This window comes from Coregonus clupeaformis, chromosome 5 (genome assembly GCF_020615455.1).
Source record: "Coregonus clupeaformis isolate EN_2021a chromosome 5, ASM2061545v1, whole genome shotgun sequence".
NCBI lineage: Eukaryota > Metazoa > Chordata > Actinopteri > Salmoniformes > Salmonidae > Coregonus > Coregonus clupeaformis.
Window position 1 is genome coordinate 17843368 of NC_059196.1, and position 101191 is coordinate 17944558.

At 45.5% G+C, this 101191-nt stretch overlaps 3 protein-coding genes across 4 annotated transcripts in view; 1 reads left to right on the top strand and 2 right to left on the bottom strand.

Annotated features, from left to right (window-relative positions):
• Positions 1-1701: 1701 nt before the first annotated feature.
• LOC121563782 (zinc finger protein neuro-d4) lies at positions 1702-55770 on the bottom strand. The gene is made up of 12 exons (XM_041875502.2): positions 55658-55770; positions 43473-43502; positions 42588-42748; positions 41027-41134; positions 40500-40627; positions 37952-38047; positions 36460-36538; positions 35879-36010; positions 7471-7590; positions 7139-7251; positions 2183-2264; positions 1702-1817 (listed from the first exon to the last, which is right to left on the bottom strand). Exons 1-12 carry the CDS (start codon positions 55768-55770, stop codon positions 1747-1749), a joined length of 1233 nt encoding a protein of 410 aa, XP_041731436.1. The 3' UTR covers positions 1702-1746.
• A 3588-nt stretch (positions 55771-59358) lies between these two features.
• LOC121563794 (zinc finger FYVE domain-containing protein 1) lies at positions 59359-78089 on the top strand. The gene is made up of 11 exons (XM_041875506.1): positions 59359-59557; positions 68609-69113; positions 69499-69719; positions 69930-70036; positions 71188-71296; positions 71523-71620; positions 71861-71978; positions 73546-73716; positions 74016-74205; positions 74819-74917; positions 75191-78089. Exons 1-11 carry the CDS (start codon positions 59369-59371, stop codon positions 75421-75423), a joined length of 2040 nt encoding a protein of 679 aa, XP_041731440.1. The 5' UTR covers positions 59359-59368; the 3' UTR covers positions 75424-78089.
• An 11007-nt stretch (positions 78090-89096) lies between these two features.
• LOC121563804 (numb-like protein) overlaps positions 89097-101191 on the bottom strand; it is a 68255-nt gene continuing 56160 nt past the window's right edge. For both annotated transcript variants that reach the window (XM_041875515.2, XM_041875514.2), the window contains exons 4-9: positions 100094-100168; positions 97908-98048; positions 97237-97447; positions 95593-95856; positions 93644-93823; positions 89097-90626 (exon numbers count right to left, since the gene is read on the bottom strand). In XM_041875515.2, coding sequence (XP_041731449.2) covers positions 89719-90626; positions 93644-93823; positions 95593-95856; positions 97237-97447; positions 97908-98048; positions 100094-100168 — 1779 coding nt within the window. In that variant the 3' untranslated portion in view covers positions 89097-89718. The remainder of the gene's footprint in view (positions 90627-93643; positions 93824-95592; positions 95857-97236; positions 97448-97907; positions 98049-100093; positions 100169-101191) is intronic.

Below are 101191 nucleotides of genomic sequence, written 5' to 3' on the forward strand. Positions count from 1 at the left end.
GTCTCCCAACTTAAAGCTCTAGGAAGAGTAGGAGGGATCATTGGACCAATCAAAGTTGCAGTGTCATACAATAGTCCAGTCAGATAGGCCACTGGGAGAGGGGACTTTGGGTTGAAAAAAGACTTGTCTCAGTGCAAGCTCACAAACACACATGCTGGCGTACCAGTTAGTAGAAGTCCTCTGCTTTTAGCTTACTCTTTGAAAGCACATTATATACAAGGTCCTAGCACGCAAAGCAGTCTTGCAGATAGTAAAGAGCTCATTCTACTAGTTTTGATGACTTTTCACAAAAATGAGTTATCCTTCGAGAAAAAAAAGGGCTCGGAAGAGAGAAATGGCGCAAGCTGGCTTGAATTCGTTTGGTCCAACAGAAAACATAATACAGTAAGTCATGGTGGTGTTTCTAGGAATCAGAATCATCAGAAGCCCCTCCCATTCCTACTCCCCGACCCTGCCATAGGTCCTGCCTAGCACCTGGTTGGCTACGGTTGGCTCTCATTTCCACACAGTTTTAGGAGGGCACATTTACCCTCACTCACACACACACACGCACATATACAGATGGACACACACACACACACTCAACTTTACCCAAATGGGTCACAAACACATTATTGCGAATTAAGTGTGCTTTCTTAAATACATTTTATCTTTAAAATATCTTTAAAAACTATCATGTTAACACCATGCAAATAAAGTACCAAATAAAATGTAACAAAAAAACAAAACAAAAAAAACATTTGGGCCCTGTATTTTTGACAAGGCCAGACATTAAAACCTGCATTGTCCACACTTAAAACATACCTACATTCTTGCTACACACACAGACAAAATACACCAAGCTCAGCCAAAGTCATAGCAGTCTCATGTTGGCTTTTTCAGTTGTTGTTTTGAAGGAAACGAAGGTAACAAGAAAACCTTTACTCTAATTCATTATTTTTTTGGACACACAATTTGATCTAAGTGGCTGATGGCAGAGTGACAACCTCTCCACTCCCTCTCCTCTGTAAATGTCATAAAGCCACAATAGCTCTAGGCGATGGTATCAATCTCAGAGTACTTCACTTTCAAAGGCTTTGAGTGGCGGCTCCATGTGGGAGGAAGGGGGCGGGGCTGCAGCTGCTTTAAACCTAACGAGGAGTCTGGTCGTCACTACAGCCTGCTTCTCCCTCTCTGTGTGTACTCTGTTGCCAGGGCCACGGCCGAGTGGATGGGAGTATAAGGCCACAGTGACAGCTGATGCTCGTTAGGGCTCCTCTAAGGACCCTTCACAGGGGAGAGCGTGCCTCTTGAGTGCCCTTGTGGGCTACTGATAAACGTCTCTTCGGAGACAGACGGTGGAGGGCCAACAGGCCCCGGGGGGCAGCCCAGTTAGGCTATTGATGATCAGATGCTCCCCCTTGATGCTGCTGGGGTAGAAGGTGGTTCCTCCAGGGCCAGAGGTGCCAGAGGTGGAGGGGACTCCAGGGGCAGGTGGCTGGGCCTCAGCAGGGGCAGACTGGGGGAGACCTGGTTGGAGCATTGTGCACTCTGAGAAGTAGGTACTTCCATTGACGTTAAAACAGCTGGGGCTGGGGCGGGGAGACCTGTTGACTGGAGAAGTGGACGGACGTCTGTTGTCGTTTCATAGAGGAGGAAAAACTGCAGGGCGTTGGGGTTGTCTTCTCAGATTGGAGTTGGTCCAGTTGCTATGTTTGGGGGGGCATACGTGGGTGCGGGTTGGCGGTGTAGCGTGGCAGTGGCAGATTAGGTCAGGGTGATGTAGGCTGAGGCCTTCTCTTTTAGCTGCCGCAGACACAGATGGCAACTCCAGCTCCCTGGAAGATCAACAGTTCACAAGTTCACTGGTTATTGGAAAGCCCAGGGATTAACCCTAGCAGAATAATTAAACACTGTAAATTGAATACTGACTGACTGTAGCAAGTGCAACACCACATACTGTGGTCAAGTAGTGGGATAGATTTGTAATCTCTTAGTCAACTTGAATTGCTGATGACACAATCATTCTGCACAATGCCTTTCCCCTTATAATGCACCTACTGTATAAATCACATTATGAACCCAGCCATTGCATGGTCATCAATTACCGACAATATGCCGCCCTAGGTATACTATACAGTATACAGTATTCTGTAGGACTACACTAGGCCTATATCCTCCACATATCCTGTAGTGTACCTACCCTCTGGGGGCTCCGCCATAGGGGGGCTCAGGCAGTACATATGGTAGCCTCTGTCACAATCATCACAGAATAGTAACTGATCCTGAAACAAGGAAACACACAAACACAAATAACGTTCTGACATTATCAATCAAATATAGTGGCAGATATGTATCTGTAATGTTTCTTTAACCAGATGCAAATTCTACACATACTACACATACTACACATACTGCACATACTATACATACTACACATACTGCACATACTACACATTCTACACATACTACACATACTACACATACAGTGAGGGAAAAAAGTATTTGATCCCCTGCTGATTTTGTATGTTTGCCCACTGACAAAGACATGATCAGTCTATAATTTTAATGGTAGGTTTATTTGAACAGTGAGAGACAGAATAACAACAAAAAAATCCAGAAAAACGCATGTCAAAAATGGTATAAATTGATTTGCATTTTAATGAGGGAAATAAGTATTTGACCCCTCTGCAAAACATGACTTAGTACTTGGTGGCAAAACCCTTGTTGGCAATCACAGAGGTCAGACGTTTCTTGTAGTTGGCCACTAGGTTTGCACACATCTCAGGAGGGATTTTGTCCCACTCCTCTTTGCAGATCTTCTCCAAGTCATTAAGGTTTCGAGGCTGACGTTTGGCAACTCAAACCTTCAGCTCCCTCCACAGATTTTCTATGGGATTAAGGTCTGGAGACTGGCTAGGCCACTCCAGGACCTTAATATGCTCCTTCTTGAGCCACTTCTTTGTTGCCTTGGCTGTGTGTTTTGGGTCATTGTCATGCTGGAATACCCATCCACGACCCATTTCCAATGCCCTGGCTGAGGGAAGGAGGTTCTCACCCAAGATTTGACGTTACATGGCCCCGACCATCGTCCCTTTGATGCGGTGAAGTTGTCCTGTCCCCTTAGCAGAAAAACACCCCCAAAGCATAATGTTTCCACCTCCATGTTTGACGGTGGGGATGGTATTCTTGGGGTCATAGGCAGCATTCCTCCTCCTCCAAACACGGCGAGTTGAGTTGATGCCAAAGAGCTCCATTTTGGTCTCATCTGACCACAACACTTTCACCCAGTTCTCCTCTGAATCATTCAGATGTTCATTGGCAAACTTCAGACGGCCCTGTATATGTGCTTTCTTGAGCAGGGGGACATTGCGGGTGCTGCAGGATTTCAGTCCTTCACTGCGTAGTGTGTTACCAATTGATTTCTTGGTGACTATGGTCCCAGCTGCCTTGAGATCATTGACAAGATCCTCCCGTGTTGTTCTGGGCTGATTCTTCAACGTTCTCATGATCATTGCAACTCCACGAGGTGAGATCTTGCATGGAGCACCAGACCGAGGGAGATTGACAGTTATTTGTGTTTCTTCCATTTGCGAATAATCGCACCAGCTGTTGTCACCTTCTCACCAAGCTGCTTGGCGATGGTCTTGTAGCCCATTCCAGCCTTGTGTAGGTCTACAATCTTGTCCCTGACATCCTTGGAGAGCTCTTTGGTCTTGGCCATGGTGGAGAGTTTGGAATCTGATTGATTGATTGCTTCTGTGGACAGGCTTCTTTTATACAGGTAACAAGCTGAGATTAGGAGCACTCCCTTTAAGAGTGTGCTCCTAATCTCAGCTCGTTACCTGTATAAAAGACACCTGGGAGCCAGAAATCTTTCTGATTGAGAGGGGGTCAAATACTTATTTCCCTCATTAAAATGCAAATCAATTTATAACATTTTTGACATGCGTTTTTCTGGATTTTTTTGTTGTTATTCTGTCTCTCACTGGTCAAATAAACCTACCATTAAAATGATTGACTGATCATTTCTTTGTCAGTGGGCAAATGTACAAAATCAGCAGGGGATCAAATACTTTTTTCCCTCACTGTAGGCCCAGATTTGCTAAGCGTTTGCACCCATTTCTTATTGTGTTATTAACCTTTACTTTACCCTATTGATCTGTCCCCAATATTGAATTCTCTGTTGTAAAAACAGGTGCAAACTCTTAGTAAATCTGGGCCATCAGGCGTTAATCATACTGGAGGATGAGAGTCCAGGCGAGTGTGTGTTGGGGTAAATGGAGAGTGGGATATACACTGAACAGAAATATAAACGCAACATGTAAAGTGTTGGTCCCATGTTTCATGAGCTGAAATAAAAGATCCCAGAACATTTTATTTCTCTCAGATTTTGTGCACAAATGTGTTTACATCCCTGTTAGTGAGCATTTCTCCTTTGCCAAGATAATCCATCCATCTGACATCTGTGGCATATCAAGAACCTGATTAAACAGCATGATCATTACACAGGTGCATCTTGTGCTGGGGACAATAAAAGGCCACTCTAAAATGAGCAGTTTTGTCACACAACACAATGCCACAGATGTCTCATGTTTTGAGGGAGTGTGCAATTGGCATGGTGACTGCAGGAATGTCCACCACAGCTGTTACCAGATCATTTCTTTCATTTCTCTACCATAAAATTGGCAGTACGTCCAACCAGCCTCACAACCGCAGACCACGTGTATGGCATCGTGTTGGTGAGTGGTTTGCTGATGTCAACGTTGTGAACAGAGTGCCCCATAGTGCCGGTGGGGTTATGGTATGGGCAGGCATAAGCTACGAACACAATTGCATTTTATCGATGGCAATTTGAATGCACAGAGATACCGTGATGAGGTCCTGAGGCCCATTGTCATGCCATTCACCTGCCGCCATCACCTCATGTTTCAGCATGATAATGCACGGCCCCATGTTGCAAGGATCTGTACACAATTCCTGGAAGCTGAAAATGTCCCAGTTCTTCTATGGCCTGCATACTCACTTGACATGTCACCCATTGAGAATGTTTGGGATGCTCTGGATCGACGTGTACGACAGCGTGTTCCAGTTCCCGCCAATATCCAGCAACTTCGCACAGCCATTGAAGAGGAGTGGGACAACATTCCACAGGCCGACAATCAACACCCTGATCAACTCTATGCGAAGGAGATGTGTCGCGCTGCATGAGGCAAATAGTGTCTTTCTGATCGACGCCCCTACCTTTTTAAAAAAGGTATCTGTGACTAACAGATGCATACAGTGGGGAAAAAAAGAATTTAGTCAGCCACCAATTGTGCAAGTTCTCCCACTTAAAAAGATGAGAGAGGCCTGCAATTTTCATCATAGGTACACGTCAACTATGACAGACAAAATGAGAATTTTTTTTCCAGAAAATCACATTGTAGGATTTTTAATGAATTTATTTGCAAATTATGGTGGAAAATAAGTATTTGGTCAATAACAAAAGTTTCTCAATACTTTGTTATATACCCCTTGTTGGCAATGACACAGGTCAAATGTTTTCTGTAACTCTTCACAAGGTTTTCACACACTGTTGCTGGTATTTTGGCCCATTCTTTCATGCAGATCTCCTCTAGAGCAGTGATGTTTTGGGGCTGTCGCTGGGCAACACGGACTTTCAACTCCCTCCAAAGATTTTCTATGGGGTTGAGATCTGGAGACTGGGTAGGCCACTCAAGGACCTTGAAATGCTTCTTACGAAGCCACTCCTTCGTTGCCCAGGCGGTGTATTTGGGATCATTGTCATGCTGAAAGACCCAGCCACGTTTCATCTTCAATGCCCTTGCTGATGGAAGGAGGTTTTCACTCAAAATCTCACAAAACATGGCCCCATTCATTCTTTCCTTTACACGGATCAGTCATCCTGGTCCCTTTGCAGAAAAACAGCCCCAAAGCATGATGTTTCCACCCCCATGCTTCACAGTAGGTATGGTGTTATTTGGATGCAACTCAGCATTCTTTGTCCTCCAAACACGACGAGTTGAGTTTTTTTAACCAAAAAGTTATATTTTGGTTTCATCTGACCATATGACATTCTCCCAATCCTCTTCTGGATCATCCAAATGCACTCTAGCAAACTTCAGACGGGCCTGGACATGTACTGGCTTAAGCAGGGGGACACGTCTGCCACTGCAGGATTTGAGTCCCTGGCGGCGTAGTGTGTTACTGATGGTAGGCTTTGTTACTTTGGTCCCAGCTCTCTGCCGGTCATTCACTAGGTCCCCCCGTGTGGTTCTGGGATTTTTGCTCACCGTTCTTGTGATCATTTTGACCCCACGGGGTGAGATCTTGCGAGGAGCCCCAGATCGAGGGAGATTATCAGTGTATGTCTTCCATTTCCTAATAATTGCTCCCACAGTTGATTTCTTCAAACCAAGCTGCTTACCTATTGCAGATTCAGTCTTCCCAGCCTGGTGCAGGTCTACAATTCTGTTTCTGGTGTCCTTTGACAGCTCTTTGGTCTTGGCCATAGTGGAGTTTGGAGTGTGACTGTTTGAGGTTGTGGACAGGTGTCTTTTATACTGATAACAAGTTCAAACAGGTGCCATTAATACAGGTAACGAGTAGAGGACAGAGGAGCCTCTTAAAGAAGAAGTTACAGGTCTGTGAGAGCCAGAAATCTTGCTTGTTTGTAGGTGACCAAATACTTATTTTCCACCATAATTTGTAAATAAATTCATTAAAAATCCTACAATGTGATTTTCTGGAATTTTTTTTCTCATTTTGTCTGTCATAGTTGACGTGTACCTATGATGAAAATTACAGGCCTCTCTCATCTTTTTAAGTGGGAGAACTTGCACAATTGGTGGCTGACTAAATACTTTTTTTCCCCACTGTATCTGTATTCCCAGTCATGTGAAATCCATAGATTAGGGCCTAATGAATTTATTTCAATTGACTGATTTCCTTATATGAACTGTAACTCTGTAAAAATCTTTTGAAATTGTTGTATGTTGCATTTATATTTTTGTTCAGTATAGATGTTTTGGGAGTATGAAGGTGTGTGTGTGTGTGTGTGTGTGTGTGTGTGTGTGTGTGTGTGTGTGTGTGTGTGTGTGTGTGTGTGTGTGTGTGTGTGTGTGCGTGTGCGTGTGCGTGTGCGTGTGCTGCTCACGTCATTCTCGGAGGTGCCACATAAGCTGCAGGATTTGCACTCAATGCACTGCCAGCGGTAGGTCCGCACTGCTGCCGTCATGTTGACTGTGAACTGCAGGCAGGACGGGTGACCTAGGGACACAGAGAGGGACACACACACTCTTCATGTTACTCCTCATCATCATCGTTGTCGTCGTCATCAACGTCACCATCATCATCACCATCATCATCATCATCATCATCAAGTTGGGCTTGTTTCCATTACTCTAAAACATAATAACATTTGTGTAAGAATGACACATTTAAAACCAACTAAAACTGGTGTCCATAGGAGTGTCTGTCTGTCTGTACCTGAGCGTCCACAGTCGGCACAGGAGATGAGGTCCTCGGGACACCCAGTCTTCTTGGAGCCACCCAGGCAGAAGTCACAGTAGCCGTTAGGGATGACTGACCCGTCTGCAGCTTTCTTAGCTGAAATCACACAGATGGAAAGGTTACATACAATAGAGGTATTTCCGTAACAAACGCTCTCTTACAGAAAAGCAGCATATTACTCGTATATTCTATGCTCAATTTTTTATCCAGCATTTGTATGAAGCTCCATTCAGCACAGACCTATAGCACAGAGTCTATGGCTGTGATCTGTGGCTACTGAGGCTGGTGTAGAGCTAAGGACTCAACAGGCTCACAACTAGACTGATGTAGGAGGAACATCGCAGGTTTGGAGAGGGAACGAGAGAGAGAGAGAGAGAGAGAGAGAGAGAGAGAGAGAGAGAGAGAGAGAGAGAGAGAGAGAGAGAGAGAGAGAGAGAGAGAGAGAGAGAGAGAAAGCAGAAACGAGGGAAAGAGGCGGAGACAGAAAACATCGAGTGAGACGGTGAATATGAGACTTCCAGCCAGCCAGACTGCTGAGCGTCCCAGCTGGATAAAACTCACCCTCCTCCATATGTTGGTTTTGGTAAAGCAAGCAGCCTGTTTAATATTGTCAAAGGAGCGGTGGGTGGCTGGGACAGACCTGCTGTGCGTCAAGCGGCAGGTGTGCGGCGGGAAGCCATTTTAGAATAACCATTAATGGAGAAGAACGTCCCCCTGCATGCAACCTCTCTGTCTCACTGACTGCAGTCGATTGCATAATATCTTTAATAGCTCTGATCACGTAACCAGGACAGTCTATTTGTATATGTCCATTGTTCCTGTATTAAGATGTAATGCAATGGACAGGAACATCACAGTGACTCACCAGCGGCGCACGTAAGACAGATGAAGACAAACAGTATACAGTAGACTAGACAAGCACATACAGGAATTCATCCCGAATACATAAACACACGCACGCGCACACACACACACACACACACACACACACACACACACACACACACACACACACACACACACACACACACACACACACACACACACACACACACACACACACACACACACACACACACACACACACACACACACACACACACACACACACACACACACACACACACACACACACACACACACACAGAGAATTCAGTAGCAGTCTGCATGGTAGAGTAGTCAGTGGTTGTCTGGTGTGTGATTTGGAGAGCCAGGGCCCTCTCCAGCGAGGTCATTAATCCAGCCCAGGGTGGATTGTGGCAGGGGGCTGGGGGAGGTGGAGGGGAGGTGGAGGGGAGGTGGAGGGGTGGAGCAGGGTGGAGGGTGTGGAGGGGGAGATTGGGTTTTCTACTCCACAGGGTTGGTCTATAATCCCCAGAGAAATAAAAAAAGAACTCTGATCAGGATGAGAGGAGGGGGGAGAAAAGAGCAGAGGAGCTTTCCGTGGTACCAGCACTGCAGCCAGCCAGGCAGCTCTGTACTGTATTGTATAATACAGTAATGTACAGTGGAGTGGTACATTATGTACAGTCAGGGGACTGTGGCAAACATACCACTATCCCCACCTTCGTCTACAACACTTGCCACTTGGGCACTGAGATATGTATGGACTATATACAATATGTACATATATTATGCATGTACAGTACAAGCATTAAAAGCAAGGCAAAATAGGTTTACTAATGAAATACGTCACTTTGAGTAAATACAATTTTTAAAAAGCCTTGTGAAAAAAACCACACACCCCTTCTTTGTATGTATTTTATTTCAACAGACTACTGCTGACTGTGCTTCACCACGGTCCCTGGTGGGCAAAACTGTATATGCACACAGAATTACGTAAAACTATATGCCAAACGGCACATACTACAAAGAGTGTTGCTCTGGGGCTCTGTGGACCGTGAGGCTGCGAGGACCCCTGAGAGTGAATCAGCAGACCCTGACACATCTGTGTGTGAGAGGGCTGCCCGCTGGCCTGCCTGCTCAGAAAGGAAAGCCCATCAATGACTAAATGCCTGTGGCCATGTTTAAAGTCTGAGACACTAACCTGAGGTAGTATATCCTTGAGACAGACAGAGAGAAAGAGAGAGGGGGTGAGAAGGAGAAAGAGAGGGTGGGAGGGAGAAAAAGACACTGAAGCGAGAGGAAGTGAGAGACAGAGAGACATACAGACCAAACCAGACAGAGAGACACAGAAAATTGGCAGACAGACAGACAGACAGAGACAAAGAACATGCGCGTGAGAGGTAGATAAAAAAATGATCACAAGTAGCATGTTCCTGAGGCTGTCAAGGGTGATACACTCCTCCCTCCCTCCATCTCAACTCTAGCACCACCTTTCCTGTAACACCCCTCCAATTACTGGGAGAATACAGGCAGAACAGCACACTTCACAGCTTTTAAGTGTGTCTCGGAACCCACTGGGAATTAGGGGAGAGAGATGAATCCTCAAATACCCCCCACATATCTCCCCCCTCCCTTCCATTCCCTTATCTCGCTTTCTCTCTCCCTATCTCTCTCCTCTCTCTTCGTCTACCCCCCTCTCTCTAAGTCTAAGCCACTCTACCTCTCTTCCTCTCCCCTCTGCCTACTCTCCCTCTCTCTCCCCCTCTCTCTTCCTCTTTTCCGATCTCTCTCCAACTCTCTCTCTCTCTCTACGCTCTCCCTTTCTCACTCCCTCATTCTCAATACAGCCTGCTCCTGGAGTTTTCACAATCTCATTCTAGCACAATCCCTAGCCTAAGATCCATACCGCACTGGTTGGTCAATAAAGTGGTCACAGCCTTATCAAATTAGCACTTCCGCAGGAATACCAACAAGCACCTGTTGCCTGGTCTCACTTTCTCTATGCTTCTCACTCTCCTCCACACTTTCATTCCTTCTTTTGCTCTCTCACCCATGTCTCTTCACTCTGTTTTCTGAACATAAACCTATTCACACTGGTCCAATAATAAGGTACAATGAGCATAGACCTATTCACACAGGTCCAATAATAAGGTACAATGAGCATAAACCTATTCACACAGGTCCAATAATAAGGTACAATAAGCATAAACCTATTCACACAGGTCCAATAATAAGGTACAATGAGCATAAACCTATTCACACAGGTACAATAATAAGGTACAATGAGCATAAACCTATTTACACAGGTCCAATAATAAGGTACAATGAGCATAAACCTATTTACACAGGTACAATAATAAGGTACAATGAGCATAAACCTATTCACACAGGTCCAATAATAAGGTACAATGAGCATAAACCTATTCACACAGCTTCAATAATACAGTACAATGAGCATAAACCTATTTTCGCAGGTCTAATAATAAGGTACAATAAGCATAAACCTATTCACACAGGTCCAATAATACAGTACAATGAGCATAAACCTATTTACACAGGTCCAATAATAAGGTACAATGAGCATAAACCTATTCACACAGGTCCAATAATAAGGTACAATGAGCATAAACCTATTCACACAGGTCCAATAGAGGGTACAATGAGCATAAACCTATTTACACAGTGTCACGAATTCAGCCGAGGCTGCCCCTCCTCCTTGCTCGGGCAGGTTTCGGCGTTCGTCGTCACCGGCTTACTAGCCACTACCGCTCCATTTATCATCACTCCATTTGTCTTGTCTTGTCTTGTCAATCACACACACACCTGGAACTCATTCCCTCATTAGTCTGTGTATAAGTGTTCCCTCTGCCCCCTTGTCCTTTGTGAGTGATTGTTCATTGTGAGAGTGAGTAGCTCGGTTGAGCTACTCTTTCCTTGTATGTAGCCAAGGTTCTTCAGGTCGTCCAATGCCTGGAGAGAAGAGGAACCGATCCGTCGAGACCAGCTGGCCAACTGGATCCAGCCACCTACATCACAGCACCCGGAGGTATCCAGATATCTCGACCACGGGCGTTCGATGGGACGCCGGCTCTATGTCAGGGATTCCTTCTCCAACTGTACAGCTCCAGTGTCAGGCCGGCGCCATCAAATCGAGAGCAGGTGTCCATCCTCATTTCCTGCCTCTCGGGAAAGCCCTGGAGTGGGCCAACGCGGTTTGGAGAGAAGGAGGAGCCGCGTTGGAGGACTACAGGGAGTTCGCCCGCCTATTTCGGGCGGTTTTCGATCACCCGCCCGAGGGTCGAGAGGCGGGTGAGCAGCTGGTCCACTTGAGGCAGGGGACGAGGACAGTACAGGAGTTCGCGCTGGAGTCCCAGATTCTGGCAGCAGGATCCGGTTGGAACGAGCGGGCCCTGATCAACCAGTTCTGGTGCCATCTACGGGAGGACGTCCGACGGGAGCTAGCCTGCCGTGACACCAGTTTGTCTTTTACCGAACTGGTGGATATGGCCATTCGTCTGGATAACCTGCTGGTAACCAGAGGACGTCCTGGAGGAGGTCTGCCCGTTCCCGCCCCGACCAACGCGGATCCAGAGCTCATGGAGCTGGGTGGTACCGCGCACCGAGAGAGCGGATGACGACAGCGCCAGTGCCAATCGGATGGCACAAAGGGACATTCCACCACACGTTGTCGACAGCGCTCTTTTGGATCAGGAGGCGGCCGGCAGGGCACTCTCGCATCACCCCAGGTATTGAGCACCCACACTTGTTCAGAGCCCTCTGCTGTGCACTGTACCATACCCATATACTTCCCTGATTACATGAGAGTTCCCAAGTGTAAGGCGCTAGTAGATTCAGGCACAGCTGGGAACTTTATGGATAAAACTTTCGCAGGCCACCAGGGCATTTCATTAGTTCCCCTATCCATTCCACGCCCCATCAGAGCACTTGATAGTCGACCATTAGGGTCCGGGATGATAAAGGAAGTCACGGTACCAGTCACCATGATCACACAGGAGATGCATTGTGAGCAGGTAACTTTTTCCATCATTGAGACTCCTGCTTTCCCTGTGGTGTTAGGTATTCCGTGGCTAGCACTCCACAACCCCACTTTCTCATGGCCACGGGGTGGTCGCGAGAGTGTCAGGGTAGGTGTCTGGGTGTTTCTGTTGGTGCAACCACGGTGGAAAGTCCAGACGGTGCCTCCACCGTGCGCATTCCCCCCGAATACCATGATCTGGCACAAGTTTTCTCCAAGAATAAAGCAACTAAATTGCCACCTCATCGGGCGGGGGATTGCGCAATAAACCTTCGGGTAGACGCTGTACCTCCCAGGAGTCATGTGTATCCCCTGTCGCAGGCGGAGATGGAGGCTATGGAGACATACGTCACCGAGTCCCTGCGCCAGGGGTACATACGTCCCTCCACTTCACCGCCTCCTCAAGTTAATTTTTGTGAAGAAGAAAGACGGCGGTCTGCGCCCGTGCATTGACTATCGACCACTGAACAAGGAGACGATTAGATTTAGTTATCCTCTCCCCCTCATTCCGTCAATGGTTGAGTCATTGCATGGAGTGCGCTTCTTCACTAAATTAGATCTCAGGAGTGCGTACAACCTGGTGCGTATCAGAGAGGGAGATGAGTGGAAGACAGCATTCAGCACAACCACGGGGCATTATGAATACCTGGTGATGCCCTATGGTTTGATGAATGCTCCCCTCAGTCTTCCAGTCCATTGTAAACAAGGTGTTTTGGGACATGCTTGGTCGCAGTGTAGTGGTCTACATCGATGACATCTTGGTGTATTCCGCTACGCACGCCGAGCATGTGTCCCTGGTTCGCAAAGTACTGGCCCGACTGTTGGAAAATGACCTTTATGCTAAGGCAGAAAAGTGTATGTTTTTCCAGCAGTCCGTCTCCTTCCTCGGATACCGCATTTCTACCACAGGTGTGGAGATGGAGGGTGACCGCATTGCAGCCGTGCGTAATTGGCAGACTCCAACCACGGTAAAGGAAGTGCAGCGCTTCCTTGGCTTCGCCAACTATTATCGGAGGTTTATCCGGGGGCTTTGGCAAGGTCGCAGCTCTCATTACATCTCTGTTGAAGGGTGGGCCGTCCCGTCTCCGCTGGTCTGCTGAGGCTGACAGGGCCTTCAGTAACTTGAGGGAACTGTTCACCTCGGCCCTGGTACTGGCCCACCCCGATCCATCACTACCGTTCGTAGTGGAGGTGGATGCGTCCGAGGTTGGGATGGGTGCAGTCCTGTCTCAACGCTCGGGCACGCCAACCAAGCTCCGCCCCTGTGCGTTCTTCTCAAAGAAGCTCAGCCCGGAGGAGCAGAACTACGGCGTTGGTGATCGGGAGCTGTTGGCCGAGCTCTGACCGCGTGGAGACATTGGCTCGAGGGGGCGAAACACCCATTCCTCATCTGGACGGACCACCGTAACCTGGAGTACATCCGGGCAGCGAGGAGGCTGAACCCTCGCCAGGCCAGGTGGGCCCTATTCTTCACCCGGTTTGATTTCACACTGTCATACATTCTGGGTACAAAGAACGTGAAGGCAGACGCACTGTCCCGGCTGTATGATACAGAGGAGAGGCCCAGAGACAATACCCCCATACTGCCAGACTCATGCATTGTGGCGCCGGTAGTATGGGCGGATATAGCGCAGGCATTATGCACAGATCCATCTCCACAGCAGTGTCCAGCTGGGCTGCAGTACGTGCCTGTGCTTATCCGTTATCATCTGATCTACTGGGCACACACGTCACCCTCCTCTGGTCACCCAGGTATCGGTCGTACAGTGCACTGCCTGACCAAAAAGTACTGGTGGCCTACCTTGGCTAAGGACGTGAGGGTGTATGTTTCCTCCTGCAGTCACCATGATCACACAGGAGATGCATTGTGAGCAGGTAACTTTTTCCATCATTGAGACTCCTGCTTTCCCTGTGGTGTTAGGTATTCCGTGGCTAGCACTCCACAACCCCACTTTCTCATGGCCACGGGGTGGTCGCGAGAGTGTCAGGGTAGGTGTCTGGGTGTTTCTGTTGGTGCAACCACGGTGGAAAGTCCAGACGGTGCCTCCACCGTGCGCATTCCCCCCGAATACCATGATCTGGCACAAGTTTTCTCCAAGAATAAAGCAACTAAATTGCCACCTCATCGGGCGGGGGATTGCGCAATAAACCTTCGGGTAGACGCTGTACCTCCCAGGAGTCATGTGTATCCCCTGTCGCAGGCGGAGATGGAGGCTATGGAGACATACGTCACCGAGTCCCTGCGCCAGGGGTACATACGTCCCTCCACTTCACCGCCTCCTCAAGTTAATTTTTTGTGAAGAAGAAAGACGGCGGTCTGCGCCCGTGCATTGACTATCGACCACTGAACAAGGAGACGATTAGATTTAGTTATCCTCTCCCCCTCATTCCGTCAATGGTTGAGTCATTGCATGGAGTGCGCTTCTTCACTAAATTAGATCTCAGGAGTGCGTACAACCTGGTGCGTATCAGAGAGGGAGATGAGTGGAAGACAGCATTCAGCACAACCACGGGGCATTATGAATACCTGGTGATGCCCTATGGTTTGATGAATGCTCCCTCAGTCTTCCAGTCCATTGTAAACAAGGTGTTTTGGGACATGCTTGGTCGCAGTGTAGTGGTCTACATCGATGACATCTTGGTGTATTCCGCTACGCACGCCGAGCATGTGTCCCTGGTTCGCAAAGTACTGGCCCGACTGTTGGAAAATGACCTTTATGCTAAGACAGAAAAGTGTATGTTTTTCCAGCAGTCCGTCTCCTTCCTCGGATACCGCATTTCTACCACAGGTGTGGAGATGGAGGGTGACCGCATTGCAGCCGTGCGTAATTGGCAGACTCCAACCACGGTAAAGGAAGTGCAGCGCTTCCTTGGCTTCGCCAACTATTATCGGAGGTTTATCCGGGGCTTTGGCAAGGTCGCAGCTCTCATTACATCTCTGTTGAAGGGTGGGCCGTCCCGTCTCCGCTGGTCTGCTGAGGCTGACAGGGCCTTCAGTAACTTGAGGGAACTGTTCACCTCGGCCCCGGTACTGGCCCACCCCGATCCATCACTACCGTTCGTAGTGGAGGTGGATGCGTCCGAGGTTGGGATGGGTGCAGTCCTGTCTCAACGCTCGGGCACGCCACCCAAGCTCCGCCCCTGTGCGTTCTTCTCAAAGAAGCTCAGCCCGGAGGAGCAGAACTACGGCGTTGGTGATCGGGAGCTGTTGGCCGAGCTCTGACCGCGTGGAGACATTGGCTCGAGGGGCGAAACACCCATTCCTCATCTGGACGGACCACCGTAACCTGGAGTACATCCGGGCAGCGAGGAGGCTGAACCCTCGCCAGGCCAGGTGGGCCCTATTCTTCACCCGGTTTGATTTCACACTGTCATACATTCTGGGTACAAAGAACGTGAAGGCAGACGCACTGTCCCGGCTGTATGATACAGAGGAGAGGCCCAGAGACAATACCCCCATACTGCCAGACTCATGCATTGTGGCGCCGGTAGTATGGGCGGATATAGCGCAGGCATTATGCACAGATCCATCTCCACAGCAGTGTCCAGCTGGGCTGCAGTACGTGCCTGTGCTTATCCGTTATCATCTGATCTACTGGGCACACACGTCACCCTCCTCTGGTCACCCAGGTATCGGTCGTACAGTGCACTGCCTGACCAAAAAGTACTGGTGGCCTACCTTGGCTAAGGACGTGAGGGTGTATGTTTCCTCCTGCTTAGTGTGCGCCCAGAGTAAGGCACCTAGGCACCTTCCAGCGGGTAAGTTAAAGCCTTTACCAGTTCCACAACGACCATGGTCTCATTTGAGTGTTGATTTTTTTAACTGATCTGCCTCTCTCTCAAGGGAACAACACCCTCCTGGTTGTTGTGGACCGCTTTTCGAAGGCCTGCCGCCTCCTTCCTCTGCCCGGTCTCCCCACGGCCCTACAAACTGCGGAGGTCCTGTTTACACAAGTCTTCCGGCACTACGGGGTACCAGAGGATATAGTGTCTGACCGAGGTCCCCAGTTCACGTCAAAAGTCTGGAAGGTGTTCATGGAACGTCTGGGAGTCTCGGTCAGCCTGACCTCTGGGTTCCACCCTGAGAGTAATGGGCAGGTGGAACGGGTAAATCAGGATGTGGGTAGGTTCCTGAGGTCCTATTGCCAGGACGGGCCGGGGGAGTGGTCGGTGTTCCTGCCATGGGCAGAATATGCCCAGAACTCTCTCCGCCACTCCTCTACGAACCTAATGCCATTTCAGTGTGTTTTAGGTTATCAACCGGTTCTGGCACCGTGGCACCAGAGCCAGACCGAAGCTCCTGCGGTGTATGACTGGTTTCGGTGTATGACTGGTTTCGCGCTGTGCGTCGTCAGAAAGCCAACGCTGACCGTCACCGCAGTGAGGCCCCCGTCTTTGTACCGGGAGATCGAGTCTGGCTCTCCACCCGGATTCTGCCCCTTCGCCTGCCCTGCCGGAAGCTGAGCCTGCGGTTTGTAGGGCTGTTCAAAGTCCTGAGGACAATCAACAAGGTCACATATAGGTTATTACTCCCCCCTGATTACCGTATTAACCCCTTGTTTCATGTGTCTCTCCTCAGGCCGGTGGTGGCTGGTCCGCTCCAGGAGTCTGAGGTGCGGGAGGTCCCTCCACCTCCTTTGGACATCGAGGGGGCGCCGGCGTACTCTGTCCATTCCATACTGGATGGGCCTTCAGTACCTCGTGGAGTGGGAAGGGTACGGTCCGGAGGAACGGTGCTGGGTCCCGGTGAGGGATATCCTCGATCCCTCTCTGTTGAGGGACTTCCATCATCGCCATCCGACTCGCCCTGCTCGCGTCCTCCTGGCCATCCCTGAGGCCGGTGTCGGCGCGCTGCTGGGGAGGGGTTACTGTCACGAATTCAGCCGAGGCTGCCCCTCCTCCTTGCTCGGGCAGGTTTCAGCGTTCGTCATCACCAGCTTACTAGCCACTACCGCTCCATTTATCATCACTCCATTTGTCTTGTCTTGTCTTGTCAATCACACACACCTAGTACTCATTCCCTCATTAGTCTGTGTATAAGTGTTCCCTCTGCCCCCTTGTCCTTTGTGAGTGATTGTTAATTGTGAGAGTGAGTAGCTCGGTTGAGCTACTCTTTCCTTGTATGTAGCCAAGGTGGATTTTTCCCTTCTGCTAGTTTTGTTTTAACGCTTGCTGCGCTTTATTCATGTACACTGAATAAACTCTGGATTTCGGTGTTTTACCTACTGCGCCTGACTCCGTCATTCACACCTCATCACACACAGGTCCAATAATAAGGTACAATGAGCATAAACCTATTCACACAGGTCCAATAATAAGGTACAATAAGCATAAACCTATTTACACAGGTCCAATAATAAGGTACAATGATCATAAACCTATTTACACAGGTACAATAATAAGGTACAATGAGCATAAACCTATTTACACAGGTCCAATAATAAGGTAGAATGAGCATAAACCTATTTACACAGGTCCAATAATAAGGTACAATGAGCATAAACCTATTTACACAGGTCCAATAATAAGGTACAATGAGCATAAACCTATTTACACAGGTCCAATAATAAGGTACAATGAGCATAAACCTATTTACACAGGTCCAATCATACAGTACAATGAGCTTAAACTCATACACAGAGCCAACTATCAGATAGCTTAGCTTAGTTATTATGGTTTTGCACCTGACAATAAAACAAGGTTTCACTAAAGCAATCCTACTAGTCTAGTGTGAACCAGTGATGATGCTGTCTATGATGTTACTGTGAACAGACCATACAAACAGAGGCACAGATCAGCTCTTAGTCTCACCTACACACTGCTTTCCCCACAACACAAAACACATTCCAGCATAGCAGGTGAGCAAATAGAACAGAAGAGGATGAGGAAGAGGAGAGGGAAGAGGAGAGAGGAAGAGGAGAGAGGAAGAGGGGAGAGGAGAGAGGAGTGGAAGACGGGAGAGGAGAGAGGAGAGGAAGATGAGGAGAGAGGAAGGGCAAAACTCAAAGAGGAGAGGGAAGTGAAGAAGTGGCTGCTGCTGTGTCAGAGCATCAGGGTGAAAACACACACTCTGCACTCCTGTCGCCAGGCTGCTTAATGAGGGGAGCACCACACCGAAACACACGCACACACATACAGATACACACTAATATAATGTTTACATACACTCACATTCACAGACAATACATGCACACATGCGCAAACACGCGCACAAGCACACACAGGGACATGCGCAGGCACACACTGAGACAAATGCATGCATACATTTTACATTTACATTTTAGTCATTTAGCAGATGCTCTTATCCAGAGCGACTTACAGTTAGTGAGTGCATACATTTTTCATACTGGTCCCCCGTGGGAATCGAACCCACAACCCTGGCGTTGCAAGCATACACACACACACACAAAGATTTGTAGCCAGCACATCTTTGCATAATAACTTTTAAAGGCTTGTTCCACTCCCAACCCCCACCCTTTCTCTTTAACGTGACGAATGAGTCCCTCTGCCCCGAATCCAGCCTTCAGTAGGGTTGGAATTTTGGGTGACATTTTGGATGAAGGTTATTGTTTTTTGTTTTTTCACACATTTTCTCCTCTCCTATGCTATACCCTATGAAAGTACCGCCTACTTCCTGGTACAAGTCCCGTACTGTTTTTGAATGGGCGTCAAGCTTATATCATCAAATTCATGAAAATTGAATCATTTAAATTATATTTGAATTCATTGATTAAGGTAAAAAAATAAAAACGCAATCGAAAACCTTCATGAAAGGCATCAGGTAAAAGTAAATGAATCCACGAATAAGAAAATAATTGTACATACAGTGCATTCGGAAAGTATACAGTATACGTTACAGCCTTATTCTAAAATGGATTAAATTGTTTGTTTTTCATCAATGTACACACAATACCCCATCATGACAAAGTAAAAACAGGTTTTTAGAAATGTTTGCAAAAAAAAGCATTCAGACACTTTACTCAGTACTGTGTTGAAGCACCTTTGGCAGCGATTACAGCCTTGAGTCTTCTTGGGTATGACGCTACAAGCTTGGCACACCTGTATTTGGGGAGTTTCTCCCATTCTTCTCTGCAGATCCTCTCAAGCTCTGTCAGGTTGGATGAAATGTTTGATTGGGTTCAAGTCCGGTCTCTGGCTGGGCCACTCAAGGACATTCAGAGACTTGTCCTGAAGCAACTCCTGGTTTTGTTTTGGCTGTGTGCTTAGGGTCGTTGTCCTGTTGGAAGGTGAACCTTCGCCCCAGTCCGAGGTCCTGAGCACTCTACTGTAGGGATGGTATTGGCCAGGTGATGAGCGGTGCCTGGTTTCCTCCAGACGTGACGCTTGGCATTCAATCTTGGTTTCATCAGACCAGAGAATCTTGTTTCTCATGGTCTGAGAGTCCTTTAGGTGCCTTTTGGCAAACTCCAAGTGGGCTGTCATGTACCTTTTACTGAGGAGTGGCTTCCGTCAGGCCACTCTACCATAAAGACCTGATTGGTGGAGTGCTGCAGAGATGGTTGTCCTTCTGGAAGGTTCTCCCATCTCTACAGAGGAACTCATTGGGTTCTTGTTCACCTCCCTGACCAAGGCCCTTCTCCCCTGATAGCTCAGTTTGGCCGGGAGGCCAGCTCTAGGAACAGTCTTGGGGGTTCCAAACTTCTTCCATTTAAGAATGATGGAGGCCACTGTGTTCTTGGGGACCTTCAGTGCTGCAGACATTTTTTGGTACCCTTCCCCAGATCTGTGCCTCGACACAATCCTGTCTCAGAGCTCTATGGACAATTCCTTAGACCTCATGGCTTGGTTTTTGCTCTGACATGCACTGTCAACTGTGGGACCTTATATAGACAGGTGTGTGCCTTCCCAAATCATGTCCAATCAATTGAATTTACTACAAGTGGACTCCAATCAAGTTATAGAAACATCTCAAGGATGATCAATGGAAACAGGATGCACCTGAGCTCAATTTCGAGTCTCATAGCAAAGGGTCTGAATACTTGTGTAAATAAGGTATTTCTGTTTTATATTTTTAATACATTTGCAAACATTTCTAAAAACCTGTTTTCGCTTTGTCATTATGGGGTATTGTTTGTAGATTAATGAGGTGAAAAAAATTATTTAATCAATTTTAGAATAAGGCTGTAACGTAACAAAATGTGGAAAAAGTGAAGGGGTCTGAATACTTTCTGAATGCACTGTATATCTTAAATGACCACGTTTTCATGAATTTGATGATATAAGCTTGAGGGGGAGGGAGGCATTTCCTAAGCAACCGAAGACTTGTTTGCTACAACACGTTGCTTATTTCAGCAAGGAGCAACACAGTTTCATCACGTTGTAGTCCATGTTACAGCAGAAACAGACTGAACCGCACTAATGTCCGGCCGTCCCGTCTTCAGTCAGCTATTTGTTACACCCCCCCAAAAAAGGTTATGACGGTTCTTTTATTTTCATGACGATCTTCATCCATAACCGTGGCGCTAACACACACACACACAGCACAAATGCACAGAGAGACAATGGATCCAGTATGGAGAGTGGAGAGTGACTGTGAGTCAGTCTGATGAAAAGTGTCAGTCACAGATGAGATATCTCATGAGGAACCTTTCCTCTCTCTCATTCTGTCTGTGCTTCTCTCTTTCACAGAGGAAATTAGATTTTTTTTTCTACAATCCGTCTGTTATCACACAAATACCTACACCATCAGTCTACACCTCCTTCTTCAATTCTCTACCTCTTTCTCTCTTTTAAACACACACACACACATACACACCAGCAAGACGCAATGCAATAACATGCTCGTTTCTCTCCCCTGTCCAGTCAGCAGGTTGCGTAAGTCGCAGTGCATTGTGGGTCTTAAACAGAATGACATTGCAAAGCGAGAGGACAGTGGAGATTTTGGTGCATAATAAAACTTGATCTATGGCTGCAGTGTAATCACACTGACCTGCACACGCTATGTCAGCCTCTGTGGCAGCATAAGAGGCTGCCTCTGTCTGTAACACATACACATACACAAACAGTAAATACACACTTATTTGTATATATACAGTGCATTCGGAAATTATTCAGACCCCTTCCCCTTTTCCACATTTTGTTACATTACAGCCTTGTTCTAAAATGGATTACATTTTTAAAAATCCTCATCAATCTACACACAATACGTTATAATGACAAAGTGAAAACAGGTTTTTAGAAATGTTTGAAAAGAACCTTCCAGAAGGACAACAATCTCTGCAGCACTCCACCAATCAGGCCTCTATGGTAGAGTGGCCAGACAGAAGCCACTCCTCAGTAAAAGGCATATGACAGCTCGTTTGGAGTTTGCCAAAAGGCACCTAAAGGACTCTCAGACCATGAGAAACGAGATTCTCTGGTCTGATGAAACCAAGAATTAACTCTTTGGCCTGAATGCCAAGCGTCACATCTGGAGGAAACATGGCACCATCCCTACGGTGAAGCATGGTGGTGGCAGCATCATGCTGTGGGGATGTTTTTCAGCGGCAGGGACTGGGAGTTTAGTCAGGATCGAGGGAAAGATTAACGGAGCAAAGTACAGAGAGATCCTTGATGAAAACCTGCTCCAGAGCGCTCAGCACCTCAGACTGGGGCGAAGGTTCACCTTCCAACAGGACAACGACCTTAAGCACACAGCCAAGACAACACAGGAGTGGCTTCGGAACAAGTCTCTGAATGTCCTTGAGTGGCCCAGCCAGAGCTCGGACTTGAACCCAATCGAACATCTCTGGAGAGACCTGAAAATAGCTGTGCAGCGACGCTCCCCATCCAACCTGACAGAGTTTGAGAGGATCTGCAGAGAAGAATGGGAGAAACTCCCCAAACAAAGGTGTGCCAAGCTTGTAGCGTCATATCTGTGAGAGTGTGATTTGAAGGAGTCAGGCGCAGGAGGGTAAATCACAGAATACAGAGTTTATTCCGTACTACACAGTTACGCTGGATAACGTCAACATTCCAGTGCGCAAAACAGGCGCTCTGGAACAAATACAGGCACACGGGGAAAATATACCCCGGCAATACAAAGTACAGGTAGCTCCACCGAGCTCCACTCATCTCACATGAAACAATCACCCACAAGGACAAGGGAGCAGAGGGAACACTTATACATGTACTAATGAGGGGAATATGAACCAGGTTTGTGTAATTGACAAGACAAGACAAATGGAATGATGAGATATGGAGCGGCAGTGGCTAGAAGGCCGGTGACGACGAACGCTGAAGCCTGCCAAAACAAGGAGGGGAGGCAGCTTCGGAGGTAGTCGTGACAGTACCCCCCCCCTTGACCCCGGCCTTGGGGACGGCCAGGAGGACGCGGAGCAGGGTGAGCCGGATGGCGATGGTGGAAATCCCGCAACAGGGAGGGATCGAGGATATCCCTCACCGGGACCCAGCACCGCTCCTCTAGACCGTACCCCTCCCCCTCCACGAGGAACTAAAGGCCCACCACCCGGCGCCTCGAATCCAGGATGGAACGGACGGAGTAAGCCGGGGCCCCCTCGATGTCCAGAAGAGGCGGAGGGACCTCCCGCACCTCAGACTCCTGGAGCGGACCAGCCACCACCGGCATGAGGAGAGACACATGAAACGAGCGGTTAATATGGTAATCAGGGGGGAGTAATAACTTATAGGTAACCTCGTTGATTCTCCTCAGGACTTTGAACGGCCCCACAAACCGCGGCTCAGCTTCCGGCAGGGCAGGCGGAGGGGCAGATTCCAGGTCGAGAGCCAGACCCGATCACCCGGTACGAAGACCGGGGCCTCACTGCGGTGACGGTCAGCGTTGGCCTTCTGACGACGCACAGCGTATTGGAGGTGGTCATCCACCGCAGGAGCCTCGGTCTGGCTCTGGTGCCACGGTGCCAGAACCGGTTGGTAACATAAAACACATTGGAATGGCGTTAGGTTAGTGGAGGAGAGACGGAGAGAGTTCTGGGCATATTCGGCCCATGACAAGAACACGGACCACTCCCCCAGCCGGTCCTGGCAGTAGGACCGCAGGAACCTACCCACATCCTGATTTACCCGTTCCACCTGCCCATTAGACTCGGGGTGGAAACCAGAGGTCAGGCTGACGGAGACCCCCAGATGTTCCATGAAGCCTTCCAGACCTTGGATGTGAACTGGGGACCTCGGTCAGACCCTATATCATCTGGTAACCCGTAGTGCTAGAAGACGTGTGTAAACAGGGCCTCCGCAGTTTGCAGGGGGAGACCGGCCAGAGGAAGGAGGCGGCAGGCCTTGGAAAAGCAGTCCACAACAACCAGGATGGTGGTGTTACCTTGGGAGAGGGGAAGATCAGTCAGGAAATCAACACTCAGTTGAGACCATGGTCGTTTTGGAACTGGTAAAGGTTGTAACTTACCCGCTGGGAGGTGCCTAGGTGCCTTACTCTGGGCGCACACCGAGCAGGAGGAGACATACACCCTCACGTCCTTAGCCAAGGTAGGCCACCAGTACCTTCCGGTCAGTCAGCGCACTGTACGACCGATACTTGGGTGACCAGAGGAGGGTGACGTGTGTGCCCAGTAGATCAGACGATCACGGATAAGAGCAGGCACATACTGCAGCCCAGCTGGACACTGAGGTGGAGATGGCTCTGTGCATAACGCCTGCTCTATGTCCGTGTCCATCGCCCATACTACCGGCGCCACAATGCAGGAGGCCGGGAGTATGGGGGTGTTGTCTCTGTGCCTCTCCTCTGTGTCATACAGCCGTGACAATGCGTCTGCCTTCACGTTCTTCGTACCCGGGATGTATGATACTGTGAAATCAAACCGGGTGAAGAATAGGGCCCACCTGGCCTGGCGAGGATTCAGCCTCCTCGCTGCCCGGATGTACTCCAGGTTACGGTGGTCCGTCCAGACGAGGAAAGGGTGTTTCGCCCATTCGAGCCAATGCCTCCACACGGTCAGGGCTCGGACAACAGCCAACAGCTCCCGATCACCAACGTCGTAGTGGGACGGCCCACCCTTCAACAGAGATGTAATGGGAGCTGCGACCTTGCCAAAGCCCCGAATAAACCTCATATAGTAGTTGGCGAAGCTAAGAAAACGCTGCACCTCCTTAACCGTGGTGGGAGTCGGCCAATTACGCACGGCTGAAATGTGATCGCCCTCCATCTTCACACCTGAGGTGATAATGCGGTATCCGAGGAAGTTGACGGACTGCTGGAAAAACATACACTTCTCTGCCTTGGCATAAAGGTCATTTTCCAACAGTCGGGCCAGCACTTTGCGAACCAGGGACACATGCTCGGCGCGTAGTGGAATACACCAGAATGTCATCGATGTAAACCACTACACCGCGACCAAGCATGTCCTGAAACACCTCGTTCACAAAGGACTGGAAGACGGATGGAGCATTCATCAAACCGTAGGGCATCACCAGGTATTCATAATGCCCCGTGGTTGTGCTGAATGCTGTCTTCCACTCATCCCCCTTTCGGATACGCACCAGGTTGTACGCACTCCTGAGATCTAATTTGGTGAAGAAGCGCGCCCCATGCATTGACTCGATCACTGAAGGAATGAGGGGGAGAGGATAACTAAATCTTATCGTCTCCTTGTTCAGTGGTCGATAATCAATGCAAGGGCGCAGACCGCCTTGAGGAAGCGGGTGAAGTGGAGGGACGTACAGTAGGGAGAACAAGTATTTGATACACTGTCGATTTTGCAGGGTTTCCTACTTACAAAGCATGTAGAGGTCTGTCATTTTTATCATAGGTACACTTCAACTGTGAGAGACGGAATCTAAAACAAAAATCCAGAAAATCACATTGTATGATTTTTAAGTAATTAATTTGCATTTTATTGCATGACATAAGTATTTGATCACCTACCAACCAGTAAGAATTCCGGCTCTCACAGACCTGTCAGTTTTTCTTTAAGAAGCCCTCCTGTTCTCCACTCATTACCTGTATTAACTGCACCTGTTTGAACTCGTTACCTGTATAAAAGACACCTGTCCACACACTCAATCAAACAGACTCCAACCTCTCCACAATGGCCAAGACCAGAGAGCTGTGTAAGGACATCAGGGATAAAATTGTAGACCTGCACAAGGCTGGGATGGGCTACAGGACAATAGGCAAGCAGCTTGGTGAGAAGGCAACAACTGTTGGCGCAATTATTAGAAAATGGAAGAAGTTCAAGATGACGGTCAATCACCCTCGGTCTGGGGCTCCATGCAAGATCTCACCTCGTGGGGCATCAATGATCATGAGGAAGGTGAGGGATCAGCCCAGAACTACACGGCAGGACCTGGTCAATGACCTGAAGAGAGCTGGGACCACAGTCTCAAAGAAAACCATTAGTAACACACTACGCCGTCATGGATTAAAATCCTGCAGCGCACGCAAGGTCCCCCTGCTCAAGCCAGCGCATGTCCAGGCCCGTCTGAAGTTTGCCAATGACCATCTGGATGATCCAGAGGAGGAATGGGAGAAGGTCATGTGGTCTGATGAGACAAAAATAGAGCTTTTGGTCTAAACTCCACTCGCCGTGTTTGGAGGAAGAAGAAGGATGAGTACAACCCCAAGAACACCATCCCAACCGTGAAGCATGGAGGTGGAAACATCATTATTTGGGGATGCTTTTCTGCAAAGGGGACAGGACGACTGCACCGTATTGAGGGGAGGATGGATGGGGCCATGTATCGCGAGATCTTGGCCAACAACCTCCTTCCATCAGTAAGAGCATTGAAGATGGGTCGTGGCTGGGTCTTCCAGCATGACAACGACCCGAAACACACAGCCAGGGCAACTAAGGAGTGGCTCCGTAAGAAGCATCTCAAGGTCCTGGAGTGGCCTAGCCAGTCTCCAGACCTGAACCCAATAGAAAATCTTTGGAGGGAGCTGATAGTCCGTATTGCCCAGCGACAGCCCCGAAACCTGAAGGATCTGGAGAAGGTCTGTATGGAGGAGTGGGCCAAAATCCCTGCTGCAGTGTGTGCAAACCTGGTCAAGTAATTGCAAACAAAGGTTTCTGTACCAAATATTAAGTTCTGCTTTTCTGATGTATCAAATACTTATGTCATGCAATAAAATGCAAATTAATTACTTAAAGATCATACAATGTGATTTTCTGGATTTTTGTTTTAGATTCCGTCTCTCACAGTTGAAGTGTACATATGATAAAAAATTACAGACCTCTACATGCTTTGTAAGTAGGAAAACCTGCAAAATCGGCAGTGTATAAAATACTTGTTCTCCCCACTGTATATACCCTTGGCGCGGTGACGTATGTTTCCATAGCCTCCGTTTCAGCCTGTGACAGGGGATACACCTGACTCCTGGGAGACACAGCGTCTACCCGGAGGTTTATTGCGCAATCCCCCACCCGATGAGGTGGTAACTTGGTCGCCTGCGTTTTAGAAAACGCGTGCGCCAAATCGAGGTGGAGGTACTGTCTGGACTTTCCACCGGGGTTGCACCAATGGAAACACCTAGACACCTACCCTGACACTCTCGCGACCACCCCGTGAGAACCCTCTGCGGCCATGAGAAGGTGGGGTTGTGGAGTGCTAACCACGGGATACCTAATACCACAGGGAAAGCAGGAGACTCAATAATAAAAAAAAGTGACTTGCTCGCAATGAGTCTCGTGGGTAATCATGGTGACTGGTGCTGTAACTTCCCGAACAAACCCGGACCCTAATGGTCGACTATCAAGTGCTCTGATGGGGAGTGGAATGGATAGGGGAACCAATGAAATGCCTAGACTGTGTGAGAATGCCCTGTCCATAAAGTTCCCAGCTGCGCCTGAATCGACTAGCGCCTTACACTGGGGAACTACCATGTGATCAGGAAAGTAGATGGGTAGGGTACAGTGCGCAGCAGAGGGCTCTGAACGAGTGTGGGCGTTCGATACCTGGGGTGATGCGAGAGTGCCCTGCCTGCCGCCTCCAGACCCAAAAGAACGCTGACGACAATGTGCGGTGTAATGTCCCTTCATGCCACCAGAGTGGCACTGGCGCTGTCATCCTCCGCTCTCTCGGATAACGGTTCCACCCAGCTCCATCAGCTCGGGATCCGAGTCAGCCGGGGTGGGAATGGGCAGACCCCCTCCAGGACGTCCTCTGGCTGCCAGCAGGTTGTCCAAACGAATGGCCATGTCCACCAGTTTGTTGAAGGACAACATGGTGTCCCGGCAGGCTAGCTCCCTTCGGAAGTCCTCCCGCAGATGGCACCGGAAGTGGTCGATAAGGGCCGCTAGTTCCACCCGGACCCAGCTGCTAGAGTCCGGAGCTCCAAGGCGAAGTCCTGCACAGTCCTCGTCCCCTGCCTCAGGTGGACTAGCCGCTCGCCCGCCTCTCGGGCGGGTGAACGAAGACAGCCCGAAAGAGGCGAGCAAACTCCCCAAAGTTTTCCAACGCGGCTCCTCCTTCATTCCAGACCGCGTTGGCCCACTACAGGGCTTTCCCCGAGAGGCAGGAAACAAGGGCGGACACCTACTCCCATTCCGAGGGTGCCGGCCTGATGCTGGAGAAGTAGAGCTCCAGTTGGAGGAGGAATCCTTGGCAGAGAGCAGCTGTCCCGTCGAACTCCTGTGGTCGGGATATATGGATCCCTCTTGGGTGCTGGGGTGTGTGTGGCTGGATCTGGTTGCCCAGCTGGTCTCGACAGATCGGGTCCTGTCCTCTCCAGGCATTGGATGATCTGAAGAACCCGATCCATCGCTTCTCCCAAGCTGGCTAGCATCGTTGAATGCTCCTGGACCCGCACCACGACTCCAGGCATGCGTTCCTCTCCCGCTGACTCCATAGCGGGTGGGTGATTCTGTGAGTGTGTGATTTGAAGGAGTCAGGCGCAGGAGGGTAAATCACAGAATACAGAGGAGTTTATTCCGTAGTACACAGTTACGCTGGATAGCGTCAACAGTCCAGTGCGCAAAACAGGCGCACTGGAACAAATACAGGCATACGGGGAAAATATACCCCGGCAATACAAAATACAGGTAGCTCCACCGAGCTCCACTCATCTCACATGAAACAATCACCCACAAGGACAAGGGGGCAGAGGGAACACTGATACATGTACTAATGAGGGGAATATGAACCAGGTGTGTGTAACTGACAAGACAAGACAAATGGAATGATGAGATATGGAGCGGCAGTGGCTAGAAGGCCAGTGACAACGAACGCCGAAGCCTGCCCGAACAAGGAGGAGAGGCAGCTTCGGAGGAAGTTGTGACAACATCCAAGAAGACTCGAGGCTGTAATCGCTGCCAAAAGTGATTTAACACAGTACTGAGTAAAGGGTCTGAATACGTATGTAAATGTGATATTTCAGCTTTTGCAAACATTTCTAAAAACCTGTTTCTTCTTTGTCATTATGGGGTATTGTGTGTAGATTGATGAGGGGAAAAACAATTTAATCAATTTTAGAATAAGGCTGTAATGTAACAAAATGTGGAGAAAGTCAAGGGGTCTGAATAGTTTCCGAATGCACTGTACATACACACACATGCATATACACACATACACACACATACACTACCAGTCAAAAGTTTTAGAACACCTACTCCTTCAAGGGATTTTCTATATTTTTACTATTTTCTACATTGTAGAATAATAGTGAAAACATCAAAACTATTAAATAACACATATGGAATCATATAGTAACCAAAACAGTTTTAAACAAATCAAAATATATTTTATATTTGAGATTCTTCAAATAGCCACCCTTTGCCTTGATGATAGCTTGGCATTCTCTCAACCAGCTTCACCTGGAATGCTTTTACAACAGTCTTGAAGGAGTTCCCACATGCTGAGGAGTTCCCACATGCTGAGCAATTGTTTGCTTTTCCTTTTCCACTCTGCGGTCTGACTCATCCCAAACCATCTCAATTTGGTTGAGGTCGGGGGATTGTGGAGGCCCGGTCATCTGATGCAGCACTCCATCCCTTTCGTTCTTGGTAAAATAGCCCTTACACAGCCTGGAGGTGTGTTGGGTCATTGTCCTGTTGAAAAACAAATGATAGTCCCACTAAGCCCAAACCAGATGGGATGGTGTATCGCTGCAGAATGCTGTGGTAGCCATGCTGGTTAAGTGTGCCTTGAATTCTAAATAAATCACAGACAGTGTCACCAGCAAAGCACCCCCACACCATATCACCTCCTCCTCCATGCTTTACAGTGGGAACTACACATGCGGAACTCATCCGTTCACCCACACTGCGTCTCACAAAGACACAGCGTTTGGAACCAAAAACCTCCAATCTGGACTCCAGACCAAAGGCCCAATTTAAACCTGTCTAATCTCCATTGCTCGTGCTTCTTGGCCCAAGCAAGTCTTTTCTTCTTATTGGTGTCCTTTAGTAGTGGTTTCTTTGCAGCAATTCGACCATGAAGGCCTGATTCACACAGTCTCCTCTGAACAGTTGATGTTGAGATGTGTCTGTTACTTGAACTGTGAAGCATTTATTTGGGCTGCAATTTCTGAGGCTGGTAACTCTAATGAACTTATCCTCTGCAGCAGAGGTAACTCTGGGTCTTCCATTCCTGTGGCAGTCCTCATGAGAGCCAGTTTCATCATAGCGTTTGATGGTTTTTGCGACTGCACTTGAAGAAACTTTCAAAGTTCTTGAAATTGTCCATATTGACTGACCTTCATGTCTTAAAGTAATGATGGACTGTCATTTCTCTTTGCTTATTTGAGCTGTTCTTGCCATAATATGGACTTGGTCTTTTGCCAAATAGGGCTATCTTCTGTATACCACCCCTACCTTGGTCTACCACAACACAACTGATTGGCTCAAACGCATTAAGAAGGAAAGAAATACCACAAATTAACTTTTAAGAAGTCACACCTGTTAATTGAAATGCATTCCAGGTGACTACCTCATGAAGCTGGTTGAGAGAATGCCAAGAGTGTGCAAAGCTGTCATCAAGGCAAAGGGTGACTATTTGAAGAATCTCAAATATAAAATATATGTTGATTTGTTTAACAATTTTTTTGGTTACTACATGATTTCATATGTGTTCTTTCATCGTTTTGATGTCTTCACTATTATTCTACAATGTAGAAATTAGTCAAAATAAAGAAAAACCCTTGAATGAGTAGGTGTTCTAAAACATTTTACCAGTAGTGTATATATTCATACACACACACACACCCCTGTGCCAACTGGAATTGTCACGATCGTCGTTAAGAGAGGAGGACCAAGGCGCAGCGTGATGAACGAACATGTTTATTTATCATTAGCGATAAACACGGACAGTAAACAAAAACAACAAACGACTCGTAACGTCCTAGGTAACATAGACCAACACGGAACAAGAACCCACAAACACAAAGGGAAAAACAGACAGTTTAAATATGGCTCCCAATCAGAGACAACCAGCCAAAAGCTGACACTCGTTGCCTCTGATTGGGAGTCACTCAGGCCAACATAGAAATAAACAAACTAGAACTCCCAACATAGAAATACACCACATAGAAAGAACACACCCTGGCTCAACATATAGAGTCCCAGAGCCAGGGTGTTACAGGAATGTATGTTTGATGCTCAGAAAAATGCAAATATGAATCCTTTTTTGTGGAGGTAGAACAGTTCTATACTTTCCCCCATGTGACTCTGTAATCCTGTTAAAATGCCCCTAAACTCCCTATTGTCTGACCAGCCAAATCAATACTGAGGAAACGCTGGAATTTAGACACAGGTATACAGTACAGTACATATAAGACATCCTAGAAAGATAGTGTGTGTGTGTGGTGTGTGTGTGTGTGTGTCTAAGCTCAGACAGACAGACTGATATGTTTTCATGAGCAGAAGGTGGGGGGGTTATAGTAAGATGGCCAAATGACTGAGGATCCAATCCTAACCCAGCAAGCCTCTCCTCTGTTAATACGGAATACCAAATGAAGCAGTGCGATATCAGCCTGCCTTTTCCCTGTCTGGGGTAATATATATGATAAATCATAAAGAGAATTCTTTACTCTCACTCTCCTTCTTTCACTCTCTCTCTCTTTCATCTTTCTGTTGCCTTTAACTCCTCTGCCCCCTCCCATTTCAACCCCTCCAATGCCAAACTTCACTCCCCCCTCCCTCCCCTCTTCCCCTCCCTCCTCAATGTACATAACAACATACTCTTTAGGAGGGAGCCCAGCCTGTCACTATAGCAACCGGATTGCTAGGCAACAGCCGTTTCTCTTCCTGCTTTGTTGCGGTAGAGGAGGCAGTGCAGTGACGGGGCGGAAGGCAGCGTGAGCTGGTCTGGCTATGGAGGAAGCTACTGTACCGGCACTGGCACCAGCAACACAGGCATGTGGAAAGTTCAGGAAGAAACCAGACCAAAATAACAGCTAAAGGTGATGGTTGGGGTTGAATAATTAACTTGGTAAAGCCCAGAATGGTCTGCACTCTAATAAGAGACATCATTCATTACCATGGTGGGGCAATCTGGTAGACAAAGTCCCAGCCCCGGTTACAGCAAGCAAGGGACGGAGCAACTGGGACTGACTACACCTAAACAGATCGTCGTTTGAGCTAGACTATAGAATCTAAAGTCAGGTAAACTCATAGGGGCATTTTCCCGGAGATAGATTAAGCCTAGTCCTGGACTAAAAAGCAAACTCAATAGTGAATCTCCATTGAAAATGCTTTTTTAGTCCAGGATTCGGCTTAATCTTTGTGCGGAAAACTGCCCCATAAGCTGGTTGTCACTTGGACCATGTTTACCTTTATTTTATATGGTTAGGTACAGTATACATTTTCTGTATTTGTAGTGGTGTAGTGTGCTGATCATGTAGTTTGTTCAGGTAGTGTGTGTTGTATGTTCAGGGTCCGTGGGTCGTGAATGTACTGCCCTGCCCCCACCACCCCTGTCCTCTCTCTCTGAACCCAGCCTGTATCTCTACTCAGTCTCCTCTAAAGGCTACTCTGTTCTGTACCTGTCTGTTATAGTACAGACACAATGACTAGCCAGGACAAAATCATTTTCACGATTTCACTAATACCATCAAAGTCAAATAAATCATAGCATGTTATTGGGGTTCATTTAGTAGTTTTTACCTGATTAAGTTGATTAATGTCGAAAAAATTACGTTAAAAGTACAATTTATATTACTAAAACATACGTTGAAAATTATACTGTTGCTGCTTCCTAGTTTTTATATATAGCCGAGTGTCAAAACACCGGTTTTAAATGTCCAAATAAATTCATAATCAATATGCTGAAATAAGTTGTGATATGTTGAAGACTAATACATACAATTACTTGAGTTCAGATTACTTGTATTTTGCTAAATTAGTACCTTAAAAACTGCTGATGCATCAAATTTACCAAGCGGTCATTCCAGATTGAAATTGATTTGCTTGTTCTACTGTAATCAATAGCGTGCACAGATGAATCACTCACGTTAATCTAGTATGGAAATCAATGGAACTGGGACAATTCGCTGCTGCTACATGTACCACAATTTACTTGGGAATACTAGATATACCTGTCGATAGATGAGAACCTGTATTTATCAACTCATCACCTTGTGGGACAATGCTTACGTTAGATTGCCAATACGCAGAAGAATAATTTTAACGAATCATCTCTCCACGGGTAAGTCTAAATAGTGACAGGGGTTGGCTCTTATTTCAGTGATAGCTTGAATGTAAAATCTGTGTATTTGTTTGTGGCCAGCAGCTTTTATAAAGAGAGCGCCTCAATTTTCCCTTGCCATTTCAATTTGAATTTCACAACTGCGTTCTAAGCCCTGCGACGGACAGGTGCGTATGATCAAATCAACCATACCAAACCAAAGATATTAATCTGTTTCAAGCAATTGATTTAGTGTCATCTTGATGACTATAAACTTGTATATTAACATCACCAATCTGAGGTTATAAAAAATCTCTAAATTGTATGAGGTGAAAATGCGAGTTTGTGTATGGTAGTAACACAAACTGTCCACATTAGCGCATTATACAATAATTTTATATGGCAAAATAATTCAACATGTCAATTTTGGATGATAGTATATGCTGCCCACTCACAAAATATTGCAACAATTACATACAATTTAACTGGGCTCTCTAGACTAGATCTTCTATAGTGGCTGTGCAGCTGCCTGAATCTTCGCCGTCCCTACAATGACACAGTGACACAGGCCCTCCACTGTCACCAGACCATCATTAAACGACCACCCTCTCTTTCTTACTGCAGGACTTTCATCACATGTGAATCTGCTGGAACAGAACCAACCACCACTCCACAGATCTATTCCACATATTGTATCCTACCCCACACACAGAGAGAGAGAGAGAGAGAGAGAGAGAGAGCGAGAGAGAGAGAGAGAAAGAGAAAGAGGGAACAGAGACAGCCAGGACGCCATTTTAGGTTTGATACATAATTAATTTTGTCCTTATAGCTGATCACAATGATTCCTTCTCACACTGGCGGAGCAAGGCGAGTGAAGCCATTTTGTGAGCGAGGTGAAACTAGGCAAGAATTAAAAATAAATAAATATAGAAAAAGAACAACAGGAACAAAAGGACGCTGACCTTCAAAGGGCTCAATTACATGTTACCCCCTCCATCCCTCCATCTCCCCTCCTGATCTCACTCCTCCGACCGTCTGTCCTTCCAGATAAACCAGACTCGGAATCTCAATTCTGATTTGGGGAGAGGACTTAACGAGAACTGGCTTGACTCTTTCTGCTCACAAAACCAATTTTCAGGTGCACACCAGAGGGCCGACCTCTAAAGTAAACACCCCTCCCTCCTCCCCCATCACATCAATGCCCAAAACCAGCCCCCACTCCTGCCTCTCTCACTTTATGAAGAAAAAAAAATTGAGAGGCAGCCATGAATTTTAATGCTGCAGTTCATTTTAACAATCGGCTTCCACTCCTGCAATGGAAATAAATACAGAAAAAATGAAGGAAAAAAACAAGCGATGGATAAATCATAAGACAAAAGTAGAGAGAGGGAGATAAGGAGAGAAAGAAATGGAGAGAGAGATTCAGAGAGAAGAGGGAAAGGAAAGAAAGAAAGCATGGTAAACTGGCGATGAAGAGTGAGGGAGAAAATAGGTAGAGAATGAGAAAGAGAGAGAGAGAGATAGAGAGATAGAGCGAGAGAGAGAGAGAGAGAGAGAGAGAGAGAGAGAGAGAGAGAGAGAGAGAGAGAGAATCTCATCTCCTAGTGGAATAATCTGTAATTTATCAAACTGATGAAAAAAGGAGAGGGAGAGAATGATGGGGGTAAAATAACAAAATAAAAGAGAAGAAAGAGACTTTGGATTTCAGCGATCTTCCACACTCGGTTTCTGCATTTTGAAACGTATATATAATTTAAAGTTGATTGCTGACCTGCAAAAACATGGGACTATATCAACAATGGACCGAATGAACCAAATACCAAAAGATAGTTTTTGGGTGCACCAGGCTTACAGACTCTAGTCTAGACATCTTTTAGGAAGAATATTACGTGAATAATGTATGGACCAGTTTCATTATAACCATTCATATTAATATGATTATATATGGTGTAATATAAAGGAGGGGGTACATCTGCAACTTGACACTTATTATATTGGGAAAACCATAAGATAGAAACACGCACACACAAACGCACATGCAGACACACACACACAATAGGCTTTTATTTTCATTTCACAAGTAGATTGAGTTTTGTGCATGTATGTATTGGTGTGTGTGTGTGTGTGTGTGTGTGTGTGTGTGTGTGTGTGTGTGTGTGTGTGTGTGTGTGTGTGTGTGTGTGTGTGTGTGTGTGTGTGTGTGTGTGAACAAGCGCGTGTGCCTGCATGTTTGTAGCAGGAGGAGAAGAGAGGAGGATATTAAACCTCTCTAATGCAGCCATTCTCTTCTCTTTCACCCTGCAGAGTCCTACAACTGCAGCACACACACACACACACACACACACACACACACACACACACAGAGGCATCAGCACCAGGACCCATTGACGGACAATCCACTAAGACAGGCCAATTTAAAACAGCGCTCAGCCAATTAACTCTAGGAGGTAAATGGGTATTTTTCTACAAGGACATTGATGTGGGGACGACTACAGCTGTGTGTCTCTGTCGGCATCCCAAAAGACACCCTATTCCCTACAAAGTGCCATTTGGGATGCAACCTCTCTCAGTGCACTGTAAATTGCCAGCCTCAGACATGGAACATGCTGGGGGAGAGAGGGGAACAAAACAGATCCCCCTCCTGCCACCCTTCCTCTCAGTGTCCCTGTTCAGCCAATTAACACCGTCCAATTCAGGGCCATGCTAATCAAACAGCATTACAGACAGACAGGCATGCAGACAGACAGACAGACATAAATGCTACTACATTATACATTAGTCTGTACTTCACACAGTGTGCGCTACAAAGGAAATGTGCAAGTTGCTGTTCAGTAACATTCTGTAGGATACTGCATCTAGATCTGGTCACTTTGACATGAGGGTATATGGCATAGTGCAGCAGCCAGCCTTAGGGTAAAGCATAGAGCATACTGTAGCATAGGGACTCACGCTTGTGGTTGTTCTTGCGCTGGAAGGGCAGGGTGTGGCGCTCAGAGTCCTCCTCTCCCTCCTCGTCCGCTAGGTGTGTGTGGGTGTAGTGGTAGCTCAGGCCCGGGCGGTTCTTATAGCGCTTCCCACAGACTGGAACACAACCACACAAGCAAAATCAAGAGACAGAACTAAATGTAGCCCAATACAATCATCATGACATACTGTATCTGTACCATATCTATCAGTAAAAGATATGAGTGAATGCAATTGTGCTTCACTGACAATAGATACACTCACAATTAATGAATGCTGTATCCATCACTAGCTAATGCCATGTCACCGTTTTAGTTTGAATATTGCTCTATAGATTGCTCTATAGTGTTCCGTTAGCGCTTGTTGCTCTAGCAGACTCATTTCCACTAGAGAAGTTGTCCTCATAACATTGGCAGTGAGATAATTGCTTGCTTTGTGCAGAGTGGAGACAGCAGCCATATGCTTGCCAGTGTAGTTTAGCCTGCAGTAAGAATGTTGTCTATGGCTCTTAGACATGGTGTGTATGTGTGTGTGTGTGTGTGTGTGTGTGTGTGTGTGATACTCACTGTCACAGACGTACGGCTTGTCCCTGTCCTCAATGGTGCTAGGTTCTTGTCTCTTCCTCATACCCCCTACACCACAGGCCTGCAGCGAGAACACTGACGGTTGAGCGGAGTTCACACTCTACACACACACACACACACACACACACACACACACACAAGCACACACACACAAGCACACCATACTCCTACACACCATAATCATCTGCTACTTTAACAGGTGCCCCCCTCTCTCTAATCACCCTTGCCTGACAGGCAGGGTTGATGACACCTAACAGGGAACTTCAAGCTCCAATTAACAACATGGCTGTTTGGATTATAGATACAGTGTTACAGCCTGCAGTGAGGCTTCACACAAGATGGAGAGAGAGAGAGGTGTTTTTCTCATCTAATAAGAGTTATTTAGAATGCATCCATGTACACGATCTGATAACTCACTGCATATCGAAATACTGTATACTGTATCTAATGCACAAATTATTGTACTGTATCTAATTCCCACATGATTGTATTGTATCTATTGCCCACATGATTCATACACTACTAATACACTTACAATAATGATTTGTATCCACCCTCCATCCCAAAATGTATGAATTTAGTATAGTGAACTGAGATATGAATTGGTATCTGTTTTATCTTTAAAGCTGAGAGGAAAAATATGATGGCTCCTTAGTACTCAGTGCACGGCTGCTACTGTACCGCTGACAGTATGAGAGAAGAGGAGCGGGCAGGAGAGAGGAGAGGAGAGGAGAGGAGAGGAGAGGAGAGGAGAGGAGAGGAGAGGAGAGGAGAGGAGAGGAGAGGAGAGGAGAGGAGAAGAAAAGAGGAGAGAGCCAGCCAGAGCAGAGCAGAGGAGCTAGAACGGATCAAGGATGCCGATGCTTCCCGTCACCCTCTCAGTACAGCAGGAGAGGAGAGAGAGGGCTTCCATGAGGAATTGATAGCACTACTTGAGAGGCTAGAGTTTGCATAACTTGCAGTGGGTACTATATACTAAACAAGAGAGTCAGCTAGCTATCGGAAATGTAAAGGGAACTGGATGGAGGGAGGAAGCCTGTGACTGTCTCATTCAGGGAGAGGGATACGTTGACTGGCTGTTTTACCTCCATTAATGTTTTTTCTATAAGTTACTTCTCTTGATAGATAACAAAGTGTTAACGGGAAGTTGAAACAGAAAAGAGAGGATGAGTGAAAGTAAAGTAACATTTCAAATACAGTAATATTTCAAATAGACAGGATGAGTGAAATTATAATATGAGCGAAATGTGAGAAGGAAGTTTAGTTTAACCAGTTTTGGTATTCACACGGATACACACTGTACACGCAATGAAATTGCAAGCTGAAGTATCAGTTCTCCCGTTTATTTCAAATGTTACGGTGCATTAAGTCATATCACTTGTGTATTTGCGAGAGGAAAATGTTGCCCTATGCAGTGCCAACAATACAGGTACGGTAGGTGGCTGTATGTTCCTGTGTGTTTCTCTTGTCTTACCCGTCCTTCGCGGTTCTTGCGGTTCTTGCGTTTGGGGACGTCCTCTTCCATATCCTCCGCTTCCAGTTCATGGGGGAAATCACCAACCAGCAGCTTCTGAAGCAGCAAACACACCAGAACATCAGAGGAGATATCAGCAGGGAGGGGCTCCAGGGAGGGGCTCCAGGGAGGGGCACCCTCAAGAATAAGCCTAGCACCCCCTTTAGCACCCCCAATAAAGAATGCTCAGCTACCCCAGTGAATTCCTGGTTCTGCAACTGGATAACAGTACAATAAAACAGGGACCAAGGTCATACATGGGACACAAACAAATAGAGAGATACAGAGAGAGAGAGCGACAGAGAGAGAGACAGAGAGAGAGACAGAGAGACTGAGACATGCTGAATTCTGCAAAAACATCCTCTGTGTACAACGTAAAACACCAAATAATGCATGCAGAGCAGAATTAGGCCGATACCCGCTAATTATCAAAATCCAGAAAAGAGCCGTTAAATTCTACAACCACCAAAAGGAAGCGATTCCAAAACCTGGAATGCAATTTGGCCCTAAACAGAGATTACACAGTGGCAGAATACCTGACCACTGTGACTGACCCAAACTTAAGGAAAGCTTTGACTATGTACAGACTCAGTGAGCATAGCCTTGCTATTGAGAAAGGCAGCCGTAGGCAGACCTGGCTCTCAAGAGAAGACAGGCTATGTGCACACTGCCCACAAAATGAGGTGGAAACTAAGCTGCACTTCCTAACCTCCTGCCAAATGTATGACCATATTAGAGACACATATTTCCCTCAGATTACACAGACCCACAAAGAATTCCAAAACAAATCAAATTTTTTATAAATTCCCATATCTATTGGGTGAAATACCACAGTGTGCCATCACAGCAGCGAGATTTGTGACCTGTTGCCACAAGAAAAGGGCAACCAGTGAAGAACAAACACCATTGTAAATACAACCCATATTTATGTTTATTTATTTTCCCTTTTGTACTTTAACTATTTGCACATCGTTACAACACATAGACATAATATGATATTTGAAATGTCTCTATTCTTTTGAAACTTTTTTGAGTGTAATGTTTACTGTACATTTTTTATTGTTTATTTCAATTTTGTTTATTATCTATTTCACTTGCTTTGGCAATGTAAACATATGTTTCCCATGCCAATAAAGCCCTTTGAATTTAATTGAATTGACAGAGACAGAGACAGAGAGAGATAGAGAAAGTAAGCCCAAAGGACAATTACTCCATTAGTTAGACCAGTAAGGGTGGCCTCCCCTCCTTTAACACAAACATCCCCCCTGTTGCAACTGCTAGTGACCAGGAGAACACTATGCTGTTATTCATTCACTCCTAAAATGTAGGAGTGAAAGAAACACTTCCTCTCATCAGCAAAACAAGTATCAACATATTCAGCAAATAGAAAGTACAACACATGGGTCTGTGAAAGAATGCTTGATAAATAACCAAGAGAGGTGACAAAAAAACAAGTGGCACAAGTAGCAAAAGAACAAACTCTAAAAGGAGCATATGGAGAGAAGCTGTAATGGAGGAGGAAACCAAAGCCCTCCTCTGTTAGCTTCCTGCTGGATAAGAGAGCTAGGCGAGGCCCAGGATCAGAGGCCTACCCCCAGTGGAGCCCCGGGCCTGCTGTGTGAGCCATTTATTGAAGTGTTAATTGGCTAATTGTCGACCTTACGGAAGGAAGACTGTCACATCTGGAGCAGGTGGGGTAGGGACTGGAGACACAGGGCTCACAGAGAGGAGATGACAGCTCATCCGGAAGAGGAAGCAGGCACACACACACACACACACACACAGAGAGATTCAGAAACACACATACAATACACACACACACATACACACACAAAGACATTTACACATACAGTACACACACCAACAGTGTGTCTCTCTCTCTCCCTCCTAAACACACACTCACACAGTCTCTGTCCAAAACACACACTTTCTCTGGGGAGGAGGAGAGGAACTGTGCCATTGGGGGTGTGTCATGGCTGCAGGGGATGTGTCACTGCCAACCAGAGTCACTGATACTATACACAGGGCCATGAGAGGGAGGCACGAGCGAGAGAGAGAGAGAGAGAGAGAGAGAGAGAGAGAGAGAGAGAGAGAGAGAGAGAGAGAGAGAGAGAGAGAAAGGCAGCGAGAGAGAGACAGTGAGATGGAGAGAGAGAGAGAGAGAGAGAGAGAGAGAGAGAGAGAGAGAGGAGAGAGAGAGAGAGAGAGAGAGAGAGATAGGAGAGAGAGGAGAGAGAGAGAGAGGAGAGAGAGCGAGAGAGAGAGAGAGAGAGAGAGAGAGATAGAGAGAGAGGAGAGAGAGAGAGAGAGAGAGAGAGGAGAGAGATAGAGAGAGAGAGAGAGAGAGAGAGAGAGAGAGAGAGAGAGAGAGGAGAAAGAAACTACACAGCAGGTGAAGAAGTAGAGGAATGGGTCAGCGGGTTCGACGAGAGCATGAGAGAGGGAAACTAGAACTTGCGTGTGTGTGTGTGTGTGCGGGCGATCATGAGTGATTCTAAGCTTCTCTTACCTGGCACTCGCTCATAGGTTCCTCTTCCTTGGTCTCCACCTTCTTGTCCAGAGTCTCTCCACTGAGCAGTGATTCCAACACCGGCCCCTCCGGCAAGCCCCCCTCCTTCTTCAGAGACGCCTCGTAGTCTGAACACATACACACACACACCACACTGTACGTTAGTATCCCCCACCAATACACACATTACAGTAACACTCCCCTGCTAATACATGTGTTAGAATTCATTCCCAGCTATCACTTTGCCCTGACAGACTAACACAACAATGCAAATACAGCTACTGTAAAGCACAGGATGCTGCTGAGGGGAGCACATCTCATAATAATGTCTGGAACGGCATGAATGAAATGGCATCAAACACCTGGAAACCACGTGTTTAATGTATTTGATACCATTCCACTTATTCCACTCCAGCCATTACCATGAGCTCGTCCTCCCCAATTAAGGTACCACCAACCTCCTGTGCTGTACAGAGGCTTTTCTCTGTCATTCCACGGCCCACTCAGTTTTCCTGTCTGTCTCTTACCGATCTTAAACTCAATGGGTCCGAGGCGTGGGTCCTCCAGAATGTTTAGTCGTCTCTTCTTGCGCCAGCAGCGGGCAGGGTAAGTATACAACTGTCCTGGGGCCAAACCTGGGGGCCAAACAAAGAACAACGCCAAAGTAATGTGAAAAACTGTTAAAGCAGACTATGATTAAGGAGTTAAGGTGGTGATGTTATCTACCTGCAATGATTCTGTGGGTGAACATCATTTTATAGCCACTTTAAATAGAAGGGATATGTCCGTTTTTAGTGCAAACAGAAATACTAAGCTTTTATAATTCTTTGGTTGAGGTTTATTTGCTTGACAAATCTATACCTCTAATCTGTCATTTATGTTAGTAAAAACAACACTGTGTCACTCATACACACTCAAAACACACACACACAACAAACTCAAAACTCTGAGGCATACTGTACACATACACACACACTCTCTCTCTGGATGAGGAATGAGGAACAGCCAGAGGGAGACACTGATACTACACAGGAGTGTGAGAGAGGGGAAGAGAGAAATATAGAGAGATGGAGGAGAGGAGAGGGGCTACAGAAAGATAGGAGAGGAGACGGAGGAGAGGAGAGGGGCGAGAGAAAGATAGGAGAGGAGACGGAGGAGAGGAGAGGGGCTACAGAAAGATAGGAGAGGAGACGGAGGAGAGGAGAGGGGCGAGAGAAAGATAGGAGAGGAGACGGAGGAGAGGAGAGGGGCTACAGAAAGATAGGAGAGGAGACAGAGGAGAGGAGAGGAGAGGGGCGAGAGAAAGATAGAGAGATGGAGGAGATGACAAACGGCTGCTGAGAGCAGAGGAGAAGCGAAGATGTGAAGGCTGTGTTACAGACCTCCCTACCCCAGACCTCATACCCCTTTAACCTGCCTCTTACCCTGTGTTTATTACAGGTGTGCATGCATTGGAACACACACTAACATGTTGTCCTTGAACACACACTAACATGTTGTCCTTGAACACACACTAACATGTTGTCCATGAACACACACTAACATGTTGTCCATGAACACACACTAACATGTTGTCCATGAACACACTCTAACATGTTGTCCATGAACACACACTAACATGTTGTCCATGAACACACACTAACATGTTGTCCTTGAACACACACTAACATGTTGTCCTTGAACACACACTAACATGTTGTCCATGAACACACACTAACATGTTGTCCATGAACACACACTAACATGTTGTCCTTGAACACACACTAACATGTTGTCCATGAACACACACTAATATGTTGTCCATGAACACACACTAACATGTTGTCCATGAACACACACTAACATGTTGTCCATGAACACACACTAACATGTTGTCCATGAACACACACTAACATGTTGTCCTTGAACACACACTAACATGTTGTCCATGAACACACACTAACATGTTGTCCATGAACACACTCTAACATGTTGTCCATGAACACACACTAATATGTTGTCCATGAACACACACACGCACACAGCATAGGCCTTACATACACACACACACACACACACACACACAGGTACACACACATACACACACACCTGGGCCGCGGTGGTTCTTCTCCATCCAGATGTAGCAGTTGCTCTGTGCCACGCCGGTCTGGGAGTCCAGGAAGGGCAGGCGCATGGAGCGCTCGGCACACAGGCGGGCATTGTAGCTGCGGCAGTGCTCGATGGCCTCTCTGTAGAACTCCTCTCCCAGACTGGCACAGACAGGGTGGCACACAGTTGGCACAAGGAGGCAAGAGAGAGACACAGAGCCCTGTTAACCTAGGTCATTTCACTTGAGGACCCACAGATCAACATTGCATAATCCACACTCTACAGTGAGAAAATAAAGAAAGCACATCTGTTTTTAATAATAAATAATAATAATAATAATATGCCATTTAGCAGACGCTTTTATCCAAAGCGACTTACAGTCATGTGCGCATACATTTTTACGTATGGGTGGTTTTTCTAATGTACAGTATCATTCCTCTGTCTCTCTCTGTGTGTCTGGCTGTGGTTTTCTCAGAGGACCTGGGCTATGCCAGGGCATGTAGAGACTCATCAAAAGTGACACGCACGCACGCACGCACATGCACACACATTGCATGTAGTGACACATGAAAGGTGAGACACAGTGCTCTGAATGTGTGAACAGAGCGAGGCTATCAGCATCGCCGGATGAGGTAGAATAGACTGTTCACTGCCAGACATCACATAATGTCAGCGTGTGTGTGTGTATGTGTGTGTGTGTGTGTGTGTGTATGTGTGTGTGTGTGTATGCATAGTTATACGTGTGAGCACTTTTGTACTGTAAGTGAATGCAAGTCTATGTAGTACATGTGAACATGGGTAAGTGTGTATCCTGTAGAGAGTTTATTTTGTATTTTATCTTGTGCACCCACCTCCCACCCTTCTCCCTTCTCCCTCCTCCCTTACCTGTTCTTAATAACTGTTCCTCCAGATTGCCTGTGAACACAGAGATAGAGGGACACTGTGAGTCACTGCCTTCCTCCTCTCCTCTCCTCCTCCCCTCCTGTTCATCACCACCCTATTTTATTCCTGGTGCTTCTCTAACACAGTCACAATACCAAGGTTGCCAGCCATGGCAAACATACAGTATATTGTTCATACAGTGCACAGTATATAGGATCGCAACCATACAATATACAGTATATAAGATCACAGTATACGTACTGTAGTGTGCAGTACATAGGATCATTATCCATACTGTATACTATACAGATCTTAATTTGACCTATATTGTCACAGCAAAATAATCCTGCAGCAACAGGATTTGAACGTTTAATCCAGAATGTTGCTTGATCGGTGGTTAGGCTATTAGCTGGTCAAAATGAGGCTACATGAAAAGTGCAATACTGTTAATATAACCGTGTGTTAGTGCAGGTTTTCAGGGAATTGATGTCAATCACGAAGCTCATCTGCAATTCACAGCAACAAAGTAGTGATCAAATTAAGATCCTACACCTGTACAGTATATAGAATTGCAACTATAGAGTATACTGTTAATACATAGATTTGCAACCATACAATATACTGTACACAGCACATACAATCTCAACCACACAGTATACTGCTGTACAGTACATACGTTTGTCATCCATACGGTAGTAAATAGGAAATATAGCAAATATTCCAGTGTAACAGACAAGACAGAATATTGGGACTGGCTACACGTCACACTCCATACTATACCATCAGACCAGACCTCTGCATGGAGGATTAGAGATTTGCTGGCTGGGCATTAAAAGGGATATGGTGTGGTGTGCCCCCCTTCCCTCCCTGGCAGTCCAACCTATGGTCACCCAACAGTGCTTCCTACGGGATGAGAGGAGGCCTGGATACCAGAGGACCAAATGTGACACACAGCAGGGAGGAACTGGAACAAGGCTGAGGGACTTAGACTATGTCCCAATTGGCACCCTATTGCTTAATAGTGCACTACTTTTGACCAAGGCACTATATAGGGAATAGTGTGCCATTTGAGACAAAGCTTAGCTATGGTGGTGGTAGCAGGGAAATCAGTTCAACTGAGGCTGTGTGATGTTGGATGGGTGTGTGGTGGATGATGAACAAGGTTAGAAATGTGGTTGTGTATGGAAGTATGATATTCTTGACGTACTGTGAGTTCTACTGTACTGTTGGCATTCCACAGCATAGCTTTGATGACGGTGGAAAGTGTGGTGTAATTATTGGTGTAATCACTAGATATATGTGTCATTCGTCTGGATGACAACACAGACATAATGTTTCCCATCAATCTTCATTTTTAGACAAACCTCATGGATACGTTGGCTGGGGAGAATGCACATGTCCACACAAATAAATACTCATGAATGCAAAGAGGCAGAAGGACACACATGCACGCACATGCACACGCAAACCTATACACCCAGCTTTTAAAATATGAAGTGTGTGATGTGGAAATAGGCTTGGGCTGAAAGGCTGCACTAGCTCTGGTAGCAGAGGGAAGGGGATGCAATGTGATAAGAGGAGAGGTGAAAAAAACATTCAAAATGCAAAGCAGCTATAACCCTGGAGGTTCCTCCCTCTCCCTCCTCCTCTCCTCTACCCCCTACGTCCCTCCCTTCACTGCTCCCCTGCCCATCAGTCTCGACACTCCCCCACTCAGCCACTCCCCCACCCCGTCACCCCGGTGCTGCCATTCGAGCTATCAGAATAAGTCGGCCCATTCAACAAGAAGTTGACAGCTGTAGAAAATGGCTGCTTTCAGTTTAGTCGCTTCTGCCTGCAATCTCATTACATTACGCCACGGCTGTTTGCCCTTGATGGCTTAAAAAAAGAACTATTTGGGGTTAGTGGATGCTAGGCTGGGAGAGATGAGCATACCACATTTTATTTATTTTTATTTAACCTTTATTTAACTAGGCAAGTCAGTTAAGAACAAATTCTTATTTACAATGACGGCCTACCAAAAGGCAAAAGGCCTCCTGCGGGGACGGGGGCTGGGATTCAAAATAAATAAATACATAAAATATAGGAGAAAACACATCACGACAAGAGAGACACCACAACACTACATAAAGAGAGACCTAAGACAACAACATAGCATGGCAGCAACATATGACAATACAGCATGGTAGCAACACAACATGGCAGCAGCACAACATGGTAGCAGCACAAAACATGGTACAAACATTATTGGGCACAGACGACAGCACAAAGGGCAAGAAGGTAGAGACAACAATACATCATGCGAAGCATGAAAAGAGGAGCGACCCAGGGACATGTGTGCTTTGGGGACCTTTAACAGAATGTGACTGGCAGAACGGGTGTTGTATGTGGAGGATGAGGGCTGCAGTAGGTATCTCAGATAGTGGGGAGTGAGGCCTAAGAGGGTTTTATAAATAAGCTTCAACCTGTGGGTCTTGCGACGGGTATACAGAGATTACCAGTTTACAGAGGAGTATAGAGTGCAGTGATGTGTCTTATAAGGAGCATTGGTGGCAAATCTGATGTGCGAATGGTAAAGAGCATCTAGCCGCTTGAGAGCACCCTTCCCTGCCAATCTATAAATTACGTTTCCGTAATCTAGCATGGGTAGGATGGTCATCTGAATCAGGGTTAGTTTGGCAGCTGGGTTGAAAGAGGAGCGATTACGATAGAGGAAACCAAGTCTAGATTTAACCTTAGACTGCAGCTTTGATATGTGCTGAGAGAAGGACAGTGTACCGTCTAGTCATCCTCCCAAGTACTTGTATGAGGTGACTACCTCAAGCTCTAAACCCTCAGAGGTAGTAATCACACCGGTTGGGAGAGGGGCATTCTTCTTGCCAAACCACATTACTTTTGTTTTGGAGGTTTTCAGGTTAAGGGCAGAGAAAGCTTGTTGGACACTAAGAAAGCTTTGTTGTAGAGCGTTTAACACAAGATCCGGGGAGGGGCCAGCTGAGTATAAGACTGTATCATCTGGATATAAATGGATGAGAGAGCTTCCTACTGCCTGAGCTATGTTGTTGATGTGAATTGAGAAGACATTGGGCATAGGATCGGGCCTTGGGGTACTCCCTTGGTGACTAGCAGTGGCTGAGACAGCAGATGTTCTGACTTTATACACTGCACTCTTTGAGAGAGGTAGTTAGCAAACCAGGCCAAAGACCCCTCAGAGACACCAATACTCCTTAGCCGGCCCACAAGAACGGAATGGTTTCCCGTATCAGAAGCTTTGGCCAAGTCAATAAAAATAGCAGCACAACATTGCTTAGAATCAAGGGCAATGGTGACATCATTTAGGACCTTTAAGGTTGCAGTGACACATCCATAACCTGAGCGGAAACCATATTGCATACCAGAGAGTGTCACGATCGTCTTCAAAAGGAGCAGACCAATACGCAGCGCGTTGAGCGAACATGATGACTTTATTATACTAAAGTGCAAAAACCAAAACAAACGATTCGTGAAGTCCACAGTTACAATGACCGTAAAGGAACAAAAACCCACAACACTAAGGTGAACACTGACAGTTTAAATATGGCTCCCAATCAGAGATAACGAGCCGACAGCTGACACTCGTTACCACTGATTGGGAGTCACACGACCAAACAATGAAACACAACCAAATACAACACAACCAACTGAACACACCCTGGCTCAAAATACACAGTCCCGGAGCCAGAGCGTGACAGAGAGAATACTATAGACATCAAGAAAGCCAGTCAGTTGATTATTGACAAGTTTTTCCAACACTTTTTTTAAACAGGGCAAAATAGAAATTGGCCTATAACAGTTAGGATCAGCTTAATCTCCCCCTTTAAATAAAGGACACACTGTGGCTGCCTTCCAAGCAATGGGAACCTCCCCAGAGAGGAGAGACAGGTTAAAAACGTCAGAGATAGGCTTGGCGATGATAGGGGCAGCAACCTTAAAGAAGAAAGGGTCTAAACCATCTGACCCAGATGATTTTTGGGGGGTCAAGTTTAAGGAGCTCCTTTAGCACCTCGGACTCAGTGACTGCCTGCAGGGAGAAACTTTGTAGCAGGGCAGGGGGAAAAGAGGGAGGAGCATCGGGGCTAGTCGCATTAGAAGGGGTGGGAGATGAGGAAACATCACCAGGGAAACCAGACAGAGACAGAGATGACCAAGCTTCTCTATCCTGTCCACCATCAGCATCCAGAGAGTCATTCTACTAGTGGCCTACTACAACCTGGAGGAGCTGAGGGCCTGTACTGGTGGTCTGGCCTGCTTTCAGCTCCAGGGGCTTAGCAGGGCCTCTGTGAGGCAGTCAGAGGTGGACAGGAAAGGCCAGGCAATGTTTCACCAAGGGGGGGGACCAATTTATCAACTTTATGGCCACCAGCATGGAAAGGGAACCTATTTCAGCAGCATAACTCTACGGCCAGTGTGATTCTAAACAAGCGGAGAACAGCACTGCTAGATAAGGTGGACAGTGTGAGATAGCCATACACCAGCAGCCCTACACAATCAGAACTCTAGACACAGCCAGAAATAAAAACCTACAAAACCACACAGATAGTACACAAGAACAGACACGTAAACAGGCTTTAGACCAGTCACTAATACAGACATAGACACAAAAACACACAAATGAGGAGAAAAGAGGAAAGGCCTGGAGCATCAAGTGCCTTTTTAACAATCTTAAACCCACAGAGCATCTCGACAACAGGCAAACAGAAGGGAGTGATTGGTCCAAACAAAAGCAGAGCAGAGAGAGGAGCATATGGCTGGGAGCGCACCCACTAAAACACACACACGCACACGTGCACACACACACATGCACACACACACAGACACACACAGACAGACAGGCAAACATACAACCCTCCAAGATAGCACAACCATCACCATAACCCCCCCTATAACCCACTTTCTAAGGCATTGGAAGCAAGAGCAATAAACTGCAGTCCACAGAATGACAAATCTACACACAGTACATGCTACGACTTCAATTTCCAAACTACAGTACCCAAAACACCAACCACTGGCCACTCTCCAATTAGCCTCAATTAGCAGTGGCTTGAATGAAAGAGAAACAGAGGGCTCCATCTAGAGGGAAAGTCAGGTCATTGGAAAATGAAACCTCACCATGTAAATTATGAACCAGTCAAAAGAACTAAGCTACAATTACAAAATGCCAATTAGGAAAAGGGATTACTTTCTAATGGTGATTTCTAACTTGGTTAATAAGGGGATGTATGCATAATGACCCTGCAAGAGAAATTATATGGCATTTAACTAATGGATTATCAAGGAAGGATGATTTCACATCACGTAGGCCTTCAGGAGACTGCTACGTACACTAAATAATATTTTCATAAAAGCACTCTCTCTATCATGAGGTTTGAACCTGGTACCATCCAGTATAGTAGCCCCCAATATGTCATACACACACATATGGGAGAGTGGGTTGTGTGGATGGTCGTGTGTGTGTGTGTGTGTGTGTGTGTGTCTGCGCAGATGACCGATGCTGAGATGGCCAGGTGTGCCAGGCAGGTGTGTAGACCTGTGTGTGTGTGGTGTGTGTGAAGGCAGCATTGTGGTGAACAGCCTCTGTAGACTAACCGTCTGACCATGGCCATAGGCCTTCAGTACTGATGCTATACTGCTCTGGTCCACACAGCACAGCAGTGTGAGGCAGGCTCTGCCTTGCCTGGTGGAGGAAAGGCAATCTGTGCACCCATCCCCCCACAGATTACACTATGCAATATCACCCTTACCAATTCAACCCCCTCCTCCTCCTCCCCTCCATCTCTCTTCCTCCTTCCCCCTCTCTTTCTCAGTACCCAGAGAAATGATTTATCTTTTTTTCTCCCCCTCTACAGATGTGACTGCCTTTTCTTGGTCTCTCAGTAGATTGCTGTGCTGCTGAGGACTAGGAGATGTAAAGCTATAGGCCTGGTGTAGTGAGCAGAACAGCACAGAACTGAACAGCACAGAGACCAAACCAAGCCTCACACGCCCAACCAGACCCTGAAAATGAGGGCAGACATGTATGCGCTCTAGAAAAGACATACTTAGCAGTATTATCAAACCATGTGAGGGCAAAGAAGTTTAATGCATGGTACAGGAAAGAGATGAATTCCATCCAAACATAATCAATTGTAACCTGTATGTATTGCGTCCACCCAAACTCACTACGCTCTCCAACTTTTGACAGTGAACATACTTTGTGTATAATAAAGAACCGTACACAGACAAGCACACCGACTTCTTGTCACTTTGGGAGACGACATTGGCGTAGCCATGTAGCGTGAAACATAAGCGTTTTTCATGACTAGGATGCCTGTCAGTGACTAGGCTGTGATGACAGGTGTGTGTGTGTACATGTTTGTGTGCGTGTGGTAGTGCATGCAGGCCTATGTGTGTGTGTGTGTGTGTATAAAGTAAGTGTGTCAGCTAGCATCTGCCAGTCTAACAGCTGGAAGACATTGGGCTGTTGAGGGGGCTGTGGCGTTGATCACCAGGAGCTGTCTCACACACACACACACACACACACACACATACACACACACACACACATACACACACACACACACACACACACAGTGCTGATGTTAAGCTGATGCTGACACATAAACAGACAGTAACACAGACAGCTGCACCACTGTAGGACTATCACACATCTCATCTGTTAATGTAACATGTCACTGAGACAAAGAAAATGTGTGTGTAGGGCTGGGAATCACCAGGGACCTCACCATACAATATTATCACCATACTTATACGATATGTATTGCGATTCTCACGATTCTATATGTATTACGATTCGATACTGTGATTTTACTGCGATTCGATGTTCCAAACATATTGCTCACCTGTCTGCTGCAGAAGGACAAGAGAGAGCCATAAGAAAATGAGTTTTGGTTAGTCATGGAAATAAAAGTGCTGAAAACAAATTGGCTCCCTATTCAAAAAGAAGATGGAGAACAAACTATGAAGGAAAAATACTGGAGTTTTGGTGCAGGTACAGCCAACCAGCGCAAAAATAATATTGCGAAATGTAACTATTGAATTTTCCCCCATCACTATGTGTGTGTGTGTGTGTGTGTGTGCACATGTGTGTGCGTGCATGCAAGTGTGTATGTAAGTGAATGAATTGGAGAGAGAGAATGCATCTGTACAGTAGCTGTGTCTATGTATCTATAGGTCTGTGTTAGGTATGTTTGCATTCATCTGCATGTTACCGTAACTACCTTGTTGCCATGTTACAGGCCTCTGGTTTTGTATAAAGTGTCATATCTGTGTGTCTGCTTATGTGACTGTATTCTAGAGGACAGTGTTTCCAGTACCTACAACAATACACATTGTTATTGTAGCCCTGAACAAGCACACCTGATTCAACTTGTCAACTAATCATCAAGCCCTAGGTGTTTTTTTGTCCAGGGCTTAGTTTAGTTTAGTTATTAATTCAACCATTAAAAAAAACAAGCACACATAAAACGTGAAAAAGCCATACATGCACATGAGTAAAATCATAGAGGATAACACACAATAAAGTCTGGGACTTATTTCCATTGTGGTCCTCTTGAAACATGATGGCTAGGCAAGATCTACAACAAAGATGTGTGCTGTTGGAGGTAGTCAAGAACTGGAGTTGGTAAACACTGATGCTGTGAGTCTGTTTATGCACAATACATATTCCTTGTGTGTCTGTATATTGTGTGTCTATGCGTTTGTGTTTGGAGCTTGTGTATGTACAGTGTGTGTTTGAATATTCTGTGTATGTGTACTGTGAGTCTGAGTGTGCATTTAGGGCAGTACATCAGGGCATGGCAATCCAACCTCCATGGCTGAACACTGGTCCTTCGGGTGAGATTTATTGACTTTTACTGTTATTACGTGGATGGATCCTTCCTTCCTCCCTTCTCTCTCTCTCTCTCCTCTCCTCCTCTCTCTCTCTCTCTCTCTCTCTCTCTCTCACTCTCCAACGTTATTAACGTGCTGCATGAGGAAATACTCATTTGCTTCACATGACTCCACCCAACAATTTCTAGCAGAGATCCATACCAGTGGCCAGAGACAATGGAACTAAAGGAATTACCTCAGAGGAAATAGTGTAGTGTAGAATGGGACTACTGCAGAATGTATAGAATTGTGTGTGTATGTGTCTGTGTGTGTGTGCCAGAGAATAAGAGTGTAGTAATGACCAGAGAGTGGGATTAGAGGAATGTTTCGGGAGAGGACGAGCAGGAATACTTGGAGATTATTATAGATTATTACAGAGTAGGACTGTTAAGGATGCTGGTAGAAGTAGATTGTTATGCCATGTGGATGTCACAGGAGGTTGGTGGCACCTTAATTGGGGAGGATGGGCTCGTGGTAATGACTGGAGCAGAATCAGTGGAATGGTATCAAATACATTAAACACATGGTTTCCATGTCCTTAATGCCATTATATCTGCCCGTTCCGGACATTATTATGAGACCATCCTCCCCTCAGCAGCCTCCACTGGTGGATGTAAACAACACTTGCTTTACCACTGATTAAAATGTCTACAAAACGTTGTGACATTATTTCTTCCAATGGATTTTCTTTCCCTGTGATTTATAATGAATGCGAGCTGGGACCTTCTGTCTGTGCCATGCAACTGTGCAATGCAATTCAAGCATGTTTATTGCTGGAGCCTATTCTGTGCACCTTGTATCACCCTGTTCGTTCCATCCCTACCTGTCATTGTCACAGTCACAGGCAATAACACTAAAGCAAAGGTACCACGTTTATAACCCCAAAGCATTTTTTTGCACACAAAACAAAAGCTGCCAATAGGCATCCATCCAAATACATGTATGTTTGGAATTACGTCTTCATTCAACCCTTTCATTGCCCTCATTATTATTCATCTGTCTTTCTTTCAGTCAGTCTGAATCGGATTCGGTTAGGGGCTCTTCTGAATGTTCCCAGTCACACAGCTAGATCCATGTCCCAACCATCCCCCACAGTCGTATGCCCTATCCAAATGATCCTACTACTCCAAAACCAGTGAAACTATGTTGGACAACATGGCTGATGAATCATAGCCACCTCATTGCTGTGCATGCATACTAGGCCTTCTTCCTGTTTCTTTCTTACACATCCAATAGTGGTTTCCTAAGTGAATTATTTGAATAGCCTCCTTGGCCACTACTGTAAAGGGCTGTTGTAGTTCCTATTCTCCCTGTCCTGAACTACAACTCGAGACTACAGCTGGTGACCATATAGGATCCCAAAGCACAGGGAAGTGACTGACAGTTGGTTAGGTAGCAATGGAGAAATAGGTCATAGAGCTAAAAATACTTATCTGTGTCTCACTCTCGTCTTCCCATGAAGACAAAGAGAAGAAATGCTGTGGAAAAAAGAGGGACTGATGGCAATAAACCAGAAAAGAAATGCCCTCACAAAAAGAGAGGGGAGAGAAAGAGGGGAGAGAGCGATAGGAGTGAGAGAGAGAGAGAGAGAGAGGCCTAGCGAGAGAAAGAGGATGCTCAGGCTCCAGTGAACTCAGCAGGCCTGGCTGTTCGTTTAAACAGTGCCTGAGCACAGAATTATGTGGAATTAATTTCCCTCAGATCAGTCAGGCACGGCAGAATAACTACCACAACAGTCAGTCAGCATATGGCCTCCTTCTCCAAGTAGAGTGACAGAATGAAAGGATGGGGGGGAGAGAGAAAGAGTTCAAAACCAAGAGACATCTTGAGGGCAAGGGGTAGGGGTAGGTTTGTGGATGGATGGAAAGAGAATAAACAGAGAGAGAGACCCCTAAAGAACTGAGAATTTAGTTGTGAGTCAGGGATGGTAACATGAGGGCAACAGGGGGTGGGTGGGATAGAGAGAGAGAGAGAGAGAGAGAGAGAGAGAGAGAGAGAGAGAGAGAGAGAGAGAGAGAGAGAGAGAGAGAGAGGAAAAGTAGTAGAGAGATTAAAGGAGGACCATTGGAGAGGTTAGGGGAATGCCCAGTAGATATGTGGTTCCCTGAGGATGTGCCTCCACCAATTGAACTCTTTGAACCTCTGAGATGCATGGGACAACAGTTGAGTAGTGAGCTCCGAATACTCCAAATCAGTGTTGTCCTCAATAACTAGTGAATTTAGTAGGCCAGATGACATTATATAAGCAGCGGGAGCAGTGGTAGAGGATATTAACTAGACTAGACCCTTACTGAGAAACATTCAAGTCAGAATTAATCAGTTCCTAGTCCATTGATGGCTCCTATCCCATGCCATTCCCTTTGCTCCCCGCATTCGTATTTTTCATGCAAATAAGTCAAATGAATCCCCTTGACATGGCCTTGCAAAGGCCTCTGGGAGCGTCTATGTCCCCACTTGTTCCCAGTAATTGAGCGACCCGAGACCAGGCGGGCAGCAGAAAGGAACTCAGCCGCGCGCGAATCACTGGGAGCGCAGATATGCACAGCGTTGCTAAAACACTCACATGACAAGGAAATCCCAATTAATAACTGATAAACGACCAAATGGGTGGTAGGCTACTGTTGGTTGGCCTAAACAGTTTGTGACTGTGTTTATTCTATTCTCTTTCAGAACAAGATGCTACTGGTCATCTTAAAATGTCTTTAAAAACAACAACACAAAAGAAACAACTTCATATAAAAAATGTCTCGCTACTCTCCTATAACAATGGGGTAGCCTAAACAGAGAATATTATAATGAGAAAATGAGCGGCATTGCTCATGCCTCCAGCGCCACCTTTCACCTCTCAGGTCCCTGTGCACGATCAGTATCGGTAGGCAATAGGCTGATTTAATTACATTTAAGAGGTGCAGTTGTATTTATGCATATATGAATAACCCAACATTTTAGGCTAGTTGGCCATATCCTATGGCAACAAATAGCCAAACGTGTGTTAGTTTCCCAAGAATTAGAATGCTATCACTGCCGCGCATCGACTGAATCAAATAAATTATGTTGTAGACAAATACATTAATTAAAGCAGTTCACTGTTGCTTGTACTAGGCTATTCGTATACTTAAGGTAATTCGTTGTAATTCATGAATTACATGAAATGTCGCCTGTCTGGATTTCAGATAGCGCTGACAGCACAGCATCGACTGCATCGCAACTACATTCCCGCTCAGGTAACATCCGTTGTGTTCCGCACTACAGTAGGCTACCACGTTCTTTGTTAGACAGGCTGCAAATGCCTAAATTTAACCAAACAACACACCAAAAATACATTTTCGAGAGTCGAGTTATTATGTTTTCAATTATTTCTAATCGAAAAGGTCTCTCAAGTGCATCTTACCAAGCGGACAGACGCACAGCCACCTTTTGGACACGAGCCCAGGCTGCATTCCGCACGTTGAAATGTTCTTGTGTAAATTCTGCACAAAGGAATCGAATGTAAACTTGATGGAATGTTCACCGTTCAACGCGACTAGTCTAATAATAATAGTCTAATAAAAGCAATCACTCCCGTCACATAAGTTAACCATTTTATATGATGCAAGGCTACACAATATTTTATCAGGTGTTTGCATATAGGAACGCATGTCTTGTTGGAGCGAAGATGCGCTGCCTGTAAACACTGCTGCCATTATAATCGCAAGCACGTAGGCTATTTTGCCAAGAGGTCTGTCTACAAGAAAAGGATGTCCAAAGGGTATTAGGTTTCAGCCGACATAGGGTACCACCAGCTTGGTTTTACCTACCTGTTTACAGCCTAACGCAAAAAATGTGAACAGGTATCAAGCACAACCTTTTAAAAAAAACCGCTGCCACTCGCTATTATTCGCTATTGTTAGGTAGTCGGTTTGATAGAAAACCTCTACCCGATCAGTCATGCAAGTTGGCTGCGATCTTGTCTATTGAGTAGGGACACCAGGTCATAAATTGTACCTCAACATTCCACCATAGCGTCCTCATGTAATTGCTGGCTCAGTGAAATTGTTTCTAGGCATGCATAGGAAGCTCTGCATTTTGGAACATAACCAGGCCTGTTTCAAATATACCTTTCCATCGCTATTACACTACCATTTAAATATATGTAGCTTGCTATATGCTTGCGATGTAGCCTATAGGCTGGATACTTATTTACGATGCATAAAATTGTCAACGATTACCTAGGCTACATGGACTGACAGCATCCACAAATGTATCCCTAAAAATGTAAAATATAAAATGTATGCACTTACGATTTCAGGGGGTTCTGTACCACTGTGGCCATTTTGATATAGTATGATAGATACAATGTAACACTGCAGATCCCGGTATTGCACATGTAATATACCAGCAGTTTCAATTTCATTCATTCTCTGGGGCTGCGGCTGGAGCTGCCAGCCAATAGGAGCGGGAACGCTCAGTGACAGGTCTGGGGAAATGTAGTTTTTGCACATGTCAATATGCAACATGCTAAGAGTCAATGCACTACAACTACCAGTATGTATCGCGGTCAACTGTATAACGGTCCCGCCTTGGACTTCTATGGGTAAACCAAATCGTCTACTGTAATGTCAAGGTTGGTGTGCTACTGGACTGTCAGTCTGTAGGTTCCAGTTCTAACTGATGCATTGTTTCCTTGTCTTGCAGATATCGAAATACATTTTAAGGGCGAGGCTGTATGCGCACCATCTCTCAGAGAGGATGCTAAGGAGTTATGTCCTGTGTTTCAATGTAACAATAGCAACTTTTTGAAACAATGTTTCAACTATAGGACGCTAAATTGTAGATTTATGTTTCACCAACATCAGAATTTCATCCTGTCTTGGACAGTGCCCAGGTTGGAATGTAAGGTGAATTACCTATTTGAGTATTCGCTTTTTTGGTCATTTTTATGTCATAAATCGATTGTGGAAGATTATACTACATAGAGTTTACTGTCCATGCTGGGCTCATTCTTCTGGAAGAGGGATGTGTTGATAGGCGAATTGATAATAATATAATCTATTCTAGGTGAGCCGACGCTGAAGAGGTTTAATAATTGATCGTTTTGGGGGACAGTGGAGTAGGGAGGATAATTGATTATTTTAGGAGTTGCTTCATCTGTTGAACCAAGACAGTGGGCACAGCAGTGATGGAATTTCTCTCCATGTCAGTTTAACAGCAGTGGCGCCACTGAAGCCACTCTGTGACATGTGATATTTATAAATCTCTGCTAACAAATATTTAATGAACATTAGCAAGCACAGTCTATGAAAGACTATTCCAATAAAATATACCCAGGCACAAAATGTTCTGAATTTACTGTGGAGTGCATGTCATACCAAGCAAAAGAGCATTAACCGCACATTTTTGACACATTCAATACATGCTTTATCATGTGAATAAATATCCTGCCTCCATTGTGTTGTGTTATGGAGAAAATGGGCTGTTATTTTTGCAGTAACTGCAACAAAGTTACAGTGAAACCAAGGAAAAAAGCAGTAACTTCCATCCCTCACATCAGTTACTGCCTTTTACCTTGGTTTCACCGAGCTTTGGGCTGCAGTGTCTATGGGTTACCTTGGTATTATTGATTGTTCTTTGCTGATTCAAGTATCAAACTACACTACATGACCAAAAGTATGTGGACACCTGCTCGTCAAACATTTCATTCCAAAATCATGGGCATTAAAATAGAGTTGGTCCCCCCCTTTGCTGCTATAACAGCCTCCACTCTTCTGGGAAGGCTTTCCACTAGATGTTGGAACATTGCTGCAGGGACTTGCTTCCATTCAGGCACAAGAGCATTATTGAGGTCGGGCACTGATGTTGGGCGATTAGGCCTGGCTCGCAGTCGGCGTTCCAATTCATCCCAAAGGTGTTCGATGGGGTTGAGGTCAGGGCTCTGTGCATGCCAGTCAAGTTCTTCCACACTGATTTAGACAAACCATTTCTGTATGGACCTCGCTTTGTGCACGGGGGCATTGTCATGCTGAAACAGGAAAGGGCCTTCCCTGAACCGTTGCCACAAAGTTGGAAGCACAGAATCGTCTAGAATGTTATTGTATGCTGTAGCGTTAAGATTTCCCTTCACTGGAACTAAGGGGCCTAGCCCGAACCATGAAAGACAGGCCCAGACCATTATTCAACCTCCACCAAACTTTACAGTTGGCACTATGCATTCGGGCAGGTAGCGTTCTTCTGGCATCCGCTTAACTCAGATTCGTCCGTGGGACTGCCAGAGGGTGAAGTGTGATTCATCACTCTAGAGAACGCGTTTCCACTGCTCCAGAGTCCAATGTCGGTGAGCTTTACACCACTCCAACCGACACTTGGCTTTGCACATGGTGATCTTAGGCTTGTGTGCGGCTGCTTGGCCATGGAAACCCATTTTATGAAGCTACCGACGAACAGTTCTTGTGCTGACGTTGCTTCCAGAGGTAGTTTGGAACTCAGTAGTGAGTGTTGCAACTGAGAACAGACTATTTTTACACGCTTCAGCACTCGGCGGTCACGTTCTGTTAGCTTAAATTAAGTTTTAACAAGGCACAACTGATAATTGAAATGCATTCCAGGTGACTACCTCATGAAGCTGGTTGAGAGAATGCCAAGCGTGTGCAAAGCTGTCATCAAGGTTACTACATGATTCCATGTGTGTTATTTAATAGTTTTGATGTCTTCACTATTATTCTACAATGTAGAAAATAGTAAAAATAAAGAAAAATCCCTGGAGTGTGTCCAAACTTTTGACTGGTCCTGTACATTAAAATAGAATTGTATTCAACATTCTGGCTTGTAGAGTCATGAGAGGAAACTTCCCTGATTCAAACGCTAATTTCTGCCCGACGTAGAATTCAATTCAATGTCGGGTTTCCATACAAGGTAGGGCAGTACTCAGGCCCCCCAAAAAATGTAAATACAAAAAAGTTCAAAGGTTAAATTATGCAGATAGGAGTTAGTGCAAAAAATTATGTACATACTGTATGTAGGCCTATCCCCCTAGAGCAGGATTTCACAAACTGGGTCCTTGGGACCCAAAGGGGTGCACGTTTTGTGATTTTTGCCCTAGCACTACACACAGCTGATTCTACTGAGCTAACATATAGATTTGTTTTAAGATGGTCATACCAAGGAACATTTAGTTATTTGATTTTGAATTTTAGGACCCCTTTAGTTATAAAAAAATATATGTACAAAATATTTGTGGAAACATTGAATTTGGCCTTACTGCTATTATCCCATAGAAACACATTGAATAACATATTCATACATGGAAAAATGTATTACAATAAAATAAAAAGGAAGTTTGTTTTGAAGTGTCTTTCCTATATCTCAGAGATATAAGAAAGATCAGGAAATGATTTGTTGATTTTTTTTTTACAAAAATACACAGGCCTGCTCTATTTAACCAATTTTTTTAGACACTAAATCCTTCCATTAATTTTTTTAACAGGTACCAGTCTACCTTCAGATGAGTCTTTTGAGGCTTGTGGGCGTCCTAGAGCAAAACTGACATGTAGGCTACATGTTCGTGAGATTCTCACCTTTCCATAGAGGGGTCATAATAGTTAGGGGTTATAACCGTTTGGACGCTACAGATGTTTTCGTGAGAACACCGATTTTCGGGAAGTCTCATGGTCTGACAATTACTGCTGTAGATCTGCCTCCATTCACCTCAGATGCAGAAGGCCTGAGACGCAGCCCATGCAAAAAAAAACTGTTATAGCTCTAGATTAAACAGACGGATTTTTATAGGGATTTTTTTATTATGCTATTTCGACTCTAGGCGGTCCAGTATCTAATTTTGTGCACTCTACCCTTGCGTTCAGTGGTTTTCACTTATCATGCCGTGTTCATTGGTTCCGTGTGAATTTGCATATTCACCACAAGATGGTGCTGCTGCTGAGCATACGACAGAACGCTTCTCACGTATCTACGTTGTCTTTTGCGTGCTCCATTGCTGATGGCTCCTCCCTCACCAATCCATGCGTTGTATTGTTGTTGTCGGGAGTGGGGGAAGTTTCTGCTACCGTCAGTCTAGGGATTGTTTAATAACAATGTCCGAAGTACTGATGAAAGAAATGGAGGAGGTATCGCTTTGTCACATAAAAACAGAAGAACACCCGGAAAATGGTCGGAGTTTTCTTTTGGTTGACGAACAAGAAAATCTGCAGGTAACGACGTCGGGTTGCTAGCACGCAACTAACGTTAACTGGCTAACGTTAGCAAAATGAAAAAGTCCACACTGGTTGGCCAAAGGGTAACATTAGCCAGATGTCATGTTTGTGTAACAAAATTAAATATGTCACGTTGCCATCCCGTCTTGACTGCACAACTAACAGCCAACTACGGTGTTAGTTAGCTATCGTTAACGTTACTCATTATTTTGACATGGGCCTCGTCTAAGCTAAGCTAACCTAATTTACTACGGTATGTCGGTAGCGGATGAACAGTACTAGAAGGCTATTGTTGTTTTGTAGCAATTTCTTCGAAATGGTCGACGCGCAGCAAACTTGATAGGAATGATTTAACGTTAGCCATGTAAATATGACTAGCTAGTCAAAGTTAACGTTAAAGATGGTTCGTTTTCAAAAGGGCAGGAGTATTATACCTTGATGTCTGTCACATAGATAATTATAGAGGCCTCTAGTGGCCAAAAGGACGTTTGAGCATGGGCAACGCCATTGAGGGCTTCCGCCATTTAAAGTAGTCAACTGGGTGGGGATCCCTATGGGTTGTACCCTCAATGGCGCTGCCCATACTGTCTCAGATGCTATAATGGCACAGATACAGATATTAGGGCCTCTATCTAGCTCTATGGTCTGTCAGTATGACTGGCATTGTTTCAGTTTCCTTTCAGGAATGTCCCCAATTAATCAGGCTGTGTAAACACACCACACTCTATATGCTTTTAGCAACACAGGTGTATTTACATACTTGGTGCTCCCAGTTGTATTGGGTTGTACAAAAACAGAAGTTAAATACAATTCCATTTTGACTTACTGTACCGGTGGGCTGTTGCAGACCCACTTCCTCACCTTACATTTACATTTCAGTCATTTAGCAGACGCTCTTATCCAGAGCGACTTACAGTTAGTGTGTGCATACATTTTCATACTGGCCCCCCGTGGGAAACGAACCCACAACCCTGGCGTTGCAGGCGCCATTCTCTACCAACTGAGCTACAGGGGACCTATACCTCATGTCAAAATAAAAGGCCCCCACATGTTATTCTTTTTTTTTTTTTACCACATATGGCACACATGCAGGACTTTTATTTTGACTAGAGGTATGCAGAGAGGAAGTGGGTCTACACCAGACCCACGTTTGGAAAGTCTGTTTAATAATACGATCCTTTAGATTTTCTGTCTCAAATTCCCATCATAATGACCAATCATCCTGCCAACCGGCACCGTAAGTTGAAATGGAATTGTGTTTAACATCTGGCTTCCTGTGTACTGTTTTTGTGCAACTCAATACAATTGGGAGTAACACTAGTGTATCTAAATAGACCCGCATTGCTAAATAATAATATGCCATTTAGCAGACGCTTTTATCCAAAGCGACTTACAGTCATGTGTGCATACATTTTTACTAGGGGTGTAACGATTCGTTTTAACAACGATTCGATTTGTATCACGATTCGTGGTTGTCGATACGATTCAAGGACGATATTGGTTCATTTAGAACGATACGATCCGAAACGATTCAGTGACTTGAAATCGATTCAGTAACCTTTTATCCAAAAATTCAACCAGTGTGACTGAAATAAATACCTGGATACTGGACAGTGCAGGTGAAGTTTCCTAGATTCCTGTTTCTTGTAAGGACCGCAATGGTGGCTTGATAATTTCTCGCTCGTCGGCTTCTCCTCTGTCGTCCGCCATGCTATGTTTTGTTGTCTTTGCGCCGCTGCTGGCGCGGGGCGATGACGTCACGGATAGGCAGACTGAATCGAGTAATGTTTAAAGCCTTTATCATTAAAAGTGCTAATAAAAAACATCCATATAAAGTCTGACGTGCTTAAATCCAATGGGTTATTTCCTAGTATCGATACAATCGATTTATTACATTTTAAAACGATGTTAGATTGATATATGTTGTCCAAAAGGCCAACTCGCCGAGCACAGATCGATGTAGTTGGATCATAGGAATATAAATCGATACATCGATGTAGTAGATGGATCGTTACACCCCTAATTTTTACGTATGGGTGGTCCCGGGGATCGATCCCACTACCCTGGCGTTACAAGCGCCATGCTCTACCAATTGAGCTACAGAGGACCACTAAAAACAGCTAGCCACACTTAAGCCTTGACTGAAGCTAATTAACTGTCTTGTAGGGTTGAGCCTAGCTCTCGAGAGCCCAATGGGGTATGGCTAGCAACCCAGCCCTTGAGTTCTCAATTGAACACCAGGACCACACCTGGATCAATGAACTACAATTCAGACAATCTGTTTTGGAAATCTTTGGAATTTCCACATCAAGGAGAAATAATCTTTCAAATACATAATATACACTTACTGTATGCAGTTTAGCAACGTTGCATCCTGGTTGCACCCGACAGAATTATCAAAAGCACAGCCATCAGCCCCGAGGTACTACATTTCCTTACATTTACATTTTAGTCATTTAGCAGACGCTCTTATCCAGAGCAACTTACAGTTAGTGAGTGCATACATTATTTTTTTCATTTTTTTTCAAACTGGCCCCCCGTGGGAATCGAACCCACAACCCTGGCGTTGCAAACGCCATGCTCTACCAACTGTGCTACATCCCTGCCGGCCATTCCCTCCCCTACACTGGGCTAATTGTGCGCTGCCCCATGGGTCTCCCGGTCACGGCCGGCTATGACAGAGCCTGGATTCGAACCAGGATCTCTAGCGGCAACTGCGCCACTCAGGAGTCCTTCCCAGTTATGCTCCATTGGGGTCGTTTGAAGCTGAAATTGGAGGGGAGGAAGTGTAGTCTCGGTTGGAGGCGGTGTTCTTACAAATACATCTTCATGTTTTTTGTACATAGTATAGAGCACATACACTGAGTGTTCAAAATATTAGGAACACCTGCTCTTTCCATGACAGACTGACCAGGTGAATCCAGTTGAAAGCTATGATCCCTTAATGATGTCTCTTATTAAATCCACTGGTTAAAGAAGGATTTTTAGGCCTTGAGACAATTGAGACATGGGTTGTGTAAATGTGCAATTCAGAGTGTGAATTGGCAATAAATAATATTTAAGTGCCTTTGAACGGGGTATGGTAGTAGGTGCCAGGTGCACCTTTTTGAGTGTGTCAAGGAATGCAACGCTGCTGGGTTTTTCAGGCGCAATGGTTTCCCATGTGTATCAAGCATGGTCCACCACCCAAAGGACATTGGGGTCAACACGAACCAGCATCCCTGTGGAACGCTTGCGACACCGTGTAGAGTCCAGGGAGGGGTGAATTTGAAAGGCCTACATTTTCCTATCAAACGTTCCAGCTGTCTTGATATCCTAGCAAGAAACCATATTGATATAGCAATGCTCCAAGAAACACACCTGCTCCATAAGGACTCATAAAATGCAGAACCATTTGTACCAACTGGCTGCTTTTTCATCAGCCCCAAACAAAACTAAAGGTGTAATCATAATGATACAGTGGGGGAAAAAAGTATTTAGTCAGCCACCAATTGTGCAAGTTCTCCCACTTAAAAAGATGTGAGAGGCCTGTAATTTTCATCATAGGTACACATCAACTATGACAGACAAAATGAGAAAAGAAAATCCAGAAAATAACATTGTAGGATTTTTAATGAATTTATTTGCAAATTATGGTGGAAAATAAGTATTTGGTCAATAACAAAAGTTTCTCAATACTTTGTTATATACCCTTTGTTGGCAATGACACAGGTCAAACGTTTTCTGTAAGTCTTCACAAGGTTTTCACACACTGTTGCTGGTATTTTGGCCCATTCCTCCATGCAGATCTCCTCTAGAGCAGTGATGTTTTGGGGCTGTCGCTGGGCAACACGGACTTTCAACTCCCTCCAAAGATTTTCTATGGGGTTGAGATCTGGAGACTGGCTAGGCCACTCCAGGACCTTGAAATGCTTCTTACGAAGCCACTCCTTCGTTGCCCGGGCGGTGTGTTTGGGATCATTGTCATGCTGAAAGACCCAGCCACGTTTCATCTTCAATGCCCTTGCTGATGGAAGGAGGTTTTCACTCAAAATCTCACGATACATGGCCCCATTCATTCTTTCCTTTACACGGATCAGTCGTCCTGGTCCCTTTGCAGAAAAACAGCCCTAAAGCATGATGTTTCCACCCCCATGCTTCACAGTAGGTATGGTGTTCTTTGGATGCAACTCAGCATTCTTTGTCCTCCAAACACGACGAGTTGAGTTTTTACCAAAAAGTTATATTTTGGTTTCATCTGACCATATGACATTCTCCCAATCCTCTTCTGGATCATCCAAATGCACTCTAGCAAACTTCAGACGGGCCTGGACATGTACTGGCTTAAGCAGGGGGACACGTCTTGCACTGCAGGATTTGAGTCCCTGGCGGCGTAGTGTGTTACTGATGGTAGGCTTTGTTACTTTGGTCCCAGCTCTCTGCAGGTCATTCACTAGGTCCCCCCGTGTGGTTCTGGGATTTTCGTTTACATAAACAATTTTTTTATGTAAACGAGTTGAATAAATCAAAATTAAAGAAGATAGCAGATTTTGAAATGTTGATTAACTGTTCTCAACAAACACTCTTTTCAGACCAGGTAGCTATTACTCTTTCCAAAGTCAAGACAGAACTTAATTTATTGATAAGACAGAGAGCAGGATTTGCCATCCATCGAGTAAGACTCAACCATTACTTCCATGGTAATCGTCCCAGTCATTTACTGGCCAACAAGCTACGCAGTAATGATCAATTAGCTGATATAGAATCTATTGAATCTGAAACAGGGGAATTACTATCAGATTCCTCCGCTTCTATAAAGAACTGTGTACACCTCTGATTGTAAATCCACACCAAGCCAGACTAAGTTCTTTCTAAAATAATTAAGAGCTCCTCTTCTCTCAACAGAGGAAGCCACCTTACTGGGAGCCCAAATTTCTCTCAGTGATCTCAAACGCTTTTGGATAGCATGAATAAAGGCAAATCACCTGTATAGGACTGTATTCCTCCTGAGGTCTATTTAAACGTTTTGAATCAATTAGGTCCACTATTGCTCAAAATGATTAATACAGCCATTCACAAAGGTTCATCTGGGAGGGATGTGAATACAGCACTAATTTAGTTTTTATTTAAAAAAGGTAAGGATGCCACCCAGTGTTCTCACTATCGCCCCTATCTTTGATAAAGACAGATATTAAACTGTTTTCTAAAATGTTGCTGTCCCATCTCGACACTTGCTTACCCAAATTGGTCCACACTGACAAAAGCGGGTTTGTTAAAAAGTGTTTATCCTCGGATAACCTCTGTTGACTATTACATATCTTAGATGCTTAATCAGAAACAACAGCTTCTTAGGCTGTATTATCTGTTGATGCAGAAAACACTTTTGATAGACTAGAATGGTCTGTCTGGTCTGTCTTGGAACTTATGGGAATTGGCTCCAATTTCATTAATATGATTAAAATGCTATATGCCAATCCCTCAGCCATAGTTATAACAGGCAATTTCTGCAATGCTCTGTTCAAAATCACTAGAAGCAGCAGACAAGGCGATCCAATTTCGCCTTTGCTATTCTTATTATCCATGGAAGCCCAGGCAATTTGTCAATTTGAAGGAAATAACACACATTTCCCTAAAATCTACTGATCACTTCATCTCATTATACACAGATGATATTTTACTATATCTAGTCAATGTATCCTAGATAAATTCAGCTTAATCTCAAGCTATAAAATGTATCTAACCAAATCGGCCCTACTGCCTCTCAAGACCCCATCTCTACCATCTCAGGACTCCATCTCTACCAATCATTTCCCATCTTAAGCATTTGGGAGTAGATACAGTGAGGGAAAAAAGTATTTGATCCCCTGCTGATTTTGTACGTTTGCCCACTGACAAAGACATGATAAGTCTATAATTTTAATGGTAGGTTTATTTGAACAGTGAGAGACAGAATAACAACAAAAAAGTCCAGAAAAACGCATGTCAATGTTATAAATTGATTTGCATTTTAGCAAATTTGAGGAGGCTTCTGATGTTAACATGCAAGAAACCAAGGCTTTTACAGTTACAGAAGTCAACAAATGATAGTGCCTGGAGTAGGAGTGATACTGGGGGCTACATGGCCTGGGTTACCCTCTACATCATCAGCGGAACAGAGGAGGAGTAGAATAAGTATACGGATAAAGGCTTTAAGAACTGGTCTTCTAGTGCGTTGGGTACAGAGAATAAAAGGGGTAGATTTCCGGGCGTTGTAGAATAGATTCAGGGCATTATTTACAGACAAGAATATGGAAGGATATGAGTACAGTGGAGGTAAACCTAAGCGTTCGGTAACGATGAAAGAGATGGCATCACTGGAGGCACCGATTGAGCCGGTCTCCGCGTGTATGGGGGGTGGGACAAAGGAGCTATCTGAGGCAGGTTGAGCGTGACTGGGGGCTCTACAGTGAAATTGTATAATAAGAACTAACCGAAACAGCAATAGGCAAGGCATATGGACATGGGAGAGAGGCATAAAGCAATCACAGGTGTTATTTGAGAGAGCTAAGGCAACAACTGGTAATGGCGACAAAAGTTTTGGCTGAGGCTAAACAGATAAACAGGACAGATAAACAGGATGGGGTACCGTGTAAAGGAACAGTCCAGCAGGCATCAGCTGTGTAGCTGAGTGATCATAAGGTCCAGTGAACAGCAATAGGTGAGTCCAGGAGCAGTTCGATGGCTGCTACGGCACAGGCGAGCAGGAGGCACGGCTGTTGATTGCGTGTGCTAGCAGGCCAGGGCTAGCAGATGGATCTTCGTGGTCATCACAACGGGAAGCCTGTTGAAACCATATCAGACGATTATGTCGGCAGACCAGTCGTGATGGATCGGCGGGGCTCCGTGTCGACACTAGGAGGTCCCGTCCGGTTGACATAGAGGTAGATAGCCGGGAGATGGGCCTGGCTCGAGGCTAGCTCAAGGCTAACTGGTGCTAGCTTCGGGACAGTGGTGATTAGCCAACAACAACATCCATTCGGTTGCAGTTAGCTAGTTGCAATGATCCGGTGTTAAGGTCCAGTGACTCAGTGATTCCGGCAGAAAATCTGATATGTTCTGGGTCGATAGCGCGCTGTGCATACTGTGCAGACTGGCCGATAATTGTCCAGGATAGAGCTGGCTGGTAGGTAGTGCAGGCCATGGACAATGGTGAAAACCGCTAACGGTGGCTAATAGCAAGTAGCTAGTTAGCTGGCTAGTTTCAGCCGGAGGTTCTAGATAAAAAGGAATAAGAAATAATAGAATCCATTCCACATTGGGTGAGGCGGGTTGCAGGAAAGTATATTTAGTTGAAGGATGAAAAGTGAGATTGAGAAATATATACGAAAAAGACAAAAAAACAAAAAAACTGGCACACTACAGAATACACGACCGCACTGCTACGCCATCTTGGATTACGAAATCAAATTTATTGGCATGCCCATACTCCAATATTTCACAATAATGTCTTGTGATCTGGAGGGCGGCCTTTGCATCCCCCAATGGTCCAAATGTGGTATCCATACCCATACCGATATCATGGACAGCAATGGTTTGAGAACATTCCAAGATTTGAAAGATGCATACACATTACCTTCATGTCTTAAAGTAATGATGGACTGTTGTTTCTCTTTGCTTATTTGAGCTGTTCTTGCCATAATATGGACTTGGTCTTTTACCAAATAGGGCTATATTCTGTATACCACCTCTACCTTGTCACAACACAACTGATTGGCTCAAACGCATTAAGAAGGAAAGAAATTCCACAAAATAACTTTTAAGAAGGCACACCTGTTAATTGAAATGCATTCCAGGTGACTACCTCATGAAGCTGGTTGAGAGAATGCCAAGAGTGTGCAAAGCTGTCATCAAGGCAAAGGGTGGCTATTTGAAGAAGTTTAATACTTTTATGGTTACTACATGATTCCATATGTGTTCTTTCATAGTTTTGATGTCTTCACTATTTTTCTACAATGTAGAAAATGGTAAAAATAAAGAAAAACCCTTGAATGAGTAGGTAAAACTCAAACTTTTGACTGGGAGTGTACATTTTAAGTTTGTTCACAGACTGTATTTAACACCAAGGAAACGTTTAATGTTGAAATTGACCCCAACTGTTCACTGTGCCCCCGACATCAGGTAAGCATATTAATTTGGGAGTGCCCTGCAGTTATATGCTTCTTCGGCAAAGTAAAGAAAATAATTTAGAAGTGCATGAATTTAAATTTTAAATGCTTTGCATCTGTTATGTTACTTAATGATGATAGCCCCTTGAATCTCTCAATAAATCATAGAAGATTACTGGTTGGGGAGGGAGGATGCGGGTGAATGGGGATTGAGGGGTGGAATGGGGTGGGGTTATCTTTATATGCATTTCTTTGACAGTTTTTTGTACCTGTATCCGCCCCCCCCTACGCTCTACGCTGACCTTTTTTTACAGGGAGCACGTGTTGAAAAATGTAGGAGCACAAAAATAAATTTAGGAGCACAAAGACAAATATTTAAAGTAATGGTGCAAATATTGTTAGGCCAAATGTTAATGTAGGAGCCATTTTGTCCTAGTTATGTGGTTGTTCTTACCGCGCTCACCATTAACACATTGGAACTAAAATATGCGCCTATGGTAATTACATCTGCATGTATTCTCTCCATACCTCTGTGCAGACCCGTCGCCAGACCTCAGTCTTAAGGGGGGCATATGAAATGCATGGGAGGGCAGGGCACAATTATTATTAGCCTACAGTACGTATATTTAATAATAAATTCCCTCAAGTGGTGGGGGGCACAAGCATTTTTGGGGGCGGGCCCGGCCCCCTATGGCCCGCCCATAGCGACGGGTATGCCTCTGTGCATCCATACTTCCTGTGTGCCTATACATGTGACCCATGACCCAAGTCAATATAGTGCCCTCTAGTGTACACATTAAGTAGAATAAAGATAGACAAACTATATACACAACACCACATAAGTAAGCCAGGTATTTGACAACATAACATCCTACAGCTAACTATAACATAACTTAATCTCCCATCCTCTCCAACATCACCCCAGGTCCATGATGAGGCTCAGTTCCTGGAGTGGCTGAGCTGCGGGGACATGCAGGGCGTCAAGGTCCTCTCCATCTTCGGCAACACGGGCGACGGCAAGTCCCACACCCTCAACCACATCCTGTTTGGCGGGGATACCGTGTTCTACACCTCCAAGTCCCCCAGCTCCTGCACGGTGGGCGTGTGGGCCGCCTTTGACCCCGGGCTGGGCCTGGTGGCTCTGGACACAGAGGGCCTGCTGGGGTCTGCGGCCAACCAGAACCAGCACATGCGTCTGCTGCTGAAGGTGCTGGCCGTATCGGACGTGGTGGTGTACCGCACGCGGGCTGAGAGGCTGCACAACGACATGTTCCAGTTCCTAAGCAGTGCCTCAGGGGCCTACCTGAAGCACTTCACCCCCGAGCTGCGCGCCCTCTCCAGCCGCTGTGGCATGGATGTGCCCCTCTCCTCCCTGGGGCCGGCGATCATCGTGTTCCAGGAGACCACCCACACCCAGCTACTGGGCTATGGTATGTACAGGAGAGGCCCAGTCACTAACATGCACCACATGCAATCCTATGTTTCTATGCATGCATTACACAACAATTTGCTCATGAGTTAGACAACACATTGTGGTATGGTTGGGGTATGCTGTCGTGTTGTTGCAGACTCATCTGCCCAAAGTAATTGCACCTTGGGGATAAATAACATATATTTTTATTGAATTGAACAACAATACACTAACATATTATGTAAGGTCAGAATCATACTTAACCATCACACTGGGTGAGACACACTCATAGATACAGGTTCACCAACTAATACAGTCACACCCACACATACTACACTATTTACAGAACAGTCAGGTGGGTGTGGGAACTCAACCCATGATGTTGTCCTACTTTGTCCCCACAGAGCGAACAGATGTCCCTGGCTATGCAGACACTCAGCTCCAGAGGCGCTTCCATGACCTGGGCCTGGGTACAGAGGCCTTCAGCTCAGTGCAGTACGTGGGCACACAGACTATCACTCCTCCGACCAACTACTCTCTGCTCCTGGAGGCTGTACGCCAGCAAGTCAGGAACACTGCCACACGATCGCCCCGCCAACCGGCCATCGTCTTCAGCGCTCTGCAGGTCTGTGTGTGTTTATATCTTTGCATTGTTACATAATTCATTTGTTTGATAGACAGGTAATGCCGGTACTAGTGAATGTTAATGAGAATTGGGTGCTTGTCTGGTTAAATAGGCCTTCCATAACCAATTAATATTTGTTTTGACCCTGCTTGGCTCCTCCCCTTCCACCCCTTGGTCTCCTCATCTCTCTCCTTCTCCCATCCTCTCCAGGCCCTGAGTGACAGGTTCTGTGGGGAGATCTTAGACGACAAGATCCCCCTCTACTCCTTTTTCCCTGACGAATACTTCACCTGCTCTTCAGTCTGCCTCAGCTGCAAGTAAGTGACTTACCTGCATCTGCTGCATGTATCTGCTCAAAGTAACTCTATCACATGACTCAAAACAAAATGGGGAAGAACTAACCTGAATTTGTCCAATAGAATCTCTTGTTTTCATTGCAAACCATTTTCCATTGCGAAACATTTTTGCTACAGTGTGCACTAATGAATGGTGTATTCACATGCTGCACGTGAACAGGTAGTGCTAGGATATGTGTCCCTCCCAGATGGGTTGTCACGAAGGAAGCATAAAAGTCTGTTTGTCCTATGTAAATCATACCTCTTGTCGTGGAAATTCTTACACAGGGACACTCAAAGTCAATCTTAAATGAATCATTGTTTATTGTCAGCGCGCTGGAGAAGTTCCAACAAACTGGATGCACCATAGTGAACATCTGTCAGAAGCTCTGCTGGGGCAGTCCCAGCAGTTATCTTATATACAGCTATACACAGACAAGTTATATTTGCATGATTTAGCCTAATTAATTCATCATTAGTGTTTTGTTTCTTTCATGTGACCGACCAATACTGGTTCATAACATGTAACAGACCAATACCTCATGAGGCTTCTTCTCTCTAAGCTGAGACCTTGAAACTGAGATATATTTGGTTTTCAAAACAAAGGTCTGGGCGTACTGCCAAATTGCAGATACTGATAGTGAGGATTTGTTCAGTCAGTCACTTGCATGAACACAGAAATTGGTTTATAGAAAAGCACCAACATAAACATTTCCATCACACTCTCTATGGGTTTTCATTCTGTACTGTACAGTGTCTTCTTTCACTTGGGAAATTTGAGCTAGATTAGAAACCCAAATATTTTCCCTAAACACACTGATTGGTGTTCATATCCAGAAATAGGTAGTGGTTTAACAGGCTCTCACTGCTTGAGGATAAAGCCTTGTATGTCCCTGTTATCAATGTGTTATGATTCACGTCTAACATCTTAAGCCGCTAGGAGAAAAGGAGCAACGCCTTTCGGCCATCCACCAAAATGGCAGGCACAGAGAGATATTCAGAGATGTTCAGCCAAATAGTTACTGTACACCTTCACATTTTACACAAGTAACTTGGATGTTAGGTATGTGATGGATGGATTCAACCATCCTTCTGATTTTTATAGGGGTTTTCCTTGTTTTCTTTCACCTCAGTATCCGCTGTAAGAACGGGATGAACCATCTAAGAGACAGGGTCCCTCACCTGGCAGACGGACTGTGTCAGTACGCTCACCAGTACAACAACAAGGTTCTCATCTGCAAGGTAAGCCATTTCATATATGGTCTATGTCTGTGATGGGACACAAGAGAGAAAGTTGAAGTGATCTGAAAAGGAAATGGACAATAAAGTATTCTTCTATATGATATAGGATTTAATCCTGTGGAGATGGTGTTGGACAATTTGTAGTACAAGCAAACGCATGAGCCAAGTGTATGAAGCTAGCCTTAATGATATTTTGTGTGCTCTCTCCCTGATCCTACACACACAGAGGTGCTATGAGGGGGGCAGGGAGGTTATTGTCATTCCCAAAACCTCAGCCTCATCAGACAACCCCTGGTTTGGGCTGGCGAAGTACGCCTGGTCTGGGTGAGTTGCTGAGACACACCACACCTGGGACACACCACACACATATTTACTTTTTGATGGTATTAAAGATGTCCCTTTCAACCAGGACTCTCGAATTCGTTCAATAAAGTACCACTCATACAAAGATGCACACATCCAAACATGGAATCCACTCTGCCATCTAAGCCAATCCACTATATATTTCCTCCCCCTCTCATCCTTTCCCCCACCACCCTCTCCACGGTGCCCCTGTCCTGCCAGGTATGTCCTGGAGTGTGGCAGCTGTGGCATTATCTACCGCAGCCGGCAGTACTGGCTGGGCAACCAGAACCCAGAGTGCGGCGTGGTGCGGCCCGAGGTCAAACACGTCTGGGAGGGGGTGAGCTGAGCCTCTTAGTCCTACACACCCTCACTGTACTGACAGGCACAACACACAAACAGTCAGTCAAGCTCAGTTGAAGTTTCAGTGAGAATATTTAGAGGCATTTGCGACAGAACAGGTTGGAATATACACTACCAGTCAAAAGTTTGGACACACCTACTCATTCCAGGGTTTTTCTTAAGTTTTACTATTTTCTACATTGTAGAATAATAGGGAATACATTAAAACTAGAAAAGAACACATGTGGAATCATGTAGTAACCAGCAGTACAGTACAGAACACTAACTGTTCAGAGGGGACTGTGTGAATCAGGCCTTCGTGGTCGAATTGCTGCAAAGAAACCACTACTAAAGGACAACAATAAGAAGAAGAGACCTGCTTGGGCCAAGAAACACGAGCAATGGACATTAGACCGGTAGAAATCTGTCCTTTGGTCTGGAGTCCAAATTGGAGATATTTGGTTACAACCGCCTTGTCTTTGTGAGACGTGGTGTGGGTGAACGGATGATCTCTGCATGTGTAGTTCCCACCGTAAAGCATGGAGGAGGAGGTGTTATGGTGTGGGGGTGCTATGCTGGTGACACTGTCTGTGATTTATTTAGAATTCAAGGCACACTTAACCAGCATGGCTACCACAGCATTCTGCAGCGATACACCATCCCATCTGGTTTGGGCTTAGTGGGACTATCATTTCTTTTTCAACAGGACAATGACCCAACACACCTCCAGGCTGTGTAAGGGCTATTTTACCAAGAAGGAGAGTGATGGAGTGCTGCATCAGATGACCTGGCCTCCACAATCCCCCGACCTCAACCCAATGAAGATGATTTGGGATGAGTCGGACAGCAGAGTGAAGGAAAAGCAGCCAACAAGTGATCAGCATGTGTGGGAACTCCTTCAAGACTGTTGGAAAAGCATTCCAGGTGAAGCTGGTTGAGAGAATGCCAAGAGTGTGCAAAGGGTGGCTATTTCGATGAATCTCAAATATAAAATATATTTTGATTTGTTTAACACTTTTTTTTGGTTACTACATGATTCCATATGTGTTATTTCATAGTTTTGATGTCTTCACTATTATTCTACAATGTAGAAAATAGTAAAAATAAAGAAAAACCCTTGAATGAGTAGGTGTGTCCCGTGTAGCTCAGTTGGTAGAGCATGGCGTTTGCAACGCCAGGGTTGTGGGTTCGATTCCCACAGGGGGCCAGTATGAAAAAAATAAAATAATTATGCACTCACTAACTGTAAGTTGCTCTGGATAAGAGCGTCTGCAAAATGACTAAAATGTTTTTTTTAAATTACGTGTGTCCAAACTTTTGACTGGTACTGTATATGCTAAGTCTCTGGCATTAATTTAACTTTCAAAGTATGTCAGCTATCAAAGGTTAATAAAGATAATGTTACTTGCACTGGCAACGTCAACACTGCACACTGTACTTCAAATTGTCATGGTCATCATCAATTATGAATGGATGAATACGTACTGCCAACATAGATATCAAATACGTTCAAAGATGGCCTCCCTCTCCTCTGACCGTTGCTCTCCCTGTCTCTGTGTGTCCAGTCTGAGGCCTTCCTGACAGACCACCAGAATGCGGCCCAGAGGGTGCTTGATGGGATGAACTTTGTGATCCAGTCTGTGTCGGAGTACAGTACGGGCCCCACCAAGGCTGTCACCTCCTGGCTCACTGACCAGGTGGCCCCGCACTACTGGAGACCCAACACTGACATCACCGTGAGTCATCACTCTCATAGCATCAGAGAGTCTAGCATCATCATCGACCAGCAGCATGGCATCTAGACCAGCAACACATACACAGGCTTTTTGAACAGATAGCAGACCCTAAGAATAGCTGTTTTTATTGAGGCGATAGACCCAGTACCCAAATACCTAAAGGATGCAGCATTAACCAATAATCGTCTGTTGTAATTCTCAAATGTGGCACTGTTTGTGTGGTTTGGTATGGTTGTGTATGAGTGTATAGTTTTGACTGCTGACTCTTGACATTATTGTGCTGTGTCCCTGTCCCCCAGGCGTGTCACTGCTGTAAGAAGCCCTTTGAGGAGGCGGAGAGGAAGCACCACTGTCGTTCGTGTGGCGAGGGCTTCTGCCAGGCCTGCTCCACCCGCAGGATGCCCGTGCCCGAGAGGGGCTGGGGCAGCACCCCCGTCCGGGTCTGTGACGCCTGCCACCGCCAGGGAGGGACCGACACCACCAACCAGGGTCAGGATGCCAGCTAATGTTACCTCCCCCAAAGTCAGATTTAGGATCAGTGTTTGGTCATGGATGTTAATGTAAAAGCTGATGTTACCTCTCCGAAGTCTGTTTTAGGAACAGTGTTGGGTCATGGATGTTAATGTAAAAGCTGATGTTACCTCTCCGAAGTCTGTTTTAGGAACAGTGTTGGGTCATGGATGTTAATGTAAAAGCTGATGTTCCCTCTCCAAAGTCTGTTTTAGGAACAGTGTTGGGTCATGGATGTTAATGTAAAAGCTGATGTTCCCTCTCCAAAGTCTGTTTTAGGAACAGTGTTGGGTCATGGATGTTAATGTAAAAGCTGATGTTACCTTAGTCTGATTCAGGATCAGTTTTTAGTCAACTTACTTTACTTACTTACTTGGACCCATTGGGCTCTGGCCAAAAGTAGTACACTAACAAAGGGAATAGGGTGCCATTTGGGAGGCAAACTAAGTGTTTGATGTGAATAGTAAGTGTTCATTCATCTCCCTTGAGAAAGAGATGACTCATCTCAAGGGACTTCCTGGTTAAATAGAGGTTAAAAGAATGTGGTCCAGTGATCCTGATGGCTCTGTTGGTCCCTCTCTGTGTCCTGTAGTGGCTGTGGTGGAGCCGCGGGGGCTGATGGCCCGCAGGGTGACAGAGGTGGCCCAGTCTACTCTAGACATGGTCACCACTGCAGTGGACTACCCTCTGTGTGAGTACGGCTATCGTCATGTTGGCACCAGCGTCGTGTTTGAGAAACGCATCACAAATAAAGCTAGCTAGTATACATGTCTCTGTGTATTCACAAAAACACTTCACACCAGTAATCATAGACAATTTACAGCATATGCAGAAAGTAATCCACAAGATACAGCATTTAATATTATATTCACAAAGATTACACAGTCTTTGTCCTCTGCTCTGACTGTCAACGGCAACTATTGTATAAAGAGTTATTTATTTATCTCTCTCCTCCATGTTCCAGGCTTTGTGAAGGGAGTGGCCCGGCCTGACTACTGGATCCCCGACCCCCAGATCATGCAGTGCCACCAGTGCAGCAAAGCCTTCACCCCCAGTATGTCCAAGCACCACTGTCGGGCGTGTGGCCAGGGTGTCTGCAGCGGTTGCTCCTCCAAGAGCCGCCCCGTGCCCTCCCGTGGCTGGGACCACCCTGTCCGCGTCTGTGACAGCTGCGCCAGTCGCAAGGGCAGCCTGTGAGGCAAGGGCAGAGACCAGGGACACTGTGCTGCCAGGCATCTGAAATCTAGTCAGACGCCACGGCACACTACATGTTGCTTCTCTTTGTCTCCCTGTGCACTATGAGCCACTGACCTTCAAGAGAAAAAGACCCAATCCAGGTGACCCCTGCCCTATGGGGAAGGCACTCGATGGATGTCCTGAAGTAGCACTCTAAACATGGAACTGCCTCATCTGATATCGACTGCCTAAAATCAGGAACAAGAACTGGACTAGTGGGACAAGAACTGGACTTCTGAAAACTGGAAAGTCGAGACAGTTGTAAATGACTGAGTGTAGAAGATACCTAATCCTACCAGAAGAGAGAAAAAGACTGAGAAAGCCCCCAACCCAAACTACCCACTGTCTGCACTGAAAGACATTAGCCCGACAACCTTTCTGTTTGCACACAGAACTCTCCTTTACTTGCGACCGGGAATAATCTTAATATCATTCTTATCGGTTGGGAATGGCTGAACATTGAGTTAGGCTAGATTAGATTTTAATTCAGGTGTGGGCTGTAGTGGCCAGCCAAGCCTTTGCCTCAGACCACACCAAGGAGTAACAGCCCTGTAACCATGGTAACCCGACAAGGAGGAGACACCGGAAGTGACATCACAACATGCTCTTCCTCCCTGATGCGATCTCAGGCAGTGTGCCATGGTTTGAGTTGATGCACAAGATCGGAAAATTAATAAAGATGTCACATACAGACATTCCAGTTTACATTAGTACCCTTTTCACACTGTCGTGCCGACCCAATCCATACTGTGCTGGCTCATGTATTTTCCTTAAACATTGTCCTTTCCAGCATGGTTCTAGCAACTAGGGTGGATTATTAACCAGGTCAGTGCAGTACTGCTGGGCTCGGCTCACTAGTGTGAAAGGGGTATAGTAAGTATGTTAATTTAGGCTCTGCTTATCTTAACAGTTGGGCACTTTATGGATCCATTGACGTTTGAAACAAGCACATCATTTTGAATGAATACTGAGGGTTTAGTTAGTGATAAGGCACAAGATACAGTGCTGTATCACGAATACAGTCACAGGTAAATGGTGTTGTTTGCCCCTGCATCGAAGACAACCCATTTGCCTGTGACTGTATTCATGATGCCGCACTGCCTTGCTTGCCGTATTGCTTTTATACATCTGTTACCAACATATTAACATAACAATGAATTACATATTTTCATTAACTTTGTTTTGATAAGTACATTCGTAAAATGTCATTCTTCCACCAGAAGATATAGTGCGGACAAAAATCTGGTTGTTAGTTATTTTGGTCATGTTGCTACAGATGCGAACCAGTCGTTAATGATTTTTGCGTAGTTGCTATGCAAAAGGATGGTCGTCCGTTCTACTGAATGAAATGGTTGTTATGCAGGCTGGATAACGTTTGTGTCACTAGCTAGCCAACTTCAGCTCAGTCACGTCAAACATTGAACCTGGAATGACCGTACACTAGCTGCATTTTCGTTTGAGCTGTTTTCTATTGGCATTTACTTGGATTTGTCCATGATAATGTCGTTGATGCGTGATTTCGCATTGCTCAGAAAAAGTTGTCTTGTCTGGGCACCGTACACTCTATATATGGTACTACAGAGATCGAAATTCAAGAGTTAAACATTGTTTCTGAGGTTGGACAGGCAGACAGCAAGGTTTATATTAACCCCCGCTCTACCAAAATAAATGTTAGTCTGGAAGCAATGGGAAATAATGTGCGAGTTGAGATAAAGACAAGGGATGATTCGGACAGTAACATGAACATGTCATGATGGAACTGTTAGCAGGCATCCAGGATCCAAATAACCAGTTTTATAATTAGAATTATTAGCTAGTGTTATTTTTGGAAGAAATCTCAAATTGAATCACTTGCTTATGTAAAGCACATATTATTTGTAATATCATCTATCCAGTATCCATTGATGTGGGATTTTCATTTCTCCATCAGATATTATTCTCTTTACAATGTACTGGATCCTATAATACTGGCCTTCTGTATAGTCAATGTGTATATACTATGAGATTCTGGGTATATGACAGTCTTGATTTTTTTTTTAATCAGGCTTGTCTGAATTTTTTATAACTGAAGCTATCGCACTGGGCACACAATGGTTGAATCAACGTTGTTTCAACTTCGTTTGTCAACCTATTTTGACGTGGAATCTATGTGGAAAACACATTTGGATTTGCAAAAAGTCATCAACCAGTACTGTTTTCATCTAATTTCAAACAGTGTTGTAAACATTGAAACTAGGGTAAAACCTCAACTTAAATACAATGACAACCTGACTAACAGGTTGTTACATCAATCTAATTTCAACATAATCATCAAGAACTATGTATATGTTGAAATTGCATTGAAAATTCCACATCCTATATTCAATATACAGTATATTGGGGGTGGTTGAAATTATGTTGAATTTCATATTTGATTAGACATTTTATTTGACCTTGTTTCAATGTTGATACTAAAATGGTATGTTTGAATCAACGTCATTGTGTCAACGTCATGCCAACAACCTAAATAAAGAGGTATATTAAAATACAATTCAGCCAGTGTGTGACCAGTGGGATGTATTTTTTTCTCCCAGTGAGGTAAATGTAATCTCATACTGAATATGTGAATAATACATATAGCTACATCATTGGTTTTTCCTACACTCCTTTCTCTAACTAAGAGCACTGCTAATGTACTTTCAGACGACACCACAAGTAGCACAGCCAGTAAGTAGGAGGATAGGCAGGCAGATAGACCAACAGTACTGGCTCTATAAAGCAGTCTGACAGGGAGGTTGTCTCCATTGTGTACATATAGGCCATTAGCCCTGCAACTTCTCTAACTTCCATCAGGATCTATCCACCCTTAACCTTCTTCTTCAGAAATGTCAGGTCAAGCTAGAAATAATTGAATTGCATAATAACTGATGTGATGTCCAGTCAAGCTGTATAAAACCAGCTACAGTGGTATAAGAACTGACCCAGGAGCATAGGTGGATGTTCTGTTGACGGAGCGCCCTGGGCCATCGCTCGATTTCTTCTTCAGATTGGCTAGTTCCTGAAAGACCAAGGTCATGTGAAGGTGATTGGTCTGTTTTTCTGTGTAGGTTTCTCTCAGGGAAAACAGAGGGCGGTAATCAGACTAAGAGCCATGAAATGACAACAACCATTTCCTTTGATCAGACCAATTACAGTATATAAATGGATTTGGCCCATGCCATGAGGAGTTCATGCTCTCGTGGAAAACATGCCTCCTTCACGGAACAAACACATTATTACCCACAATTCCCATGTAAAGCCAAGACATAAACAGGAAATGAGCTATACATTGATTATGAATATGAAGTAGCTTACAACTAGGTACAGTGGGGAAAAAAAGTATTTAGTCAGCCACCAATTGTGCAAGTTCTCCCACTTAAAAAGATGAGAGAGGCCTGTAATTTTCATCATAGGTACACGTCAACTATGACAGACAAATTGAGAACTTTTTTTCCAGAAAATCACATTGTAGGATTTTTTATGAATTTATTTGCAAATTATGGTGGAAAATAAGTATTTGGTCAATAACAAAATACTTTGTTATATACCCTTTGTTGGCAATGACACAGGTCAAACGTTTTCTGTAAGTCTTCACACACTGTTGCTGGTATTTTGGCCCATTCCTCCATGCAGATCTCCTCTAGAGCAGTGATGTTTTGGGGCTGTCGCTGGGCAACACGGACTTTCAACTCCCTCCAAAGATTTTCTATGGGGTTGAGATCTGGAGACTGGCTAGGCCACTCCAGGACCTTGAAATGCTTCTTACGAAGCCACTCCTTCATTGCCCGGGCGGTGTGTTTGGGATCATTGTCATGCTGAAAGACCCAGCCACGTTTCATCTTCAATGCCCTTGCTGATGGAAGGAGGTTTTCACTCAAAATCTCCCGATACATGGCCCCATTCATTCTTTCCTTTACACGGATCAGTCGTCCTGGTCCCTTTGCAGAAAAACAGCCCCAAAGCATGATGTTTCCACCCCCATGCTTCACAGTAGGTATGGTGTTCTTTGGATGCAACTCAGCATTCCTTGTCCTCCAAACACGACGAGTTGAGTTTTTACCAAAAAGTTATATTTTGGTTTCATTTGACCATATGGCATTCTCCCAATCCTCTTCTGGATCATCCAAATGCACTCTAGCAAACTTCAGACGGGCCTGGACATGTACTGGCTTAAGCAGGGGGACACGTCTAGCACTGCAGGATTTGAGTCCCTGGCGGCGTAGTGTGTTACTGATGGTAGGCTTTGTTACTTTGTTCCCAGCTCTCTGCAGGTCATTCACTAGGTCCCCCCGTGTGGTTCTGGGATTTTTGCTCACCGTTCTTGTGATCATTTTGACCCCACGGGGTGAGATCTTGCGTGGAGCCCCAGATCGAGGGAGATTATCAGTGGTCTTGTATGTCTTCCATTTCCTAATAATTGCTCCCACAGTTGATTTCTTCAAACCAAGCTGCTTACCTATTGCAGATTTAGTCTTCCCAGCCTGGTGCAGGTCTACACTTTTGTTTCTGGTGTCCTTTGACAGCTCTTTGGTCTTGGCCATAGTGGAGTTTGGAGTGTGACTGTTTGAGGTTGTGGACAGGTGTCTTTTATACTGATAACAAGTTCAAACAGGTGCCATTAATACAGGTAACGAGTGGAGGACAGAGGAGCCTCTTAAAGAAGAAGTTACAGGTCTGTGAGAGCCAGAAATCTTTCTTGTTTGTAGGTGACCAAATACTTATTTTCCACCATAATTTGCAAATAAATTCATAAAAAATCCTACAATGTGATTTTCAGGATTTTTTTTCCTCAATTTGTCTGTCATAGTTGACGTGTACCTATGATGAAAATTACAGGCATCTCTCATCTTTTTAAGTGGGAGAACTTGCACAATTGGTGGCTGACTAAATACTTTTTTCCCCACTGTATATTATTACAACAACTGTCTCATAGGTTTAGCATTGTAGCAGGGTTGGGGTCAATTGGAATTGAAGTCAGTCAATTCAAAAAGTAAACTGAAATTCCAATTCAATAATTGAAAAATGGGCTTATATTTCCAATGACTTCTCGATAAACTAAAATGGAGAACCTACTGTATATCAAAAGTTGTTTACATTTTATAAATGTAAATTAAAATCACTTCCTGAATTGACTGACTTCAATTTGAATTGACCCCTGAACTGTAGGCAGAGGAAAGGTCACAAGTACAGCACCTGATCACCTACTGTATATCCATTATCGTCTAAAAGAGTCTGGATGAAGATAAAATACTGGATTGAATGAACCTGAACCAGCATGACGGTAGAACTTTATCTTGATGTATGGTTTTGTTCTACTAATCCATTATAGTGGCATTGTGATTAGTTGGAGGGTTCAGTGAGCAGGATAGCAGGGAGCTCAATTCTGATATTATTTCCACTAATTGGTCTTTTGACCATTCACATCAGATCTTTTCACATCAGATATTTTTCAGCGCTGATCTGACTGATCAAAAGACCAATGAGTGAAAAAAAGATCAGAATTGGCTGCCTGTGTGAACGCAGCCACAGAGAACAGCCCCCAGAACACCACCCAACCATTAAATTCATGACATAACACACTGCAGGTACGGCCCACTGTGATTTATGGAGAGGTGATGGGGGCCTATATTATATTATGACGGGAGAAATTAAATGCGTAGAGTATGGTCATGCACGTGCACACACAGAAACACACACCTCTACAATTCCTACACCAACTACTTCATTTCTATCAATGGGAATATAAGTGTGGACATAAGTCAGGCTCTAAGACAGAGTCAACCTGCTGAAGGATATGGGACAAAAGAGATTCCTATATTAGATGATGATCCTACAATGACGAATGCAAAATGGATCAGTTGTGTAATGCGCAATAATCCTTTCCTGCCACTAGGTGGAGGTACATCAATAGCAATGTCATTCTCTGCCTGCAGCATCAAAACGCAGTGGCTGACAAAGTGATAGTGATTTCTTGAAGTAGGCAGCCTAGCCAATATAGCCTACATAACTACTGACATGCCAACTGTTTATCCATATTGACTTACTGTAATACATGAATCACATGCAGAAGCAGGCAACATGAGATCAGGATGGCAGACTGCAGATTATACACACTAGTGATGACCTGACCCTTACTGCATCACATACAAGTCGCTCTGGATAAGAGTGTCTGCTAAATGACTCAAATGTAAATGTAAATGTACAGGAGCTTTGAACAATTGCATAACATCTTGCATCTGTTGTGTACATAGATTCGGATTGCAATGAAGGTGGTGAAAAATCAAAGCATTTCATTTCAAATTATTAGGCAACTGTTCCAACTATGTAAGTCTCTATCTTATTCCCAATGATGGTCATAATCGATAGTCCCCTATTGGAACAGGTACATATAGGTTAGTTGTATGCATATTGTCATGTCCACATACTGTAGACCACCCATATTGGTCTATGGGTAGTCTATGTGGACATCATGCCCTCCCTGTGACACCCTGGCAGCTGTCAGGCTTGGTATTTATGAATGACAGCTGCTGGCAGGGGTTGGTAGGAGCTGGCAGGGGATGAAGTGGTGCCAGTCAGAGCTCCAGAGCTGGACACAGTGGTGGGGAAAAAGCACAGAGTATCCGACCAGTCAGGCAACCAGTCAGGCCTCACAGGCAACAAGTGCGCGCACATGCAAGCGTGCGTTTGCATGTGTGTATGCGTGTGCATGCATGTGCAAGTACATGTGCAAGCATGTGTGTGTTTATATACACTACATGACCAAAAGTATTTGGACACCTGATCGTCGAACATCTCATTCCAAAATCATGGATATTAATATGGAGTTGGTCCCCCTTTGGAGCTATAAAAGCCTCCACTCTTCTGGAAAGGCTTTCCACTAGATCTTGGAACAATGCTGCGTTCCAATTCATCCCAAAGGTGATCGTGATGGGGTTGAGGTCAGGGCTCTGTGCAGGCCAGTCAAGTTCTTCCACACCGATCTCGACAAACCATTTCTGTATGACCTCATTTTGTGCACAGGGGCATTGTCATGCTGAAACAGGAAAGGGTCTTCCCCAAACTGTTGCCACAAAGTTGGAAGCACAGAATCGTCTAGAATGTCATTGTATGCTGTAGCATTAAGATTTCCCTTCAATGAAACTAAGGGGCCTAGCCCGAACCATGAAAAACAACCCCCAGACCATTAATCCTCCTCCACCAAACTTTACAGTTGGCACTATGCATTCGGGCAGGTACCGTTCTCCTGGCATCCACCAAACCCAGATTAGACTATCGAACTGCTAGATGGTGAAGCGTGATTCATCAATCCAGAGAACAGGGTTCCACTGCTCCAGAGTCCAATTGCGGTGAGCTTTACACCACTCCAGCTGACGCTTGGCATTGCGCATGGTGATCTTAGGCTTGAGTGCGGCTGCTCGGCCATGGAAACCAATTTCATGAAGCTCCCCGACGAACAGTTCTTGTGCTGACTTTGCTTCCAGAGGCAGTTTGGAACTCGGTAATTAGTGTTGCAACCGAGGACAGACTATTTGTATGAGTTACGTGCTTCAGCACTCGGCAGCCCGTTCTGTGAGCTTGTGTGGCCTACCACTTCGCCATTGTTGCTCTTAGACGTTTCCACTTCACAATAACAGCATTTACAGTTGACCGGGGCAGCCCTAGCAGAAATCTGACGAACTGACTTGTTGGAAAGGTGGCATTCTATGACGGTGCCACGTTGAAAGTTACTGAGCTCTTCAGTAAGGCCCCTCTACTGCCAATATTTGTCTATGAAGATTGCATGGCTGTGTGCTCAATTTTATACACCTGTCAGCAACAGGTGTGGCTGAAATAGCCGAATCCACTCATTTGAAGGGGTGTCCACATACCTTTGTATATACAGTGCATTCAGAAAGTATTCAGACCCTTTCCCTTTTTCCACATTTTGGTACATTACAGCCTTATTCTAAAATTGCTTAAATGCTTTTTTTCTTTCATCAATCTACACACAATACCCCATGATGACAAAGCAAAAACAGGTTTTTATAAATTTTTGCACATTTATATTAACTAAAACAGAAATACCTTATTTACATAATTATTCAGACCCTTTGCTAAGAGACTCGAAATTGAGCTCAGGTGCATCCTGTTTCCATTGATCATCCTTGAGATGTTTCTACAACTTGATTGGAGTCCACCTGGGGTAAATTCAATTGATTGGACATGATTTGGAAAGGCACACATCTGACTATATAAGGTCCCATGGTTGACAGTGCATGTCAGAGCAAAAACCAAGCCATGAGGTCTAAGGAACTGTCCATAGAGCTCCGAGACAGGATTGTGTCGAGGCACAGATCTGGGGAAGGGTACCAAAAAATTTCTGCAGCATTGAAGGTCCCCAAGAACACAGTGGCATGCATCATTCTTAAATGGAAGAAGTTTGGAACCACCAAGACTCTTCCTAGAGCTGGCCGCCCGGCCAAACTGAGCAATCGGGGGAGAAGGGCCTTGGTCAGGGAGTTGACCAAAAACCCGATGGTCACTCTGACAGAGCTCCAGAGTTCCTCTGTGGAGATGGGAGAACCTTCCAGAAGGAAAACCATCTCTGCAGCACTCCACCAATCAGGCCTTTATGGTAGGGTGGCCAGACGGAAGCCACTCCTCAGTAAAAGGCATGACATGACTGCCCGCTTGAGTTTTCCAAAAGGCACCTAAAGGACTCTCAGACCATGAGAAACAAGATTCTCTGGTCTGATGAAACCAAGATTGAACTCTTTAGCCTGAATGCCAAGCGTCACATCTGGAGGAAACCTGGCGCCATCCCTACGGTGAAGCATGGTGGTGGCAGCATCATCCATGATGTTTTTCAGCGGCAGGGACTGGGAGACTAGTCAGCATTGAGGGAAAGATGAACGGAGCAAAGTACAGAGAGATCCTTGATGAAAACCTGCTCCAGAGCGCTCAGGACCTCAGACTGGGGCGAAGGTTCACCTTCCAACAGGAGAAGGATCCTAAGCACACAGCCAAGACAACGCAGGAGAGTGGCTTCGGGACAAGTATCTGAATATCCTTGAGTGGCCCAGCCAGAGCCCGGACTTGAACCCGATCGAACATCTCTGGAGAGACCTGAAAATAGCTGTGCAGTGACGCTCCCCATCCAACCTGACAGAGCTTGAGAGGATCTGCAGAGAAGAATGGGAGAAACTCCCCAAATACAGGTGTGCTTGTAGCATCATACCCAAGAAGATTCTAAGCTGTAATCGCCGCCAAAGGTACTTCAACAAAGTACTGAGTACAGGGTCTTACTTATGTAAATGTGGTATTTCAGGGTTTTTTATTTATAAAAATTTGCACCAAAAAATAAATAAACTGTTTTTGCTTTGTCATTATGGGGTATTGTGTGTATATTGATGAGGGGGAAAAACAATTTAATACATTTTAGAATAAGGCTGTAACGTAACAAAATGTGGAAAAAGTTAAGGGGTCTGAATACCTGTGTGTGTGTGTGTGTGTCTGGTTGTGTGTTTTGACATTTGAGGTTGCTTGGAGCCATCAGGCTTCAAACCACCATTTTTATACTGTAGATAAAGGATTCTTTAAACAACATAATAAATATTAAAATACACCATTCATATGTTCAAATGACCTTGTTGAATGACTGTATGTGTAGCAGCCTGCTACAGGGAGAGAACAATAGGCTCTGAACTGATCAATGTCTAAATGTACGCAATTAATCTACTTAATCACCTCCCTCTCTCTACCTCAAGGACTTTAAAGGTCACGTGCGAGCACTTACATTTCACATCCATAGCAATTACCAACGTTATTCTAATGGTGGTGTAGCGAAATGCTTGTGTTTCTTGCTCCGACAGTGCAGTAATATCTATCAATTTCACAACATATACCCAATACACACAAATCTAAGTAAAGCAATGGAGTTAAGAATATATAAATATATGGACGAGCAATGTCAGAGTGGCATAGACTAAGATACAGTAGAATAGTATAGAATACAGTATATACGTATGAGATGAGGAATGCAAGATACGTAAACATTATTAAAGTGACTAGTGTTCCATTTATTAATGTGGCCAGTGATTTCTAATCTATGCTGTTTTTATTAGAGGAAGCCTCTAATGTGCTGGTGAAGGCTATTTAACAGTCTGATGGCCTTGAGATAGAAACTGTTTTTCAGTCTCTCGGTCCCAGCTTTGATGCACCTGGACTGACCTCGCCTTCTGGATGATAGCGGGGTGAACAGGCAGTGGCTCGGGTGGTTGTGATTCTGATTCTTCTATCACATCATGCCATCACACACTCACCAGCACTGTGTGAGGCACCAGATTGAACGCAGATAAAAACCTATTTTTTTTTTTTGGGGGTTTGTTTTAATGAATGACTTTAGGGGATTATGCACCCATCTCATAAATTGAATTGGGGTAAAGTAGCAGCAGTAATACACATTAAAAAGATACTCTGAGAAGCTTTATGAATATGGGCCCTGCAGTACAGTATGTCCATAATAGAAACAGTGAAGAGTCTTAGATGACAGCTTCTCCTCAGGCCAGACAGACACCACTAGGATGTGGCCTACATGTGAGCACATTAGTCTGCTTTTTTATTTCCAGCAACATTCTTTCCTTATGGCAGTTTAATTTATATATGTATTGAGCTTTTTCTGCCTACTCTGGCAGTTTTGGCATGTTTATAAATTACCCTTTCACTGCTGTGTCCATGGCAACCCATTTCCCTTGCACTGTTCTGTAGTAGTGGGGCCTGTCCTCGTTCTAACTCTCTGTCTCTGACTGTGTCTTTGTGTTTCTTGTTGTCCCGTTTCTTCCTCAGCACTGCAGTGAGCAGTAGGGGAAAGACAATGACGAGAGTTACTACTAAAATGACTCAAGTGTTCTGTGGCTGTCCTCTTTTTCATGGCCCTTGGGCAAGAAAAGGGGCCTTGTCTGGTTGCATTAGTGGCCTGAGCTTTTGTCAAGACACTGGAAAAGGCTGCTCTACGAGTCCTGTGAACAGTGGCAGAGTTGGCAAGCGTAGTCAATGTGTTCAATGAGAGAGAATTCTTCAATGCTTCACTCCATGACGTTCAGGGCAGAGAGTGGGTTTGAGATATAAAATACAGCTATGGAGAAAATTCACTGAATTGAATGACTGGTGCTGTTCAACTATTGACCATCTTTAGAAGTAGACTGTATACATGAGGGTTTTTTATGCCAATGGTACATGCATCACCATTGGCACAGGGTGCAGATACATTTGATCTACTACTACTGGTGAAGATAAAGATCTTATGAGTTGGTGGGGATAAGACAGGTACATGAACTGCATTTGGAGAAAGGGAGAGAGAGCATGATACAGAATGCAGAAACACAGACCCCAACACAAGTTTAATATTATATTATTTATTTATCTTTGTACAATGTAATTACAATACAAATATGTAGGTTTAAATACAAAATTCTGTAAATAAACAATAAAAATAAACTCCACTGGTTTGTTATCACTACATTATGGTTTATGAGGTCATTTAGTTTTCTTATTTTGAACATAATTAACCTACATTTTAATTTAGAGGGCGTGCAAAAAGGGGGAACTTAACAAAATAAAAATTTCATGAATGACTACGTCTTTTCTCTTAAAAGACAGGGAGAGAATTAATTTAGAAAATCGATTTGTCTAAACGAGCAAAAACATGGGCTCCTCACTGGTGCTTTATATCTTTGGGAAAGCAAATGGATGTCAGTCAGTATTGTGCCACGTGAAAATGGCAAAGCCTGATTGGCCGAGTCCTAAGGAGTTAATGACCAGGAGAGCGGCATGGATGGAGCCTGTTTGTCTAGTTGTGATGTCCATTCAATAACACTGGTCCCCTGGGTCCCACTCCGTCTCACTCCCAGACACTCATGTTGTTGGGGGCAGGATCATACATAAAGCAGTATAATGGCAAATAGCATAAAGCATCCCATCTAAGCACATGCATTTGCCCCGTCTTGATCTGCCATTGGAGGTCCTGCCAAGTGGGCTAAAATTCCAATATGGGGTTGTAGCTATAGTATACTGCATATTTATTGTCTTTGTGTGTTTAAACTAAAGCCACGGAAGAAAATGCTTGCCTCTTTTGAGAATATGATCAAACAGTAATGTATTGTTTCTATGGAGCTCTAAATGCATGGTGAGTTTCATTCTAACAGAAGTGCCTTTGTTTGGGAGCAGTGAAAGGAGTTGAAGGAATGAAACAACCAGTCTGTTTAAAGTAACGTTGTTTGACAGTGCATTGCCTGTATGGTTTTTGATTAATCCACCCTTTTCTTCTTTCATCTTTTCTCAGTTCATCACAGCCTTTCAATAGTCCACATCCTCAAACTCATTCTCGTAAGTATGCCCTCGATCTCTCCGTCTATCTTTCACCTTCTGGTTTTCTTTCTCTCTCCCCCGACTATCCATATCACTTTCATGTCTTTGTTTGCCCTCTACAAAGATGGATGCCTTCCTCTGTCTGTTTAAAATGGTAAATGACTCATCACTTCCTCTAGGCATCTTTACTCAGCCTGGTAGAGCACACACAGCAGGTGCCATAACTTCTGCCCGTCACAATGGCCTCAGGACAAGAGCCTGGATCCAGAAGCCTCTACAAACTGACTGTAGTCCCATTATGTCAGAAGTGCAGCTTGACCCAGCCCACTTGGCACACACTGGTTGAATCAACGTTGTATCCACGTAATTTCAATGAAATGACGTTGAACCATCGTGGAATAGACGTTGAATTGACGTCTGTGCCCAGTGGGAGGCACTACTTTTGACCAAGGCCCTATGCAGGAATAAGGTGCCATTTCAAACACAGCCCCAGTGACTAAACAACATCATAACTTCCTCTCAAATAAAGCCACATGACCTCGCCCCAAACTCACCATCTTTATCTTACGAAGTGCTCAAGCTCTTCCCTCCCTCCTCTCTTGAATCTCAGGCTCAACATTTCCAAATAGACCCTCATAGTGTTGACTGACTACACTCGTACGGGGGTGACTACTACCCTTCAGAATATAACGTGAGTCAACCAACCACATTAGAATGTGCCGCACTCTTTGTACCATTTGAACCCTTTCCAGAATGTTCTAGGGTTCTAGTGTGTCTGCCCTGCAGGTGGAGTGGCACTGGGACAGAGAGGTGCGTTGGGTCACCATGGTGATTTAGCTAACAGTGACTCATTTGGGTTGAATAGCAAATTGACGGTTACACATGGATTGGTAATAAATAGAGGGTGAAAAAAGCATGCTATTTACACTTATTTCCAGCCTCTCATTTCATGACTCACTCCCTCTCTTTGTCATGACTCACTCCCTCTCTTTGTCATGACTCACTCCCTCTCTTTGTCATGACTCACTCCCTCTCATTTCATGACTCACTCCCTCTCTTTGTCATGACTCACTCCCTCTCTTTGTCATGACTCAATCCTTCTCTTTGTCATGACTCAATCCCTCGCTTTGTCATGACTCACTCCCTCTCTTTGTCATGACTCACTCCCTCTCTTTGTCATGACTCACTCCCTCTCTTTGTCATGACTCACTCCCTCTCTTTGTCATGATTCACTCCCTCTCTTTGTCATGACTCACTCCCTCTCTTTGTCATGACTCACTCCCTCTCTTTGTCATGACTCACTCCCTCTCTTTGTCATGACTCACTCCCTCTCTTTTCTCCCTCTGTTGCCACAGTTACAGTTGCTAGTTATTTCCCTCCTCTTTCCAGTTCCATAAAAATAAATACAGGGAGAAACAACATTTGAACACTGATAAAAAATTAAATAAAAGATGTAAAACTATAACGGTTAAATCTAAGTAAAAATAATAAATATAACCATTTTGGCCGTCAAACTGTCTGTCACTCTTATTGGTCGACGCCTCATTTGGGGTCTCTACCATCGAGTCGTGTCATTGGCTAGTCAACCAGGGCCTTTGCTGTGCTTGGGTAACATCAACGTAATCTCTCTAAGTGTCCTGTGATGTGTCCATATTCTCTGGCTCCTCCACAGATCCCCACGCAGAACATGAATGCTAGAAATCCCATGGAATGCATCGTGAGGAGCCCTATACACAGTCATCATGTCCCCCCTGCATTCAGACCCAATTTACATCCTGGGGTCTCAACAGAGGAGGAGAAAATTAAGAGGAGGGGGAGTGAAAGCATTTAGGGGCAGGGGGCTGGGGGGGAGTGGAGTGGTTCAGTCTTGTTGGGGGTCTGTATCATCATAGTCTATGCAGTGGCCTGACCTGGGTTAATACCGAGTTTAAGCTCGATCTCAAAGGTCTTTTGCAAGTCATTGGAGAAGGGGTTGGGCGCCTCCTTGGGTTGCGATTTGGTCTCCAGCGCGGCCCACTTTGCCTCAAAGCGATCAACCTCCTGGGCATTGGCTGGGGGCGGGTTGGCCTGCTGTGCGCCCTCCGGTGGCCAGCTGCTGCTAGTGCTGCTGCCGCCGTTGCTGCTAGTGCCGTTCTGCGTGATGGTGGCGAGGGAGGAGGTGGGAATGTTGTGGGGGAGGCCGTTGACGGTGGGATGAGCTCCGAAGGGTGGCATAGGGAACCCGCCCGGCTGGCCGGAGAAAGAGTGGCGGTGCCCGCCACTGAGCATGCCCATTTTGGGCCCTGTGCCCACGCCCATGGAAGTCCCGCTGGTAGAGCCGCCTGCCGTGCAGAAGACATTAGCCACCATCTGGGAAGGCGTGATGCCCACCACAGGCACACTGGCGTTGGAGTACGTCATGCTGTTGGCCAGGGCGGGCATGTAGGCCTGCATGGGTACAAACGCTGGCTGCAGGGGTGGCTGGGCATACATGCCCACGGGCGCGGGAGTGGCATCAAATGCCAAGGGAAAGGGCTGCATGGAAGTGGGCATGGTTGCCCCCGGCATGGATGCCCCCAATAGGGGCACACCTGACATAGGTGGCACAGACATTGCTGTGCTTGACATGGGTGGACCTGGAATGGCAGGGGTGAGCTGGATGGGTGGCGGGGGCAGGGTGGGGGTCTGTTGCTGGGCCTTGACGGCCTTGGCCACCTCCTCCAGCCAGCGCTCAGCCTCTGAGGGTGTCCTCCTGTGCCCGCTATGGACCACCGGCAGAGGGGACTGGACCAGGGGCTCCGCTTGCACCCAGGAGGACGTGGCTGTGGGAGAGAAGCAGAGAACAACACATCAATCACATGGATCTCTCTACTACTTTACCATGTCAAGCACAGAGGACACACACACACACTATTCGGTAGCCTTTTCTGATTAGGGCCAGGATTCAGTGCAAGGCGCACTATATATAACAAACTTTTGAAGTTTGAGCCAACATGCGCAGCGTTTACCATGCATGTGATCTCCACAAACATCGGGGAAAATGCTGTATAGTGTATAATGACCTGCACTGTAGCACACCACAGATTGAACCCCGGCCTAGAGATACACACAAATAACTTTCACTTTTCAGGCAAATCAGCCTTACACGCATTAGAAGCAAATCAGCATTATAAACTCTGTCAACTCTGTCAAACCCACTGGCTCCAGGCCATCTATAAATCACTGCTAGGCAAATCCCCGCCTTACAGTGAGGGAAAAAAGTATTTGATCCCCTGCTTATTTTGTACGTTTGCCCACTGACAAAGAAATGATCAGTCTATCATTTTAATGGTAGGTTTATTTGAACAGTGAGAGACAGAATAACAACAAAAAAATCCAGAAAAACACATGTCAAAAATGTTGTAAATTGATTTGCATTTTAATGAGGGAAATAAGTATTTGACCCCCTCTCAATCAGAAAGATTTCTGGCTCCCAGGTGTCTTTTATACAGGTAACGAGCTGAGATTAGGAGCACACTCTTAAAGGGAGTGCTCCTAATCTCAGTTTGTTACCTGTATAAAAGACACCTGTCCACAGAAGCAATCAATCAATCAGATTCCAAACTCTCCACCATGGCCAAGACCAAAGAGCTCTCCAAGGATGTCAGGGACAAGATTGTAGACCTACACAAGGCTGGAATGGGCTACAAGACAATCTCCAAGCAGCTTGGTGAGAAGGTGACAACAGTTGGTGCGATTATTCGCAAATGGAAGAAACACAAAATAACTGTCAATCTCCCTCGGCCTGGGGCTCCATGCAAGATCTCACCTCGTGGAGTTGCAATGGTCATGAGAACGGTGGCACAGTGGTCTAAGGCACTGCATCGCAGTGCTAGCTGTGCCACTAGAGATCCTGGTTCGAATCCAGGCTCTGTTGTAGCCGGCCGCGACCGGGAGACCCATGGGGCGGCGCACAAGTCGTCCAGGGTAGGGGAGGGAATGGCCGGCAGGGATGTAGCTCAGTTGGTAGAGCATGGCGTTTGCAACGCCAGGGTTGTGGGTTTGGTTCCCACGGGGGGCCAGTATGTAAAAATAATGTATGCACTCTGGATAAGAGCGTCTGCTAAATGACTAAAATGTAAATGTAAATGGTGAAGAATCAGCTCAGAACTACACAGGAGGATCTTGTCAATGATCTCAAGGCAGCTGGGACCATAGTCACCAAGAAAACAATTGGTAACACACTACGCCGTGAAGGACTGAAATTCTGCAGCGCCCGCAAGGTCCCCCTGCTCAAGAAAGCACATATACAGGCCCGTCTGAAGTTTGCCAATGAACATCTGAATGATTCAGAGGAGAACTGGGTGAAAGTGTTGTGGTCAGATGAAACCAAAATGGAGCTCTTTGGCATCAACTCAACTCGCCGTGTTTGGAGGAGGAGGAATGCTGCCTATGACCCCAAGAACACCATCCCCACCGTCAAACATGGAGGTGGAAACATTATGCTTTGGGGGTGTTTTTCTGCTAAGGGGACAGGACAACTTTACCGCATCAAAGGAACGATGGACGGCGCCATGTACCGTAAAATCTTGGGTGAGAACCTCCTTCCCTCAGCCAGGGCATTGAAAATGGGTCGTGGATGGGTATTCCAGCATGACAATGACCCAAAACACATGGCCAAGGCAACAAAGGAGTGGCTCAAGAAGAAGCACATTAAGGTCCTGGAGTGGCCTAGCCAGTCTCCAGACCTTAATCCCATAGAAAATCTGTGGAGGGAGCTGAAGGTTCGAGTTGCCAAACGTCAGGCTCGAAACCTTAATGACTTGGAGAAGATCTGCAAAGAGGAGTGGGACAAAATCCCTCCTGAGATGTGTGCAAACCTGGTGGCCAACTACAAGAAACGTCTGACCTCTGTTATTGCCAACAAGGGTTTTGCCACCAAGTACTAAGTCATGTTTTGCAGAGGGGTCAAATACTTATTTCCCTCATTAAAATGCAAATAAATTTATAAAATTTTTGGCATGCATTTTTCTGGATTTTTTTGTTGTTATTCTGTCTCACTGTTCAAATAAACCTACCATTAAAATTATAGACTGATCATGTCTTTGTCGGTGGGCAAACGTACAAAATCAGCAGGGGATCAAATACTTTTTTCCCTCACTGTATTTTAGCTCATTGGTCACCATAGCAACACCCACCCGTAGTATGTGCTCCAGCAGGTATATCTCACTGGTCATCCCCAAAGCCAACACCTCCTTTGGCCGCCATTCCTTCCAGTTCTCTGCTGCCAATGACTGGAACGAACTGCAAAAACCTTTGAAGCTGGAGACTCTTATCTCCCTCACTAACTTTAAGCATCAGTTGTCAGAGCACCTTACCGGTCACTGCACCTGTACACAGCCCATCTGAAATTAGCCCACCCAACTACCTCATCCCCATATTGTTATTTATTTTGCTTATTTGCAGCACATCATCTCTTGCACATCTATCATTCCAGTGTTAATACTAATTGTAATTATTTTGCACTATGGCCTATTTATTGCCTTACCTCCATAACTTGCTACATTTGCACACACTGTATATATATTTTCTGTTGTATTTTTGACTTTATGTTTTGTTTTACCCCATATGTAACTCTGTGTTGTTGTTTTTATCGCACTGCTTTGCTTTATCTTGGCCAGGTCGCAGTTGTAAATGAGAACTTGTTCTCAACTGGCTTACCTGGTTAAATAAAGGTAAAAAAATAAAAACACTAACACAAATAAAAACACATTACAAATACAAAGTTGGAGTTGAGCTGTTAACTACATGTTAAGCTAGACTAGAGCTCATAGAGAGAGAATGATAGTCAATGAGTTACCTTGCAGGGGGGCGGCTGGAGGGGGGATCGCTGGGGGCACAGTGCAGGCTGGCAGGCCGTTGGGGGTGGGGTTGGAGAAGAGTTCCTCAGAGGGCTTGGTGAAGGAGTAGTTGATCTGGCTGCACAGAGCGTTGATGCTGCTGTCTGCCTCTCCACACACTGACAGATCCATCTCTGGGACTAAAGAGGGGGAGAAGGATTGAGGATTTGCTTTCCTTTTGATGATTTGATGGCAAGATTAAAGTCTTGGGCCAAACATACACTTATAAAGGTCTACATAATCGTTTGTACTTAATAAAAGTTCCTCTGTAACACACCTGACCAGTCTGTTCTCTATAGGCTAAATCCTTAGTGTAGAAAACAGAGGGAAAACCTCTCAAACTATAGCCAGTAGATAAAAATAGCTAATAATTTGTGTAATTCCCCTATCAGTGACCTGTCCCTGACAGAGAGAAAGCAAAGCCTGTGGAGAGCAGAGAGAGCTGTGGGGCCAATCAGAACCAGAGGGGTCAGTGGTGGATGTAATCCCTATGGAGCTGCTGCTGCAGTGTCTCTCTGTCGGGTCCTATTCATTAGGGCACACCGTAGCAAAACCTTTTGCAACGAAAATGGGCATTTCATATTGGACAAGTTTATGTAGTCACACCCTGTTTCAATTAGTTTTCTTCTGTTTGGTGCCTAATGAATATGGCCCTGCTTAGAATAACTACTCCAGGTGCAGATGTGGAGTGTCTTTCTGTCTAGAGAGCCAGGCCCTGCTGCTTTGTTCATGACAGGCCTGCCTTGTAAGGTCTCTCTTTCTGAACATTTCATTGAACTATAGGGTTCAGAGAGGACGGGAGCAGCTGTGGGGTTTCTCTGTGTAGTAGTGTACTGTGTGTATGTGTGTATGCCTGCGTGCATGTGTGTGAGTGTGTGCATCATTGTGTGTGTGTGTGTGTGTGTGTTTACTACAATCCATGGATCTATGGCCGTGAGAGGAGCTGGCTGGGGGCTGTCTCTGTGGACATGACAGCTTTAAGGGGATATGGAGGGACTGGTCTAGTGGAGACTGCTGATACAACCCTGGATCATAGACACATTGTTCACTGAGAAAGCTGGGGGACTACTGGGAGGCAGTGAAATTAGCTGCTACTGTGTGTGTGGGTGTGTGTACATGTGTCCTGTGCTTGCGTGTGTTCATGCTTGTGTGGCTTCTATTGCTAGCTAAGTGCGTGTGTGGGTGTCTTCTATGCATGCGTGGGATTCAAATAGGGACAGATCCTATACGAAAGAGAGAATCTCTGTACACTATGCTACTACTGCTACATACATGAATGTAAATAAATGTCAGGCACAATTGTGCTGCAACCATCAGAGGTGAAATGTGTGTTTATTAATTATTAAAAGCTGAGGTCTGCCACCATCAGCCTCCCATCTCATAATAACTATAATCAACATAACTGAGAGGTTTAATCTACCTCACTACAGCAGGAACAAAGCCGTGCTGGGAATCCTAATTATTATACTTATTCAAAATAACCATTACATGGACTCAGCAATCAGCCACAGCAATCAACAACAGCCTTAATAACACACTAATGATCAACTTCACTGCTATTATGACCCCAATCAATCAATCTCTGGCTTCACTTGTTCCCGGTCAAATACTACTTTGGTACAATTATAAACACCACCATACATTGTCATAAGGTTTCAGTTTTTCCTGACCCATGATCTGACCAGGAAAAAGCCCTGAGTTATCCTTGGTCAGGTCATAAAGGCAGGAAAACTCCAGGCTCTGGTTGACATTAGCCTTGATTTCCAGGCTTCCTCCGAGTGATGAACACAACATGGAAGGGTGGTATTGCAGGACTATGTTGTCCTAGACTGGTGAGGCTAAACACTCTTTGTCCTAGGTCGTAGAATGCAGAGACTTAGCTAAGCTAACATAAACAGGTGAGGCTAACCTGGGTTCTTGCTCTGGAAGTCAGCGGTCTTGCGCTGCAGGTTGGAAGGCAGGTCGTTGAGGCGCAGCGAGAGCTGCCTCTTGAACGGCGAGTTCTTCCCGCTGAGGGCCGGGAAGCCCCGGAAGGAGCCCTGTCGCACCAGCTGCTCAATGGGCGCGTGGCGCCGCGGGATGGCGTGCTCCACCCCCTGCCCCACAGGCGAGGCCGCGCCCTCAGGGGGTGAGGAGGTGCCAGGGGGGATGGCTGGGATGGTACACGGGGGCTCTGGAGACAGACAGAGTACAATGGCTATGGTTAATGTTGGACTACAACGACCAGGGTTATGACCAGGGTTAATGTTGGACTACAATGACCAGGGTTAATGTTGGACTACAATGACCAGGGTTAATGTTGGACTACAATGACCAGGGTTAATGTTAGACTATAATGTCCAGGGTTAATGTTGGACTACAATGACCAAGGTTAATGTTGGACTACAATGTCCAGGGTTATTGTTGGACTACAATGACCAGGGTTAATGTTGGACTACAATGACCAGGGTTAATGTTGGACTACAACCAGTAACCACTACAGCCAATAACACTGATAAAGGTTCCTATTAGCCAACATACAGTAGATGTGTTGTTACACTTCCGAGTGATTGAGGAGAATATCAACAACCATCAACAGTGAGTGAATCCTCCTGTTCCTGTTAGCTCTATAACATAGGCCACATTTGACTTACAGTGGGGAAAAAAAAGTATTTAGTCAGCCAATATATGGTCAGATGAAACCAAAATATAACCTTTTGGTAAAAACTCAACTCGTCGTGTTTGGAGGACAAAGAATGCTGAGTTGCATCCAAAGAACACCATACCTACTGTGAAGCATGGGGGTGGAAACATCATGCTTTGGGGCTGTTTTTCTGCAAAGGGACCAGGACGACTGATCCGTGTAAAGGAAAGAATGAATGGGGCCATGTATCGTGAGATTTTGAGTGAAAACCTCCTTCCATCAGCAAGGGCATTGAAGATGAAACGTGGCTGGGTCTTTCAGCATGGCAATGATCCCAAACACACCGCCCGGGCAACGAAGGAGTGGCTTCGTAAGAAGCATTTCAAGGTCCTGGAGTGGCCTAGCCAGTCTCCAGATCTCAACCCCATAGAAAATCTTTGGAGGGAGTTGAAAGTCCGTGTTGCCCAGCAACAGCCCCAAAACATCACTGCTCTAGAGGAGATCTGCATGGAGGAATGGGCCAAAATACCAGCAACAGTGTGTGAAAACCTTGTGAAGACTTACAGAAAACGTTTGACCTGTGTCATTGCCAACAAAGGGTATATAACAAAGTATTGAGAAACTTTTGTTATTGACCAAATACTTATTTTCCACCATAATTTGCAAATAAATTCATTAAAAATCCTACAATGTGATTTTCTGGATTTTTTTTTCTCATTTTGTCTGTCATAGTTGACGTGTACCTATGATGAAAATTACAGGCCTCTCTCATATTTTTAAGTGGGAGAACTTGCACAATTGGTGGCTGACTAAATACTTTTTTTCCCCACTGTACTTTCCAGTAACTTTCCAGTGATACATTAGAATGTGAGTGATAGATGTATCTGTCTGTGTGTCTGTGTCTGCTCTCCTTCTCCTGATGAGTCATACCTTTCTTCTTGTCCTGCAGCTGCTTCATGATGTCATCGCGCTCGCCCCCTTCCTGCTGGCTGGATGACGTCACGCGGAACGAGCCCTCGCGCACGAAGGAGGTGCGGCTGGCGTCAAACGAGGCTGTGACGCCGCACTCCTTCTCGCGGCGCTGCTTCCTCTCCAGACAGGCGGCGAAGGCACAGCCCACGGCGTGGCTCATACGCTCGCCCTGGTGACCGCAACACACCCGGTCAACAACCCTCCTCAACACCCTTTTGGTATGTGTGTGTGTACGTGGGCGCATGTATGTTTGCGTGTGTGTAAAACTCTATTATGTGTGAATGGACACTAATACTGAAAAATACACAATTGACAAGCCTGAATATAGCCTAAAGCCAGTCAATGTCCCTACTGGAAAATGCTTTATCAAACCAAAACCATGTCTGTGAGGAATGACTTGGCACTCTGTTTTCATTCCATTGACATGCTATAAAAATGGTTATCACTCTGGGGCAAACGTGGCTCCGAGTGCCAGGAGGTCACAGTGGATAGCGCTCCAAGAAACAATTGAGATAACCCTAGCGTAATCCTTATCTTAATCCCTGGGCGAGCGATGCGGGGATTGGATTAATCTAGTCGCTGGGCCTGGGCCCACTCACACACACACACACACACACACACACCCTCACCGAGTCCTTCAGGGCCATGAAGCAGTGGCAGATCCAGCGGCGTGTGGTGCCGTCACGGCAGATGTAGGAGAAGGCCTTGTCATAATTGCGGTCGGGCGCGCAGAAGGACACCTTCTCAATGGTCTGGTCTACGATGAGGTCCTAAAGAAAAAGAGATTACATTTTAGAGAAGGCTGATGTGACCACATCATAAATTAAACATATCACACATAACATAGTATCCTATAGAGAATGCATATGATTAAAACACACACACTAAAATATAAAATGTAATTATTTGGTGAGGAATTGTAATCTACCGAGAATCAACCTTTGTTACTCTCAAGCACTAGATCTTGTTTACGGACAACCACTTTGTTATTCTCTCGATCCAGAATCTGTATCAAGCTCGTTCAGGAGTCTCGGCTGGTGACTATAGGGAACTATAGGGTAAGGAAGGGGCCCCCTCTCTTACCCCCCCGCCCGATGCCACTAGTGGCCCCCGGGCCCTCAACACCCTTTGAGTCAGAGTGGAATGAGAGGGAAGAAAGAGCTGAGAGGGAAGAAAGGAAAATGGGGCTCACAAACTCATCCAGACACTTCCTTCCACTCTTCTTTCTGGGAATAGGAAGGGGATGAATGAAGCGGGCAAGGAATAAATAACAGTCTTTTCATTCAGAGACAATTAGTAGATGAAGAGAGGCTGGTGGTGGAAGTGAACGTCTGTAAATGTGTCTGTGTGTGTGTCTGTGTGTGTGTGTGTGTGTGTGTGTGTGTGTGTGTGTGTGTGTGTGTGTGTGTGTGTGTGTGTGTGTGTGTGTGTGTGTGTGTGTGTGTGTGTGTGTGTGTGCGTGCGCGCTGGGCTGGGCTGGGTTGCCTAGGGGTGGGTGGTGGTGAGGGGGATAACGAGGGGTGGGGGATAACGATGGGTGTGTGGGGGGTTGTGGGGGATGGAGGATCACTCAGAGGCATGTCACTGAAAAACTGAAAGGGGGCACAGTGCTGAGTCATGTCACATGGGTCAGATATGGAGGCGGAAGGAAAGGGGGCTTTCTTTTTCTGTGGCGGGGGTGTTCTTTGACGCTGACCAGGAGAGGACCAGGAGAGGGAGGGAGGGGAGGGTGAGGTCAGGTTTAGGAGACTGTGCTGACTGAGTGAGGGAGAGAAGGGATTACAAGAAAGAGGGGAAGTGGAGGGATGCTGAGGGGGGATAGGGTCCATTTGTCTACTTATTTTATTTGGCAATAGGGGGCACCTTGCGTCCTGTCCTGAGGTGTGTGTGTGTGTGTTTCTGTGTGTGTGTGTGTCAAATGAAAATAAAATGCTATGTGTGTGTGTGTACTGTGTCTCCCTCCCCTACCCAAAGCCCCCTTTGGCATCCATCAGTAACACATGTAAAGTGTGAAAACTCAGCAGTCCAGTCTAAAGTAAACTCAATCTGGCCTGTGAGGATAAACACAGTCTTCGAGACAGGCACGCGGTGCGGTCCTTGTGCTCTGAGCCTGAAGGGTGACATCATCAATCTCAGCCCAGACTGAGAATGGCAGGTGACCTGGGAAAGGGCTGGGGTAGAGAGAGACCTGCAGGGTGGGTAAGGAGAGCGGGGAGAGTAGCAGCCGAAGGGGGGAGAAGGTGGAGGGTAGAGGGGGGAGAGTAAAAGACAAAAGGGGGAGTAGGGGGAGGGTAGAGGGGGAGTGCTCAGGCTCCTGGGTGACTGCCAGCTTCTCGCCTGCTGAGCAGTTTTCTCTCTTTGTCTTTCCAACAAACTTTTCCTACTACAGATGTACGATCTTAATTTGAGATAATTTACTAAGGCAGAAAAATTATCCTGCAGCAACAGGAAATGGGAATTATTATGTGGATTATAATTAATGGAAATGTTTGTAGGGGTTGATACATTTTTCATAAGGGAAAATCAAGTCTGAAATTTCCATGTGGAAATTACAAAACTTCAGAAGCCTTTTTAAACCTCAAATACACTATTTGTTTTAAATGCCATGCACTGCAGGAAAGTTATCCTGCATCAGAGTGATCAAATTAAGATCCTACATCTGTACACTTGCTCTGTCACACCAGCAGGGGTATCTATGGTCCCAGGCTGCTGTTTCATATTTAGCCACTGTTTACATCTGGAAGCAGACTGTGTATGTTTGTATGTATGATTAGCACAGACGTTTATGCTAACAGCCCTGCAGGCACACTCTTACCTTGGTTTTGTCATCCACCACTCTGAGACCGTCTGCCGACACCCACAGTACTGCTTTCACTGTCTTCTTGCCACTCTGTGGAGAGAGAGAGAGAGAGAGAGAGAGAGAGAGAGAGAGAGAGAGAGAGAGAGAGAGAGAGAGAGAGAGAGAGAGAGAGAGAGAGAGAGAGAGAGAGAGAGCGAGAGAGGAGGGGAGAGAGAGAGAGGGAAAGAGAGATAGGGAGAGAGAGAGGGAGAGAGGGACAGAGAGAGGGGGGTAGAGAGAGAGAGAGAGGGACAGAGAGAGGGGGGTAGAGAGAGAGAGAGAGAGAGAGAGAGAGAGAGAGAGAGAGAGAGAGAGAGAGAGAGAGAGAGAGAGAGAGAGGGAGATAGGGAGAGAGAGAGAGAGAGAGAGAGAGAGAGAGAGAGAGAGAGAGAGAGAGAGAGAGAGAGAGAGAGAGAGAGAGAGAGAGAGAGAGAGAGAGAGAGAGAGAGAGAGAGAGAGAGAGAGAGAGAGAGAGAGCGAGGGAGAGAGAGAGAGAGAGAGAGAAGTATTATAAATGTAAGTTCTAAACTTCCTTAATAAGCACAATGTCTTGAGTAAAAGTCTAATTAGATTTATACCAAAACATCGCACGACTGATCATATTTCCACCCTACACACCTTGATAAATAAACATGTCCCCCCCAAAAAATAAATAAATGTATGCTTGCTTTATTGACTTCCAAAAAGCATTTGATTATATTTTGGCATATAGGACTGTTCTACAAAGTTAATGAAAGTGGTGTAGGGGGTAAAACATATTACATAATTAAACCTGACTGGCAATACGTGTAGTATCAAAATTAGCAAGAAAATACGAGAATTCCTTAACCAGGGGCGAGGCCTTCGACAGGGTTGCAATATCAGCCTCGCGTTCTTCAATATTTACATCAAAGAATTGGCCACTATTCTAGAAAAATCCTCAGCCCCTGGTCTAAGTCTCCACAATTCAGAGGTTAAATGCCTGCTCTTCGCAGATGACCTGTGGCTGCTGTCACCTACAGCACACAGAGCCTGGACCTGCTAGAGCAATACTGCCAGACCTGGGTCCTGGCAGTAAACTCCAAAAATACACAA

Coding starts and splice junctions, on each gene's coding strand:
- LOC121563782 (XM_041875502.2), bottom strand. CDS start 55,770: ATGAAATTGAAACTGCTGGTATATTACATGTGCAATACCGGGATCTGC. Junction 41,135..42,587: donor GAAGAACCACCGCGGCCCAG/GTGTGTGTGTAT, acceptor TTTGGCCCCCAG/GTTTGGCCCCAGGACAGTTG. Junction 38,048..40,499: donor AACCTATGAGCGAGTGCCAG/GTAAGAGAAGCT, acceptor TTGCTGCTTCAG/AAGCTGCTGGTTGGTGATTT.
- LOC121563794 (XM_041875506.1), top strand. CDS start 59,369: ATGCGTTGTATTGTTGTTGTCGGGAGTGGGGGAAGTTTCTGCTACCGT. Junction 69,114..69,498: donor CACCCAGCTACTGGGCTATG/GTATGTACAGGA, acceptor TTGTCCCCACAG/AGCGAACAGATGTCCCTGGC. Junction 74,918..75,190: donor TGCAGTGGACTACCCTCTGT/GTGAGTACGGCT, acceptor TCCATGTTCCAG/GCTTTGTGAAGGGAGTGGCC.